This window comes from Mesoplodon bidens (genome assembly GCF_964165515.1).
Source record: "Mesoplodon bidens genome assembly, chromosome: 18".
Lineage (NCBI taxonomy): Eukaryota > Metazoa > Chordata > Mammalia > Artiodactyla > Ziphiidae > Mesoplodon > Mesoplodon bidens.
The window spans coordinates 861,938-999,602 of record NC_138175.1 but is presented as its reverse complement, the minus strand read 5'-3'; the positions used below and the strand labels follow the sequence as shown (position 1 = coordinate 999,602).

The window sequence follows — 137,665 nt, the reverse complement described above, 5'->3', positions numbered from 1 at the left end:
GTGTCCCCCAGGGTCACAGGTGTGAAACAGGAAGGGTGCAGTGTAGCAGATGCGGTTCCCGTGTCCACACACTTGCTGGCAATCCCTGAGCCTCCTCCCTTGGGGACTCCTGACCAGTCAGCTGCACGGTGGTGGCGGCGGGGGGAGAGGGGAGCCTGAGCCAGCATGTAGGGTCTCACCTGACACCCCCGTGAACGGAGGGCTCCGGGCTGGGTCGGGGCCCTAAGGTGCCCAGACCCCCATCTCTGTGCAGAGCCCGCTTGAACCCCCTCTTTCTGGTTTAATTAATTTGACTTTTCCGTGTTAACGCACATGCTGAAATTTTCAAACAGCACAAAGCGTAACAACATCAAAAGCAGAAACTCCCTCCCGCACCCGTCCTCCGTGCCTCTGCCCCCCCGCCGTCCGGCTATGCCAGGGCCCGGGCACACCCAGTGGGAAGTTCTGCCCTCCAGCCCTCGTGCCCCCCAGAGCGGTGCCGCCCCACATGTGGAACTGGGGCGGCGTCCTCCAGGGAGGGGCTGCACCTGGCCGCCTCCCCCGCCTGGTCCACAGTGCACCTGGGCGGGGGAGGGTCAAGGGAGTGGATTTCCTCCGGAGCCGCAGCAGGGCGCCTCCTAGCCCTGCAGCCTCTGCTTAGATCCCCACCCCTCCTCACTCTGGATCCCCTTGGCCTCTGAGGTGGGGCGAGCCCCCGACCAGGCCCCACGGCCTCGTCCCCTTCCTCGCAGCTCTCGTATCTGAGCTCTATCACAGCAGTGCTCCGACTAGGGGGCTGTCCCCACTCAGAGTCAGCGTCTGTGGCCCAGGAGGGGGCCAGGGCAGCGGGCAGGCGGGCGTGCGGCTGTGCACGCCCCACTGTGCCCCCGCCCAGGCTTCGGGGAGCCAGCGTGGGCCCGCCTGTGTGTGCCCTCCCCGGATGGTGATGGGACTGCCAGGTGCCCGCTGGAGCCCACCGGGCTGTTCCCCACCTCCCATGCTAACCTCAGAACCCTGAAGCCAGTTAGCGCAGCCAGCCCCCAGCTGGGCCGGGTCACCACCCAGACCTTCCCCTGGGTTTGGAAGTCCCGTGTCTCTGCCAGAGGACATTCCGATCCCTGACGGCTTTTGATCCTCCTGTAGCTGGGAATGTTACATATATAGAAACCAGGGCCCCCAGCCTCTGGGCCCGGCTGCAGCCGAGGATGACTTGCAGCCCTGAGACACAGCAGTGTTCCACCCCAGCAGTGAGGGTGGTGCGCAGGGGTGGAATCCCAGGCCCGCAGGTGCCAGGCTGCTCGCTGCCTGGTGATGCTGTGCGCCAGGCGGGAGAGACCCGGGCCCAGGTGTCCCCCGCGAGCCTCCTCCCCGCAGCTCCTAACTCAGCCCTCCCACCGATGCCAGCAGCCTGCCCGAGGCGGCCCCCACCCCCGACCGCAGGAGCCCAGCCCCGGCCCAGGCCCGAGGCCCAGCCCGAGGGTCAGAGTGCGCTGAGACCCGGTGGGCCGCCCGGGCACGCCTGGCTCACGTGTCTGCGGAAACGAGGACCAGCTGACACGTATGCGGCATTCAGCCCTGTGTCCCGCGCTCTGAGGTGTGTCGAGAAAGCCCCCGGGGGAGTTGCTGTTCTGTGTGAGGGAGGTGAGGCCGCCTGCGGAACTCAGGGGTAGAAGGAACTTGAGAAAAACAGAAACAAACCCCCAGGCCTCGCGGGGAGCCCGGCGCTGTGCTGTCTGCGCTGCAGGACGGCCGTCTCCTCCTGCCACTGTGGGCCGCCTGGGTCAGGGAGCTGTGGAGAAGCTGGTGGAGAAGCCACCAGCCTGAAGGCCACTCCCGGGGGCTGGGTGGACGGGGTGTCGTCCATGAGGAAATCGGGCAGTGAGGACCTGGGGGCAGAGGTCCAGGTGGTGGCTTCATGGCTGGGCGTGGATGGTTGAGGGGCCTGAGGACAGCCCAACCCAGACATAGCCGGGTCTGAAGCTGTCTGTGCCCCAGGGCCTCCTAGGACACACCGCACAACCCACCAGGGGCGGTCGTGTGCCAGGCTCTGTGGGTGGTCATGGGCTGAGGGCATGGCTGCCAGCCCTGAGGTGGGCATGGGGGCCGGGTGGGCACAATGACACAGAGACAAGGGCCTCTGCAAGGCTAAGCATGTGTGTGTTGTGTGCTGCGTATGTGACAGGACAGGCCTGGTAAGAGTGTGTGTGTGTGTGAGTGTGTGATCATATCTTTGTACTTATGTCTGAGTGTGTGTGTGAGTGTGTGTCACATCTTTGTACTTATGTCTGAGTGTGTGTGCTTATATTTACATGCTAAGTATGTGTGTCTCTGTATGTGCACGTCTGCATCTCTGCATATGTGCTGATCACGTGTACAAGTCTGCATGTGTGTACTTGTGAGCATGTGCTGTGTCTGCACACGCAGGTATGGGACGTGTCTGAGCATTCTCGCCTGCGATGTTCAGGTGCGTACGTGTGCAGGTATGGGGGTCACGGGTAGGTGTGTCTGCACGTTCTCTGTGTTGGTGTCTCTGGGGGCACAGGCGTCTGCACGCAGGTGGTTGTGCGTGTACACCTGTGTAACTGTGCATTGGATGTGGGTGTGCTCTGTAGCCTGGGTGGGTGTGTGGCTGGCTGTGTCTGCACGTCTCTCTGTGTGTTTGCTCACGCACATAGCGTGTGTATTCCTGAGGGATGTGGGCTGTGGACTCAGGCCCTCTGTGCTGCTCTGGGCTGTGTCGGGGCCTGGGCTCTGGTCCCTCCTGGCTGGTTGACAGCCCGGCCCACGTGGGTGGGGGCAGTTTCGGTGGACCCGGTCTCGGTCCTGGGACCTCGGGTGAGCGCCTGGCCTGCCGTGCAGGGGCCTCGGGCGTGTGAGGACCCGGAAGCGGGGTCTGCTGTCTCTCCATGGGCCGCCTCTCTGCGGCTCTGGCTCTGTGCAGTGTTTGTGTGTTTATTTACTGTGTTCCTTCTGTTTATGGCAAGCGACGTTGATGTTTCCAGTTAATAAGATTATTCTCCTTATTTAAATAAAAAGTGATAATGCTTTAAAGCAAACTATTAAGCGGCTCCCCTGAGAGCTGAGCTGGCTACAAGTCTCGGGCGTCCCCCCAGGGACCCGCTGGGGAGAGCACGTGTCCTCGGCCGCCACTGATGTGGGGCTTCTCGTTACTAAGGCGACTGTGGGGTGCAGCCACCTCCAGCAGGCCGAGGCGGTTCGGCTTACTCACCCCATTTTACAGACCAGGACACTGGTCACCGGCAGCGGGAGAAGGGCCAGCGGGTCAGCTCCCTGCCGCCGCACAACACGTCCTCGACGGTCTCCCATCGCTCACGTTTCCAGTCCTGGCGGGGCCAGCTGGTCTCTGGCCCGCAGAGTGGCAGGGGGGCCGGCGGTCAGCCAGCCGGCCGGCAGCTGGGCTGGTGGCTGCCTTCCCGACAGAGTGTCTGGCACAGGAGCCAGGCGGCAGCACAGAGGTCACGCCCGCCGCCTTCTCTCTGCGGGTCAAGCCAGGTGCCCCTCCTCTCGGCGGACAATAAGGAGGGCGTGTGGATGGAGACGCGGGTGCTGCCGGCTCCGGAAAACGCAGTTGGCCACGCGGGAGTTTGAACCCAGGGTGGCCTGGTTTCCAAGCTCGTGCTCTTAACAAGGCCTGTTCGTGCCTCCTGAGAGCCAGTCTCTGAAATCAAAGGACCTGGGCCAGGCCGTCAGGCCGCGGCTCCGTCCCTGAGGCTCACGTCCCTGGGTGCCAGCTACCAGCACAAGAGGAAGAAACAGGAATTAGAAGCAGAAACCCTGTGAGAATCCTCCGTAGCGACACCCACTGCATCCTCTAAGTCAGAAGGTCGGCCTGGGATGGACATTTCCTCGCCATGTCTGTCAAGGTGGGAGGACTTGACTCAAGCAGAACCTGCCGTGTCAGAGAAAGGAAGGATCCTCCGCAGGTAGGCTCAGCCTGTCTCTGGGGATGAGAAGCTGGACGGAGGTGGCCCCTTCGGGAACATGTACAGAGCGGGGAGCAGGGGGGCAGGGGGCAGCCACCCAGCAGAAATCGGAGAGGAACTCGGTTCAGATGTCACGGGAGGGGGTGGGAGTGAGAGACGCGGCTGAAATTGGGCTTGTGGACGGCTGGATCGTGGACCAGCTGACCCCCAGCGCCCAAGTACACAGACGCACAACCCTGGTTGGCCCACAGCCAGGCTGACTCTGGGGGAAAAGACACCAGTGGGTCCTTCCCTAAAAAACCATTTGTTTTGAGAATCAGGGTTGCTATTGACATGCTCATGTTAGATGCTGACATTGAGGGCCCCCACTGTAACGGCGGCCCCACTCTTGAAGCTGGGAGGCTGCCCGTGTATCCACAGCACACCTGGCTACTGCTACATCCTTAAATATTACGTATGAAGTGACAAAGACCTCCAGCTGGTTGAGGACAGCCTGCACATGCAACAAAATGTCCAGATAAACAATGGAAAAAAAAAAAAGGTCCAGAGGAAACGTTATCATCCAGTAAACAGGAGAAAACAAAACTTCTCACTGATATCGGACAATATGGCTTCCATAACAAGAACAAGGTGCAAAGGAAGAAAAAAAAACCCACCACCAACAGAAACACAAGAAAGCACTCTTGGGAGATTAAGTATATAATTCCTGAAAGAAAACTTTGGATGAAAGTGCTCGAATTCAGAACTGAGGAAATTCATAGAATAAATTCAAAGAACAGAATTTCTATTCTATTCATAAATTCACAGAACAGAAATGCATAGAATAAAAGCACGAGGAAACCTAAAACAGGAGAGAAAAACACAAGAGACAAAAAGGATCAACACAGGATGTCCAGCATCTGACTGAGTGCCATGCCCAGGAGAGTGGGCAGAGAGGACGCAGGAGAGAAGGGATTCCAGGGCGTGTCCTGGGACCAGAGGTAGAGCTGGTGAACGTGGGTGCAGGGCGGTCGGATGAAACAGCCTCCAACGAGGCACGACACTGAGAAAGTACAGAGCCCACGGAGGAAGAGAGGATTCAAGGAGATTGTGCAGGAAAGCAACAGGCCGCCTACAAAGAACTGGGTTCCTGGCAGTAGTGCGGTGCGGATGGGCCCAGAACCTTCACTTTCTGAGAGGAAGCGGTTTATGACTCAGAACTGCATGGCCAGTAAAACTGCTGCTCAGTTATGAGGGCATAATAATGTCATGTGCAAACACTCCAGGACTTGGAAATCCACTTCCCGCACACCCACTGCTAGGGGTGGTTTGGGGACCAGCTCTACCGAAAAGGACATAAACTAAAAGGCAGAGGGCTCAGGGCAGAAATTAAGTGGGAACCATAGATCCGAAGCCAGGGGCGGTGAGGTAGGAGGTCCAGAGCTTGGAAGTTCGTGAGGACATGGTAACAGCACCCAGTGGGAGGGAAAAAAGGCAACCAGAGACCCCAGGATGGACAATCAGACTCCAGAGCACACAGGTTCAAGGGTGAGCTCGGGGGCCGGACCCGCGGGTCCATAGGGTGGCGATCCTAGCAGGAGGTACCACGGTGACTTGTGTTCCAGACAGATGCTGCAGCTGAGAAGTGTGAGCACTCACACAAGCAGCCCGACCCTGAGCACCCCGGCCAGCCGCAGGCTATGAGTCACCAGAGAGAGGGTGTGAACAGACGCTGCACAGCACGAGCCCTGCTGGACATGGACTTGGGCCCTTTGGGTGTCATATTCCAGGGCCGTCGTCCTGGACATCCTCTCCTGTTTGAACAAGGGTGTACCCAGCCTTGAGTCTTCTCGTGCTCGGGTCACCCTGGGAAGTGTGGTCACGCCCTCAGCTTAGCTCCTAGAAACACCAGCCTCTGTCACCAACTTGAAACAGCGTCCTGCAGCTGATGTAACGAAACCTAATGTGAATGACCCGGTGAGACCAGTTGTGCGGAACCGCGGGGAGAGCTGGGACCAGAGGAAAGGTCAGATGTGGCCTTGACTCTATCTAAAAGTTTCACATTTTGTTCATCATGGATTTTTGGGGGGGGCAGGAATTTTTGATTTTTAAAAATATCGCGTTAAAATACTAGTTACCTCCATGACTGAGGTTCCTAGTGTCCCCACTTTCAAATTTGCCCCCGAGACGGTGCCTTGCTCTCCCTGCCCTCGCCCGGCCCGGGCACCTGAGCTGCAGAGGTGGGAGGCTGGGGCCAAATCTTACCCCAGGGAGCAGAGAGTCCGTAGGTGACGTGCAGAGTGGATGGTGGGGGGCCCGTCCCTCAGTGCCACGGCGACAACGAGAAAATAACACTGAAAGTTCCCTTCCCGCAGTGCAACTGGGCCGTGGGCCCCTCTGCTTCCTTCCTTTCCACTGGGCTGTTAAACTAATGAAGTATTACGGAGGAATGAGCAGAGAATTTAAAATCCTTTAAGCAATTAAATAAATTCTGGATTTAAAATGAAAAGAAGGTCAAAGCCAAATGTCTGGCAGATTTAAAGAGACAAACCCATGGAGCCACCTGGTGAGGGTGGAAGGGGTAAAGGAGAACTGGCAGACCAGGAGGGCCCGCGTGCTCACAGAGGAACAGTCAGTCTGCCGCGGGGATCGTGACTGCAATGCTGAGAGATGACCCCTCAGCCACGGAAGCAGAGACACGTGGATCACGTTTCCTCCCAGGGAAATGGCCGAGGAAGCGCCGCAGACAAATGAGAAAGAAATCAGAATGAATATCTCAAGAGAGGAGGAGACAAAGTATACAAGACACAGCAAACCTAGGAAAATGTGTGGTTACATTTAAATGAATGTCATGCCCCGTGGGCTGTAACTCCGGCGTTAAGGAGTTTATATGTTGAAAGAGACACACAGACTTAAATACGACTGTCACAAGGTATGAGGGAAGACACTAGCAAAATAGTGACACGCAGAGGAACTTTCTAACCATGGTAGGAAGGGAATCAAAGTAACACGAAGAACAGGGCAGAAGCGAGAAACGAGAAACGGGCGGAGCCCGGCCGGCCGTAGCTTGGGAAGCAGCAAGGCTAAGGGAAGATGCAGTGCTGTGACCGTCATACTGGCTTAAACGGTCACATTTACAGACAGAGACGCTCAGATGAGGTGAAGACATAAAATACAGGTTTATGCTCTTGCAACTTCCCTGGCGGTCCAGTGGTTAAGACATTGCCTTCCAGCGCAGGGGGTGCTGGTTCCATCCCTGGTCCGGAAGCTAAGAGCCCACGAGCTGCTTCTCAGCCGGAAAAGCAAAACGGAAAACAGAAGCAACATTGTAACAAGTTCAATAAAGACTTTAAAAACGGTCCACGTGAAAAAAAAAAATTTAAAAAAATACAATTACATGCTCTTAAAAAAAGCCAACTCTGAAACAAAAACGATAAGGGGAAAATGTTGAAAATACGTAGAGACAAATGGAGCAGGCCGGTGTGAACAAGGGGGGACGTGTGCTCACAGCCGTGTCAGAGAGGAGGGTTCCGGGGAGAAGCCCCCCAGCTGCAGACAGGCATCGCCCACCACAAAGCAGCAGCGTCGGGTCACAGAGACAGGCCGGGGAGGTGGAGGGGGCTGGACACAGAGCACGGAGGACCGTCGAGGTGCTGGGGCCGTGGGGACAGTGAGAAGGGCAGACGGGGTCCTGGCTCGGGGCAGCAGAGGGACACACTCGGCTTTAATGCCCGCGTCCTGGCCCAGCACCTGCTGGGCAGCGTGGTCGGAGTCCTGGATTCCTCACCCTTCAAGGGGGTCTTTTCTGCACAGAGTGGTGAAGAGGGTGGAATCCCAGGGCCTGGCACTGAGGGTGCCCCGGTGGGGCGCGGGGGCAAGTCCTCGATGGGGTCTGGGGCCGGTGGCCTCGTCCCCGGGCATCTGGGTGGAGGACGCCCCGGAGCCCCTCCTCCCAGGGTGAGTGATGGGTGGGGGGAGGGAAGGTAGACGGCTCCCACCTCTGCTCAGTCTCCCCTGCGGGCTGCCGTTTCAACAGGAGGGAAACGGGGCTGGAGGCCCAGGCCCCGGGATGCAGAGCTAATGATGGCAGAGCCAGGGTTCGGACGTGACCCCCCTTCCCAGGCGGGAGAAAGGGCCTGGAGCTGGGCCCATCCTGTCCTTGGGGCCGGGTCGGGGCTCGGGGAGGCCACCGGCCTGGGACCTGGGCTCCACAGGGCAGGTCTGCGTGCGGGTCCAAAGCCATCCAGGGACAGAGGTGCCGGGGAGCCCAGCGAGGGGGTAGGGTCTCCACAGCTCAGCAGCCCTGAGGATCCAGAGCGGGCTGGGGTCACCCAGCTGCCCAGCAGAACCCTGGATGCTGGCCCGGCCCTGGGATCGGGATTCATGATTCACTGGGCCCGGCGCTGCCTGGGCACCCGGTTCTCAGAACCGTGCCCCCCACCCTCCAACCCCTGCCTCCCCCGGGAGACCTGAGTGTGCACCCCCAGCTCTCAGGAAATGCAAACGCTCCAGGCTTCCGACCCCAAGCCCCGGCATCCAACGTGCTCGGTCAGAAGCCTGCAGCGGGAGCGTGGGTCACTGTGCAGACGCCCCCAGCACTGCGGTGGGGTATGGTGGGAGTGCCCCTGCCGGGCTGTGCTCCACCTTCCAAGAAAAGTAACAAAAAACGACTTTACAGGCAAACAAAGGGGTACATTCAAGGACACAAAATTGAATCTTGTTTGTAGACCTCAGACCCCGGGTCCTGGGGGCAGGACACGACAAACACTTGCGGCCCTTTCCCTGCGCTAGCCCATTCTCCGCCCCACTTCTGGGCACCAGCCCCGCCCCTGGGGTTTTACTACATTTGGCCTGGCCCAGACGGCCACGCCCAGCCTCAAGGGCTAGGAACTCCCATCTATCCACCCTTGCGGGGAATGTGCTGATTACTGATAAACAGGGGAGGTCCTGGCAATAATCACCTGGACCAAAGCCCTGTCTTCTGTCGCCCAGGACAGCCGCAGGGGAGCAGCAGGGGAGCGCATCCCTGGGGACGTGCCATGTGGACCAGCTGGTGGTTCTGGCCCCTGGTGGCCGTCTGCACTGCGGACCAGTTTCGGGACGCAGCGGTGAGGATCATGCAGTGCACGCCTGTCATTGACGGGTAAGCAGCCACCCATGTGACGGGTCCGGGGGAGCTAGGGTCGAGGCTCATGTGCCCTTGACCTGAGACAGGAGCTGCCCTGTCTCCAATGGGACTCAGTTTCTCCAACTGCACTATGGCCTTTGCCCTTTGCTGGACTTGGGTTTTTGTGGGCTCTCTCAGGGCCCCAGAGACTTCAATAGATGAGGGCCTGTGGGCAACACGGCAGGAAGGAAGGGAATAGTGAGGTCCCCAAGGCCTCAGCAGCTCCCGGGGCACCCCACAACCTGGACCCCTGGGGGCTGGATCCCAGCTCAGAGTGGGGCTGGGGCTGGGGGCCGTTGGGGCCTGGCCCAGGGTCCTGTGTCACAGGAAGTGCAGGTGAGGGTGGTGTCTGCTGTGACCCTTGGGGGACCCTGTCGGCCCTCTTGACCCTCCTTCCTGAGACCCTCTCATCAAGCCCACCCCTCGCTCCATCCACCTGGGGTGACCCCATCAGGCCGTGTGCTCCCGGCTTGACCTCACCGAGGCATCTCACGCTTCAGTGCCCCAGGCCAAGCTCCTGGGTGTCCACTCCCCCTGCCCCCCTTCCAGCCAAGACCCTGGTGACACCTTGTCACTCTTTCCCTGATGTCACAGCCAACCTGGCCGCGCCTGTCCCCTTCACTTACCCTCCACCCCCACCCCTGTGCCTCTGACTGCCCCCTCCTGCCACTGGCCTGAGGTCAGGTCTCCGCACTGCAGCCAGAGGAAGTCTTGGAGACACAAGCACCAGCCCCTGCCCTTCCAGCTCCAACTCCCACAGAGCTCAGAGCAGTAGCCGGAGTCCTCCCAGCGGCCCCCAGGGCCCCTTGACGCTGTACGCAGGCCTGGCCCTGCTCCCGCCCCCAACTCCTCGGGGCTCTCCCAGCCCTGGGAAGGACGCCACCTGTACACACACACTCCCGCCCCGCCTGCTCTTTCTCACCGGGTGCTGGGAAAGTGGGGTACCCACCTGCCCAGGCTTTATGGGACAAAAGCTCTGCAAGAAAAGTAGAGAAAACGGGTGTCTCATCACATAAGACTGGCCGGGAAATGAGGGGCAGCCCTAGATAAGGGAGTGGCCATCAGGGATCAGAGTGCACCCTTCCCTCCCTCCCTCCGTCCTCCCCTGGTCCCTCCCCTCCCCCTCCTTCCTGGACCTCCCATCCCCCTGCCTGCACCTGAGGGTCCTCACATGGCTGGGTCTCCTCACAGGCATCGGAAGTTTGCTGCAGAGGCCACTGTCCTTTGCTCCCATCCTGGAGGCCCTGCTATCTGGCAGGTCTGGGCTCAGGGACCAGGCATCCCAGGCCAGCAAGGGCAAGTAGAATATGCCAACAAAATGAATGTTCCTTCCTTCGGGGGGACTCAGGGCAGCTGGGCGCAGGGAGAGGGGGTCCGAGTTTAGGTGCTGGGAGCTGTCCAGAGGTCCATGTGGGGGTAAGGTGGCTCAAAGAGCCCAGACAGCCAGGAGTACGCAGGAAGCTGGGATCTGGGGAGCTGGGATTATCCAAAGTCTTAGAAAGCCAAGACTAGGCTGACAGAATCAAAACCAGTTAGTATTAGCTACTCCTGTGGGTAAGAGAGACCCAAATAAGTAGCTTCAACAACAGAGAAGTCCAGACAGAGTCCTGGCATGGCATTCCGTAATGGTGTGGCCACCATTCCCAGTTACCTCATGATTTAACGTGGCTGCACCAGCTCCAGCCATCACATCTGTAAGCCATAGCTGGCCTAAGTGTGTGTTTGGCTGTCGTTTCCAGCATTTCCCAGCACTCGGAATCCTCCCCTCCCCTCTTTGGGTGGGATGGCAGGGTCCTCTGTCACAGCTGAGGATGCTACCCAGGCCACACAGATAAGGAGGGTAGATCCATCAGGCTCCAGAACAGACTCCAGGATGTGGTGTTGACCTTAGCGCGGATACCTACAAAGGGAGGACAGGCTGAGGCGAGGAGGGAAGAGCAAAGTGGAGGCAGCTGAAGCGTGGGGCTGGATTTCCTAGAGGGGCAAAGGAGTAAAGTCCTGCTCAGCGCTGCCTCGGGGACAGTGACCAGGGCCAGCCCCCACCCCAACTCTGCCGTGAGGCAGTGACCTCGCCTCCCTGGAGTTCATCCACCCCTCAGTCAGCAAAGGCGTCCTGACCACCAGCCCATGCCCAGCAGTCAAACCTCACAGCTGGGGCAGGAGCTCCCCAGGAGACCAGGGGCAACTTCCAGGATCTGGAGCCCTGCGTGGGGCCCAGGGAGCCCTCACTTCCCACCGGGAGCCATGGCCACCTTGCTGTGGAAGAGCCCACCTCAGGGGGCCGGACGACCTGGGCCATTACCGTGTTAACATTGTCAATGACCCTCACAAGGCAGCCCCGTGTGTGTTACAGATGAAGAAACAGACACCGGGGAGGGAGCCAGGGCTGGGGGTGGGAACTAGGTGTGGGTGAGGGTCCTGGGAAGAGTGGGCGTGGCTGCTGGGCTGGGGAGGAGGGGTGGATGGGAGGGCCTGCAGTGGGAGCAAAGCCCCCTCCGGGCTGTCCTCACAGCCCCCTTGTCACCAGACTAGGGATCCGCTGGTCGGCTCCCTGGATGTCCCGTGCGTGTGTGCCCGTTGGCTGGTAAAAGCCAGATGCCGACTGGTGGGCCAGGGCTGGGCCTGAGACTCTGAAATTCTAATCAGCTCCCAGGGGCCGAGGCCCCTTCCAGCGCCTGGAGCTTATGGTTCCCAGCGGTCTCTCCCCTTGGGGCTGCTCCTGGTACCCCTCGGACAGTTCCTGGATGCAGGGAGGAATGTGCCCCATGGGTCCTGCCCTGGAAGACCCCCACCAGCTGCTGACAGCCCTCCCTGTCCCCTGCCCCTCGTCCTCCCTGTCCCCTGCCCCTCGTCCTCCCTGTCTAGTCCCCTCCTCTCCTCTCCTCACACCTCACCTCCTCCTGCAATGCACTCACCGCCTACCGGCTCCTGGGAGAACTTCAGAGGGCCTGTCCTTTGGAAGCACAGAGGGATCTTGGAAATGGTGCAGGACTGTCCCCAGGGACAGAGGCAGCAGAGGGCCTCTGGGGCCCCCAAATCCCGCACTGGTGCCCTGCTCCCATGGCTGCCCCCCAGGGTAGGCCACGCCCCACACTTCCCCACCCTCTCCCTGCAGCAGAAGGATTTCATCTTTAATCTGTGAATCTCCCCCAGGCCTACACTCAGCAACGCCATGTCAACCAGCCTTGTTCATAGAGATTGTTTCAACTCCAAGCTCCCCCAACCTCCACGATTTTGAAGACAAGCTGGCATCTGCCCTCCCTCTCCCCCAGTGAAAGGCTCCAGGGGGGAAGACCTGTCCACTTAGGGCTCAGCTCAGTGACCTGGCCTGGGGGTGCGGCCAGCTGAGAAGCTCACCTGTGCTGGTGTGTTCAGATAACAGCAATCACCCTGTGACCTTCCTAGTCCTCGGCCCACGAGAAGAGGAGCTGGAGAGGGGACAGCCTGCCCGGGAGGGAGCTCGGGGGGCCCGGGTCCAAGTGGCCATCCTGACCTGCCCCTGACCCCTCCGCCTGGTCCCTCCAGGCACAATGACCTGCCCTGGCAGCTGCTGAAACTGTTCAACAATCAGCTTCAGGACCCGAGGGCCAACCTGACCAGCCTGGCCCACACGCACACCAACATCCCCAAGCTGAAGGCTGGCTTTGTGGGTGCCCAGGTATGGTCCGGCCCGGAGCCTGAGGCGCTGGAGCCCATCGCCTCCTCCCTTGCTGCCCCTCCCTGGTGGCGGCGTACAGCCCCGGGCCCTTAGAGGCGGCTCCGATAGCCACTCAGGTTGCGGGGAGGGCCTCCGAGGCCGGAGGGAAGCCAGAGCCCATGTGCCTGGGGCCCAGCTCCTGAGCTCCCAGCGCCTCCCCCCATGATCCCCCCAGTTCTGGTCTGCATACACGCCCTGCGACACCCAGAACAAGGATGCTGTGAAGAGGACGCTGGAGCAGATCGACGTCATCCACCGCATGTGCCAGCTGTACCCCGAGACCTTCCTGTGTGTCACCGACAGCGCAGGTGGGTGCCAGCGCCCACCAGCCCCGGTCCTGAGCAGGGGCTGCTGCACCGCTCTGCACTTTGTTTCACGTGGAAGCCAGTCCCCACACCCGACACCCAGGCACACGTGTCGCCCGGTGCCCACTGCCCCTGGCCGGGCTCTCCTTGCAGGCATCCGGCAGGCCTTCCGGGAGGGAAAGGTGGCCAGTCTGGTCGGCGTGGAGGGCGGCCACTCCATCGACAGCAGCCTGGGTGTCCTGCGGGCGCTCTACCGCCTGGGCATGCGGTACCTGACTCTCACCCACACCTGCAACACGCCCTGGTGAGCAGCCCTGGGGGGGCCGGCGAGCGGGAGGGTCTCAGGGCAGGGGCCGCCCCGGCACCCGTCTCTGCTCCTGAGGTGGGTGGGCCCGGGCAACCACTCTGCCCCTTGGGCGCCTGCTCTCTGCTCTCCCAGGGCCGACAACTGGCTGGTGGACACGGGAGAAGACAAGGCCCGCAGCCAAGGCCTGTCACTCTTTGGGCAGGTGAGTGGTGGGGGCGGGGCCTTGGTCACCCTCAGAGGACCCGGCGCGTCACCTGTTTCCTCATCTGTGAGATGGGCCAGCAGGACGGGCCTTCCACTGGAACCCACTGGTCATTAGAGTGGCCTCCAGTCTCCCAGCCACTGAAGGGCTTGTCAACACCTGGCCAGTGCCCTTCCCCACACCTGGACTTCCCAGGCGGCCGCCAGAAACCCCAGAAGGTCATGTGAACCCAAGCGTGCACGGCACAGCCTGCCTGGTCCCAGGATGCTGCTGAGACCCTCCAGGCTGTGCGGGTCCCTGAGCCCCCTCCCCCCTCAGAGCGTCGTGAAGGAGATGAACCGACTGGGCGTCATCGTCGACTTGGCCCACACGTCCACGGCCACCATGAAGGCCGTGCTGCAGCTGTCCAAGGCCCCCGTGGTCTTCAGCCACTCCTCGGCCTACAGTGTGTGCCAGCACCGGCGCAACGTGCCCGACGACGTGCTCCAGCTGGTGGTGAGTGGCTGGGCCGGGGCCGTCTGCTCCTGGGCTGCCCCTCGCGGCCTGGCCACCTTGCTCACGGTGCTGCCCTCTCTCCCGAGCAGAAGCAGACGGGCAGCCTAGTGATGGTGAACTTCTACAGTGACTACGTTTCCTGCAAAGCGGAGGCCAACTTGTCCCAAGTGGCAGGTGGGCGGGGGTGAGCGGCCGGGGCGCCGGTCCGGGGCCTCTCGCAGGGCCCTCATGAGCTGCCTCTCCGCAGATCACCTGGACCACATCAAGAAGGTGGCGGGGGCCGGAGCCGTGGGCTTGGGTGGGGACTACGATGGTGTGTCCAGGTGAGGCGAGACCCCCTCCACGTGCTATGAGGGGCGGGGTGGGGGCGCCGAGGACTCCGGGGCTCGGGATGGGGGCCCCCAGGCCCTGCCCCCGGGATGCAGAGCCTGGCTCTCTCCACCCGCATCTCAGGCTGCCCTCGGGGCTTAAGGACGTGTCCAAGTATCCAGACCTGGCCGCTGAGCTGCTGAGGAGAAAGTGGACCGAGGCAGAGGTCAAGGGCGCCCTGGCAGACAACCTGCTGAGGGTCTTCGAGGCGGTGGAGCAGGTGAGGGGCCCCGCACTCCCCGCGCCGCCGACCACCTCCTGCCCTCAGGCAGGCAGCCGACCCGTGTCTTTCCCCAGGCGAGCAGTCACACGCAGGCTCCGGGCGAGGAGGCCATCCCATGGGACCAACTGGAGGCCTCCTGCAGGACCAGCTACGGCTACTCAGGGGCCCCCAGCCTCCACCCACAGCCGGGGGCCCTGCTGGCCTCCCTCGCGCTCCTCGTCCTCTGCCTGTGTCCCCTCTGACGCCCTGGGTGCTAGAACGGCCACGACTCCCTGTGCGCTCAGACTGGCCTGTCCTGGGCAGGCACCTGCGCTCCCCTGGGCAGCGCAAAACACAGGCACAGAGGGACCCTCAATAAAGTTGCCGATTCTTTGAGTCTCGTGTCATCAGCACCCTGGCCCTGGAGGGGGCTCCTGGCTGGACACCAGACACAGGAGTGCCTGAGCCCTGAAGGTCAGGGCCAGAGGGGTCAGGGTCTGAGAGGCTTTGCGTGGACGTTGCTGGAGGGTCTTTAAAATAACACACGGTCCAGGCTCCAGCTGCCACCTCCCCACGCACATCTGTACACAGGTGCGTGCACACAGACACGCACACATGTGCACACCTGCACCCCACGTCCTCATACCGGTGCACACCCACGCACGCACATACACACACCCACACGCACTCACACACCCGTGTGCCCACGGCCCACCCCTTGGGCCAGCCTCTCTTGGCAAACAGGAAAGCAAGGTCCGGAGCAGGGAGGAACCCAGCCCTGCTGGGTGTCCTCACACACCACGAACAAGGACCCTGCAGGGCAGTGCTTCGCCCAAGGGGGGCTCAGTAGCGTTCCCCCTGCCACCGGTCATCCGGTGCATGTGTCTTGAGATGAATAACTTAGTGGGTGACAGACCCCGGACAAGACCCCCAACACATCCCTGCTGGCCCCTTTCCAGGCCAGAGCCCCTGAGGATGCCCCTCTGTGCCGTTACCCACCGGTGCCTGCCAGCCTGGGCCCTGGGAGCCAGCGACGGCCTCTGGGCTGGGGCCCTGCCTCTCTCTCCCAGCAGGCACTCTCTCCAGGGAGACCTAAAGCCACCAGCAGGGACATTGTGGGTATTTGCTGATCACTTAGGATCAGTTTAACGTTAAAGGAGAAAAAAGCAAGTTGAGGGTTTCTGTCCTGAGTTGGCCGAATCCTGCCCAGCACGCCAGCCTGCCATGGCTGGCTGATTTATCTGCCGGGGCTGTTGGTGGCTGGAGGGCCCCCTGGTGGGCGGCAGGCGGGCATGCCTAATTTTACTAACTGGGAGGGATTTTCCCATAAGAAACGCTTTAATATTCGTCTGAAATAATCTTAACCACGTTAGAATCACACCAGAGTCCACACCTCAAGTGCCTGCCATCCCCAGAATCTGGTTCTGGGGACACTTCTGCTCACCCCTCATTCACCCTGGGAGACACAGGCCTGCAGGCCTTTCCTGGGGGTCCTGGTAAGGGGCTCCAGGGAGGCGGGTGCCACACCCGGGCCCACCCAGCAGCGTGGAGTCTGCTCAGGAGCCCCTGGAGGGCTGTCTCCCCAGGCAGGGCCCACAGATACTCCAGCCAGGCAACAAGCAGCCCCAGGCCCTGTTCAAACCCAGACGTGCTCAGAGGGGACAAGGGGGTGCCCAGAGCCACAGGTGGTCACTCTGGCAGGCGGGCTAGGCACGAGGGGCAGGGACCCCACTGTGGTTCCGACTCTACAGCCCTGGCCACGGTTCACACGCCCAAAAAACCGATCAAGACCAGCCAGGCTGCGAAGCACCGGTGTGAAACACAAGCCAAATAATCTAACAGAGAGGCCAGCCACTTTGAAGATGGCGTGGCTGAGAGAGAGCCTTCTGACGACACATCGAGGGGCACCGGCAAGACCTGCGACAAACCCAGTCCTCTGGTGGGTAAGGGCGTCTCTCGGGGGTGGGGGCAGCCAGCAGTGCCAAAACTAGAACTTTGTGCAGGGAGCAGGGGCTGAGAACCTGAAAACGGGGTTTTCTCTGCCCAGGGAGTAACAAACCAGAGGGGGAGGCCTGACAAGTGCAAACTTGTGGTTCCCGTGCCCACGGGGTACGTGTGTGTGTGTGTGTGTATGTGTCGGTGTGTGTCCGGACGTAGTTCCCGTGAGCACAGAGGGGGGCCCACAGACGTGCTTCGTGTGAGCGGTGGGTTGTGGGGAAGGTGCCCGGACGTAGTTCCCGTGAGCACAGAGGGTGGCGCGCCAACATGGTTCCCGCGCGCACAGAGGGGGCGCACTGACGTGGCTCACGTGTCCAGAGAGGGGCGCACCGACGTGGTTTCTGGTGCACACAGCGGGGTGACCAGACGTCGTTCCCGTGAGTACAGAGGGTACCCGGTGGTAGTTTCTGGGGGCACATAGGGGTGCGCACGGATGTAGTTTCTGGTGCACACAGTGGGGCACAGGGACTTAGTTTCTGGTGCACACATAGGTTGCCTGGACGCGGTTTCTGGGGCACACGGGGTGGGGGGCGCCCGGATGCGGTTCCCGCGAGCACACCGGTGCAGACCCACTGGCCTCGAGACCGTCCCGGTCACGTAGAGAAACAGGAGGGCCTGTGCCACATTCGGGGCTGGAGGGACCACAGGGTAATAACGTGAGGGCGGTTTCCTGATTTGGTCGCTTCTACGGTAACTAGAAGGATGACGTGAGGAAAGCTCCTACACAGAAGTATACAGAAGTTGTGTACTTGGTTTGCAGCTGTTACATAAGTTTAAAAGTATTTCAAGGTAAAATCGTAGAGGAACTGTGGATCTGATTCGGCCTCACCGAGCAAGGCCTGGGAATCCCAGTCCTCACACCACCCCACCTGCCCTCCTTCAGGAACCTGTCAGCCTCCTACTGGAGGGCTGGACCGCAAGCCGACCGTCCCCTTAAGGCCCCCGTCCCACCCCAGGCCACTAAAGCAAAGATGGAGACAGTTCTCAGGCATCAATCTCTTTATTCACAACAGCATTTCAGGAAAAGGCAAACTTCGCCTGCTGCCCTTTGATGCAGTGTGGCCTCTGCCCCCAGTGGGCGTCTCTGTGGAGCTCTGCACCCCCTGGGGACCTTCTCTGAACCCCCAGCACGTGGGAGCCCCAAGGGATGATGGCCAGGGAGTAAGGCGAGGTCGGCATCACAGAAGAAAAACCAGGTGGCTCTTCAACCCCATTCTCTCCGGCCTCACATCACAGTGCAGAGCGCCAGGCAGCCCACGGCACAACTTACTGTACGGAGCACCCAGGGGGTCCAAGTCCAGGAAGAATCAAACGCAGAGAGCCAGGGCAAGCTCTCCCACGTTTCTGTCCATGAGAGCCAGTGCTGTGAGGACAGACGGCCAGCCAGAGGCCTCTGGTCAGCACCGACCAGTGCTCTCCAGCTGATGCTGGGGAGGGGCTCATACCAAATGTTCCCCATCTACTTGCTCCTTCTCTTTTGGCAAAAAAAAAAAAAAAAAAAAAAAAAAATCCCTGGAAGCTTCAGGAAAATGAAGTAAACTTCAGGAATTGGAGAAAACAGAAAAGTGCAGGCTGTCTGAAGCTCCCCTCAGGCCAGCCCAGCACGTCGTCAGAAGCACTGCCACTGCCGGCCCCACTGAGGGCGGCTCTCCCATCAGCCACTCCAGCTTCAAGGTCAACAGCGTGAGCCCGCAAGGCAGCAAGAGCCAGATGGGGGGGGCACCCCATCATTTGTAGTGACAGGAGAACAGCATCCCACCCAGGAGGCGGAGGTGCCTGCTCCTTGGATGGGAGGGGCCTCAGCGTAGACTCTAGCTTCCTAGAGGAGACGCTGCAGGGCCCGAGCCCTCCAGAGGCGCAAAAGAGTGAGGATGCAGACCCCCAGGGGGCCGCTGGACGGGGAGCTAGGCGCCTTACACTGGGGAGCCCGAGCGGGGCCCATCCAGCTGGCAGGACCAGGTTCTAAATGGAGTGGGGGGGCCCCCAGGGGTCCCTAGCAACACCCTGCAGCCCTGACCCCCACTGGCTGACCACTCCCAGCACATCGGCCATCACATGGAGTCTGAAAGCACCCATATCCACGTGGCAGCCACCAGCCAGTCCCTGGGGGTTTCTCAGTGGTGGTGGATGGAGGGGAGCCTGCATATCGCCCAGCTGGTGGCCCGAGTCACAGAAATTACCCACAGAAGTCAGAAGTTTGTGCACACTTGCCCAGCCGGACACAGACCCACACCCGTGCTCAGAGGAGAGGCGGAGTCCCAGGCCTGGCGGGTGAGAGGGTGAGAGCAGTGGGGAGGGGGCAGAGGCGGCCTTCCCAGCCCTCCCCCATGAGGCCGGGATGGAGCGTGCTGCCGCTGGGCTACGCTAGTTCCTCAGGGCGGCCAACCTGCAAAGGACAACAGGATTCCCTGAGGCCCCGGCAATGGCTCCACCCCAGCTTTTCCAGGCCCTTTTCCAGGCCATCCTAGTCCTGTTCCTCCGCTTCTAGGGAGAGCTATAGACGGTGAGCAGGGTCTGAACAAGGGGCGGGGACTGAGCTGCTCCTGGGCCTGCAGGCACCGAGGCCGGGGTTTCTGCGACCCGCCCAAGCTCCCGCCCAGCACGCTGCCCGCCCAGCACAGGTGCCCCTGGCCCACCTCCGAGACAGCTGGTCCTCCTGGCTGCGCACGGAGCTCTCGCCCACGGCAGAGGCACCCTCAGGCAGCTGGCTGAGCTGGTCCAGGACCTCTAGGCCATTCTCCTCGGCGATCTGCATGATGAGGCTGTCCACCTGCTCCTGTGGTGTGGTCAGCGTGGTGGCCGAGCTCATGGAGTCCTCCATCACCTGGGGGTCGTGTGCCGGGCGGTCAGGGCTTCCTGTGGCTCCCTCCCCCGCCAGCCCCCTTGTGGCGCTCTCTCCAGCGCACTCCCTCTGGCGTGCTGGTCCTGGGGCACAGCTGCCTGCATGGGCACCCACCCCCGGCCCCAGGCCCCCCTCTCCCCTGCTGGACCTCTGCGGGCTGGTCTGGAGTCCCCACGAGGAGCCAGGCTCCCGGGAGGGGGAGGGGGCACACGCCTGGCCATCATCCGCACACCCGGGCCCCAGGCTGACGTACCGACGTGTGCACGTCCAGGTTCTGCACCTGCTGCTCAAATCTGTCCATCACCGCAGAGACCTTCTGCAGATCCATGGTGCTGAGGGCCCGGTCCAGGGCTTTGGTCACCTGCGCCATGTTCTTGGTCACCTGGCAGAGGCGGGAGTAAGGAGGCAGGCAGGGCCCTCAGGATCCCTGCCCCCCCGCCCCCAGCATGGCACGTCCCCAGATGGCGCCGTCAACGGAAGGACGGACACTGGAGAGAGCCTTCGGGGTGCGTCTTCCGCTCTAGCACCACCCTTACTGTAGGGAGGGAATCCCGGCCTGACCCCCTGCGCCGGGCCACCCCCTCGACTCTGCCAGCAGAAGCCGGCCCCGGGCACGTGGCGCCCGGCCTAGCACTCACCCCCTTCATGGTCACGGCCGTCTGCACCTTGGAGGCCACAGCATCCACGCGGGACGCCATGCGGAGCCAGTTCACACCTTCATTCTTCTTGCGAATGGCGTTCTCGGCGTACACCCGCGCACACTCCACATTCTTCTGCTGAAGGGCCTGAAATGCAGGGGGAAATGCCAGCTGGGGCCCGGCCCCGGCCAGTCCTGGGGCACCGTCTGCTGCTGTGGGGCAGCCCCTTCTCAGCCTCTCCACAGGGTTTCTCATCAGAAATGTCTCAGGAGTGAGGGTGTCCAGGGGCAGGGCCCCCGACCAGCCCTCAGAGAAAATCAGACAAGAAAGCCGGGCTCAGGAAAACACGGCCACCTTCCCAGGCCTCTCCACTCCCACCGACACACTCAGCTGCCCTCACACAACATAGCTCCGCCTGGAAGAAGCAGAGCTTGAAAAGCCAGCGCAGGCCATGCTGATTCCAAAGGAATCACGACTGTGGCGGTGACATGGCTTCAGACTGGCGAGTTGACTGCGTTTCCTTTCTGCCTTGGGAGCCTCAGTCTGGCTGAGGAGTCATCCAAACCCAGCACCCCGGGAGCTACTCTAGCCGCTAACCAGCTGTAAGAAAGCCCTCCCCACGGAGAGCACGGCCACCCCAGGAGCCTCCAGCCCTGCCCCGCCCCACAGAGGGGTTCGGCCTCTGCCCAGGCCCGAGGAGCACCGGACCCACAGGAGGAAAGGCCCACCCGGCGGCAGCGCCCGCACTCACCTTCTTCACCTTGGCCTGCTCCGCCTTGGAGTCCTTCTCCGCCTTCTTGGCCAGCTTCTCCAGCTGCTTTGCCGTGAACTGACGGACAGGAGGCCGGGTCACCACCCGGCCTAACCCCCATCCCGCTCCCCGCCCTCCTGGGCTGTAAGTTCGTTCCGAGGGTGGACATCACTGATCCCTCATGGCTGCTGCCTCTGCTGGACAATCCGCTGCCCACTAGGACGCCGGTGCCCGTCCGTGCGCTTGTGCCCCCTCCACACAGCCCAGCTCCCGGCGGCCCAGCCCCTCCTTCCACCAGCCTGAAGCGCGCGCACCGGCTCCCTGTTCCACGGGTCAGCAGCTGGGGGCACCCTGAGAAAGTGCCCACAGGCCCTGGCCAGCGTCACACCAATGCTGCCACCGTAAACCCCTCCCTCTTTGACCGCCTTGGTGTCCAGGCCTCAGGCTAACGTCTCCCCTGCTCCCGTGGTCCAGCCGCTGTGCAGATCAACGCTTCCCTAACCTCAGGCTCACGGGCACAGGGCGCTCTCTCCAAAGTCATCCCCGATTCCCGGTCATCAGACTCAATTCTGAGGGGCCTTTAAATCAATGTCTGCAGCACCTGACTCTCTGACCATTTTTTCTTCCTGCACCGTCCAGTGCAGTAGCTACTAGACACATGTAGCTACTTAAACTTAAATTACCTAAAATTAAGTGAAAGTAAAAAATCAGTCCCGCAAGCCACATTCCAGGTGTCTGATGGGGCCGGCGTCAGGCATTGCCATGTCGGGCTACCCTAGCCGGGCTCTGTGCCCAGAGCCCCACTCCTGCCCCACCCACACGGGGCCCCTCACGTCGGAGGCTCCGTGGCCTGCTCTGTCCTCTGCCTTCTGCGTCCAGGCTTGCCCAGCCCGCGGCCCACTGCCCTCCACACACAGCCTGAAGTACACACCGGGCCACCATCCGCCACCTCTAAACAAAGTCCACCACTCTGGCCAGGTGCCCTGGGACCCGCCGGTCAGCTGCAGCACGGACCGCCTGGCATGACCTCGCACACCCCAGCCCTGGTCAGTGGCCCTCCACAGGCCTCAGCTGACCAGAAGCTGGCAGGGAGAAGGCTCAGATGACCCAAGGGAACAGCAGCCTTCCAGAGGCCAGTTTCCTAACTCTGGTCCTGTCAGCACTGTTCTCTCAGCCAACGTCACTCACCCACCAGGGAGGGTCCCCAGCCCTGGGTGCCCCCATGCACTTGGGACGCTTCGTTGTGGAGAAAAGGTTTCTTGTCTGTCCACCCCCACCAGCTACGTTCCTCAGGGGAAAGTCCAGATTCTCCTGACCTGGGAATCTGGCCTGGAGGCCCCACAGCGGAGCCAGTGCAGCTGCTGCAGTCGGGGGCCGATGCCCCGCACTCCTCCCGTCCCTCAGAACCCACCGTGGATGGGTACCTAGGAGGCCCCTCCAGGAACTGGGGCAGGACCTTGCCGACAGCACCCCAGGCAGGAGGACCACCCAGCTGCCCAGGATGCTCTCCTGCACGTGTTTCTGAAGGGCTCGACGCAACCGTTTTAAACGCCTCGTGGAACATTAAGGGACGCACACACTCGCGCTCTCATGAATGAGGCCAAGTGATCTGCTTCCGCGCAGCCCGAGACAAGCTAGTACGCCACCTCTCTGGCCCCTCGGTCATCAGTCTGGCTGAGCACTACCCTGAGTGTGACTCACACCATCTGTCCCCACTGACAACCACCAGGACAGGGTGGGGTGAAGGGCCATTCAGTACATACCTTCAGCTGGAACAGGGTATCTGCAAAGAGAGATGATTTGAGGATTGTAAGAAATGTGAGAAGCAACGCTCCTAACCAGCTGGTGGGGGCACTAAGACCCTCCTGGACGTGAAGAGCTGGAATGGAACTGGGGCCTTCAGGGAGGCCTACTCACACCAGCTCTGCCCCTCCTTAGCCTCCCTGACTGTCCAATTCAGGAAAACACCAGGATGGCACCAGCTGACCTTAAGGGTTAGCATGCAGGGGAATGTCATGGGTGCAGCGTGTGGCCCATGGTGAAAACTTGAGATGGTTTGTAATCAGTGCAGCTTTACAAAGGACCCTTGGGAGTCCTCCCCAATTTAATAAGGTTTACTATTTGACAGTCTATTCTTTATGGATAAAAACAGCAGGGCGATGACTTACGCCATAAAACAGCTGGCCCACAGAGGCCACTCTCCATGGGAGCTGCCATTTCTGAGCCATCAAATCAGGCTCAGGTGCCCCCCTACCCTCAGTGAGGAACTGGAGACCTGTGTGTGTTACTGGCTAAGTCCCTTGGTATCTGAACTTGCTACTCACTTACCCAAACTCAAGAGCTCGGTAGATTCAGCTTCATCTTAAAACTGTCTGAGTGTATATCCCATTCCTAAATTTGGGGAATGATTTCTGAAAGGGTGTACCACACTAGCCCGGAATGAAGAAACGAAATCCTGCAGCCGGAATCCAGAACCACAAAGGCATGTGAAGGCTCCCAGCTGAGAGCCCAGCGGAGCTCCGTGCAGCTTTCACCTGTCACTGCGGGGCCCTAGTCAAGGCCAGAGCTGTCTGCGTCTCTGGAGAAACAGGTGGCAGGCAGTGTGCTCACTGCAAGGAAAGCAAGGCTGGGCTGGGTGTGGCCCAGACTTGAGTGGGAAGGACGGACTCTGAAGGGCAAAACCTAACCCTGGAGAAAAGGGATGCGGGCAAAACAGGATTCCCTGGAGAGCTGAAGCTGAGTGAGCTGTGAGGCAAAACCCAACGTGTGTGTGTGCGCGCGCGCACGCGCGCGCGCGGGCTGGGGGTGTGCTCTTCATCTTCTCTCTGAGGCAATCTGCATAGGATTTCCTTCATGACAATACCATTGCACAGCCTCTCTATCACACGAGCACTTAAACATCCTGGCAGATGTAGGTATCTTCATTTTATCACTGATGCTTCCTGTTCTGGAGCAGGGCAGGGCAGAGGGCCCTGAGGGGGTGCTGCAGGCCATGGAGGACCAGGCCGCCTGGGGCCTGTGCCTGCACGGACTCCTCAACCTGTTTTCCCATCTGCAGAATGGGCGCATACGGTTCCTATCTCAAGAGCTGTTGTGCCTGTACATAGTGAGGGCTTTCTGCCAGAGCTCTTCATGTTTCTCTTAGCGGTGTTCTGGGGGCAGTGGTGCAGTTGTCTCCTTTTCGGGTGCCCTCTGACCTGGCATCCCAGGGCCCCAAAGGCCGATGTCCCTCCCCAGTACCGCAGCTTGGCGGGGCAGGGGCAGACGGTCGCTGAGGAGGGCCGGGGAAGGGGGTCGGGAATCAGGGAAGGGGATCGGAGTCCTGGGTCGAGGCCCCGGGGTCGAGGTCGGGGTCCTGGGTCCCGGGGTATGGTGTCGGGGATCGGGGTCCCGGGTGGAGGCCCCGGGATCCGGTACAGGGGATGGGGGCCCAGGGTCCCGGATCGAGGCCAGGGGCACCCGCCTGAGCCCCGCCCACGGGAGAGGCGGCCCCGCCCCGCGCGGCCCCGGAGAGCGGCGGCCTCTCACCGTCCATGGCCGGTCCGGCAGCGGCAGCCCTGGCAGAAACGGACGGATTGGATCTCCCGGCGGCGTCAATCGAACCGACCGGCGCGGGCTGGCGGGCTGGCGGGCGGGTACTGCCGGATCGCCGCCGCTTCCGGCGGCCGGGAGCTCTCGCGAGAGGACGGGCTGGTCTCGCGGGCGGTGGCGTTGCCGTGGCGACCGCGCGGGCCACGGAGGCGGTGGCCGGGCCTTTTGTGAGTCAGTGGGCTGGGCTCCCACTGAGGTGCAGGGGCCGGGGCTGCGTCGCGGTGCAGTCACCTATGGGACTTTCCAAAAGCAAACACAAACTCCGGAAAGGTAAAGGGCCGCCTCCCCGCAGTCTCCCCGGCGCGGCCCCGCCCCCACAAATCCTCCTGCGCCGGGTCCTCTCTGAGGATCGTGCCTCGGGGACCTTTTCATCCCGGGAATATCCACGTGCAGGGAAATGGAGTGACCCAAGTCTTTCAAGCTATCTTATTTCATTCGGACCAAAGCAGGCAACTGAAGAAGGATGGAATCCTTTGCCCTAGTCTCAGTAAAATATAGATCTAATTAATTACCCATATATTTCAGGTGAGGACCCAAAGTCGGGGCGCACCTGTTCAGTCCCAGAGGCTACGGAAAGGCCGGTGGACAGGCCTTCACAAGAGTCTGAGGAGCCTCTAGACACCGAGCCTGCAGAGAGCTTCCATGAGAAGAAAGGGGCAGCTAAGTGGCAGTGGCCTTCATCTGAAGTGGAAGGTAGGACACACCCAGGCGGGTACAGAACCTGAGGGGCGTTTGGGGATGGGGCGCACAGGAGCCTGTGGTGGGATGCCAGTAGCAGGGGGCGTGCCCTAACGGTGGAGGGGGTTTTAGGACCTTTAGTATCAGAGTTCTAGTTGGAAGATGTAATAAGTTTAGTAAAGGTTTAGGTGAGCTCCAGTCAAGAGGGCTAAGCAGCGCGCAGGTCCACGGCAGGCCTGCTGTCCTCCGAGGGCTGGACGCCTTTGGCCCCAGTGTCGTTCCTTCGGCATTCCACAGACTGGGACGGAGCCTGGGAAGCTGCTCCCCTGCGGAGCACGGGCCCGTGGGAGCCCTCTGCCTGGCCACAGAGATCACGGAGGGGATAGGATGTTGGTGAAACAGCTGGGCAAAGTTACTCACCGTAACAGCCTTTGGGTGGGGGTCGGGGTTGAAGCCACAGAAGCAGCAGAATGTGAAGTCTTTCATCAGTTTTATTATGTGGGTCACGGAAACGGAATTGTTAGGTAATTAAACCAAGGGAGGAATGATAGGGTTTGTGTCTCCAGAACAGAGGTCTCTCACAGGCCCCTTGCTGTAACTGGGTAGGAAGCAGTGAGGCTGTGGCAGCGGGAATTGCCGAGTGATAGGGTGTGAGGGCAAAGCAGGGAGCCATGCCCGTGGGCTTCGGTGACTGTGAGGACGCATGGCCGGCGGGTCAGACAAGGAAGGGCAGGATGGATGCCCGCCTGGCAGGGGAGAGGAGCTGGGCACAGAAAGCTTCAGATCGAGGCCCCTGGGGGTCATCAAGGGCAGGAAACGTTTGAGATGAGGGCGCTTGCCTTGGGAGCCAGGCCTGGACTTCAAATCCCAACTTAAGAGCCCTTACTTGAGGGCTGAAGAGTGCAGGAAGGGCCAGAGTCCTAGGGGGGAAGTTCGGAAAACTGCTACTAGTGTGTCAGGAGGCTTTTGGCTGCGAGTCACAGAAAAGCCATCCAGACACGGCTTTAGTGCTGAGGGGCTCGGTATCCCCCAAATAAAGGAGAGGTCAGAGGTAGGGCCCTCAGCGTGGCAACATCAAGGGATGTGTGTTTACACTTTGCCATCCTCAGTGTCCACGGTCCGCAGAGGGCTGGACGGCTCTTGGTGTCACACACATGGGACTGCGTCTAGTTTGTGAGAGGCGTTACTTCTTGCTTTGTATCAGCAAGGAGAATCTTCCCCCAGAAGCCTTGTGTGCCCGGTGTCTCCAGGATGGGCGGGACCCCTGCCAGCAAGGAAAGGTGTGGGCAGGGGACTCCACCAACAGTGTCTGTCACACTCTCACTTCGTGGGTGGAGTGAGGATGGAGTTTCAAGAACGCGAGTGAAGACTGCAGTCACGAGGAATGTGCTGCCCTGTGTACGACGCCCGAAAGCGTGATGCGGGTGAAGGAAGCCAGACATCGATTCCTATTCCATTTATATGAAGAGTCCAGCAAAGGCAAATCCATATGGAGGGAAGCCTGGGCTAAGGTTGGGCACGGGGATCGGTCACAAGAGGGCACAAGGGCCCCTTTGAGGGTGACGGAAGTAGTCTTAAAACTTAATCAATGGTTGCCCAACTTTGAAAGTTTAATTCCATTTAATTGTATGCTTTAAACAGGTAAATTTTGTGGTGTTTAAATTGTACTGAAGAAAGCTGTTAAGAAAGGAGAACTAGCTGGCAGTGCTGAATGCTGCAGCAGGTGGAGTAAACCCAGAGGAGACTGTCGGACGAGACCAGCAGCTGGTCTTGCTGGCCTTGCAGAGAGGCACTGCGAGTCGGGAGTGAGGACAGGACCTGGTCTGCCAGGAGCAACACCTCAAGTAGGGCGAGAGCATCTTCTCTTCCACGTTCTGGTTTTAAAGCTGAGGAATCCCCCTGTTAGATTTGGGAAAGTGAGAACTTTTGGAAGTCACGTTTCTTTAAGTCATCCTAATACCATAAAAGCCTCAGAGAAATAGAAATTTCAACAAGTCAAAAATTCTGTGTATTATACAGTTAAAAAAGTAGGTTTTACTACTGTTGGGTAGAAATCAGAAAATGATTGCTGGGCTGGGGCCGGGGCAGGCTAGCTGACTGGAACAGGGCCCATGGGAGCTTTGTGGGGTGGAGGAAAGTTCTGCATCTCGTCTGCGGGGTGACACGGGCACGTGCGGTTGTGGAAAACTCTCCCGCTGAACAGTAAGGACCCTGCGTTTCGTCTAGTGTGAGTTATGCCGTGGAAAACATGGAATTTGCATGCGTCCTTGTCTCTTAGAGCCGCACCCGAAGTATTTTAAGGGCAAATGGACGCACTGGGTGGGGATTTGCTGCCACGGGAAGGGGTGCACCTGTCTCTGCAGGTGCTACAGCCCCTGCCAGCCCACGGGTCCTATGGTGTGACCTGGGGGTCTACGTCCCATCTCCAAATCTCTGCAGGCCTGACACTCTCCTGTAACCAGTGGAGTGGTGGAAGTGACTTGTGGGCTGGGCGGCCTGGCCGGGCTCACGGGGACGCTGGCTGTGCTGGGAGCCACCGTGCTGGGAAGTGCTCAGCTGCTGGGCAGGCTACAGGGGAGCCGCAGCCCGCGGTCCTGATCTCGCAGCCCGTCCAGCCCAGGTGCCGGCCTGTGACAAGCTTGTCGTGACTCCAGCCCCAGGCTTGGAGTCTCCCTAGCCGAGCCACTGCACAGCACGTAGCAGCCCTGCGAGTGGACATCCATGTGTCCAGCCCAGCTGTGCCTTCAGACAGCATTTAACTGCAGCCCCTGGGAAACCTTAACTGCCGGTAGAACCTTTCCTGAATTCCTGAGCCATAAAACGGTAAGAAAATGGTTGTTTCAAGCTGCTAAGGTCTGGGGTGAGTCACTACTCAGCTGTAGTAGTAACCAGAGCACAGGGTGAGAGCTGGAGTGGAGATCAGGTTTGGCTGGGGTTTATGAGGATTTGGGCAGTTGGGCGATGGGTTGTGTTGTACTGTTCCCGCTGCTTCTGTCTGTGCTTCAAATTTCGCATTACAGGATCCACACACATACATTATACAGACCGGACACCACAAGTTGGCAGTCAGCCAATTCCAAAATGCTGTAGATTCTTCTGAAAAAATAACTCTGATTTTTCTACAAATAAATGACTTGAAAAAAAGGTGGTGTCTTATAAGTCTGCTCAGGTGGCCATCACAAGTACCATGGGCTGGGGACTTCCCTGGCGGTCTCGTGGTTAAGACTCCACGCTTCCACTGCAGGGGGCGCGGGTTCCATCCCCGGTCGGGGAGCTAGATCCCACGTGCTGCGTGGTTCTGGAGGCTGGGGAGGCCCTCAGTCTGGCTGTGCTCCTGTGAGGACCCCTCCCTGGCCCGCAGACAGCTGCCTGATTGCTGTGTCCTCACGTGGCCAGAGAAGGAGGGCTCTGGCCTCTCCCTCCTCCTGGTCCCTTCCCGGGGGCTCCACCTTCATGGCCGCATCTAAACCTGATTAATTCCCAAAGGCCCCACTTTTGAATACCAGCACACTGGGGACTAGGCTTTCAACATATGAATTCGGGGGATACAGACTTTCAGTCACAGCAGAGAGGACTGTTAGAAGGAGCCTTGAGAGACCTATGAACAAAAAGCAGTGTGTGGATCTGGGCTGAGTCATTCTTGAGATGATCCAGTTGGGTATTAGGTGATAACAAAGGACTGATGATAATATCCTTAGATGTGGCAGTGCTGTTGTGGTTGTGCTAAAACGTGTCCTCATCTGATAGAGGTGCTGCATTGTTGGTTGGTTTGTTTGTTTGTTTATACAGCAGGTTCTTATTAGTCATCAGTTTTACACACATCAGTGTATACATGTCAGTCCCAATCGCCCAATTCAGCACACCACCATCCCCACCCCGCCGCGGCTTTCCCCCCTTGGTGTCCATACGTTTGTTCTCTACCTCTGTGTCTCTATTTCTGCCCTGCAAACCGGTTCATCTGTACCATTTTTCTAGGTTCCACATACATGTGTTAATACGATATTTGTTTTTCTCTTTCTGAAGAAGTACTGCATTTTTTTTTTTTTTTTTTTTTTTGCGGTACGCGGGCCTCTCACTGTTGTGGCCTCTCCCGTTGCGGAGCACAGGCTCTGGACGCGCAGGCTCAGCGGCCATGGCTCACGAGCCCAGCCGCTCCGCGGCATGTGGGACCTTCCCGGACCGGGGCACGAACCCGCGTCCCCTGCATCGGCAGGCAGACTCTCAACCACTGCGCCACCAGGGAAACCCAGAAATTATAATAATTAAAATAACATGATTCCCATTTAAGAATAGCAGGTCAATGAAATAGAAAACATGGACAAGAGTGTGTGTGTATGAACATTATGTATATTTATATATAATTAGAGTACAATAAAACTGACACCAAAAGCAAGTGGGAAAAGGAAGGATTATATAATAAATTGTGCTAGAAAAGCGGCTTAACGTTTTAAGAGAAAACGTAAGCTGGATTGTAACCTCCTGCTATATGCTCTGATAAATTCCAGATGGTTTAAGAGTGGATATAAAAAAGTGATTACATGTACATCAACTACACTTAAATTTTGTAAAAAGGTAGACTTACTATCAGCTGATACAGGTGACTCAAAGGGTAGAGGGAAAGAACGGCTAGAACCATCTTCCAGATGACAGTGTGTGGGCATCTAAACAAAATGTCCTTGCTGGAAAAAAAAGGTGGCTGCAAAAAATAAGACGTAAAAGATGTTAAAAAAAAAAAAGACGTAAATTTTATTCGGATTCCTCAAAGCAGAGATATTACAGAGCAATGTTGAAGGATCTGACTACATTGAAATGTAAAACATCTCCCTAAGCCCTCTATAAACAAATGTAAACCAAATGGTAAGCTCAGAAAGTATTTGCAACAAAAACGAGAGGCGAGAGAATAACACATGATAGACGAAGAGCCTGGACACACTGTTGGTGGAAGTCAGACTCCTTCCTGAAGGCAGTGTGGTAGCGTGGAAGGCAGCATTCCAGAGCCCCATCACTGCCCTCTGAACAAGGCTGTAGGAGCCCCTCCCTTACATGTGGGCAGAGCCTGTGAGTAAGATGGGCTGGGCTCCTGGGATCAGGGTAGTAACCAGTTGGTTTTGACTTAATCAAAATGGAGCTTCTCCTGAGCACGCCTGACCTCCTCAGAGAGGCCTTTGAAAAAGGTGAAAGTGTCAGAGACGTGGCTGTGAAGAAGTCAGCTCCCATAGTGTGAGAGCCGCCAGCCAGCAAGGAAAGGGGCTTCGTCCTTGGCACACAAAGAAAGGAACTCTGCCTACAACCTGACTGGCCGTGGAAGGTCCCCAGGTCCAGATGAGGGCACGGCCGGGCTGACAGCTGGATTGTAGCTTGGACTCCAGACACGTGGAGCCCGAGGTGATGTGTGTGCTGTTTTAAGTTGGCCACTAAAATGAGGTAACTTATTAGGCAGTAATTGAAAAATAGTACAGGTCCTGTGTATTAAGAACCCTAAAAGGATTCATGTTTCTTATTTTATTTTTACTTTTTATATTTATTTATTTATTTTTTGTTTTTATTTTTGGCTGTGTCAGGTCTTAGTTGCGACACGTGGGATCTTTGTTGTGGCATGTGGGCTCTCTTGTTGCGGCATGCGGGCTTCTCTCTAGTTGTGGTGCACGGGCTCCAGGGCGCATGGGCTCTGTAGTTTGCGGCACGTGGGCTTAGTTGCCCCACGGCATGTGGGATCTTAGTTCCCCGACCAGGGATTGAACCCGCATCCCCTGCGTTGGAAGGCGGATTCTTTTTTAATTTTTAAAAAATTTATTTATTTATTTAATTTTAGCCACGTTGGGTCTTGGTTGCTGTGCACGGGCCATCTTCAGTTGCGGCGAGTGGGGGCTACTCTTCGCCGAGGTGCGCAGGCCTCTCACTGCGGTGGCTTCTCATGTTGTGGAGCATGGGCTCTAGTGGCGCTGGCTTCAGTAGTTGTGGCTCGTGGGCTCAGTAGTTGTGGTGCACGGGCTCAGCTGCTCTGCAGCATGTGGGATCTTCCCGGACCAGGACTCGAACCCATGTCCCCTGCATTGGCAGGCGGATTCTTAACCACTGCACCACCAGGGAAGTCCTGCATGGGGTCTTAGTTGAGGCACGTGGGATCTTTGTTGTAGCATGCAAACTCTTAGTTGCAGCATGTGGGATCTAGTTCCCTGACCAGGGATCGAGCCCGGGCCCCCTGCATCGGGAGCATGGAGTCTTAGCCACTGGACCACCAGGCAAGTCCCAAAATTGATATAATCGTTATGGAAAACAGTTTGACAATATTTGCCAAAATTTTCCTAGTAACTTACCTGACAGATAAACCTCCACAAGTGTATAAATACATAAATGCAGGAATGTTCATTGCAGCATTGTTCAAAAAAAAATTGGAAATAACCTAAATTATGTTCATCAAAGGGAGCTGGTTACGCACATGATGGGCCCGACAGTGAACTGCAGGCTGCCGTGCAGGAGGGGCCGCACGTGTGTGGATGTGGGGCTCAGCCGACTGTGTGGTCACTGCAACACTCAGCCTTGCACAGCGTGATCCCAGCTGCACGTGTGCGTGTATGAAGTGTCCGCAAGGAGAAGCATCATTCCATGTGCAGTCTCTAACCAACATGTTTTATTTTTATTTTATTTTTAAATTATTTTTTTAATTTTATTTTTTTATACAGCAGGTTCTTATTAGTTATGTATTTTATACATATTAGTGTATATATGTCAGTCCCAGTCTCCCAATCCATCCCACCCCCCATCACTTTCCCCCCTTTAACCAACATGTATTATTATTATTTTTTTTTGCAGTACGTGGGCCTCTCACTGTTGTGGCCTCTCCCATTGTGGAGCACAGGCTCCGGATGCGCAGGCTCAGCGGCCATGGCTCACGGGCCCAGTCGCTCCGCGGCATGTGGGATCTTCCCAGACCGGGGCACGAACCCGTGTCCCCTGCATCGGCAGGCGGACTCTCAACCACTGCGCCACCAGGGAAGCCCACATGTATTATTTTTAAATTAAGTATTCATAACCTTTTAAGTAGTCTTAACATATAAAAATGCTGGTGTAAATCAACATGAAAAAATGATCTCAATTTAAGTTAAATTCAAAAGGGACTTCCCTGGTGGCACAGTGGTTAAGAATCCGCCTGCCAATGCAGGGGACACGGGTTCGAGTCCTGGTCCAGGAAGATCCCATGTGCTGTGGAGCAACTAAGCCCATGAGCCACAACTACTGAGCCTGTGCTCTAAAACCCGCGTGCCACTACTGAGCCCCTGTGCCACAACTACTGAAGCCTGCGCGCCTAGAGCCCGTGCTCCGCAACAAGAGAAGCCACCACAATGAGAAACCCATGCACCGCAACAAAGAGTAGCCCCTGCTCACAACTAGAGAAAGCCCGCGCTTGCAACAAAGACCCAACACAGCAAAAAATAAATAAATTAATTAAATAAATAAAAATAAATAAATCCAAAATACGATGAAATGCACATTTGGCTTAATGATAAAAATGAAAAGAAAGGATACTGTCAGTGCTCAGTGCAGGCCGTGGGCCATCGGCAGCGGGTTAGAACGTCTGAAGCCATGCTTGCAACGCTGAAGGTCGAGGTGGCTCTGAACCCGAACGCCTGGGACCCGGCGTCTCCCTCTGCCACCAGCCCTGGGCATGTGACTGAACCAACCCTCTGTGCCTCAATTCCTTCGTTTGTAAAACGTAGGTCTTAAGAGGACCTACCTCAGAAACATGTGGTTGTTATTCTAGGGCTCAGAGCAACGTCTAGCACAGGACGGGCACCTGTTCATCCCCCGTATAGCTGAGTTCCTGGGGTATTCAGTGTTCTAATTCTGTGCAGTACACATGTGTGCACACGGGGACACACAGGCCTGAACTGAGGGAGCAGGCCGGGAAGGGAGGCGGTGGAGGCAGCGAAGAGGCTTCTGCTTTGGTACTTTGTAACGTTTCACATGTCCTGTGTGTTCCTGGTAATCCTGACAAGTTTGAGAAAACGCTGTGGCGTCCATTTCTAGAATGCCCTGACTGATGAAGCTCTGTGCAGAGAGCTTCCACCAGGTTTAGAATCCTTTGCACGCTGTGTGTCTGAACCTTTACCTCTGGGGCAGACCCTGCCTTTCCCAGCTCTCGCTCCTGGGTCTGTCACCCGGGCTGCCCGGCAGCTCAGGCTTTCCACGGGGATGGTGCGGGTGCCTGTCCCGTTCCCCTCCTGGAAGGAGGCCTCCAGGGTCACCACCGAGTGGCTGCGTTGCCGGTTGGTGTAAGCTTTGGAATGTTCACTTATGGTTTTGATTGCTTTCAACCTCACCCATTTCTTTTCCTGAGCCACAAACCTAGTTCCTTTGCTCTGGCCCTAACACAGACATTGTCTGTTTTACAGAAGAGTTTTTCCACAGACTTATGAAATACCCGGATGTTTTCTTCCTTCTAGAGAAACCTGATGTAAATTCAGAAAAGAAGTTGGCCATCCCCCAGATCATCATCACCACAGCCTCAAAAGAGACTCTGATCAGCTATGGCTCCAGAGGAATGGAGGAGCGGAGGACCATTCGGGAAAGGGCTGAACCGGGCCCGTTCTACCGACACAGGAACCCCAGTACAGTAGACGCCTATAATTCACAGACCACAGAATAAACAGGCACCCCAGTAGCTGCAGTCACTCCCTATGCTCTGAGTCTCAGGGGTGATGGCAAAGGGCTGCCCTATCCTGTGGAAAGCTGCAGATGTCCCTTCAGTAAACAAGGCCCTCCCCAGCTTCTCCAAAGCTGCAGGCAGCTTGGCAGAGGGCAAGAGTGCCTCCGGGGTAATCGCTGAAGAGATGACCCTGTCGGAGCTGTCTGGCTGTGCAGAGTGATGAACCGGTAGCAGGCAGCATCTCTTGCTGACTCTGGATGGGCATCAGAACCCTTCCCGTTTGCTTCTGAAGGAGCGTGGTGTAAGCACTCAGCAGTTACAGTGGAGGAGGCGTCCCCCACCCTTGAACAAAAGGTCGGACTCTGAAGACGAAACCTTAAGGTGTTAGGTCCCAGAACAGGGAAGTGCACAGTCACCTTGGAGGGTCCAAGGGCTCCTAGCTTGAGTGTTAAGGATGCAAGGTATTATAGGATCCAGAAGAAGAATGTGGATGCACGAGTGGGGGCAGCCATGGCACTTAGAATTGTGGAAGGGGCTTTGCCAGAGCTGCCCTGGGAGAAGGTGAGTTGAACGGACGACTTCCCCTCTTTCTGGCTGTGTTTGAGGGCTCCTGGTGGGGAGGGGCCGTTCAGGGTCAGCCTCAGCTGACCATCCTCACCAGCAGCCCTTGTGTCAGAGTCCACTCTCCTCCGGGGTGGCTGCAGAGAGTGCCCTGCCCGTCCGAGCTCATACGTTTAGTCTGATGACAGTATATGTCAGCTTCCTTCCTTCCTGGAACGATCAGCGGGCCGTACATGTGGTCTGTCTCTGTCTACTGATGAGGGTCATATTCTTTAGTAGTAAATAGTACAAGTGACTTCCAATCCATGAGTTTTGGTATAACCCAAGAAAAAAGAAATCTCATATTGACATTGTTTACTAACATACTATCAACATCCTTATTTGTATTTATTTAGTCTGTTTATTTATGTATCCTGACTGCCACGATTAAATATTTATACAGAAAAATCAAGCCCATACAAAGGTGAATTTGAACCCATTGGGTCAGCAAGCCTCTCCTTCTCTATAAAGTTTCTAGTAGCTGTTGCATTTCTATTATTTGACCTAGAAATTGCCCTCCTCCTACCCCTGCCCTGAGCATCTCAAATAATCCCAAAACTATACTTACCATGGCATTAATTCTAATCTCATTATTAGCCATGAGCTTAGCTTATCAGAATCCAAACACCACCAGAATGCACTGAATGTGGTAATTAGTTTAAAGACTTGTGACTCACGATTATTTAATTTGATAATTATCAAACGCCCTGAACTTACATTCGCGTCATTTTAGCATTTACAGTACAGTCCCCGTGACGGAGAAGCTGCACCCCCCCTCCTACCCGGGCCACTCACCGCCCTGCCTCGTTCTTCTCCTTAGCACACCGTCTGCTTTACTTACCTTGGTTACCGCCTCCGGCTAGAATGTAAGGTCCGCCAGGGCAGAGCCCGACAGGGCCGAGCACGTAGTGGGTGCTCAACACGGATGTGTTAGGTGACCCTTTGGTCCCACAGTCCCCCCGTCGCCGCGTCTTGTCAGTTCCTTCCACAGCTCTCGGACGCGCCCTCTGCTCTCGGTCCCCACTGGCCCTGCCCGAGCCTCCTCCCTCCCTGGCTCCAGGTCAGCCCTCCAAGTGCTCCAAGGGAGAGTTCTACAGCACAGCTCCCGCGGCCCCGCGGCCGCCACGGCCCCTGCAGCCACCCTCCAGCCCACTGCAGCCCCCCGGACTTCGGCGGCCGTTACTCAGCGCCCCAGCGCGGTCACGTGCCCGCACTTAAAACTAAAACTTAAAACTAAAGGGCTTCCTGGTGGCGCAGTGGTTGAGAGTCCGTCTGCCGATTCAGGGGACACGGGTTCGTGCCCCGGCCCGGGAGGATCCCACATGACGCGGAGAGGCTGGGCCCATGAGCCATGGCCGCTGAGCTTGTGCGTCCGGAGCCTGTGCTCCGCAACGGGAGAGGCCACAACAGTGAGAGGCTCGCGTACCGCAAAAAAAAAAAAGCAAAAACAAAAAACAAACCTAAACTAAAGCTAGAATCTTGGTAGTCCGAGTGCATCTTAGGAGTTGAGGTCCTCGTGGGTGGGGTGGGGTCTTCGGGAGGTTTCCTTGGTAACCGTTGCAGAGGAGGGGACGCCCCGGAAGTAGACCATGCGCTTGCTCCGAGGAACACCCGTCTGCGCCTGCGCACACGGGAAGTGGGAGGTGGGGCTGAGCTCGGCATGGGGGACCCGGAGCCGGAGCCGGAACAGATCCGTCTGAAGTGTATCCGTAAGGAAGGCTTCTTCACGGTGCCTCCAGAGCACAGGGTGCGACGACGGTCTGCTCGGGGTAGTTGTGTCCTCGCTGGCGGCAGGGCGGAGCCGAAACGCACTGGGGCCCTCAGTGTCGCGCTAAAGCGCCAGGTTTCCGGCAAGAGCGGGAACGACAGTCCCAGAGCTCCTCGCGACAGGCGCGGAAGCCGGCGGCGGCCGCCCGGGACTCCGGTCCCGACCGGTTCGCAGACCCCGGGGCGTGTCACGCCCACGCGAGGGAAGGGTCGGCTCCCTGGCCGCCGGCCGCCTCGGCCAGAGCGCGCTCCAGCGCGGGCGTTTCTTAGTTTTGTGCCGGGGACGGGCGCCGCGTGTCGGGAGACAGTAGCCATGGGAAGAGTTGGAGGCGTGTCTGCCACCGGGCTGTGGGTGCACCGGGCGCGGGGCCCCACCTGTGACCCGGCAGCTTCGTTTGTGCCTTGCTCCGTGTGGGGCCTCTGCGTGTGTAACTGTCACGTAGTCCTCTCGGGGACCCTTTGTAGAGGTGAGGAGGGTGAAGCTTAGGGGGTTGGGTGATTTCTCCAAGGTAGACGGCTCGTGCAGGGGCAGGTGTGAACCCTGGCGGCGGATTGTTTTAACCACTTGCTGGTGCTCTGAGAGGCCGCCTCAGTGCCCAGTAAGGGTCCTAACAGACTGGCTGAGTGAGCGCAGGACCCTCCCCCGCCCCTTGAGCCGTCCGCCGCCGTCGTTCGTCACCAAGACACGCAGTAGCTGCGCTTAGTGGGGAGTTAAGACATACCCGGACGAGGACAGTGCACAATAGTAGGTGCTGCGAGACGGAAGTGTCGGGATTTTTCAGAGAAACAATGTTTTCAGCTGGGGGCCAGGAAGCAATTTTGAAAAGCGGTAGCATACTTTGCTGGGCGGTAAGGGTGAGTGCGTGTTGGACACGCGGAGACGAGGAGGGTTCTTGCCAGACCTGGGCAGCAGCAGGAGCAAAGTCCCGCGAAGCACAGAGCGCACAGGAAGCACCAGGGGGTCACGGGAGAGAGAGGACAACTAGGCTGAGCTGAAACCGTGGAAGGGCTTCAGTACAGGCCAGGTGACTCTGACTCCGTTCCCCAGGATGGAGGGCGAGGTACGCAGAGGCAGGGAGTCCAGAGAAGGGCTGTTAGAACTTGAACCTTGCCGCACGTGCTTCTCCGACCCAAGGGGAGGTGCTCATTCAGTCTGCTACAACTGAAGGTGTATCAGGGTACAGGCTCTCTGCTAGCATATGGAGACCCCAAAATACAGTGGCTTAAGTATAGGTCTTTATTTCTGGCTCCCCTAACGTCTCACAGGTGGGCCAGGCACTCAGGTTGTCTCTTTGCTCCACCTGTGCTCCACCTTTGCCCCACCCAAATCCCAGCCTGCCTCGAGGGGCTGGAAGGAGTGAGCGGCAAGCAGCCTCCTTTGATCAGAAAGTTGCACTTGTCCCTTCTGCTCGCATCCCATTGGCCAGGATTTAGTCACATGGTCACACCCAGCTGCAAGGGAGCTGGGAACTATTGGCCACCAGCTGGGTGGCTCTGTGCCCCTGGGCAGTTTCATAAGCCAAAGGAAGAAGTAACGTGGGTGATTGAGACAGTTTTTTTCCGCAGAAGTGTTTCCGCTGTGCTTGGTAGACGCTTCGTGAAGTTCTTCAAGCTTTTTCCACGTCCAGAGCTTGCTTGCTTCTTTATTTATTTATATATGGCCTCGCCCTGCAGCTTGTGGGATTTCAGTTCCCTCAGTCAGGGAGGGATTGAATCCAGGCCCTCGGCACTGAGAGTGCGGAGTTCTAACCACTGGACTGCCGGAGAAAGCCCCAAAGCATAATTTAGAGCGGTGCTGCTCAGTGGACTTTCTGTGATGGTGGAAGTGTTCTGTTTTCTGAATCGTCCAGGATGGTCACCACAAGCTGCGTGGGGCCATCGAGCACTTCACATGGCTTGTGCGGCTGAAGAAATGCACTTTTAGTTTCATTTTAGTTAATTTTAACCAAATGTGGCTGGTGGTTCCTCTTTTGGGGCAGCACACATCTGGACCATGGAATTGAAAGGGAGTGGTTAGACCGTCTTTGATATCACATTCAAAGAGGCCAGTATCATCACCCCATTTTCTCACCTACAAACCCAGGTGTATGGTCACCTTTCTGTTTGGTGAGCAGGACATGAGCTGGCTTTTTGGTACCAATTGCGTGTCCATATCCATCTCTGGTTCCATTAGCTGCCAGATGCCCTCACCGCCAGCACCTCTCTCTTTCAGCTGGGACGGTGCCGGAGCGTGAAGGAGTTTGAGAAGCTGAACCGCATTGGGGAAGGCACCTACGGCATTGTGTGTGAGTGGCCATGGTGGGAGGCCTGGGGACCCAGGGACTGTCCCAGCAGCAGCTGTGACAGGGCTGGAAGGAGGGGACAGGTGACCTCTAATCCCTGGTGTAATTGCCGTAGATTTCACACCACTCCTGAATAAACGCAAGCATCAGATTGCAAATGTGTAGCCGTGAGTAGAGATAGCTATTATAGCCATAAAGTATACACCGCGGAAAGCAGCCAGAGCTGCATCCACAGCAGCTGGGATTGGTGTGCGTCAAACTGCTACGGGTTTGGAAGATGCACAATTTAGCACAGTGCTTTGGGGAGCCAACTTTGACAAAATAAGAGTTCCTTTTTCAAGATAAGCTAGCTTATTTGCTGTTAGAACATAGTAACTGCAAAGCACAAAGCAGTGATCTGCATACCAGCTCTAAGAAGGAAAACTTACAGGGAGCTTCTCACAACCAGGGGCCCTGTACCAGCTCAAGCCAGAGGACTCCCCAGGGAGCACATCTCGCAGGGTCGGATGCTGCTTGCAAGGAGTGTGGAGGGGCTGTCACAGGGTACCCAGCAGTCAAGGGGGAAGAGAAAGGGAGCCCCCGTGGGGCAGGAGGCCACACGGTGGGGTCGGGCTTGGATCCTCTCCTGGAGGCGTTTCCATTGCAGATAGGGCCCGGGATACCCAAACAGATGAGATTGTGGCCCTGAAGAAAGTGCGGATGGACAAGGAGAAGGATGGTGAGTGCGGAGGGGCCGCCGGACCACTCTGAGCTCACGTGGGAGGGGGAGGAAGATGCGAGTTGCCTGAGGCACCCCCCCCAGTCGCGCCTGCTTTCCCAAGGGTGTCTGCATGACGGTCAAAGGAGGCTGGTCTCTGGGGGCTGCCGCCAGGCCCCACCAAGGCCTGTGCAGTGGATCCCCTTCACCCTCCCATTGGGTGACTCTGCCGCATCTTCTGTCTCAGCTCAGCGTCACCCCTCCACGGGGCTTTCCCACCCAAGACTGAGCCGTCAGCACCCATGTGCTCCACGCCCCACTGCTGACAGCCCCGTGGCTGCCTGTGCAGGCAGGGCTGTGCTGGGCTCACTGGGGGCCACCTGCCATGCATAGGGGTCAGTACCGAGTGCTGCTTGCATTTGAGGAAGGAGGGAAGGGTTAAAGGTGCTGGTTAGGTTGGCCTTGCTTCTCCCTGAGGTGGCAGGCAGAGCCCTGACAGCGGCGGGCACGGGGGCCCCTGAGAGGTGATGTGGACTGGGGTTGGGGGCGCACTGAGGTAGCTGGCTGTCGGGGGTCCCTGTCTGCAGGGCTGGGCGTCACAGAGGCTGTTAGAGGTCCCGGTCTGCAGGGGTGGGTCACAGAGGCTGCCAGGGGTCCCTGACTGCAGGGGGGAGGGTCACAGAGGCTGTCAGGGGTCCCTATCTGCAGGGCTGGGGTTGGGGGCTCACTGAGGTAGCTGGCTGCCAGGGGTCCCTGTCTGCAGGGCTGGGCGTCACAGAGGCTGTTAGAGGTCCCGGTCTGCAGGGCTGGGTCACAGAGGCTGCCAGGGGTCCCTGTCTGCAGGGGGGTGGGTCACAGGCTGTCAGGGGTCCCTGTCTGCAGGGGTGGTCACAGAGGCTGTCAGGGGTCCCTGACTGCAGGGGGCGGTCACTGAGGCTGCCAGGGGTCCCTGTCTGAAGGGGGGGGTCACAGGCTGTCAGGGGTCCCTGTCTGCAGGGGTGGTCACAGAGGCTGTCAGGGGTCCCTGTCTGCAGGGGGGCGGGTCACAGAGGCTGTCAGGGGCCCCTGTCTGCAGGGGGGCGGGTCACAGAGGCTGTCAGGGGTCCCTGTCTGCAGGGGGTGGTCACAGAGGCTGTCATGGGTCTCTGACTGCAGGGGGCAGTCACTGAGGCTGTCAGGGGTCCCTGACTGCAGGGGGCGGTCACTGAGGCTGTCAGGGGTCCCTGTCTGCAGGGGGTGGTCACTGAGGCTGTCATGGGTCCCTGTCTGCACGGGGGAGGGTCACAGAGGCTGTCAGGGGTCCCTGTCTGCAGGGGGGCGGGTCACAGAGGCTGTCAGGGGTCCCTGTCTGCAGGGGGTGGTCACAGAGGCTGTCATGGGTCCCTGACTGCAGGGGGGGTCACAGAGGCTGTCAGGGGTCCCTGTCTGCAGGGGGTGGTCACAGAGGCTGTCAGGGGTCCCTGTCTGCAGGGGGTGGTCACTGAGGCTGTCAGGGGGTCCTGACTGCAGGGGGGGGTCACTGAGGCTGTCAGGGGTCCCTGTCTGCAGGGGGTGGTCACTGAGGCTGTCAGGGGGTCCTGACCGCATGGGGGGTGCTCGCTGAGGCTGGGCTGGGTTGCAGGGGTCCCTGACTGCAGGGGTGGGTCACTGAGGCTGTCAGGGGGTCCTGACCACGGGGGGTGCTCGCTGAGGCTGGGCTGGGTTGCAGGGGTCCCTGTCTGCAGGGGGTGGGTCACTGAGGCCGGGCTGGTTTGCAGGGGTCCCTGTCTGCAGGGGATGGGTCACTGAGGCCTGGCTGGTTTGCAGGGGTCCCTGTCTGCAGGGGTGGGTCACAGAGGCTGTCAGGGGGTCCTGACCGTGGGGGTGCTCGCTGAGGCCTGGCTGGGTTGCAGGGGTCCCTGTCTGCAGGGGGCGGTCACTGAGGCTGTCAGGGGGTCATGACCGCGGAGGGTGCTCGCTGAGGCCGGGCTGGGTTGTAGGGGTCCCTGTCTGCAGGGGGCCGTCACTGAGGCTGTCAGGGGGTCCTGACCGCGGGGGGTGCTCGCTGAGGCCGGGCTGGGTTGCAGGGGTCCCTGTCTGCAGGGGTGGGTCACAGAGGCTGTCAGGGGGTCCTGACCGCGGGGGGTGCTCGCTGAGGCCAGGCTGGGTTGCAGGGGTCCCCATCAGCAGCCTTCGAGAGATCACGCTGCTCCTTCGCCTCCGCCATCCAAACATCGTGGAGCTGAAGGAGGTGGTTGTGGGGAACCACCTGGAGAGGTGAGTGGTCTGCTTGCTGCCCCTGCATTGGGTCCTGCCCGGCCCCCTCCCTCTTGCCCTTCCTGCTGCCCCAGGAGGGTCCCTTGGCCCACTTGGGAGGAGGTGGGAGGTGGCCTGCGTTTCCCCCTCTCCTTTTCAGCATCTTCCTGGTGATGGGTTACTGTGAGCAGGACCTGGCCAGCCTTCTGGAGAACATGCCCACACCCTTCTCTGAGGCCCAGGTTTGAGGCTGGGGGTGGGCTTTCCAAATCCTTGTTCGGCACACCGTGGCAAACGCAGGCTGCCCTGACCCTGCATCCTGGCACTCTGCAGGTCAAGTGCATCGTGCTGCAGGTGCTCCGGGGCCTCCAGTACTTGCACCGGAACTTCATCATCCACAGGTGGGCTGGGTCCACGGGCCTGGAAGGGGGCGGGGCCTCAGGAGACATTTTTCCAGAGGAGTGCTGGTTTGTGACATGGGGGAAGTGTGACTGCCAGTACTGACCCAGTGCCAGTTGACGTTGCCCAGTATCCAGGAGCGGAGCAGGCGCAGCCTCGATGCAGTAGAGGTTCTGTAACTGCTCCCGGGGGGCGGTCCAGGACCAGATAATACCTGTTTTCTCCTTTGTGGGGCTGATGGTGTGAGCGAGTTAGGCTCTGAGAAGTGCTGCCTTGGAGAGAGCCTTACTGGAAGGCAGGCCAGGAAGGGCAGAGACTGGAGGGGCAGAGGGGAGGGTCTTGCAGGCAGCAGCTCCGTGTGCCCTCGGTGGCTCGCGTGGCCTGGGTGGGGATCAGACACAGCACTGGAAGTCAGACCTGGGCTCAAGGCCTCCTCTGCCAGTTTCTCAGAAAGTTACTGGGAGCTCTCTCTGGTGTTCCCAGCTGCCACATCGCCTTGCACTGCCTGCTGTCCTTACTTTTAAGAAGTGCGGAGACTTCCGTGGCAGTCCAGTGGTTTAGACTTCGCCTTCCAACGCAGGGGGTGCAGGTTCGATTGCTGGTCGGGGAGCTAAGATCCCACATGCCTCGTGGCCAGAAAATCCAAAGCATAAAACAGAAGCAATATTGTAACAAATTCAGTAAAGACTTTAAAAATGGTCCACATAAAAAAAATAAAAAGGGCTTCCCTGGTGGTGCAGTGGTTGAGAGTCCGCCTGCCAATGCAGGGGACACAGGTTCGTGCCCTGGTCCGGGAAGATCCCACATGCCGCGGAGCAGCTAGGCCCGTGAGCCATGGCTGCTGAGCCTGCGTGTCTGGAGCCTGTGCTCCACAACAGGAGAGGCCACAACAGTGAGAGGCCTGCGTACCACACACAAAAAAAAATGGTCCACATAAAAAAAATAAAAAGGGATTCCCTGGTGGCGCAGTGGTTGAGAGTCCGCCTGCCAATGCAGCGGACACGGGTTCGTGCCCCGGTCCGGGAAGATCCCACATGCCGTGGAGCGGCTGGGCCCGTGAGCCATGGCTGCTGAGCCTGCGCGTCCGGAGCCTGTGCTCCGCAACGGGAGAGGCCCGCATACCGCAAAAAAAAATAATAAATTTAAAAAAATAAATAAATACAGGGCTTCCCTGGTGGCGCAGTGGTTGAGAGTCCGCCTGCCGATGCAGGGGACGTGGGTTCGTGCCCCGGTCTGGGAGGATCCCACATGCCGCGGAGCAGCTGGGCCCGTGAGCCATGGCCGCTGAGCCTGTGGGTCCGGAGCCTGTGCTCTGCAACAGGAGAGGCCACAACAGTGAGAGGCCCGCGCACCGCAAAAAAAAATAATAATAAAATAAACTAAAAATAAATAAATAAATACAATAAAAAAATTTAAAAGTGCAAACAGGAGGAGACGTATGGGGAAATGTTCTAAGTATCACTGCGATGGTGACAACCTCTTTACCCCATGCAGCTGCCTGGGAAGCACTGGTGTTCTCTTTCTGTCACAGGGATCTGAAGGTCTCCAACTTGCTCATGACGGATAAGGGCTGCGTGAAGACAGGTGGGTGCAGGTGCTGGCTCTGTGGTGGGGGCCTCCAGGAGCGCCACCTCGATGGGGCGGCAGGCCGGTCCCGATAAGCACCCTGCACACTACAAGCTGGTTGCAAACGTCAGGGGGCAGCCTTCACTGGGTGACACTCTCCCTTCCGTCTGTCCAGCGGATTTCGGCCTGGCCCGGGCCTATGGCATCCCGGTGAAGCCAATGACCCCCAAGGTGGTCACCCTCTGGTGAGTCCCTGGGGACCATGGGAAGTGGAGGGCGGTCATGCTGAAGCTGCACAGGGACCTTGGAGGTTTTTACGCTGTGGGGCTGCACGCAGAGGCTGGGTGTGGATGGCTCCTGAGGCGGAGCAGGGCTGTCACCGGGAAGGACCCGCCCCGTCCAGGTGGGGCGCTGCTGTGCCCTGCGGCAGCCAGACCCCCAGCCTGGCTCTGAGCTGCTCGGAAGGGGCGGTGGCTTCACCGACGGGAGGACGGGAACAGTGATGCCCTCTGTAAGTATTTCTCACTCGACATTTTGAAGAAGAACGGGGTTGTGGTTTAGGGCAGGATGCTCTCTGCCGTGTGTCACTCAGCCGCAACCTGTATAGAACGGGCCAGCGCAGGACACTGCTGCACGCGGGGGCCGTCCAGTGACAGCAGCTGCTGCCTCGTGTGCCGTCGTGTTTGTCGGGTTTAGTGGAAGGGACGGCCGAGCTGGGCTTCATGCGCCATCCTCCAGGCTGACTCTGGCTCTCAGGGACGGTGGTGGCCGGTGGGTGGGCTGATGCAGAGCCACAGTGCCTCGCGGAGGCCGGGCCGGAGGAGAGGAACTGCCATACCCAAGGTGGGGGCTTCTGTTCGCAGGTACCGAGCCCCTGAACTGCTGCTGGGGACCACCACGCAGACCACCAGCATCGACATGTGGTGAGGGGTGGATGTGCCCAGGGCCTTGGGAAGGGCGGGGTGGTCTTGTGGGAGCTGGCAGGGCAGGAGTGGGGCTGGGGTCTCGCCAGCCTCCCAACTCCCAGGAAGGTGGGCCTACGCCTGGGGTCCTGAGAGGCAGTGTAAGACGGCTTCGGCGTTTACGGCCCGTCACTGAGGACCCGCCTCGTGGCCACTCAGAGAGGCTGGTGCCAGGTCACATGGCCCGGGGGGAGAACCCAGTGGTCACCTGCCCGTCCCGTCGTGGCCTTTTCCAAGCTCTGCCCCCATCCTCTGAGCCCAGCACACGGGGGCTGGGGCCTGGCGGAGTGGTGCTCTGCTGGGCCGGAGGAGCTGAGGCGAGGCCCCGTGCTCCCTGCAGGGCCGTGGGCTGCATCCTGGCCGAGCTGCTGGCCCATAAGCCCCTTCTGCCCGGCACTTCCGAGATCCACCAGGTGGACCTGATCGTACAGCTGCTGGGGACACCCAGCGAGAACATCTGGCCGGTAAGTGCCAGCCCTGCCCTCCCCTCTCCTGCCCCTGCCGGCCACCAGCCTGCAGCTGCTGCTCCCCCGCACAGGGCTTCTCCCAGCTGCCACTGGTGAGCCAGTACAGCCTGAGGAAGCAGCCCTACAACAACCTGAAGCACAAGTTCCCGTGGCTCTCGGAGGCCGGGCTGCGCCTGCTCAACCTCCTCTTCATGTACGACCCCAAGAAAAGGTGCTGAGCCGGCCTGTGGCGGGCAGGGGTGCTGCGACCGAGAGGGCCCCTCCCAGACACGCCTGTGAGGGCCGGGCCTCTGTCCACCCGGGTCACGAAGCCCTTTCCGAGGCTCCTGTCAGTTTCTGGGCGCCCAGTCCCTATCTGCCACCCAGCTGTCTGCTGTGCGGGGCGGGTGTGAGGGAGATGGGCCTCGGCCAGGCCTGGGCCCCACGAACGGCAAGGCCTTCTCTCCAGGGCGACGGCCGGCGACTGCCTGGAGAGCTCCTACTTCAAGGAGAAGCCCCTGCGTGAGTCTCCCCTGCCCCCTGGCCGGCGCTTGGCTGGGGGCTCCTGTCCGGGGCCGGGGCCGGTGTTAGGCAGGTGGGCGGTGGGGCCCGAGCAGGCATGGGCTGCTCGTGCCGCAGAAACCGCGTGCAGGACCAGGAGGGGAGCAGAGGGAGGCGTGGGGGGCCCTCCCCACCCGGTGCTGAGCAGCCCCCTCCCTGCAGCCTGCGAGCCGGAGCTCATGCCCACTTTCCCCCACCACCGCAACAAGCGTGCTGCCCCGGCCACGTCCTCAGGCGCTGAGAGCCAGAGCCGGCGCTGCAAGCCCTGAGGGCCGGGGCCCCTGGGGCCCGGCCTGTCCCTTGGCCAGGACCGACCAGCTGCTCCAGCTGACTGCACCGCTTCCTGCCCCTCTGCCCACCGCTGCCCCAGAACAGCAGGGTGTGGACACGGGGGATGCCCGTGGGTGCACTCTGCAGGCCCAGACACCTTGAGGCTGGCCTGCCGGGCGCCACCTGGTGGCTCTGCCATCTGGTGGCTGGGCTGGGTCCACCTGTTGCCAAGCCCTTAGACCCTCACTTCCCAGGAGGAAATATGGCTGGGCCCATCTCAGGAGGTGTCTCTGGCTTGGGACGAGCAGACCCCATGTGGTCACTTTTGTCCCCACTTCATCCCCAGGGTCTGCCTGGGAAGGGAGAGGCTATAGTGACCGCCCGCTGGGGTGCAGGACTCAGAGTGGGAAGGAGGGGTGGGGTGTGGGGTGCTGCCAGCTTGGTGGACTGGAGTCTGGGTAGCTCTGAGCCCACCAGAGGGACAGCCTTGGGTTGGGGGCTGTGCCCTGTCCCCACTCCCCACTGAGGTCCCTGGGGAGGGGCATGGTTGGGCCTCGGCGAGATAAACGCTTTCCTCACAGACGCAGCTGGATCCAGCGTCCTTTAATGTACTTTGAGGTTGTGATTCGCGTGACGGATAGGTATGGGGAGGAGGGGCCACACACAAGACTGGCCCCGCCCCAGGCCCAGGTGGGCAGACCTACCCCCTCTAGCCCTGTAAGCAGGCTGGCGGCTGGTGCATCTTTACCACTGGACCCAGGTGGGCTCTGGGGTGGGAGCCTTGGAGATCTCTCATCCTGCCTTCCGAAACCGGACAGTAGGAAGATGTAGCAGGGAGGCTGCTGGGGTAGTGATTGCTCAGAAGCCCCCATGCTCCACCCGGAAGTTGGGTGACAGCCTCTCAGGCTCCGTGGCTCCCCGTCTCCTGCCTGCTGTTTTCTGGAACTCTTGGGCACTCACTCTGGTTGGAGACTAGATCATTTCTCTTCTGTCCTTGGGTCCAGCTTCCCCGCCCAGCTCTGACTGGAGCCGATGGTGCTGGTCTCAGGCCAGCACTTACCTCATTCAGTGCTGGTCTGTGACACCCATGGGGGGGCCAGGTCCCCTCAGCCGGGTCAGCCATGCACCTGGCAGAGCCCCTAGGATGGTCTTAGCAAAGCTCCAGGGCTCATGAGGTCACCTGAGCCCCCAAGGACACTCCTCTGTGGAGCACCCCTTTGGGCACTTGCAGGGAGCAGGTCAGGAGCTGCGGTGGTGGGGCCGGGGAGGGGTGGGAGAGGAGGGAGAGGGTGCTCCCTGGGGGTGGGTCGGCAGTTTTCCGAGGAAGACGGCCCCCACCTCTCACGTAGCAGGGCTGAGACTCCATTCCCCCCGACCTGCCACTGTGCTCAGCACCCCTGGGGGGCAGGAGGGGCAGGGTGGCCAGTGGTCCGGGCCTGAGGAGGGATGAGGCCCAGAAAAGCACCGCAGAACATGTCTCCAGAAAGCCCCGGGCCTAGGGCCAGGCGGGCCTAGGGGCATCGTAGAGCAAGGCGTCCACCTGGGCTCGCTGCAGCCACAGGCGCCGCTGGTGGTTTCCGTGCAGGGCACGCAGCGGGTGGCCCGGGCGGCAGGTGGCCAGGGCGGCACAGTGGGCAGTGTGCAGCTGGCGACACGTGTCACAGCAGAGGGCGGGGAGGGCGCCAGGGCCCAGGCAGCTGTGTGTCTGGTAGCCAGGGGGTTCGGGGACTCGTGGGGGGCTGGCCTGCTCAGGGGTTCCAGGGGCTTGGGGGGCGGCCAGGTCTCCGGGCCGACTGAGCAGCTCTTGGCGCAGTGAGAGGAGGGAGAAGGCCTCGGCCTCGGGCTCTTCCTCCGAGGCCGGGCTGCTGGCCTCAGCCTCCCAGGCCCCGCCCCCCGCGCCCCACAGTCTGGCACTCTGCTCCCAGAACAGAGGCTGGCAGGCGAGCTCCGAGGGGGGTGAGTCGGGGCCTGGCGAGGGTCCCCCGTATAGGCTGGTCTCATCTGAGCCCTCATCCTCCTGCAGGTCCCGGTACAGGTCCAGCCGGGCCTGGCACCGGGCCGGGGAGCCACGGGGGGGCACAGGTGGCGGCTCCTCTTCGCGGGCTAGTCGCTGCTGCAGCCAGGCCACGCAGGAGGCCACGTCCGCGCTGGCCCGCCGCGCCTGCAGCAGCTCCTCGGCTGGCAGCACGCTGGTGCCCAGCTGCGCCAGCACCTCGCCCAGGATCTCACACTCCAGCCGCAGGGCAAAGCAGCCCAGGGCCACCTGCACAAGCTGGCGGGCGGGGGGCAGGGCGGCCACCATGAGGCGGTGGTCGTCCCTGCGCACATAGCCCATCTTCTGGAAGCTCTGGATGAGGAGGTCCTCCGAGAGTGCGCCCTTCAACACGTGCACGTAGCCCCCTGAGAAAGTCTGCAAGGGAGGGGGCCGGTCGGCGGCAGGCCACCCTCCTGCAGACCTGCCCCGGCCTCGGCTGCACTCCGGCAGCGGCTGGCTTTGGGGGCCGCCATCCTCACCCCAGGGGGTGGCAGGGCCCCAGGCACCTGGGATGTGCTGACACCCCCTCCAGAGGGGCTGTTTATGCTGGGAGCTCCCTGGTGGCCTAGTGGTTAGGATTTGGCGCTTTCACTGCTGGGGCCTGGGTTCAGTCCCCGGTCGGGGAACTGAGATCCCGCAAGCTGCGCGGCCAAAAACAAACCGTAGGTGCTCAGGGCCACCCCCAGAGACTCTGTTCTCACTGGCTGAGGTAGGCCCAGGCATCACAATTTTTAAATCTAACACATTTCACCTGGGTCATAGAACAAACTAAAGAGCCCCTACGTTGAGAAATCTCGCTGCCCTCTGGGTCCCCTCCACCTCCTCTTACCTGTGGGGGTTGCTACTCTAGTTAGTTTCCTGTGTACCTGCAGAGCGGTCATACAAACAAACAATACAGGTGCTTATTTGCTCTGAGCAGGTAGCCTCCTAAACGCCTCATTCTAAATTCTGCTTTTCCAGTTTCTGAGAGCTTTCCCTATCACGACAGAGGCCTAGGTATTCACTTCTCCAGCTGTGCAGCTTTCCACCACACGGATGGAACATCTTGTTTTTGGAGGCTCCAGGCTGCAAAGGAACTAGAAGGGTTCCTAGGATGGTGATCACTTGTCTCTCACGTGTCTACAGTTCCTTGATTCTGGGACCCTGTGAGTGTACCTCTGTTTACAGCTGATGAGAGTACCTCCACAGATGGGGCACTGCTGTGTGTAAGATTGTTCTCAGGGCTGTGCCTTCACCCCTCACAATGGACCTTGCACTGGACTGTTCTCGTGTTTGCTTCATGGAGGAGGGGATGGATCGCAAAAGATTAGGTAACTTGCCCCAAGCCACAGAGCCGGCAGAAGCAGACCCCATCCAGGTCTGCCCAGTGCTGAAGCCCATGAGCATCTCAAGATGAGGCCTGTCTGTTCTGCTCTTGGCCCCCCATGGGGCTGCATCCTGCCCTCTGGTCTGAATGGATGAATGAAAGTCCTAGAACCTCAGAACAGCAGGTGTCCCAGTGGAGCAGTGGGCTCCAAGGCTCACCTCACTGAGAGAGGCTGCTGCTGCCATGGCAACCAGTGGAGGCGGACGCCCACGTGCCCAGTGACATCATTACCTTCCCACTCTTCTGAATTAGCTCAGAGCACAAGGCAGCCTGCCCACTCCTGCCAGCCTGCAGCTCACCTGGAGGGGCCTGGCCCTGGGCTCAGCTCTACCCAGGCTGGGGGGTGAGCTAGGTTCTTGTTTAGCCCGGCTCCACTAGGACATGCAGGGGAACCCCCAGCCCCTGCCTACTTCATAGGGCATAACCCATCCCATGTTCTCTTCCACAAATGGAGCCACAAGTCTCTCCTAGAGAGATTAGGGTGACCCTGGTATGCCCAGTCCTTCCCGTGTGCCTGTCCTAGGATTTCTATGGTAACTGGGGCCACAAGGCCACTTGGGGGAGGGCAGCAATGCAAGCTTTAAGGACCAGGATCCCCCTTGGAAGGCAGGTATCCAAACAGGTGACCTCCACCCACCCCATGTTCTCAGCCCCAGGAGTACAAAGGGGAACCTCGGCCAAGAGATGCTCCAACACGCCCAGGACCCCTCAGCACACCGAGCTCTCTGAAACCTATCAGCCTCTGAGGACACCTGAAGTCCCTTATGCCCACGGTAGCCACCGTCCCGATGGTAGCCAGCCCCCAGGAGCCTGGGCAGGGGCCCCCGCTCGGCTCGGCGCCCTACCTTGATGGTGGTGAACTCCTTCCTCCAAGGCAGCAGATACAGGTGCACGGCGGCCAACTCCAGCAGCTCGAAGGCGCGGGCCAGGCCGCGCAGCGCAGGGGCCAGGTCGGCGCGGCCCCACAGGCCATCGGTGAGTAGTGCCAGCGCGTCATCCTGCAGCGCCCCATGCAGGTCGAAGTCTTCCACCAGGATGTGCCAGAGCACGGCGCGCAGCGATGGGTCCCCGCACACGCCCGCGCGGCCGTGCCTAAGTTCGCGCTCCAGGCACAGACGGTAGTCCTCGGACAGCGAGCTGCTGCCCATGCTGGCGGGCGGGAATAGGGTATCAGGACCCAGAGACCCCTCCCTGCCCGCTGCGCGCCTCCAGAGCCCCGCCTGCATCCACAGGTCCTCCACCAGCTGTGCGCCCCTGGTATCTACAGCACCCCCTTCCCTGGAGACGTGCGCCACCTGAGTCTCCCTTCCCGAGCAGAGACCCCCTTGCCCAGATCGTGCTGTGGGCCCGGAGGACGACAGCCCTACCTGTCTGTCACCAGCAGTCCCCGAGCGCCCGCTGCTCTGTTCGGGCCTCTCCAGCAGCAACTCGCTTCCGCCGGAGCCGGCCCCGCCCCTCGGCCGTGACGTTAGGGGCGGGGTCTCTTCGGGCACCGCCCCCTCCGCCAACGCGGACAGGGCGGGGCCTGGTGAGGGCCCGGGAGCACAAACTACGGCCTGCGGAGCCGAGGACAGGGGGCACACCGCGGACGCTCCCACCGAGGTGGGCGCCGACCTCCCGAACTGGACCCTCGGGAGCGCCAGGGTGCCGAGGAAGCAGGTACCGTGGCTCTTCGTGCGCCTGCCGGGAGCGGGGGCCGGACGCAGGGCGGGGCCATCTCCTGGGGGCGGGGCTACCCCAACAGAGGCGGGACCCTTGTCGTTGCCTAACGGGATTGACCAGATTGGGAGGAAGGGAGAGGGGTCTAGCCGCCCTCTGGCGGGGCCCGCGCTCCAGGTGGAAGCCGGCCGGGTGTTTCAGCGTGATTTAAAACTGCAAGCCCTGGTGGCGCAGTGATTGGGAGTCCGTCTGCCAATGCAGGGGACGAGGGCTCGTGCCCCGGACCGGGAGGATCCCACGTGCCGCGGAGTGGCTGGGCCCGTGGGCTGTGGCCGCTGGGCCTGCGCGTCCGGAGCCTGTGCTCCACGCAGCGAGAGAGGCCACGGCGGTGAGAGGCCCGCGTACCGCAAAAAAAAAAAAAAACACAACCTCAGGGGACTTTCCTGTCGGTCCAGTCGTTACGACTCCGCGCTCCCACTGCTGGGGGCGCCGCACCCTCCCCCCCCAAAAAAAAAACAAATCAGCACGCCGGGCCTCTTTGAGGTGGCGTGAAGGCGCCTTTCTGCCTAGGTCAGAGTCGCTTCCAGGCACCGGGTCCGATGTTCCGCTCTGTATCCAGCCCTGCTTCTCCGCTCCTGCTCTGAGCGCTGTTTGCGTGGCCCCAGGTGTTTGCTGTTAACTGTTGTGTGCTACTCCAGGGAGCATGTCTCTGTCTCAGCGCCACTCGAACCTGGGCAGGTCTTCGCACCGTCCTCCCGTAGAGGAGAAGTCCCATAGAGGACCCGTTGAATGGAAGTGACGTTGCCTGGTTTTCCAGGTTAAGTCGTAAAACTGCCTTGTTGTCTTGAGATGCTCAATTTTGGGACCTAGCCACGTACTGGGAGGAAAGCAGCTGCATGAAGGGGCCGAATAATGAAGGCTGAATAATGTCCAAAATCCATGGAACCCGGGAATGTGAGCATATTTGCAAATAGGATCTTTGGAGATATAATCAAGTTAAGATGAAGTCAGACTGGATTAGGGTGGACCCTAAGCCCTGTCAGAATGATGTCTTTGTAAGGAGGAAGGTTACATACTTTGGGAGGAGGCATACGATGGATGCAGAGACTTGCAGCTACAGGCAGAGACTGCAGGAGCCCCCGGAGCTGGACGAGGCAAGAAAGGGTTCTGGTCTAGCACTCTGCTGGGCCACGGCCCTGTGGACGCCTTGACTTCAGACTTCAGGATTTTGAGAGTAAATCTTTGTTGTTTTAAGCTCCCCGGTAGCTAGTTACAGGAAACGAATGCAGGCCTCCCACGGCTGTTCCCACAGCCCTGAGGCCCTCGCTGATGGCAGACGTGTAGACAGATCTCCAGCTGACCCCAACCCCTTGATCTTGGGTCACCCCAACTTGGAAGCTGACCTAGCTGATGCTGCAGGTGGGGCAGAGACAAGATGTCCCCACTGAACCCTGCCGAGGTGGGAGTTTCACAAGCAAAGCAAATGGCTGTCGCATGTTTAAGCCAGTGAGTGGGCTGGTTTGTTACACAGCAGGCGGGTGGATGCCACACTGCCTCAGCGCCAGCTGTGTAGGGGTCCTCCTGTGACCCTGGGCTATAACCGGGCGGAGCAGATGGGTGGGAGGGTCAGTTAATACCTACCTCGGCCAGGACTGCAGCTCCCTGGACCACCGCCCAGTACGCTGCACACCGTGCGGCTGCGTCCAGTCTCCCAGGCAGCACCACTCTCCTCATCCAGCTTTCTCATCCTCACCAGTTCAGTGCAAGGGAAGGTCTGTCTTGTGTTTTAATTTGCATTTCTTGATTTTTAAAATGACTTTAAACACCTCTTCTTATGCTGATGAGCTTTTTAAAGTTCTTCTGAAGACAGCCTGTGCACAGCCTTTGCTATTTTTCTGACTGGGGCTCCTGCCTTTTTCTTGTTGATCTGCAGGATTTTCTGTGTGAAGAACCCATCACTCACCGTCTTACGGAAGGCTGTAGGCTGGGAGAGGCTGAAGGACTGGCCCAGAGTCAGCAGCAGGAAGGCCGTCTGACCAGCGCCTCCAGAGAGCTCCCCAAAGCCAGCAGGAGCGCCCACGGTCAGGCTTCACTCCATCGTCCACCTGCTCTATGAAAGGGGGCTTAAAATCCCATCCTTGAGACCGCCAGGGCCTGGAGCAGGGGGGTCATCCTCCCCAGGCTTCATGGCTGGCTGGGCCTCGTGTCCAGGACTGGGGGGCTTCCTCTGGAGAGGGCAGGCACTCAGGGACTGAGGGCTTTCAGGGCAGGGCAGGGTGAGCAGGCGGGTGCCCGCCTGTCGTTCCTGGGGTGCTGGTGGGCAGGGGATCCCTGCCCACAAAGGCTCCCAAGAGGCAGCTGCCCCCGGAACTCGGGTTGGCCTGCCCTTGGGGTCACGTCCCTGGCCCCCTCTGGCCTCCGGAGTCAACCTGCTGGGCTCGAAGAGAGCTCTGCCACCGGGAGGTGTGGCCTGGAGAAAGCGTTTCCCCTTCTGTGCCTCACTTTCCTCACGAGGTTCCCGCACAGCCTTGGGACACTGCGTGCACAGAACACACAGTCAGGTCCAGCTGGGCCCTCCCCGGGGACCCACACGCTGCTCCCACACCACCTTCTGCCGTGGTGACAGATGCTGCCTGGGGCTGGGGCCGGGCCACCTGCATGTGTTCCCCACCTGGAGTGCAACATGACTCCTGGGAACCCTTCGGGAGAAGTGGTCCGGGCTCAGATCCTGCCCAGTGATGACCTCTGATCCTGCCAACCTGCTAGGCCCCCCAGAGTGTGTCCAGTGCTAGAACGAGCAGCCCCACGGATCCCACTCCTGGGCAGAGGTCTGGGAGGCGGGCTGGGCTTGGCGATGGTCCCAGGGGCCTCTGGGGCCGTCTGGCTCTGGCTGGTTGGCTGGGAGTGGCTGTGCTGCCCAGGCCTCCGCCCAGCCAGTGGGATGGGGAGCAGGTGAACCGCGCTGACCGAGACACCAGTGACCTCTTTATTTCCAGCTGGGTGAGTGGTTGCCCAGGGGCCTGTAACAGTCAGGGTGGGCAGGTGGTGGGGCTACCGGCAGGCTCCGACCCTTGGCTTCACACCGACCCTGAAGGGGCTGAGCGGGGGAGGGGATTCTCCAGGGGTCTCAGCATGTCCATGCCCATTGCCAAGGGTGGGAGTGTGGCTCAGAGCTCCCACACATGGGCAGGTGCCCTGGGGACGCCTGGGTTTCCGGGACAGAGTGGCCAGTGACCAATAAATAAACAGCACAGTCTAAACCCACCTGGGCCCCAGGCCTCTTGTGGGGTGACAGGCTCTCTTCTCGACTCAGGCAAGAACCTGGCTCAGGGAGCTCCGTGTGTCACGGGGGACGGGAAGGGAGAGAAGCAGACCTGCCCTCGGTCAGGCCCACGGCCCCTCTGTCCTTGGGCTTGCAGGGCCTGCAGGGCATCAGCGGACTGAGCCGTTGGAGTGCGCAGGCCCCAGGGGAGCCCAGTTTCCCTGCACGGGGCCTCTCACAGGTGGGGACAGGAAAGAGAAGGGCCTGGTTCCTGGGAGCTGACTCGGGTCAGCCCCATCCTATCAGGAGCACAGGGGCCTCCTTGAGCCCTAGGGGCTGATGTCAGGCGGGGGCGAGAGCCCCACCTCGGCCAGCCCACTGCCCCATGCAGGTGCCTCCGGGCCAGTCCTCGGCCAGCCCGTCCTCTGCTACTTGCCCAGGGCCCGCCGGGGCAGCAGCTCCACGTAGCTCAGGGCGCTCTGCAGTGACGTCAGGCAGTAGCCCTCCTCTCCGATCAGGTACCTGCACGGAGGCGGCACAAGCACCTGTCACTGGAGGGGTGCAAGGAGACCCCGACGTTCTGGAAGGGGCACCTGCCCTTGCGGGGCAGAACCTGGATGCTGAGGTCCCACGGGCTGTCAGGGTGCTGGGCTGGGGGACGGCCCACTCCCCAGGCAGACGCTGCTCAGGGGATGGCCCCCTGGCTCCTCTGGGCGGCGTGCTGGGTGAGGGGCAGGGAGAGGGGCCGTGGGCCCCGTGCATGGGTGGGAGCCCGAGCTCAGCCCCCACGCTGGCCCGAGGCTCCCACCTCTCGTGGATGAACTCCTCCAGGGCTGCACACTCCGACACCAGCTGGGGGAGGCCACTCCTCAGCGCCACGAAGGACAGGATGGGCAGCAGGTCGTCGGCGCCACTGTTGGGGAGACGCAGAGCCGGCCAGGAGGCTCCAGGGGCCGGGGGTGCTGCTCAATCCCCACAGCCCTGGAGCCTCCCAGCTAGGTTCCTGGAGCCTCCCAGCTAGGTCCCTGGAGCAGCCTTGGGCTTGCTGGATGCTATCCCTGTGCCTCTCCTGCCCGCCGTCCTCAGGGGCCTGGGGGGTCGCTGAGGCCATCCTGAACGGGGACCCTGTGCCGCAGAGCCCAGGGCTGGACCAGGGAGGCCCCACAGTGAAGCTCTCCCGTGAGCTTGCCCGAGCCCGGGGACGGGATGACGGAGAGGGTAGCCCATGTCCCAGGCAGCCTGCTCACTCCTGGGGTCAGGGTCACTCACGTGCCACTCCAGGTACCCCAGACCCTCCGCAAGAGGCACCTAAGTGAGCGAGGGAGGCCCTGGGGGATGCTCAAAACCCTGGCGAAGGGCCCACGGGCCAGCACTCTCGGCAAGGAGCACGGAGGCAGGCTGGTTTGAACCTGATGACCAACCAGGGACTCCTGCCCCCACCTCCTTGGGTGCCACACGCCTGCAGGGACACATAGTGCCCCCCCGCTCCTTGGATGTCCTGAGGAGAGAGCTAGCATGGGGTTGCAGCTGGGACTTGGAAACACTTTCAGTCCTGGGGCCCTTTCACCTGCTGCAACTTTTTCGGAGACCAGATGGTACAACAGTGATGGTGGCCAGTGAGAGCCAGGTGGGTCCCCCGACCTGACCCCGCAGCCCACCCAGCCGGCTGCAAGGACAGGTGCTTTCAGGGCGACCCCAGTCTCTGGCACAGGGTGAGGGTTTGCCAGCCCCAGGTGGGCGCCAGGGCCAGGGAAGGACGCTGCTGGCTACAGGCCCGTCCAGGTGAGATAAGGCAGGACCCAGGTGGGAAAGACCCCCGCCCACCTCAGGAGGCTGGGGCAGGGGCAGTGCAGGAACCCCAGGCTGGGGCTCAGCACAGGGGACGGGCTCTTCCCCAGGACAGGACCGGGGCGGCTTCCCCAAGTGTGCACCTGAGGGGGTGTGCACGCTACCGGGTTAGCAAGGGGCTGGACCGTCTCGTCAGCAGGGCTGGAGCCCGGGATCTTTGGTGGAAATGGGCCACACTCTCCTCAAGGAGAAGCAGGGCCAGGCGCCGGGCGGGAACCCGAGGTCCCTGTGCCAGGGCCTGGGTGGAAGGGTTCCCGCTCCCCTGGCCTCTGAAGGCAGCCCCTCCCGCGCCCAGTCCCCACCACAGGCCGCGGCCTCCTGGGACTCACATGGCGGCGATGCCCGGCTGGGGCGCAGCCTCGCGAGCCCGGTAGTAGTCCTCCGCGCAGGCACAGATGACCCGCAGGGCCCGCACTGCGTCGCAAAAGCCAGGCTTTGGGTGAGGGGGTGGGGATCTCGTCCCGGTACGGCCCCGGGCACTGCCCCACCCCCATCGCGTGCAGGGCTGCGCAGAGCCTGGACGATCACCACTCACGGCCCACGGGACACACCCCCAGCGGACAGGAGAAGGGCCTGCCGCTGAGGGGTGAAGGCGCAGGCTCCAGTCGCCCTCCGGGACGGGACTCTGTCTGATCTGACCCCCTTCTCCCTTCCCTCCAACCAAACCGTCCCCCCTCACCAATGCACTCCAGCTTCTTCTGGGGGCAGCTCTCCAGGACCAGCAGCCCTAGCTCCTGGGCGGCGGCACAGTAGGGGTAGGCGCCGGCTGCCGTGGCCTCGGGGTCCCGGGGGAGGAGCTTGGTGGGGACGCCGACGGCCGCCGGGGGCGCGTTCCCGTACAGCTCCATGCTCCTGCTCAGGGCGGCCTCCCGCAGGCGGTGAACGCTCCTGGGGCAGAGAGAGGCCAGGCTCAGCGGCCCAGGGCCCCGTCCGGGAGGGGACAGGGGCGGGGCTGGGGAAAGCTGGCCACGCCCCGAACCGTGGGAGGGTGCGCGTGGCACCGCCTGCAAACGCGCAACACCTGAGGAGGCCTGGGAGGAAGGTAGCTCAGGGATGCACACGCGGCAGGGCTGTACCTGTACACGGCCAGCAGCAGGGGCCACAGCGGGGAGAAGAAGGGCTCCTCGATGCAGGCCAGGCAGCGGTCTTTGGAGGCGGCCGTGTTCAGGCCTTCAAATGCCAGGAGGGTCAGCGAGAGCAGCCTGTCTGCCGGGAGCACAGCCGGTACAGCGGCACTGTGGGGACCGCTGGGACCTCCAGCCCCGCTGGCAGCCCCTGGAGGCCTCTCCCACCCGCAGCCAACCTGGGGTGCCCAGGCAGGGTCCCCACCTGCCTGCCCCTCCCTGCCACCCCAGAGCCAGCCTTGGGATGGGCTGAGCCACAGGTAGCTCCCGGCTCAGCTGGAGGGGCTCTGCCTGGCCCTGTCCCCCCCCACTTCAAACGCTGCAGCGCAGGGTGGTGCAGGGAGTCGGGGCCCTCATCCCTAGGGGGTCACAGGGTCATATGCAGCTCCCCCAGGGGGCCAAGGAGACAAGCCTGGAAGGGAGGGCATAAGACAGCTTCTTTCTGAAAAGGGTCTATACCCCAAACTGTGGCACCCAGAGGAACGTCAGAAGCATATCTGAAGACAAGAAATCTGAGGCCCAGAGAGATGAGGGAACTCGCCCCGCACGGGGAGGAGGGGGTGCTCACCCAGAGTCTCTCAGACAACACGGGGCCCTGACTGCTGGGCCTCTCTCGCTGGTTCTTAGGAAACCCTGACAGCCTTCCTCCTTGGAAGGGACGTGAACCCCCTGCCACCCTGGGCTCCTTACGGAACCCACACTCTTCTCAAATGGAAAAACCTAAGATGAGCCACCACCAGGCCGCACACACCTAGAGCCCTGGGTTTGGAAGGGTGGGGGTCGGACCTAATGGGGCAGCTAGGACCACCTGGCAGCCAGAGGCTCTGACGGCAGACCCTCCCCCAAACACAAGACTGAAACGGACCCGGCTGTCCTCCCCGTGTGGCCCCGTGAGGAGACAGCCAGGGATGGAGGGAGACCCTGGCCACTGCCGGCCCCAGCTGCTCTCTGGGGCAGGGTGTGTGCCTCTCTGCTAAACTGGACACGTGGCCCCAGGGGAGGGCTCTGCAGAGCAGGGCCGGCCTGGATGCCACCCAGAGGAAGGCTCTGCCGGACCGGGCCCATCCGAGGCCTCTGACAAGCTTTGCGAGGACGTGGGCTTCAGACGGCGCAGTTCCCCCACCGCCCACCTGGCCCGCGGCATGGGCCTCACCGATGGCGTCGTGTATGTCCTGCACGGTGCCCTTCAGCTGCTCCAGCAACGGCTCCTTCCTCACCCCTGGGGGCTGGGGCTCAGGCCGCCCCCCAGGGCCCCGGCCTCTCCTCTCAGGAGTAGCCAAGAACTGTTCCAGGTCCCCGAAGGAGCTGTCCTTGCCCGGCAGGTCGGATGAAGTGTCCGCCAGGGGTGAGGGAGGCCCCGCGGGGCTGCCGTCCGCCCCTCTGTCTGGGTTGCCGGGGTGGGGTGGGGGGATGGGGGCGATGGCGGAGGCGCCGTCTGTGGGCCTTGGGGCTGGGCTGGGCTCCGGGGGGGAGGGCATGCAGTAGAGGCTCTGAGAGGGCCGGAGCCGCCGGCTTCCAGGAGCCAGCAGCCCGTCGGCGTCGGGGGGCAGGGAACGGCAGCCCAGGGCCGAGGCGGCGCCCCTGCTCACGATGGGGTACAGCGCCCGGTACACCGCGCACTGGAGCTGCTTCAGGAGCTGCGAGATGGGGTGGTCGGGGACGCTGTGAGTGGGGGGAGAGGCAGCGTGTGAAGGCAGCGCCGTCGGGCTGGGGCTGCAGTCCCCTCGCTGGGTGACCCGGGGGCTGAGAAGGCCCGCCGGCCTGCGAGGCCCTTATCTGACCCCCACCCAACGGCCACGTGGCCCCACCGTGAGGGACTTCAGAGAAGGGACGCATGGACTATTCCTCGCGGCTGAATGTTGCAGGTAAGGCCTGTCCCAGCCCTCTGAGAAGCCAGAAGCCCCGTGAAAGGCCATCCGCGGACAGGCGGCCCCGGGGTCACAGGCGGGGGCCTCCGAGAGAGCCAGCGTGGCCTGCTGCCCGTGCGGTCACCCCAGACCGCCTCGCTCCTCTCTCCTTCTTAATTCTTTCCTCCGCCATCAGCCTGCAGCCGGGGGAGGGGCTGACGGCCGGTACCTGAGCAGGTGGGAGACCAGGCTGGTCACCAGGGACAGGTCCCCTGGGCTCCTCTTGAGCTTAGCCTTCCAGCGTTTTGGCCAGTCCTGCAGGACAGGAGACCATGGGGGAGAGCCCGCGGGAAGCCCCTCCTCCCAAGCCAAGGCCACGCCCAGGGGCCCAGGCCTCCCTGCGGACGCCCCGCCCCGCCCACTCACGTGGTCTTGCTCGTACTCGAGGATGGCGGCGTAGAGGGCCCGCTGCTCCCGGTCCTCCGGGGTCAGGGCAGCCTGGCTGCAGAACCTCCTGGGAGAAAGGACAGGTCTGGGGGCCTCAGGGCTGGACAGGCGGGCGCGGGAGTCCCCACCTGGCCCCCCCAGTAGTCCCGGGGCCGAAGGCGGAGACGCACCTGTTGGCGGCCTCCTGGAGCCGCAGCCGGCGCTCCTCCATCTTCCTCTGCAGCTGGGGCGGCAGAGTCAAGGCCCTTCTGACGCGGCGTGCACGAACCCCCCGGCGTCCCAACGCCCTGCCGGACACGGGGCCCGTTGGGATGGGTGGGAGGAGGGCCTGGGCCAGAGGACAGGCCCTCTCAGGGAGGGAAGGCAAGTCCTAGTCGACCTGAGGGGTGGAGAGGAGTCTGTGGGTGCTGGGAGGGGCAGGGTGGCCTGTGCAAAGGCCGGGAGGCGAGAGGAAGCGGGGCTGGGCAGGAACCACCCGCTGAGGACAAGCGTCTCCGAAACTGGAAGACCTCTGTCTCCACACCTGAACCCTGGCATCTTTACTTCCCTGCCCCCTTCCTCAGCTGAAGCCTCTGCACACTAAGGATGGACGGAAAGGATACTGTCTTCTCCCGGGCTTCAGCGATCACCAGGTTCTCCATCATCTGCCGCTGCAGGGACAGGGTCTAGGACGGGAAGGGTGGAATAAGGCCTACTCTCCCCGCCGCCCTCACTCCAGACCCTCCTGGGCTCCGCTCACCAGGGATGTCTTCTGCATGGCCTGGCTGGGGTCCAGACGGGCCATCCGGGCCTCATAGGCAGCCTTCAGCTTCTGATTCTGCAGGGAGGCTTCCTCCAGGGGTGTCAGCTCCCTGGAATGGTGACAAGCTGCTGTCCAGGCTCCAGGAAGCCCAGGAACGCTCTGGTCACCTGAGGTCCCTTCCTGGCCCTGCCCTGAGACCGGAAGGTGAGGAGGTGGTGATGGGGGCAGGCGGGAATGTAAAGGAGGGAGGAGGTCTGGGGTGGGCGGGAGGCACCTGCCTCCCTGAAACATGGCCCTACTGCCTGGATTCCAGACCTTTATGCACACCAGTCACACGTGTTTATTAACAGCATGAAACTCTGTGAAGGCACCATGTTAGCCAAACAGCTAGATTAGTTTGCAACCCATTAAAGTGGGGTGGGGGTGGGGGGTGTTTCACAGCTACTTGGTAACAGCCACCAACAGCCCCCTCACCATCAAAACTTCTGGTCCCACGTCTTCCTGCTTTCATGGGTGGGAGGAGGTAAGTCGTGGGGAAACAAGACTATCCTGGAATGGAAGTCTGGTGCCTGGCCCTGCCCCAGAACTGCACATGCAGAGACAGGGTGCAGCTGTGGCTCAAGGCCTGGCAGCATTAGCAGGAAGAGCCCATCCTCTTGCTCATCCTGCTGGGATTCTGGCATCTGTGTCTCAGTGTCTTTCACCAGTTCTAGAAAATTGCTTTTATCTCCTCAAATAATGCTCCTCTCGCATTTTCTTTCTCATCTTCCTTTGGAATTCCAATAACCCGTTAGACCTTCCATGTCTTTTTGTGTGTGTGTGAGCCATTCAGGGTATCTTTTAACCTTTTATCCAATTCTCTGTCTTCAGCTGTGTCTACTCTGCTGTTTGAAACTTGTCCCCTTCTTTTTGTGTGCATGTGTGTATGTTTACAGGAGAATATAATTGTTGTTGTTTCTGATTAGTGTTTAAAAATAATTTCAGTGTTTTTAATTTTGTTTCTACTTGGTTCTTATTTGACCCCTATTATAAACTCTATTTGACCCCTATTGTAAGTCAGATTTTATAGTTTCTTGTTCCCTGCAGGTATTTTCAAACTTGCTTTTTATTTCTCTAAATACAGAAAGCGTGATTGTATTATAATCTGTGTCCTATAACTCTATCTGAAGACTTTGCAGGTCTGTTTCTGCTACCGCTCATTTACAGTTTCTTGGTTCTTTCTGTACTTGGTTATCTTTGACTGTGTACCACTCATTTTATGAAAGTTGAAGGTGCTTTGCTCCAGAGACAATTTGCATTTGTTTCTGCCAGGCACCAGGTATTTCCATTCTGGGATCCCTTTTGACTAAATCCACCGTGGTTAGCTCACTTTGCCTCCAAACCCAGGCTTAGCCCACCTTCTGTTCTGACCCATCTTACTTCTTAGAGCTTTGTGACTCTACAACCTGAAGCTTCTGGAAGATCTCAGGCGGCAGAAAGGGAGAGAGCTTCCCTCCCTCATCTGAGTACACCCGGCGGTGTCGGCTGGTAGGAGAGGGGACGGGGGCAGCCACAGGCATGGCTGGCCTCAGGCATGTTTTCCCTGTAAGACATACGTAGCCAAGGGTCTGCACAGGGGTCTGACATTCCACAAAGGAGATGCAGACTTGGGACTTCCCTGGTGGCTCAGTGATTAAAAATCCGCCTGCCAATGCAGGGGACACAGGTTTGAGCCCTGGTCCGGGAAGATCCCACGTGCTGTGGAGCAACTAAACCCGTGTGCCACAACTACTGAGCCTGCGCTCTAGAGCCCGCGAGCCACAACTACTGAGCCTGCGTGCCTAGAGTCTGTGCTCCGCAACAAAGAGTAGCCCCCACTCACTGCAACTAGGGAAAGCCTGAGCACAGCAATGAAGACCCAACGTGGCTAAAAAATAAATTAATTAATTAATTTAAAAAAGAAAAAAAAAAGGAGAAGCAGACTTGGGGGAGGGATGTCCTAAGAAAGCTTTCTGCTGGACACCCACCAAGTTTGGCAGCTGTCGACTGGGCCCTCTCCAGACACTGCTCAGCCAGCTTCAGCATCTTCGAGGTGTCAGGGGTCACAGTTTCCCCAGCTTCTGGGGAGCAAGTGACAAGAAGGGTGGTCACCATCACCTCTATCGCTAATCAGATTCTTGCTGGGATGGAAACAAAGGTGAGCTCACTCCCTCCTCATCTCTGACCACCTGCCCTGGGTTTACCTGCTGGCCCTGTGTGTGGCTGTCCTGTCCTCTCGCCTGGACCATCAGAGCCTTCTCTATAACTAACTGGGCCTTTTCTCCTCACTGACGGCTTCACCTTACTTACAGCCCCTCCTCCAGGTGGGCCCTGCAGTCAGCACGGCTGTTTCACAGAGACAGTTTCAAAACCCACCTCCCGCCCTCTGGCTGTGTCCAAGCTCACCCCTGGTGCAGCTGGAGGACTTCTGTTCTGCACTCCCTCTGCAAATCGCTCCTATCAGCACACTCGTGGTGTAGGAGCTGCCACCTGACACTCTCTCCTGGACCCCACCAGCCCCAGCTCCTGATCCAGCCCTGCTCCCTTCACGGCCAGACCCTCACCACACCCTTGTTCAGCCACATCACTCCCATTGCGGTGGCCCTCACCCACTCAGTCCTGCCCTTCTCTGAGGGCTCCCTGACCTCGCAGGTCTCTCCTCTAGGACGACCCCTCGCAGCTGCTCCCGCCGTGCCCTCCTCCCAGTGCCCAGAGCTCTGCTGAGCTCCCTAGCTCCCCAGGGTGGAGACTCCCACCCCTCCCTGACTGCTGTCGGGCTGCTGGACACCTCGAACAGCAGGTGCTCCTGACGGAGGCCTCAATTCTTCCCCCACGTCTGCTCCCGCCACCTCGGGCACTGCCTCCTGTGCTCCCTGGCCCTCCACCCCCGACTCTGGGCAGCTCACTGTCCCCTTAGAGTGTCTGGTGAGGCCCGTCTTTAGAGAACATGCCCCAAGCCCTCACTCCTTCTACCTCCAGGCAGTCCCACCGCTGCTGTCCTCACCGTGGGAGCCTCCTGAAGGATCTGCTCCCATGCCGGCCTCTCCCCACAAAGCCTCCACGAGCTTCGCCTCGTGCCAGAACCACCCCAGGCCCATCCCAAGGACCTGCCGCCCCCAACTGCACCTTCCCCTCTCCAGCCAGCCTACCCTTGTGTCGGGCACCCACTCTCACCTCAGGGCCTTTGCAGTGCCCTCTGCTGGGATGCTGCCCCCAGCCCTCAACCATCGTGCAGCTCACTCCTCCCTGGACTGGGGTTCAGTGTCCAGTCTTTGGTCACGTCCCAGCCCATCTCCATCCCCTCAGTCACAGCAGCCGGCTCTTCCTGCTCCCTGTCGCGCTCATGCTTACCGAGCGCTCAGCCGTCCACCTTCTACTAATGGCCCGGCAGGTAAGACACAGGACACCCCCAGGCCTGGGGCCCTGGGACCCATCAAAGGCTAAGCTGTCCACAGTCCGCCCGGCCTGGGAGGAGCTGTACCTTTGGAGGCCTCCACTTCTTCTAGCAGCACCTGGGAGATGTAGTGGACGCTCCTCAGGTATTCTGTATATGCCTCCTATGCCCAGGGAAGAGAAATGGCAGGGGTCAGGCCAGTAGAGGCGCATAATTCCATCATGCCTGCTCGGTGCCCTTGTGGAAACACAGGAACAGTGGTGCCTGCTTATCTGTGAGATACACCTGCAGTGGCCGAGCTGGTTCACTGGTAACTGCTCTGCTGGGGCATGGAAAGTACCCCTCTTCTCTAGACTTGAAGCTGGCATCACTGCCTTTCTCTCCAGTACAGGAAGGAACGGAGGTTCTCTGTCAGTGGGCCAGGGTAAGGAGCCTTGGCAGGTGCTGCCATTTTCCACTCTATGCAACAAGTTATCTTCCTGTGTAACTCAGGGGCCATTCACTCAGTGGGTTTGAAAAAAATATTTCCTGGGAGGTGAATCAGGGAGTGTGTTGTAAATCTCAGAATCACTTTCTGACTCGGATTCTGGGAAATCCTTTCCCGAACCCCAAAATAAGTATTCCCTGGGCACGCAGCAGTCTGACACTAGAATGTCAGTATTTTCAAGAGGGTGACCCTACCGTCCTGTTCAGGGCTCCCTAACAGAGCTCAGGGCGTTTGGAAGCATAGCATGGTGCTTTGCTTTTTGTTTGTTTTGCTGCATCCCAGTTCTCAAATTACCCATCTTTAAGTCTACACCTCAGATAAGGATAAAATGGGTTCCGGGAAGGATTTCTGACTTGGGGGCATTTGCTGCCCTAGGATCCCGACTTGGGGAAGGCAGCGGATGGAAGACAGGAATGCCTTTCGGAGGCACCCGCGGCCTCCTCCCCTCCTTGGGCGGCCCGGTGTGACTCAGCCGGCTTTTCCACGCGGTCGCCACCCTTAGGATTAACACTCGTTCTTGGAGACAAGCCACACCCCTCCCCCGCCGGCATTTCCTTCCAAACAAGCTCTGAAGGCGACTGGAAAGCCGCAGCTAACCTCTTATGGGTACCGTCCCCTTCGGGAATCTGACTAAAGCTACAGGGCCCGCCCCCAAACTATACAAACACACGGGATTGTCTGCCAGATACACTTTGGAGGGCTGCTTCACGGACCCTCCTGAGTCCCCTTTACAAATGAAAACACCTCTTCTCATATTCCCGACTTGATGAACAGACGGGAAAACTGAGGGCAGGAGCCAGCGGGAGCTGTCCAAGGTCACGGCCGAAGCCCGAGCCCGCGCCCCGGAGCCTTCGGAGAGGCCTGGAGGCGCCCACCCCGCAGCCCCGCCCTCGCCCACGCCCACCGGGCTGGCCGCGGGTCGGCGACCGCCCCCGCCTCGCCCCGCCCGCCTCACCCGGGGCCGGTTGCCGGTGTCCAGCTCGATGGCCCCGTTGGCCAGCTTCATGGCGCATTGAAGCGGTTTCACCGCGCCGTCCCCGACCGCAGCGGCCATGGCGCCGGCGGGGGAGGCGGTAGCGGCCGAGGGGCGGGGCGGGCGGCCCAGATACCGGAACGCGGCGTGCGCGGGCGCGGGTGCTGCCCGAGCCCCGGACCGCCGGAAAAGGCGGTACCGGCGTGGGGCCACTTCCGGAAGCCCCGCCCCCCGACGCGCGGCGCCGTCCGTTCCTGGAGCCGAAGGGGCGGAGGTGGGGGTGACGGAGCTCTCAAATAACCTCCTCCCGCAGTTGCCACGACAGTGTAAGTGCAACTACCGATGCCATCACTCCTTGTCGGTGACAGGGCAACCGCGAACGCCTCGCCCCTTGCTCTCGTCATGCCGTGCTGCCCCGCCCTCCTCACTCCGCCCCTCCCCTCCTCAGTCCGCTCCTCCCCTCATCGCCCCGCCCCTCCTCGCTACGCTTCTCCCCTCCCCTCCCCCCTTTCCTCGCCACTCCCCTCCCGCAGTCAATCCGTCCAATCCCTGTTTCCTCACCCTCCTCGCCCCCATCACTCGCCCCGCCCCGCTTCCAGTGAGTCCAGCGGAGCCGAACGGCGGAGTCGAAGTGAACGAGCGCGAGCACAGTCCAACCTAGCGGACGAGAGGCTCCGGGCGGAGCAACACCTAGCCCTGCCTCTTGGCCCGGCTAGCCGAGCGGGGCCGAGCGGGGCCGAGCGGGGCCGAGCGAGGAGGAACGGGGCGGAGCGCCGGGCCGAGCGGAGCCGAGCTGGGCCGAACGGAATCGGACGGGGCGGAGCGCCGGGGCCGAGCTCAAGCCGCCGCCACAGCGATGAAGCGGGACCGGCTCGGGCGCTTCCTGTCGCCCGGGGTGTCCGGACAGCGCGGGAGCTCCGGTGGCGGCAGCTGTGGCGGTGGCCGGGCCCGGGGCCGCCCCTCCCGCAGCGGTCCCGACGTGGCCGAGGCGGCGGCTTTGGTGGCTGCGCGGCTGGGCTGGGGCCCGACGCGGGCCTGCGCGGACGCGGGCGAGGACGGCGCCGACGAGGCAGGTGGGTCCTGCCGTGCGGGCTCGAGGGGCGGTGGGCCGGGGCCCCCGGTGACCGCCGAGTGCCCCCGCGATCCCCCCGGCTCCCGGTGACTACCCAGCCCCCCATGACCACCCGTTTCTCCGCGACCACCCGGCCCCCGGGGAGCACCGGCCCCCCGTGACTCCCCGGCCCCCCGCGACCACCCGCTCGCCCCCGCCCCCCGCGACAACCCGGCCCAGGGTGCCTTGGCTCCTCAGAAAGCGGACTAGGCCTCCCCGCCTGGAGGGGGTGAGGCGGTCTCCGCGGCGGACGCCGCAGCTGCGCTGGGTGATGTTTCGCAAGACAGCTGTCCTTTCGGCGCCCACTCTGAGCTCACTGAGTGATTAGTGCTCAAGTCCTGCCGTCTGTCGGGCAGGCCTGGGTTTCAGTCGTGGTTTTGCCCTGTGCTCTTCGGATAATGGCTTAATCTGGTCTGGGCCTCAGCTTCCTCTTCGTTAAGACAGAACTAAGAGGGTTGAGTGTAGGAGTGCCGGGGCCCCCTCCTGGCAGGCGGTATGGGCGTTAATATGCACTTTGCCTTCGTGTAATGTTTTTGCCCCCTCGAGAAGGACTTCACGCTTCTCTCATGTAGTCCTCCCCCGGGGCAGAGAGAGAGGTGGCATCATCTACACTTGCAGACAGGAGGCCCCCGGAGAAGCAGAGCATGGGCGTGGCTCTGTCAGTTCTGGTCGCAGGAGGGTGATGTGAAGAGGAGTGAAGTTTCCAGCTTCGTTTAGGAAGTTCCATAGCTGTGGAGGCATTTATTTATTTACTCAAACTTTCTTTTTTATTATTATTTTTTTGGGGGGGGGATTTTTTGAGGTATAATTGGCACATAACATGATATTGGTTTCAGGTGTACTAGGTAACATCCATCACCACTTGTAGTTAGAAGTTGTTTTCCCTTCTAAGTTCTCTAAGATGAGAACTTTTAGGATCTACTTTTAAGATCTCAGCAATTTTCAAATATACAACGCAGTATTATACTGAAGTATCTGTAGTTACCATACTGTATAGCACATTGCCAGGACTTATAACTGGAAGTTGGTACCTTCTGACCACTTCAGGTATTTCACTCACCACCCCACTCCCCTTCTCTGGCAACCACTAATATATTTTCTGTAACTATTAGTTCAGGATTTTTTCTTTTTTAGATTCCACGTATTAGATCATATGGTATTCATCTTCCTCCATCTGAGTTACTTCACTTATTGTAATGCCATTAAGGTCCATCCGTGTTGTTGGAAATGGCAGAATTTTCTCACTTTTTCATGGCTGAGTAAATATTCCACACAGTTTCTTTAAACATTCACCCATTGGTGGACACTTCGGTTGTTCCCATACCTTGGCTGTTATAAATAATGCTGCAGTGAATATAGGGGTGCATATATGTTTTCATTTCCATAGGATAAACACCCAGCAGTGGAATTGCTGGACCGTGTAGTAGTTCTGTTTTTAATTTTTTGAGGAACCTCTATACTGTTTCCATAGTGGCTGCACCAATTTACATTCCCATCAACAGTGCGCAAGGGTTCCCTTTTCTCCACACCCTTGCCAACACTTGTTATTACTTGACCTTTTGGTGATGGCCATTCTGACAGGTGGGAGTGATATCTCATTGTGGTTTTAATTTGCATTTACCTGATGATTAGTGATGTTGAGCACCTTTCCACACACCTGTTGGTTATCTGTATGCCTTTGGAAAGAGGCCTCTTCAGATCCTATGCTCGTTTTTAAAATCAGATTATTTGTGCTCTTATTATGGTGTTGTATGAGTTCTTTACATATGTTGATTATTAACCCCTTATCAGATACATGGTTGGCAAACTTTTTTTCCTATTTCATTTTGTTGATGGTTTCCTTTGCTGTGCAGAAGCTTTTTAGTTTGACGTAGTCCCATTTGTTTATTTTTGCTTCTGTTGCCTTTGCTTCTGGTGTCAATCCAGAAAACCATCTCCAAGACCCGTGTCAAGGAGCTCACCTTTGTTTTCTTCTCTGAAGGACTCTTATGCTTTCAGGTCTTGCAAATCTGTAATACGTTGGCGTTTAGTTTGAGTATGGTATGAGGTGGTGGTCTAGTTCCATTCTTTTGCATGTGGCTGTCCAGTTTTCCCAACACCAGTTTCGTTTGAATTTTATTTTTTTATACAGCAGGTTCTTATCAGTTATCCACTTTATACATATTAGTGTAAATATGTCAATCCCAGTCTCCCAGTCCCAGCACCATTTATTGAAGAGTGTCCTTTCTCCATTGTATGTTCTTGGCTCATTTGTTGTAAACTAATTGGTTCTATACGCATGGATTTATTTCTGGGCTCTCTGTTCTGTTTTATTAGCTTACATGTCTATTTTTATGTTCACACTGTACTGTTTTGACAGTACTCGGCAGTACTATTAATACTGTACTGTAGCTTTGTAGTATAGTTTGAAATCATGCCTCTGTGATCAGGCCTCCATATAGTTTGAAATGATGCCTCCAGCTTTGTTTTTGTTTCTCAGGATTGCTTTGGCTATTCATGGTTTTTTTTTTTTTTGGTTCCATATAAATTTTAAGATTGTTGTATTTTTGTGAAAAATACCAGTGGGGTTTTGATAGGGGTTGCTTTAAATTTGTAGATGGCTTTGGGGAGTGTAAACATTTTAGCAATATTAATTCTTCCAACCCACGAGCATGGACTGTTTTTCTATTTATTTGCGTTTTCAGTTTCTTTCTTCAGTGTCTTATAGTTGTCAGTGTACAGGTCTTTCACCTCCTTGGTTAAATTTATTCCTAAGGATTTTATTCTTTTTGACACAATTATAAATCTGGTTGTTTTCTTAATTTTTAATAGTTTGTTAGTATTTAGAAGTCAGCCGATTTTTCTATCTTGATTTTATATTCTACAACTTTACTGACTTTGTTTATTCTAACAGTTTTTTTGGTGGAGTCTTACAAAGTTTTCTATATATAATATCATGTGCAAATAGAGGTTGTTTTACTTCTTTCTTTATGATTTGGGTGGTTTTTATTTTTCTGGCCTAATTGCGCTGGCCAAGACTTCCAGTACTATGTTGAATAAAAATGATGAGAATGGGCATCCTTGCTTTGTTCCTGGTCTTAGAGGAAAGCTTTTAGCTCTTCACCATTGAGTATGATGTTAGCTCTGGGGTTGTCATATATGGCTTGTATTACGTTGTGGTACTTTCTGTCTGTACACAATTTATTGAGGTTTTTATTGTGAATAGATGTTGAATTTTGTGAAACATTTTTTCTGCACTTATTGAGATGATTGTATGATTTTTATTTTTTGTTTTGTTAATGTGTGTCACATGGATTGATTTGGGGAGGTTGAGCCAGCCTTGCATCCCTGGAATAAACCCCAACTGATCATTGTGCCTGATCTTTTACATATATATATATATATATATATATATTTATTTATTTATTTACTTACTTATTTACTTACTTAATATGTTTTTTGGTTCCATCGGGTCTTGGTTGTGGCACACGGGATCTTTCGTTGTGGCGTGTGGGCTTCTCTCTAGTTGTGGCACGCAGGCTCCAGAGTGCATGGACTCTGTAGTTGTGGCACGTGGGCTTCAGAGCGTGTGGGCTCTGTAGTTGTGGCGCCGGGCTCAGTAGTTGTGGTGCGCGGGCTTAGTTGTCCCGTGGCATGTGGGATCTTAGTTCCCCAACTAGGGATCGAACCCGTGTGCCTTGCATTGGAAGGCGGATTGTTAACCACTGGACCAGCAGGGAAGTCTCCGTGATCTTTTAAATTAATTGTTGAATTCAGTTTGCTGTTATTTTGTTGAAGATTTTTACATCTATATTCATTAGGTATATTGGCCTGTAATTTTCTTTTCTTGTTGTGTCCTTGTCTGGTTTTAGTATCAGAGTAATACTGGCCTTGTTGGGCTTCCCTGGTGGCACAGTGGTTAAGAATCCGCCTGCCAAAGCAGGGGACATGGGTTTGAGCCCCGGTCTGGGAAGATCCCACAAGCTGCGGAGCAACTCAGCCCGTGTGCCACAACTACTGAGCCTGTGCTCTAGAGTCTGCAAGCCACGACTACTAAGGCCACGTGCCACAATTTCCGAAGCTCGTGTGCCTAGAGCCCGTGCACCACAACGAAGAGCAGCCCCGGCTCGCTGCAACTAGAGAAAGCCCGCGCACAGCAGCAAAGACCCAACAGAACCAAAAAAAAAAAAAAAAACAACAAAAAACCTGGCCTTGTTTTGGAGGCATTCAGAATTTTTTGAAAGGTTTTCTAGCCCAGAAGGCCCTCCACTGGCCATTTTCCCCAGAGGCTGTGTATTCGCCTGGCAGGCCAGAGCCAGAGGCCTGCCTTTGGCCCAGACCTGCGCCTGTGTTTCAGGGGCGTGTCTGGGTAGGCCCCGCTCCGGGGGCTGGGAGGCTGGCGGAGTGTGGGCCTCACCCGCCCTGGGAGCTGTCCTGCGTGCCTGACTCCATGTTCCCGTGCTTTTGCCCAGGAACCGCCCGGGCCCTGGCCATGGGGCACTGTCGCCTCTGTCACGGGAAGTTCTCCTCGCGGAGTCTCCGCAGCATCTCTGGCAGGGCGCCTGGCGAGAGCTCAGAAAGGCCGCCCCCTGGGGACCGAGTTTTGGTCCGGGACTTCCAGCGCCTCCTGGGGGTGGCCGTCCGCCAGGACCCGGCTCTGTCCCAGTTTGTCTGCAAGAACTGCCACACCCAGTTCTACCAGTGCCACGGCCTCCTCGCGTCTTTCCTGCAGAGAGTCAACGTCCCCCCCACAGGCCGCCGGAAGCCTTGTGCAAAGTAGGCGCCCGCCCTCGTTCGCTGGGGGCGAGCAGGAGACCCCGCGAGCGGGCCGAGCGGGCACAGGGCGGCCCGGGTGGGAGCCTCCGCATGGGGAGCCCATCATGCCGGGTGAGGCAGACGCTCGTGAGCACCAGTGCGACGGGTGTGTGGGCGGGGGGCCCGGTGGGCGGCCTCGGAGGAGAGGGCTCAGCCTGCACGCGGAGCAGCCGCTGGGCCCACTCCTGCTCTCAGTGGGCGGCGCTGCTCCTTTGCAGGGTCGGTGTGCAGCCTCGGACAGGGGCGGAGGAGGGAGCGTGCGTCGGTGAGTGAGTGCACCCCCGGGGTGGGGTGGGGTGGGGCGGGCGGGGTGGGAGGTGCAGGTGCTCACGGCCGCGGGCTGGCCTCTCTGCCTCTCCTCAGTGGACCTGATCGCCTCGAGCCCCCAGGGCCTGCGCAGCTTGGTGGGGTGGGTGCACGGACACGCGGCCAGCTGCGGGGCCCTGCCCAGCCTCCAGAGGACCCTGTCCTCCGAATACTGTGGCATCGTCCGGGCCGTGTGGGGCTGCGACCGAGGGCACGACTACACCATGGACGCCGACTCCAGCTGCGGGGCCCTCTTGCTGGACGGCGCCTTGGGTGTCAGGCGGACGTGGGACAAGGATTCGGCCCCGGGGCTCCCCCGGCATCGGGGGTCCAGCCCCAGCGGGGCTGCCCCTCAGAGCTCCCAGGGCAGAGCGACCGCGGCCGGGGCCGAGACCGAGACGCTGCCCAGCATGGACACAGCCCGGCCTCCTTCAGATGGCGACCCGGTGGGGCCTGGGCCGGGCCCCCCGCCTCAGCCAAGCCTCCCCCAAAGCGGGGCACCAGGTAGGAGGCGCCTCTGGGCTGTCTGACCAGGATTCCTAGTCCTGGGCCAGGCTCAGCCCTCGACAGGAAGCGTGTGTTGGGGCGGTGGCTGCGGTGTCGTGTGTGGAGGGGCCGGGGTAATGCCGGGGGCCGCCTCACGGCCGTCTGACAGCAAAGAGAGGCCGAGGACCCTGTTCCGGCGCTTTCTGTGACGGCACACTCGTCTGCCCTCCAGGCTTCTTCTAAGCCTGCGTGGGCCCAGGGCACAGAGGGTGGAAGAGGATGGGGGCCTCGTGGGGCATGACGGCGGTTGGTGTCTGAGGCTGTCCTGAGCCAGCTGCAGGTCACTCCCTGGTCCTCAGCCAGCGCCCAGTGGGACCAGTGTGGACAGGCTGCTCTGGGCGGCCCCTTCTTTGGGGCCTGATCCCATGGCACTGTGGGTTGGGCGCAGCTGTTCGCAGACGTCGTGTTAGGAGGGCCAGGCTGGCTTCCGGCTGCGTCTCTCGGCCTCCATGTGGGCGCCTGTTGCCGTGTGGGCACCAGGCTGCCCCGTGTGCTGACCCTCCGCCACCGGACGGTTCAGACTGAGGGCGACGCTGGTGCTGGAGGGGAGAGACTTGTGCTGCACGGTTCTTAGAATTGTTGGGTTTCTAAACTGTGTGCCTGCACTACTTGGATAACAGTGATTTTTTAAAATGTCCCAAAACATCCACAAAGTACAAGTCATCCCATCCCAAAGCGGCTGGATCCGAACCCCTGGGGAGGGGCTGGGCTTGCTGGTGTTGCTACTGTTGGCTGGACATGGGGGTGGCCTGGCGCTGGGGCCACCCCCATGTGGGGGATGGGTCGGGAGGTGAGTGACTTGGAGGCAGGGGGACCCCAGGCTCCCCGTCGTCCTCGCGGGGAGCACCACCTAGCTGTCTGGGGGTGACGGGTGACTGGAGTCTTGTTCTTTGTTTCTCAGGGCAGTTGGGTGAGAAGCAGGTTCCATCTCCAACCTCGGATGATCGGGTAAAAGACGAGTTCAGTGACCTTTCTGAGGGGTGAGAGAAGAGTGGGTTTACATAGCCTAAAATTCCTCCTTGGAAACAAACGCCGCCATCCCAGGGGCCGGCAGCCTGGGTCTCAGCCGGCCTCCCCACTTTCTCTGTTGGGAGGAGGGGAGCAGCGGGGGGTGCTTCTAGGCTTCCGTTCCTGAGTGGGGTCTCCTGGGTCCCCGCGGCACCTCAGACCTGATGGAGCTGCAGGGGGCCTGGCCAGGGTGGTATGGAAGTTACTCTGCTCAGATGGTCCTCTGGCTGGTCCTATGCTCCTGCCGCTTGTCTCGCCCTCCAAGGCCTGAGTTTTGAACCAACCCCAGACATTACTAGAACAGAAGCCAGCCTCTGGCCCTCTATCATGATGTGTTGGTGACATGGGGGTGGAGGCTCCCTACAGGAGGACAGACCTTCCTGGAAGGGGCACCTGTTTGCTCCTGGGGCCACCCCCCGGGCTCCAAGACCAAACCTCTCGGGATGGAGGCCGCACGCCAGCCAGCCTTCCCACCCTGCCCTGCGAGCTCTGGCTGGACTGCAGATGCACTTTTGTCCAAACAAGTAGAAGGACAGTGTGATTTTGGTGCCAGTGACGGATGACCCAGTTGCTGGAAGAACCCCAACGTGTGCGCCACAAACTCCCCCGGGGTCAGGAGGCCGTGGCTGTTCCGTAGCCACCAGCCAGCCTTGGGCCTTTCTCCGTGGGGAGTGTGGCAGCTGGGCTCTGTCTGCTGCCTAGCAGAGCCTGTGTAGTGACTCACACTTCAGGGTAAAGGTTATAGACGTACAGATGTTTTTTTGGCCTTTGTGACCTTTGAGATGACTGACAGCTGACCTCTCATCTGGGCAGGTGCTCACGGTTACCGGGGTGAGGTGACATTGTAAAAGCCCACTTCCTGAGAAGCCCACCTCTTGTGAGGGTCTTCACCCCCTGCCTCGGGCCCCGGTAGAGAGGCTCTTTGGGAGTTCGGGGTCCTGGTGTCATGATGAGAAGTGTGGCTTACAGGGGATCGTCAGCTTGTGACCCTGGCTCGCGTGCCCTTTCTGTTAGGAGATGGGATTGGAGACTTAGGAATTTTAGGCCTTTTGAGGAGAACTGAGATGTGCAGGGTGGGGATCCACATGGTGTCTTTAGACAGGAAGTTTCACTGGCTCCGTCGCCGGCCCCGGAGCTTTGCTAAAGGTTCTCTCTTCTTTCCTAGAGACTTCCTGAGTGAAGACGAAAATGACAAGCAGCAGAATGCCCAGTCCTCAGACGAGTCCTTTGAGCCCTACCCAGAAAAGAAGTAAGGGGGACGGGGGTGCTGTAAGCTCGCGGGGCGTGGGAGGTGTCCAGTGGGTGACCTGGAGACGTGCGTCTGCCTTGCGGGGCAGCGGGGACTGGACGGAAGCTCGCTGCCCCCGTCTGCCTTGCTCAGCACATGCTTTCTGCTTCTCTGTTGGCCTGACCTCCCAAGCTCAGCACAGTGTGGCTTCTGGGTGAGCTGGGAGGACCTGCCCAGTTCAGCGCAGGGACCTGGCCTGGCATCACCCTGGGGGGCAGCAGCCAGCTGTGCGAGGAGCCCTGTGGATGTGACCCCGCCACCCACCCGCGTCTGCTGTTGGCCCCACTTTCCCGGCTGGCTCATCATCAGCTCTCAGGTCCGCCTCTGGCACTGATTCCCACGCCACTTCCTCGTTGAGGCAGCCTGCCCCCTGCAGGCTTTGTGTTCTCTCTCCATTAGAACTCGGGGGCGTGGCAGAGAAGGCCGATTGTCACTTGTGTCACCCTGTGCCCAGGAACACCCCAAACACCTCCACTTAGTAGATGCCCAGCCTGGGCCTCTGACGTGGAACAAAACCACAGGAGCACCACAGCATCAGCCAGGGAAGCACAAAACAAAACAGAAGCAAGCATGACTTCCTTTTCTCCTTTAAGTTCCCGTGTGGGCTGTGTGGGTAGAGAGACAGGAGAGGCGGCGGCTCAGGAGATCCCAGTCGGGGTGTGGGGCTGGCTGAGTCACGAGCCCTCGAGCAGGCCTGAGTAGACAGACACTGCCTGGGGCCAAGAGGGGGCATCAGGCGGGCTAGGCTGGGGAGACCACATCTGCTTGCATGGTGCCGCCCGGGGCTGCGGCAGGAGTTCCCGCTCCCCACCCTGAACTCCATGAACCCACCTCTTACGTCCTGCTGCCCAGCAGGCCTGGGGCCACTGGTGTGGGGACGGGGACACCTGCCGTGTCCCTGGGTTTCCAGGAGGCCCCTGGGAGGGCACACGGACACATGCTGTAGGACAAGACACACAAGGTATGTGTTCAGAGGCCTGTGGGAGGTGGGGCTGGGTGGCAGTGGGCTGCCGGAAGCTCTGGGCTCAGCCCTGACAGCCACTTGGTGCCTCAGGTGCCATGATGGGAGTGCCAGCTGACGTCCTAGGATGGGGCCTCTGATCAGCCGTGGTCCATGTGACCTTGCAGCAGACGTGCCTGTCGGGGTCCGCAGCCAGGCGGCAGGGGCCGGGGCTCCAGCGGGAAGCGGGAGGGAAGGAGCCTGAGCGGTGACGGGAAGGAAGGGTGCTGGCAGCCCCGAGTTGGGCGCTGTGAGCCCGGTCCTCTTGCGTCTGCAGGGACCTCAACCCCTCGTCCTTCAAGGACTCACCGGAGACACCCGTGGGCTCTCTGAAGCCTCCTGCTCTCAAGAAACGTGTAATCCTGTGCAAGCACTGGTTACGGTTCAGCTCTGACTGGGTGTCCAAGCCACAAGCAGAGGAGGAGGGTGGAGGCCAGGACCGTGGCCAGGCTGGAAGAGCAGTTATTAGCCAAAAGGAGAAGCAGCCTGTACAGCTGTGGAGAAGGTTCTTGTTAATACACTGTTTAAAGAGGAGGACAGCAGCTGTTTGTTTTTAATTGTGGTAAAACATACGTAAGAAAATGTACCGTTTCACCGTTTTTTAAAGTGTACGACTCAGTGGCATTTAAGTGCTTTCACAGTGTTGTGCAACTGTCGCCACTATTTCCACACTTTTACTATCCCAAACAGAAACTCTGTCCCCATGAAGCAGCGACCTCCCCTCTCCTCCCCACGGGCCCTGGCAACTCCTAATCTAGGTATCCATTCTGGGGACTTCATACAAGTGCAATAACATGTTATGTGTCCTTTTGCTACGGGCTTCTTCCACTTAGAATAATGTTTTTGAAATTCATCCATGTTGTGATGTGTCAGCTTGATTCCTTTCTATGACTTGAGTAATATTCTATTGTAAAGGGACTTCCCTGGCAGTCTCGTTGTTAAGACTCCACTCTTCCACTGCAGTGGGCATGGGTTTGATCCCTGGTCGGGGAACTAAGATCCTGCATGTGGCATGGTGTGGCCAGAAAAAAAAATTCCATCGTATGGATGGACCACGTTTTGTTGATCCATTCATCTGTCAATTTTGGTTGTTTATACTTTTTTGGCTATTGTGAATCATGGTATAAAGGCTGTTGTAACAAGTATCTGTTTGAGACCCCGTTTTCAATTCTTTGGGTCATATGGTACTTCTTTAACTTTTTGGGGAACTGCCGTACAGTCTTCTACAGCAGCTGCACATTCTACATTTCCTACTAACAGTGTACAGGGGTTCTGATTTCTACACATCCTCACCAATATCTGTTATTTTCTGGGTGTGTGTGTGTGTTTAAATAGTCATCCTAATGGGTGTGAAGTGGTATCTCATTGTCATTTTGATTGGCATTTCCCTAGTGATGAGTGATGTAGAGCATCTTTTCACATGCTTGTATCTTCTTTGGAGAAATGTCTGTTCCAGTCCTTTGCCCACTTTTTAATTGAGTTGTCTGTTTTTTTGCCATTGAGTTGTACATATTCTCCCTTTTTTCACTCTCTTCATAGCGCCCTTTGGTGCACAAAAAATTATTTTGAAGTCCAGTTTACCTGTTTTTACTTTTGTTCGCTGTGCTTTTGGTGTCATATTTAAGAGAAACCACTCCCAAATCTAAGGTCATAGAAGATTTACCCCTAAGAATTTTAGTTTTAGATCTTTGATCCATTTGAGTTAATTTCTACGTAGGGTGTGAGGTAGGGATCCAGCTCCATTCTTTTGTATGTGGATATTCGGTCGTCCCAGCACCTTTTGTTGAAAAGACTGTCCTTTTCCCCAGTGAGTGGTCTTGGCACCTTTGTCAAATCAGTTGATTATACTTGCAAGGGTTTATTTCTGGTCGCTCAATTATTCAGTTGGTCTGTATGTCTGTCTTTTTGCCAGTACCACACAGTTTTGACTATTGTAGCTTTGTAGTAAATTTTGGAATCAGGAAGTTTGAACTCCCCAGCTTTGTTGTCTTTCAAAATTGTGTGGTTATTCAGTGTACCTTGAAATTCTATGTGAAAATTTGTTTTGTTGTTGTTGTTTCTGTAAAAAAACACCATTGGGATTTTGATAGGGATTGAACGTGTAGATTGCTTTGGGGGATTACTGCCATCTTTACAATCCATGGGTATGAGATATCTACTTATTTAGGTCTTTAACTTCTTTCAGCAGCATTTTGCAGTTTTCAGTGTACAAGTTTTTCACCTTGGTTTATTCCTAAGTGTCTTATTCCTTCTGATGCTATTAAAAATTGTTTTCTTAATTTCCTTTTTGGACTGTTCATTGTTAGTGTATAGAGATAGAACTGGTTTTTGTGTGTTGATTTTCTACCCTGCAATGTTGCTGAATTTATTTTTCTGTGTGGGTTCTTTAGGGTTTTCTACATATAAGATCATGACATCGTGAAGAGGTAATTTTCTTTCCTTTCTAATTTAGATGCTTTTTTTTTTTTTTTGCCTAATTGCTGTGGCTAGGACTTCCAGTGTTCTGTTGAGAAGTGGTGAAAATGAGCATCTTTGTCTTGTTCCTGATCTCAGAGGAAAAGCTTTCAGTCTTTGACCACTGAGCATGGTGTCAGCTGTGGGCTTGTTGCTATGGCCCTAGAAGTTTCCTTCTATTCCGGACAGATTTCCTTATACTCCTGGATCTAGAAAGAAAAGTGTGCATGTATCTTTAAGTCTTTGAAGGACACCACAGTGGGGGGTGCTGTGTCTGGCCTGGTCCTCTGGGGCCTGCAAGACTGGCTGAAATGCACGACCCCACGACCCCACACGTGTGGAGGACAAGGTCCCCGCTGCCCAGGGGCTGCGGAGTGGGGGACGGCAGTGGGTGCAGAGCTCTCTCCTGGTTGCCGTGAGTCTCCCAGCAGGTTCCAGAAGAGTGGATCCTGATCTTTTTTCTAGCTTAACGATAGTTTTGTTGAGGGACTGACCCCGAGTCTCCCCTGCCCCACCATTTTCCATGCTGTCTCCAAAATTATGGTGTTGATGTTTCAGACAGGGAGTGAAAGTTGTCATGAAGGCCCACTCCTATGTCCCGAGGGGGCAGTGCAGGGCCTCCACCTCCCCGAAGAACTGTTCTAGCTTTGGTGGCCAAGGGTCAATTTGAGGGCCAGCCAGTCAGCAGGGGACTGAAGCAGGTTAGCCCTGGAGGCCCGAGGAGACCCACCTCCCGTTTGAAGAAAAACGAGCAGCGCATAGCAAACAATCAGAAACATCACTGACTGTTGTCCTCTTTCTCCCCCAGGATCTCTGGTAAGAAGAGTGAAAGCAAAGAAGCCAAGAAGTCAGAAGAACCAAAAATTCGAAAGAAACCTGGGCCCAAGCCGGGCTGGAAGGGCAAGCCGCGCTGTGAGAGGTGAGGGGCCGGGGCCGCGCAGCCCGTCGGGGCCGCACAGCCCATTGGGGCCGCAGCTCCACGTGTGCTCTGCCTTGCAGGGAGGAGCTGCCCACCATCTACAAGTGTCCTCACCAGGGCTGCACGGCCGTGTACCGTGGGGCTGACGGCATGAAGGTGAGGGCCCCGGCCCGTGGGGGAGACAGGCCCGCAGTGCTGGGATCTGTTCCTCTGGGGAGAGGAGGGTGTTGAGCAGGGCCTGTGGGAGGGAGGCACGTGCTGTGACCAGGGGTGTCGGCCAGGACGAGGCCCTCAGGCCCCCGGTCCCTCCTGCAGAAGCACATCAAGGAGCACCACGAGGAAGTCCGGGAGAGGCCCTGCCCGCACCCCGGCTGCAACAAGGTGTTCATGATCGACCGCTACCTGCAGCGCCACGTCAAGCTCATCCACACAGGTGCGTCCACCCACCCGCCCCCGGGGACAGGGCTGCCTCCTGGGAAACCGGCACCAAAGAATCCTGGTACCTCTCGGTGGGTTTGCTGTCGTGTTTAAATCATTACTTTAAGAGACGTGTGCTTTTTGGATTACAAGTGACCCGCATTCATTGTAGAAACTGGGGGAGGAAGCACAGTGAAGACAGTGCCCTGGTCATCACCGCCAACAGCACGTGAGGCCCACAGCCCCCTTCTCTCTCTGAACACACGTTCATACCTTGGACTCGTATGTGCCTGGTGCACATTGTCACTGCTTCTGCACAGAAGGCAGCTCTCCCAAACCACACCCCCTTCTAGATAGATGTTACATCTGTGTCTATTGCTAAGAGAGTTTTTCTTGTTTTGAACTTTGTAAAAATGACTTACTTCACTCAGATTTGACAGTTTAATTGTTGGCGCACATTTACTTGTTGGTTCCACAGCGAAACAGTTTTCCTGTGTTTTTTGCTCCAAGTGTTCTTGTCTGTGTCTCCTAACACGCACACTGATTCTCTTGGGTTGGGTCAAGCTGTTCTCAGTCTGGATGCCAGTGGTTGTGACCACAAGCAGTTTTTGTTTTTAACACAAAAGAGGCTAGATCGAGTGCTATCGGGACGGTTGCCCCTAGTGAGGGAGGAGCCTGCCTGGGAGGCTAGTTCAGGTACTGATAGATGAGCAGTGGGACGTGCAGTGACGTGGGGCGGGAGGCGTGTGGCAGCTGCCCCACTGGCACGGCCTGCAGTGGAACCACTGGTGTGGGGCATGACGGTTCAAGTTCTGTTCAACAGCGTTAAGACTGCCTTCGCAGTGGGTACCCTGCAGTGGGCCCAGCGTGGCGGTGGGTCTTAAGAGTAGCAGCAACTGTGATCAGTCATCTATGAAACCTTACTGATTTGGCTTCCTCTAAAAACTTGTGCTCAAGGAAATCGGCCTAAAGGGCAAGAAAACAGGCTCCAGATGAAATGTACACAGTAGTTGGAGAGGAAGCCGCAGCCAGGTGACAATTTCAGGCGACACGGAGGGCTATGTATCAGAGCTGTGTCACCTGTAAGGCACTCGGGCACCGAGGGGAGGGTGTCAGGGCCTGTGGTCACTGCCTCTCTGGTCCCCAGAGGTGCGGAACTATATCTGTGACGAGTGTGGGCAGACCTTCAAGCAGCGGAAGCACCTCCTGGTCCACCAGATGCGCCACTCAGGAGCCAAGCCGCTGCAGTAAGTTGGGGGGGGGAGCGGGGGTGTCTCTCCCACCAGCGGGGCCCTGGCTCACCTGCCCCCGGCCCCCAGGTGCGAAGTCTGCGGGTTCCAGTGCCGGCAGCGGGCATCCCTGAAGTACCACATGACTAAGCACAAGGCCGAGACGGAGCTGGACTTTGCCTGTGACCAGTGTGGCCGGCGGTTCGAGAAGGCTCACAACCTCAACGTGCACATGTCCATGGTGCACCCCCTGACACAGACCCCGGACAAGGCCGCGGAGCCCCCGCCTGGGCCTGCGGCGGGGCAGGCCGTGAAGGCTGAGCCCACCTGAGGGCACGCCCACCCCCGAGCTCAGTGGGCAGTGACGGGGGTTCAGGCCTGATGGCACAGCTCTGCACCCCGACGAGCCCCCACCCCGCGTGCTGGGCGGCAGGGGCTCAGCACACAGCTCACAGGGCCTTGTGGCTTCTGCTCCGGGACCGGCAGTTTCTTCTCCTATAAACAAACAGAGTGACTTGGGGCCAGAGGTGGACTTCAAAGAATTGATTCCTCTTCCCTGCTGATGCAGTCGAGGTTTGTAACCCACTTTTCAGGGCAACGAGAGCTCCACGTTATGCTTGTAATAAATTATTTACCGAGGAGCTGGGCTATGCCCTGTGCAGATCCTGTCAGAAGAGACGGGGTTCCTGGTAGAGGTCAGGGTCCAGCACGGCCTGCCGCCTGCTGAGGAGGGCGGCACGCACTTCCGGGTCACAGTCCGCACTCACACCCAGCAGCTGCAAGAAAGCCAGTGTGCTGGGCCTGTGCTGCCCCATGGCCCCCAAACACCCAGGGCCCGGGGAGACGCCAAGTGCTGGACGCCACATGCTCATTTTCCCGAAGGCGTTCAGCACCCTCACAGTGAATAGTAATGGGGACGTGAAGACAGACAGCAAGGCGAGCACCTGGGCGTTACCTCTGCCATGTTTGAGAAGCTCCTTTTCGGGCACCGAGGTATCAACTGCAGCAGAAAAAGACGAGCGTTTGTTATCAGGCTTACGGGGTCGCCCTGGAGAGAAGACAGGCAGAGCCGCGGTCAGGGTGCTCACAGCTGCGCACTGCGCCAGGAGGGGCTGCCCGTCCCCAAGAGCTGGCCGCCCGGGTCCGTCTGGAGACAGGCCTGGCCCTGCACCTGCCTGGGCCTGGAGGTCCCCACTGTGGGCCAGAGTCCAGACCGCACCAGTTTCCCCAGCCACGAAGAGGCCCACGAGCTTCAGGTACATGTTAACAGCAACGTGCAGGAAGGCGTCTTCCTGGAGGAGGGCATCCTCGTCAAAGTAGGACAGGAGGCTGAAAACAGAGACGGACGTCAGGTGACCCGGACCTCACTGACCTCACTGAGGCCAGTGCAGGCAGCAGAGGAGCAGCCTTTCCCATCTCGAGGGAGCCCCGCCGCCCCTCCCCTGACCAGCAGGCTCCGGGGGTTACCTGTAGAAGGCGACCGGCAGCAGCCTGATGTGGTGGTCGGGGGCCAGGCGGAGGAGGGTGCGCCCCAGGCCGGCGTCTGCAACACAGAGGGGCTCTGTCAGCAGTGCGGGTGCCCCCCTGCAGGGTCAGGGTCTTCACGGGCGTCGCGTGCCTGGTGATGCAGGGGTGATGTCCTCGTGCTGCAGAGTAGAGCTTGGGGGCTGGCGTCCCTGGGATCCTCAATACTCCACTAAATTATTTTGCTTAAATGAGTCTATATACTTACCAAGAACAGAAACTTGCAAAAATGAGTTTTCAAAGTGAGCCCCAAGGAGAGGCTCATGTTTAACCATCTGAAAGTTGCTTCTGAAGAGAAGGACTAAAGAATGGGGCCACAGTCTGATCCTGCCGCCCCCTGTGCTCCCGGCAGAGGGCTGGGAACCAGGACAGACACAGGCTGGCCGGTCGGTCTCCGGATTTCTCACCCGTCTCCGTCAACTGAAAGAGCAGCAGCCAGGAAATCCTCTTCCTCTGCAGACACCCCAGGACCTCGGCACAGACGTTCAGAGCCTTCAGGGAGCCAATGGCCTGTTACCCAGAGAAGAAGAGAGAGAAGGACCCTAAGGTGACAAGTGTGCAAGGAAGAGGTGTCCACCTGGGGCCTCTGGACAGAAGACACCAAGAGGCGGGCCAGCGGCCTGGGGTTTTCTCTCCTGAGAAAGCCTTCGACACAAAGGTCCCAGGTGCCCCCCCCCACCAAGAGACCCTAACTCAGGAGGTCCCGGGGGAGACCCATGGTTTCAAGTGCCCTGGGGGGTCGTGCCAGCTGCTCGCTGCCCTGCCCACGGCAGCAGAGGGGTGACCTACCTGCGGGGTCAGATGTGAAGAGAGCAGGCCCATCAAGGAAAAAAAAAACAGGAAAACCAACAGCTGCAAATAACAACAGGTCCACTCACAACCTAAAGCTACCGGTGCTGTGTTCCCTTAAAGTAATTCTAAATGAAGCAAGAATACATTCCTTGTTAACAATTTACGGCCTGGGTTATAAATCTCTTAAGTGGGTCTCCAGAGAAAGAGAATTTTCCAGTCACTCTTAAAGAGAGAACTTAATGGGTTATAAACGGTTCCTGCTTGGGGACCAGGCCGGAGTGTGTGGAGGTGACAGTGGCCTGGAGGCTCTGGAGCCACTACAGTCCTTCCAGCAAAAACAACCTGAAAACTCTTAAAAATAGACTCTGCCTGGTAGTTTCTTGCTTTAAATTACAATCGCCCAAAACTCCCAGCTCAGCAACTGTTCTCAGGCAGGTGTGTACGGCCTGAGCTACTGGGGGACCCTGGCTTTCACAGAACCAGGGATTCAGCTGGGGGAGACACGGGAGCACGCCACAGCTCTGGGTAGGGGGCCCTGGGGGGGTCCCACAGCTCCCAGTGGGGCCACCAGCCTGCCATCCGAGCAGCCCTCTGTCCACCCTTGGTCTCTGCCAGCAGCTAACTGGGGTGCCTTGAGGCTATGAAACGGAAGGTCCCGCTGGACAGCTGGCAGCCAGCCCTAACCCCCCCCACCCCGGGGTTGCGTTGATAAACAGGCCAAATAAACGCACTTGAGACTGAAATGTGAAGTACCCTTTTTATCAGCAAACCTGAGAATCTAAGTCTTACTAAACCTACAAACCCAGTAAGTTTTTGCTTCCAAATAAAGTTACAGGCACCCCAAAGTCTTGTCTGTCCTTGAAAAGCACAGTGTGGTCAGAACCCTGAGAAGCAGTGAGACTGCTGGAAAAGGACACGCAGGGCAAGGACCTCATTCTCACCTCCTCTCCTTGGCCGTCCAGCCGCCCCAGCTCCCGCCGGACGCTCTCCTTCCCGGCCCGTCGAATCACAAAGTACAGGGCAGCCGCGCAGAGCCAGGCCGGGCCAGGGGCGGGGGGTGCCGCAAGTGGGGAGAGGACGCTGCCGTAGACGGAGGTGTGTGTCACCGCAAGAGCCCCCCAGCCCGTCACAGCCAGAACCCAAAGCGCACCCACCCCGGCCCTCCAACCGGTCTCCACAGGCTGGCCCTTGGCTGTCAACATGCCCCTCTGCCCCGGACGCAGGAAGCGGTATGCCTGGAGGGGGCGCCTGGTCCCGGCAGCCTCAGCTTTGCAAGGAGTCCTCCCCCCAGAGTCTGCACCTGCCTTCCACTCGGCCCCCACTCCGACTGCAGTGTGATGTTCATGGTTCTCCAGCAGGTTAAAACTGGGCCAAAAGTTAAAAATGGAATATAATGCAGTGATTTAAGAAAGTTCTCTGCTCTTTGCAGAATTAGACTCAGTGGGCAGACTTGCTTTCCTCGTTTTGAGATTTCAAGCATCGCTGACCCCTGGGGGGGACACAGGTGCCTCGGATAAAAACGGGTCACAAAGGAAGATGTAGGGAGGCTGGATGGGGCCAGCAATCCCTGTCGTGACCTCCAAGGACAGCACCTACTCGGATGTGAGAGGAGACGGGCAGGCGGACCCCGGACGCCAGTCTGACGGGAACGTGTCCGCTCGGCTCTTCTTCCCCCTTCCACACGTGGGCCTCACAGAGCCTCCCCAGGGCCCCCTCCAACTCCCGAGACACCATGCATGTAACCGAGTGGGTCCCGCTGCCCGCACTCACCTCCCGGCAAAGTGCTGGGCCTCCTGCAGCCTCTGCAGCTCTGCAGGCAGCGGGCTCTGGGAGCATCTCCTCCACCGGCGGTGAAGCTCGGGCTCCAGGTGCGGCCACCACAGCTCACGGGAGAGAACGGGCACCGACAGGTCAGTTCCCCCCCTCACCAAGAAGATCGGGAAGCCTCGGGTGACGCTGGCGATCTGCGCGGGCAATGTCTGCCCACAGGCCGACACCCCCAGAGCCTGTCTCCTGCTCATCAAGTGCTTCATAACCGCAAGGACAGCGTCTCATTTAAGGCCCAAAGCAGCTCCGTGAGGCATGCTCATCCTCATCCGCGGAGGACACGGGATATGGACAGAGGAGGGCCCGGTCCTTGGACGGCCCTGCTGAGCTACAGAGCCATGAGCCAGAGGCCACAGCCGCCCAGGAAGCTCAGCAAGGGACGCGCTGCGTCCTCCCTCCTGACAAAGCCGAGAAGGGGTGAGAAAGCCTGCGTGGGAGCCCCACCCGTGGAACGTCACGAGAAGGCCGGGCCAGCAGGGGCTGGGGCGGCAGCCGGGCCAGCAGGGCAGCAGTCCCCACTCGGCTCCAGTCAGCACAGAGCAAGTAGGAGTGTGAACGGCTCCAGGCACAGACTCCTGAGGAGCCCCACCCCGACTCCTGTGGTCTGTCCCCACTGCTCCTGGCGCAGCTTCTCCTGAATCACGCTGCCAGGAAGCCCTAGGCGGACCCTGGCTGCGCCAGGTCAAGGAACACCCCTGAGAAGATGGGGAGCCTACCAGAGCAGAGGTCAGAAGCAAGGGGCACTGGGTCTGGCAGGCAGTCAGGGCCAGGTCAGCTGCCAAGGACGGGTCTCTGCTTCGTGAACAGGCGTTGAGGAGCCCCTGTGGGGAGACACGCCCGCACGCAGGGTTTGCACGTGGACCCAGGCCCCAGGAGCTGCCACGCACGCAAGGGCCCAGCCCTGGGGTCTGAGTGAGCAGCGACGCTGGAGGGGCAGAGGGAAAGGAAATTACCCTGAAGAAGTGGGCCGTGATGTCGTGGGTCAGGGCGCCGTCGTGGGAGAAGTTTCTCTGCAAAACGGTAGAGGCCAGTGAGGAAGGCACGCGCAGGACAGGGCGGGCAGCTGTTGGAGGCTCCACCACGTAAGGACACGCGGGAGGATGGCACTGCCATGGCCCACGGAGGGCTGGCTCCATGCGGCTTCGCGTCCACCCCCATGCCCGCCAGGCGTGGCGCAAACCCCGTGGGCCCAAGCGGGCAGGCCAGGTGCTGTCCCCGCTGTGTCCTCACCTGGCTGCTTTCACAGGCCGTTCTCAAGGCTCGAAGGGAAACAGCCTTTAGAACGAACTTAAAGAAAGTCTCATCTCATTTCTGCTGCTTCCCCAGTTACCTTTTAAAGTTCCACACAAATGAACAGAACCTCAGGTCAAGCTCTAGTCACGTGTGCATTTTTAAAAAGCGGGAACCCATGTTTGGTGTAGAAGCCCTTCCCCTGCAGTGGGCAGGGGAGCATTTATGCACGGCACCTCCCTGACCCTGACCACATGCAGGTCACATGGATGTCACCCTTTGGAGCCCCTGACAAGAGCCAGGGCACCATCTGGCTTCCGTGCCCCCAAAAGAAACCGACGGAGGGGAGGCGAGGCGGGCAGGATGGTCTGCACATGCGGGGCCCAAGCTGGTCACCCTGGGGAAGGTTCCGTGAAGGAGTCGTGCTCCGGAGGGCGGGGCTGCCCGGTCTCTAGCCTCGCAGGCTGGTGCCGAGCCAGGTGAAGGGCTCACCCGCGGCTCCGAGCGCCATGTCCTACCCTCAGAGACCTGGCGTGGGCAGGCAGGACACGCACTGAGGCCGTCGGCTCCACGTGGCCACGGATGCACTGGTGAGTTTTCCAGAGCCAGCCTGAGGTGCCCACATGGTCCCTCAACCCCACACCCCAGCTCACTTGCCCTGCGCCTACCAGCTCCGAGTTGACCAAGTGGAAGAAGTCACTGCAGTCGGGGGCGGCCAGCTGCTCCAAGCGGGGGCTGCCGACAAGCACAGAGGGGGGCAGGCCGAGGAGGATGCTGGGAGGAGGGAGGCATGGACGGTGACCCTGAGAGCTACGCTCGGAGCGCAGCCAACCCTCCCAGCCCGCTCGAAACTGGCCCCGGTCTGCGGCCTGTTGCCCTGCTGGGCTGACGGACACTCAATGTGTGTCCCCAAACCAGCTGTGAAGCTACACGATGACCAAGGGCAGGGAGCAGCACGTTAACCAACCAGTTCACAAGACCAGGAAGGACATCACGGCTCAGCCGTGATGCAGTGAGGACCCCGAGCGCACATTCCACACGAGGTCTTTGAACTGAGGGGTTTCTGAAGCCCAGGAGGAGAACTTTCACCCCCCAGTTGCTTTCACACCTCTAGACCCTGCTCTCCAGGGGACCCGGGGAAGATGCCGTCCCAGGCGGGGGCGGGGGCCAGAGACAAACGACTAGTGGGAAGAGAACCCAAAGTGAAGACAGACCCTGGGGCACGAGCCGTGTTACCGTTTGCACATGAGCAGCTCCTGCTGTCGCTGCAGGCGGCTGGCCACGTCCCACCCTCGAGCCAGGGCCTGAAGGCGTCTGCAGAAAACTCCAAAGAGGAAGTGGCCCCGGGGAGCAGCATGGCCGAGGGGCGCTGGGCCCTGCTCCAGATCAGCAGCCATCTCCTGGAGGAGAGCACGGCCAGAGGCAGAAATCCTGGGGCCTCTCACTCCCAGCAGGGCCCTGAGGTGGGGCCAGCAGACTGAGTGCAACTAGCCTTTTCACTTGGAAATGACTGAACAACTGCAGGATTTTGCAAAAATGAAGAAAGAACAGTGCAAAGAACACCCCTCCCCAGACTCTCCATGGCTAACGCTTGACCCGTTTATCGTCTGCTCCCCTCTGCAGGTGGGGGTGTGTGCACAGCCTGAGGGTGAATCACACAAGTGAGGCGCACACACAGCCTGCAGGCACACGTGTGTTCTCACCCCCCAGATGCAGAGCCCCCGTCTCATCGTCGCCCCGTCACGTGTGACCCCAACCCCACGTCTCCCGCTGTGTCTGCCCTCACAGGTCACTTTCTTCCACGTTCAGTTATGACGGACGTGGAGGACAAAGGTCAAGATGAGGGCTTGGGGGACTCGGGTCCTTTTCTTGTCGATGTTTTACTCATTCGTAAATGATTCTGGAGCATCTTCCCAGTGCTCCAGACCACATCTTCCATGATTTCTCTTTCATTCCCCACATGTTCTAAAGTTAGGCACTTTTTTAAGAGTGACAGCGGGAACACCGAATCCTATTATACAGAACTGCACGTACTCTTCCAAAGTTACAGACCCCCAGTGCACACAGTGGACGAGGATGCAGGGTGGGGCCTTGCTCTGCATTCTGACCCCAGAGTTCACTCTCAAGAGATCTGGGGAGAGCAGGATGCTGACAGAAATGCACCTTTCATTTCAGCATGAGAAACAGTTTCTGCACTCTCCTAAAAGTGCTCCTGCCTTGGTGCCAAGTGACCCGGGAAATGGGAGAGTCTCCCAGCCTCCATTATCTGCAAACTCTTGATCCTCGGCCAAGTGGAGGGTTATTTATATCAATTCTCAGGGCCTGACCTCCCAATGCAGCACCAAGAGTTAAAAAGCAGAAAACAGGAGTAGCAACCATGTTGCTACCAAAGTCAGTATTTTTACTTCCTGTTTTCCAATTGTAAACGTCCTAAAGCCTGGAGATGCTTCCCGTATTACAATTTTCGTGTCCATGTTCCTGTGATGCTCACAGTGAGGTGGGCTCACCGAGCACGTGGCCTCTCTGGTCTAAGCCATTGTGTACGTGACTCAAGCTTTCATTCTGGTCAGGTTCCTTAGGACTCACTGTGGATGTTCATAATAAATATCTTAATAGCACGTGGCTTAAACGCAGTGGACACACTTGAGTTTTACATCTTCTAACTCACCTGCAATCTGGAAAAAATATCCCGATTTCCTGTGCAGCCCCCAAGAACCAAATCAGAATTCTCTGAGTGATCATAACTTCTTGAACTGAAATGAAAACACAGTGAAAGCCTCCTAAGTGTCTCCTAACTGTGCTGGGCTGCCTGCTTCTCCTCCTGCCTCCAGAGTGGCCTGTGGTCACAGGGCCAGGAGGTACCCGGAGACTGCAGGACACTCACGGTGTCCCAACAACAGCAAAAAGCCAGCAACCAACTCAGGCAACACATCAAAACAATTACGTGCCACGACCAAGTGGGATTTATCCCAAGAATGCAAGCTTGGCTCAACATGCAAGAAACAATTAATGCAATAAGCATATGAGTAGAATAAAAACCCCAAAACCACACAGATAAAGCATTAAATTAAATGCTATACCTTTTCATGACTAAAAAACAAAAAAACAACAAACTAGGAGTAAAAGGGACCTTCCTCAACCTGGCAAAGGGCATCTATGAAAAACCCACAGTTCACACCGTACTTAATGATGAAAGACTGAAAACTGTCCTCCTAAGATCAGGACCAGGACAAACTGTCCACTCATACTACTTCAGTCAACATTGCCCTGTAAAGTTCTGGCCAGGACAATTCAGCAAATAAATAAATCAGTACATATAAGGCATCCAGATTGGAAAAGAAAAAGTTAAGCCATCTCTACTGGCAGATTTCAAGACCGTATATATAGAAAATCCTAAAGAATTCACAATAAAAAACATCAGAGCAGGGGCTTCCCTGGTGGCACAGTGGTTGAGAGTCCGCCTGCCAATGCAGGGGACACGGGTTCGTGCCCCTGTCCAGGAGGATCCCACATGCCGCGGAGCAGCTGGGCCCGTGAGCCATGGCCGCTGAGCCTGTGCGTCCAGAGCCTGTGCTCCGCAACGGGAGAGGCCACAACAGTGAGAGGCCCGTGTACCGCAAAAAAACAAACAAAAAACAAACAAAAAAAACCCATCAGAGTAAATAAGTGAAATTAAAGCAATGAGCCTATGGTGCTAAAAAGAATTAAATACTTAAAAATAAATTTAATCAGGGTGATTCAAGAGTTGTGTGCTAAAAACTATAAAACATTGTTGAAAATATTAAAGATGACCTAAATAAATGGAAAGCCACCCCATGTTCATGGATAGGAAGATGGCAATGCTGCCCAAACTGATCTACAGATACAACGCAGTCATTATCAGAATCTCATCTCATTTTGCAGAAAGTGGTAAGTTGATCCTAAAATTCAGGTGGAACTGCAAGGGACCCAAAATAGCCAAAAACAATCCTGAAAAAGGACAAAGTTGGAGGATTCACATTTTCCAATTTTCAAAATTTATTTATTTTTGGCCACGCCACGTGGCTCGTTGGAACTTGTTACCCGACCAGGGATTGAACCCAGGCCCTTAGCAGTGAAAGCGCAGAGTCCTAACCACTGGACCGCCAAGAAATCCCCACATGTTCCAGTCTTAAAACTTACTACAAAGCTATAGTAATCAAAATGGTGTGGTCCTGGCACAAGGATAGACGTATAGATAAGTAGAATAGAATCAGGAGTACAGAAGTGAACTCTCTCATGTATGGCTAATGGACTTTCCACAGGAGTACCAAGGCCATTCAACAGGGAAAGGACAGTCTCTTCAACAAAAGGGGACAACCGGATATCCACATACAGAAGAATGGGGCCAGATCCCTACCTCACACCATATAAAAAATTAATGCAGAATGGATCAAAGGCCTAAAAATAAGAGCTAAATCTAATAATAGATGAATAAGGCTTCTTCAAAATTTAAAACTTTTGTGCATCAAAGTACCCCTTCTAGGGAGTGAACCGACGACTCACGGAATGGAAGAAAATATCTGCAACTCATATATCTGGTAAGGACCAAGTATCTAGAATATATAAAGAACTCTTATGACTCAATCAACAAATAACCCAATTTTAAGTAGGCAAAGGATCTGATTAGACATTTGTCCAAAAACGATAACATAAATGGTCAACCAGCACATGAAAAGATGCTCAACATCATAAGCCATCGGGGAAAAGCAAATCAAAACCATAATGAGATAACACGACGTACCACCTCGACACAGCAACCACGAGGACGATGAGAAAAACAGGCCACGTCAGAAGGCCACACCTGGCAAGCCCACATGGTACCAGGAATGCCTGCCTTTCATGGTCCACGCCAGTGCTTCCTGCACTGTGGGTGACAACACTGGCGCCTACCACTTGCGTGACCTTTTATTCTCGTCACGTTTGCTAATAACCCTGATACCAGGAGACAAAGTAGAAAGACCAAGTCACTGCCACTGGCAAATCTATGCACAGAGAGAAAGCTGATTCCAGAAGCTTGCCTTTATCTCGAAAACCCAAACTTGCGATCAGGATATGTTCAGCTGTGCTCTGTATAACACAAACTGGACTGAGAGAAATAAAAACGTTCTTAGAGCTACCAAAATCAAAAGACAGACTCTTCTGGGCGCTAACGTTCCTAACCTTTGGCAGAAGTCCATGAGCACATCGACAAGCGTGGCACAGGCGACTTCCAGGTCTCCGTCGCAGCCCCCGGTGGCAGAGGGCGCCGGGAGGAAGTGCTGGTGGATGGCCCACTGGTGGAAGTCCTGCCTGCGATGCAAACGCCAGGGTCTGTGCTGAGGGAGGCACAGGCCAGGGTCCGCTTCAGCCAGGGGTGAGGGAGACTGCAGGTCCACAGCTGCTGAGCTGGGGGTGGAGGGGGTGCCTGCACTGTCCCAGGTCCACCAGCAAAGCATCCAGATATGGACCAGGCTCCGTGGTGCTGAAACCGCAGCACAGACAGCCACCAACACTGCAGTCTGTTCCTGCAGGAATAAGAGGACCCAAGCAGGACCTCCCCGTGTGACCACGAGGGGCAGGGAGCGAGCCGCCGAAGCCTGTTTGGAACTGCAATCAGGAGAGAAGGAAGGAGGCCCTGAACAGGACCGCACACCATCAACACACAGCAACCTAAGGGTGAGTTAAGAAGGGGTCCTATGGATCTGCAGGCCAGAAAACTGGTTCCTTCTTTCCCTCCTGGCAAGGAAGGAAGCCCGGGCTTGTGAGCGCATGAAGGAAGCGCACAGGAGGCAGGCCGTGCACAAACCTGAAAGGTGGAAGCGCCCACTGAGCTGGGAAAGGAAGCGGGTCGTCCCTCCCCTCGCCCATCGCTGTCCCTCCTTATTCTACTTGTTCCGTCAGAATCTGACACCACGACACGGCACCCCCGTGTTCAGGGACGTCTCTGACCACTCCAAGTACGGTGGCTTGAGGACAGCCCCCTCTGGCTCCTGTGCCCCGACCCACCCCCAAACCCACGGCCCCTCAGCACCTGCTCGAGGCCAGGATAGCACACCTGACGTCTTGGCAGTCTCTGTCACCAGCCCCGGGACTCACATGGGGCTCAGTCTCTGATTTGCTCACCCCTGGTGCCGTGCCTCAAAGCCAGCACTCGGCAAGGCGCTGCCCACCCTCCCCTCTGCTTCCCTGGTTGGCCGACACCAGCTGAGACCCTCCAGGGCTTCCCCACTGTGGCCCTCCCCAGGCGCAGCTCCTTGCCCGCCGGCACCAGCTCCCAAAGCCCTGTCTGGTGTCTTCAGTGCCCTCTAATCCGCCTTATTTATCAACCTGCCCGCCCCCAGGCTCACACAGGGTCCGGTTCTGCACAGTTCCTCAGCAGAACGGCTTAGGGGCATTGCGGCAGAAGTGCAAGTGGGAAGCCCTGTATGTGCCTCGTGTGCCCCATCTGTCTTGTTCACACTGCATCCCCAGCTTCTAGAACATTCTAGAAGTGTCTGGCAAACTGTAGGTCAATAAGTGTTTCTCGAATAAAAGAATGAATAAAACTGTACTCATACACTTATGTTAAACTGAACATTAAACTGAGGATATAATGACAAAACTTAGACTTAAGACAGTGTAGAAAACTGTATTAACATTTTAAAGGGTAGATCCTTTAAACACTTACCTTTCTGTATCTGAAAGAGAATCAACTTCAGGCTGAATTTCTAGTTCCAGCTGTAACCAGTCTCTGTAAGTCAACTGAGAGAAAAGGACCAAGTGACCACCACAGCAAGGACAGCACAGAAGCCACCGGTTGGGGCTGTGACTCTGCCCTCTCATAATAGCTGGAGGTCTCCTGTGTGTCTGTCAGAAATATCGTCCTACGGCATCTCCCAGGGTTAGACTGGGAGGCTGGCACCAAGCCCAGATGAAGAATCAGTCATTTAACTCTGAACGTGAAGCTAACCAAAACCGTTCAAACTGTTCTTTAAACTCAAGTCTTCCACACTGCTGCCTGGTCCTGGACAGCCCGCGGCATCTGCACAACAATCACCTCCTAGCTCACCGAGTTGTGCAAATAACCAAAAGATAAACTTGACGTGAGAACATGCTTCCAACAGTCACAGCTGCACATGTCAACACAGACTAACCTCAAAACCTCACAACGTTGACACAGAGAGGGAAGGTGTAGTACATGCCGGGAATTAGGAGCAAAAGAAACATTAACCTAAACGCACCAAACATGAAGTGCAGCCGTGTCGAGACACCATGCTGTGTCTGAATAATTTTTGTGCCAATAAATGACATCAGAACTAAAAAAAAAAAACCAAAAACCTCACACTGTGTGTAACAACGTGTCCCAGAGACATGCATGCAGCACACGCAGTGCGTGTAAACGCCGGAGCTGTGCGGCACCAGCAGGGACGTGTGTGTGGACGGTGATCGAGGCCCGGCTGCTCCTGCCTCACTGCTCCTGGTGTCAGACAGATGGTCAGACCAACTCTTGTATGACTGATTATTAACAATAAAAGAGTTGAAAAAAAATACAATAAAACGACATAACTTTTTCTCTAAAGACCAAAACAAGCAGGCAAACATCCAAGAAATAAATGGAAAGTTATGAAGAGGTGGCAGAAACAGTCACATGGGCACGTTGTCTGAGCGGCCAAGCTTCCCGTGACTGTGCTTGGAGACGCCCGGCCCCAGCCTGCAGCCTGGCAGGCATGTTTAAAATATGACGATCCCAGGAGTGATTTCTGTTGGGTCAGGCCCGCCGCCCATGTCCTGTGCCCACAGAGCCCAGAGCTTGGAGGAGCAAAGCAGGGGAAGGGACAGTGGGACCTACATGGAGTCCCTCCTGCTTCAGCAGTTCCCGCAAGGTCCTCTGCTTCCACAGGCAGAGGGCGGCTCGCTGCCAGTCCACGGAGGGCAGGCACAGGGGCCTCCAGGGAGAGCTGGCCGGGTCTTCCCAAGAGGGAGGGTCTCGGGTCTCTGAGAACCATCTGAACACGAGGAACTGGAACTGAAAAAAGACAGTGGCGTGTGTGCTGTGAGACTGAGGAAACACACAGGGGCCTGGCTGCGCTCGGCTGGCAGCGAGGAGCCCCTGGTCTCAGTGGGAATCCAGCCCTGACCACACATCTCTGAACTGCCACGTCCTGCAGCCACGCACGGCCGTCCCCCGCGACCCGCCGGCCCCGGCATTCTCACTAAGTGTGCTCAGTGGCTACAGGAGATATCTCGCTCCCTCGGTGACGCACTGAGCCGCACATCTTTGCCTTAGGAGGTCGGACCCCCGCCCTCATGCTGACAGAGCCACAGGCTGCTCGAGGGGACCTCGGGGAGCTTGGGACACAGGGCGAGGACTTCCTCTTCCGGGCCACTCCTCCAGACCTCCATCCCACACTTTAAAATGTCAGCACCTGGGACCGGGAGCACAGGGGCACCTGGACCCCAGGCTGCTCCTGACGCGGTGCAGCTCCCGACGCGGAGGAGCTCCCAGCAGCGCCCAGGAGTCTGACGCGGAGCCTGGAACTATGAACCAGGCTCAAACCTCAAGGGAGATGTTCCCTAAAGCTCTGCAGGTGCAGCAGCACTGGTTCCCACTGTGACGGCACCGCCGCCTTTGACACTGAGGATTCTAACACGCAGTTTCTCAGGCTGTCTTCAGAGGAGGGGCAGGTGCTTCCTTAAATGCTGACACACGTTCTATAACATCAATCTTTTAATCTGCCTACTTCACAAATAAGGAGGGACATCTGTAGTTGTCACCTTCCAGCCCCTCCTCTTAACTCAGATGGACGGAAAAGGCAGTGTTGGACCCAAGCAGACGGCGGGGTGGCACCAGGAGACAGTCTGCTACAAACGAGGCCGGTGCTGAGACGGAGGCCATACAGGCTTCAGGCCAGAAACCTGTACAAAACTGGAACTTAGAGGAGAGCAGAAAAAGGAACCCAGAAGACTCACCTTTTTTATAAGGCCTGGAGACAAACAGCTGTACAAGATGTCACGTGACTGGGAAGAAAACTTACACAAAGAATAAGAAATTGCCGCCGTACAAAATCTGAAAATAGAAAACAGAAATTATAACACAGAAATGGGATCCATGCAAAATAACAGGTGGAAGAAGAGCATGAACTGCACAAAGTGAACTGAGAGCCTCCCAGCCCGATGGCCGCTCGGTGCTCAGCTTCAGGCCCAGCCTGGCTGGCTCCTCCGAGCCCTCGGGAAAGAGCCCCCCAGTCAGGCCGTCTGGCCTGAGCCCTTTCCACATTGACGAGAGACTCAGAAAACACATGAACACACAGGCTCTGCACGTAAGGGCTTGCTTTCCCAGCGTGTCAAGAGCCACGGTCAGAACAAAGGGAATGAAGTGAGGAGGTGCAAGGTGGGTGTTTCTTGTGTGATTGCATAAGGCTCTCATTCACCTGCGTGATGGCAAATTATTCACTGTTCCGGCCTAAAAGAACCTCAGAGCCAGAGTGAAGCACGTCCAGTTTCCAACTCAGCCTCTGCCCGCCCATGGTGTGGGACGTGTGGGAGGGAGAGGCTGCCGAGAACAGAGGTGACCATGAGGCCCAGAGTCAGGACTGTGGCGAGGAAGGGGCCCGACTCCCCGGGTGGATTTGTCAGTGGTGCTGCTGTGGATGGCGCGGACAGCTGGCGGGCACTGGTCCCAGGCCGCACTCCTGTGCTCAGCTCTCCCTGTCTCTCCTAATGCCAGCTCAGTCCGTGAGCCACGACCCTGGTCCCAGCCAACATCTCCCACTGGAGCCTCCGGCTTCCATCCTGACCTCAGCAGCCACAGTAAGCCCTTCTGGCCTGAGTCACACGTGGACTCCCCAGGGCTCTGCCCATGGGATGGCCACTCTCACCCAACCCCCGCCCATCTCTCACACCCGCCGACCCCAGGCTACGGGCTCCCTGCGACTCACTGGGTCCCGGGACGGGGCCTAGCACGCAGTGTGCAGTGAGTGGATGAGCACGTAACTGGACGACGGGTCTCAAAACCCTCTGGATGGGATAGCTCTGTGTGTAGAAACGTCCCCCAGAGAAAGCTGCTCACCACAGGGAGACCCCAGAACCTAACCTGAGGGGCAGGTCCAACCAGCCGCTGGCACCTGACCTGGAGAACGGCACCTGCAGCCCATTGTGAGCATCTTGAAAAGCAGGTAGCAAAGTAGGGTGATCTCACTTTTATAACCGAAGATACCAACACACACATAAATACACCCAAGATAAGGTTCTGGAACGGTACAGACCAACACGGTAAAGAGTGGTCATCTGTAGAGCATGTGTGTCTGTGCTAATTTTGTCTGATAAACGTGGGTTACTTTTGACAAGAGGGACACTCACTTCAGACACAGGGCTGAGGACTCCTGGGTCCTACAGGGCAGGAGGATATCGAAGAGCTCGGGGACGGGCAGGCCCCTGGCAGGGGTGGGAGGGCCCACATGCACCTCCGGGAGGGCAGACCTGGACTCGCCGAGGTGGACGGCCAGGGCAGCCAACCCCACCACATGTGAGGCACTCAGGCTCGGGCCCTAAAATAGGAAAGAAGAGTGGTTCAGGGACTTCCCTGGTGGTCTAGTGGCTAAAGACTCCGTGCTCCCAATGCAGGGGGCCAGGGTTCGATCCCTGGTCAGGGAATGAGATCCCACATGCCACAAGTAAGAGCCCACATGCTGCAACTAAGAGCCCGCATGCCGCAACGAAGACCGGGCGCAGCCACATGCATACATACGTACATACGTAGATAAATACAGAAATATTTAAAAAGAAAAGAGGTTCAGCATTGGGGGGGCAGGAGGAAGCCCACCTCCTGGCTGGAGGAGGTGGCAGCCCTACCTGGTGACGGAGCAGTTGGCAGAGTCTGCTGAGCAGAGCCGGCAGGAGCCTGCGTCTGCACAGGGTCCTCACGAAGTGGGCGGCCCAGGGGCCCTGCCTGTGGGGACAGCCACAGAGAACAGTGGCAGCGGCCAGGCCTGGCCCTGCACTGCCGGCCTGGAGCCTGGTGGACGAGCAGTCAGGCACCAGAGACTGAAGAAAGAACCAGGCTGTTCCCCAAACAGGAGGGTCTCCTGTTGCAACGCTGACCATCGCCACATCCCTGCTGGATAAGTCCGCCCCCACCCCACCCAGGCCCTTCCCCAGTGCAGCGCAAAGTCAGGGAGCAGGACCAGGGCCCAAGGCTCAGAGCTGGACCAGGATCGACAGCCACTCTCATCACGAGCACCCAGGCCGCCCCAGGGCAGCTCCAAACCACCCGGTGAGACCGCCTAGCCTCTACCTGTCTGGTGGGGCGACGCTGGAGGCCGCCATGAGGTTCTGACAGAAAGACGTCAGCAGGAGGTCCACGACCTGAGAGAGGAGAGGTCTCAGGGCCGCAAACCCACATCACAGTGTTTCCACCCTGGACACACAGGGCCACAGTGGAGCTGACGAGACTGGAAACGGGCCCCCATCCGGAGAAGAGGCTGCAACGCCTCGGCACAGGAATCCCCAAACCCTGGGAGGGGCCCCCAGGGGTCATCACGGAGCTTCTCAGCAGAGAGCAGGGTCAGCAAACCTGCCCACAAAGGGCCACGAGCAGCCTCTGCCACAACTTCCTCCCAAACACAGAGTCTGTAAGCAAACGGCAGCGCCGGCCCGAAACCCTCGACTCACATGTGGCCTTCCTGGCGCCCCACACTCACCCTCTGCTCCCACGGCTGCAGCTTGGGGGCCCGGACGCTGAGCTGAACCGGGGCCCCCTCGATGTCGCTGTCATCCTCACCCAGGCCCAGGGCGGAGTGGAGCTGTTCAGAAATCACTGCCATCTGAGCCAACAACGCTGCAAGGCAGGGACCGGCGCCATGAGCAGGGGCGCCACCCACCACCACAGGGGCCACACTCTCAACTGACCCTGGGGCCGCTCTCGTCCCCGTCCGGCCAGCCGTGGAATCACTTTTCTGCGGTGCAGGTGGCCAGGCTTCTCCGAGGGGCTGGCATAGCTCTTCACATCACCACGGCCCGTGTCTATACCCTGCACCCCTCGCCCGCCAGCCACCTCTGCACACCCTGACGCCCACTGCGGCCGCCCGGCCCGGCCTCGGCGGCTCTGCCAGCACAGGGACTCGCAGGCCTGGCTGGTTGACCATCTTGCGGCAGCGCTGGGGCCCCACACGGGCCTTGACCTCCCCAAGAACCACGTGCTGCAGGAGCAGAGTTTGGAAGGGCCACGCTGGCCACCAGGGGATATCCTGGGCCCTCAGGACGACCACGGTGGAGGCAGAGCTAACAGTGCAGAGCTGGGGCTGCCGACCCTCCACCACAGGTGAAAACCTGTGCGTGACTTCTGACCCCAAGCTTAACTCCTCACAGCCTTCCATGTAGTTTGCATGTCACGTGAATCTACGTATATTTTATGCATTCACGACATACCTAGTTTTCTCAATATTTCTAGGCAATGTGGTTTATCTGAAATTTTTGCAATTGTCATTTATTTCCAAAACTTTTTCAGTATATTTACTGAAAATAATCTGCATATACTGAGTCGACACAACCCACACTGTTAAAAACTGTGTTGCGGACTTCCATGGTGGCGCAGTGGTTAAGAATCTGCCTGCCAATGCAGGGGACACGGGTTCGAGCCCTGGTCTGGGAAGATCCCACATGCCGCGGAGCAACTAAGCCCCCGTGCGCCACAACTACTGAGCCTGAACACTAGAGCCCGCGAGCCACAACTACTGAAGCCCGCGTGCCTAGAGCCCGTGCTCCGCAACAAGCGAAGTTACCGCAATGAGAAGCCCACTCACCACAACTAGAGAAAGCCCACACGCAGCAACGAAGACCCAACACAGCCAAAAATAAATAAATTAAAAACAACAACTGTGTTGTTCAAGGATCAACTGTATTTCCTCCGTGAGACTCATAGGAATTAAATGAATTCATAATAAATAAAAATCTACTGAAGTTACTAGGTAAAAACATGCCTTATGTATTTTAGTTTCTGCATTTAGCACAGCAAAAATCTAAAAACATTGGAACCTAGCATTTTCTTCTGTGGACCACTGTGGCCACTGAGCGCTCTGAACTGCTCATGCTTGTCCTCCAGACCCCCTCATGGGATACAGTCCTAGAAGCAGAGGCCCAGTGCTGAAGAGCACAGCCACCCAGGCAGTAAAGGAAGGAGAGAAGCCCCACAGCCAGCAACGCAGCTTTCCTCCTCTAGGTCTCCTGTCCCACAGGGATGCCAAGTAGCAGAATATCCATATTCTACCCAGACTTTGGGACAGCCTGAGTGTCAGAAAGGAGGCATGCTCCACACCCACCAGGCTGTGGTCGCGTTCACTACCAGATGCTGAACTGCAGGGAAGATGCACCGACCGCTGCCACTATGGGCAACAGAGCAGCCACAAGCTCTGAGCACGTCAGGGCTGGCCTGGGCACCCACGGACACCCACTGTGGAGGGCCCGCCCCACAGCCCCGTCCTCACCGTCATGCTGGGTGGGATCTGTCACTGAGGCCCTGAGCTCTTGCAGGGCAGTTGTGAGCAGGCCCAGCGGCTCCTCCGTACAGCTGGGCTCCAGCTCCCTTCGCGAGGCTACATCTGAGAGACAGGAGGTAGTTTTAACAATTAAACAGGTTAGATCAGATAGGAAGCACAGGGAACTGACGCTGTCCCTGGCTTCTCCGTGCAGAGGGCACACGGAGGACGGGGCCCTATAAGGAGGGACGTGCAACGCTCTCCCCTGACGGCGGATGTTAATGTCCTATCGAAGTTAAAACATTCATAAGGAAGTTCCAGAAAAACCATGGTTCTGTACACACTATTGCCACAAGTGTAAACAGCAGGTACGTAATGAATAAAGACCACATGCATGTGGAGGGAAGCTGGGCGGGGAGAGCAGAACTGTGGACAGATGATGGTTCAGTCCCTGTTTCTCAAACTTTTAAGTAACACTGTGATATTGTTTTTTACAACAGGATGTAAAAATCAGTGTATTAGAGGGCGTTGCCAGTCCTCAACACACATTTAACAGGTTTACTAAAAATACCAGCCCCATGAGATACAGCATTAGAAAACATTCTAGAAGCCCCCAGAAGCAGGACCATGGGTTAGGAGAGGAGGGCAAGGCCTCACTCAACAGTGGACACAGCCCTACGGCCCCCTTGGCATCCTGTCTGCAAGATGTTTCGATACTGGTCCAAACAGGTGTGGGTCTCCCTGGCCGTCAGAAACCGAGAAAGATCGTGCAAGGAGGGTCTGGCAGACAGAATTAGAAAACAGAGCTGCAGTTGCTCATGCAGCCTAACTGGCCCTGCAGGCGTCAGAGGGATTGACCAGCAAACAGCTGCACCATTTCAACACCGAGAGACCAGGCCCTGTCCCGATGGCGCCTCGTTTCTGGGGCGATGGGGTGCGGACAGCCCGCCCAGCTGCTCCAAGCAATGATGCACGCTTTCACACACTGGCCCAGGTCTACATCACTGTCCCCTAGAAGCAGAAAGATCCCCAACCGTCCAAACGGCCAAAGAGCCACGGCAGACCCCCTACTAGGACACGGTGCAGAACAAGCACCACGGGCCTCGGGCCTGGCTGGTCACCTGACTTTAAAGCTCGAATTCAGATGGGCAAACAGAAACCACATCACAACCTCAGCGGGGCACACAAAGATGAGAAATGGTCAAGTGGATTTTGTACTGCATGCGTGTTCAGGGAATGACATCATAGGCAGCCCTCCTGGTGTCACAGCTGTCCCAGGGCTGGTGCTGGGCAGTCTCTGAAGCCACAGCTGTGACCAGACCCAGCATGACAGAACCAGACCAGATGGACCAAGGTGCCACCGACACGTCTCGTGATCAGGGAAGTGGAGATGAGATGGGCACATCTGGGGACCAAGCAACCCACTGACCTTACCTTCTGGCTTCTTCTCTCCGACAGTGGAGCAGGCTTGGCGGTAGGTGGAGTATAAGGAGGGGGGAATTTTATCTGCTCTGGATCAGAAGAAAACATTAAATAGTCAACTAGGACTCAAATTAATTCTCAAGCTTACAATCCCAAAGACTATCATAAAACAGAAATATGCAACAGAGTAAATCTAAATAAATTATACAACACCCCACAGCATGACCCTATGTTTAGGAAAAACATTGTCCATATGGACTTAAACGGTCCTGACTACTTCATACGTCCTATATAAACATCTACCAACAGTGGGTTTTGTTCTGTAGTGAGATTATAAATGATTTTCACTTCTCTCATTCAAGTTTTGGTAATTCACAAATTTTAAAGGTGAACTTATATTACTTTTAATGAAAAATGCCAACTAAGGAAAACATCCAATTAATGTCATTAAAAATACAAGTCTTGTGATGAGGACACGGGGCATCTGCAGGGCACGGACACGGCTGGCACGTTCTCATGGCACAGCAGCAAGTACAAGGACAAGAGCCACAGAGCATCACCCCCCCAACAGTGCTGCAAACCGTGACAACGAGATTCAAGTAGAAGAACAGAGACATGGCTGTGGTCCAGAGTGAGAATCCACACCAAGACTGGAGGGAGGCAGGGAACTTGGCTGGAGACTAGGAACTGAGGGCACCACCCACTGCCCTAGGGACTGGAAAGCCTTGTTTAAAAAACAGAAACCAATGCAAATAAAACGAAAGGACAGGGACTTCCCTGGTGGCGCACTGGTTGAGTCCGCCTGCCGATGCAGGGGACACGGGTTTGTGCCCTGGTCTGGGAGGATCCCGCGTGCCGCGGAGCAACTAAGCCCGTACACCACAACTACTGAGCCTGCGCTCTAGAGCCTACGAGTCACAACTACTGAGCCCAACTGCCATAACTACTGCAGCCCGCACGCCTAGAGCCCATGCTCTGCAACAAGAGAAGCCACCAGTGAGAAGCCCGCACACCACAACGAAGAGTAGCCCCCGCTCACCACTAGAGAAAGCCCATGTGCAACAACAAAGACCCAACACAGCCTAAATAAATAAATTAAATTAAATTAAAATTAAAAAATAGACTGCTGTACAAAGGAATATCTGATGGCAGAAATGAAACACTCAGTAAAAGAACTTGCAGATAAACTTGAAGAAATCTCTCAGAAAGGAGAGGAAAAAACAAAACAAAACATATGCAAAATAGGACAGAAGAGAAAAAAAATTAGAAGACAATACAGGAGATCTAATATCTAAAAAATAGCAGTTCTAAGAAGAAAAAGGACACAAAGAGTAAATCTGCAATGAAATAAACCAAGTTGAAATAATCAGTGTCTGGGATTTGCTTCAAAATAATCCAGAATGGTGGGTGGGTAAGTGAGTTTGAAGGCTACAGATGAAACAAGATTGCCCATTTATTGATAACAAATCTGGGTGATAGATTCTATTCTGCTTTTCTGTCTTCAATTTTTCATGAAAAAAAGGTTTTCAGTATCCAAGAAAATTCCTTAGTACTGAAGGGTATGAATTTCCAGAGTAAAAGGCCCACCATGTGCCCAGCCCAGAAATAAAATTAGACCCACAATGAAGTACACTGCTATAAAATTTCAGAACACAGGGAACAAAGAAAAGGCACTACAGGCCTCCAGAAAGAAAAACACAGATTCCCACACAAAGAGTCAGAAACTGTAAGTTTCTAACATCTCAGTAGCAACACTGGAAGCTAGAAGTCAATGGAATGACTCTTAAAAATTTGAGGGTGGGCTTCCCTGGTGGCGCAGTGGTTGAGAGTCCGCCTGCCGATGCAGGGGACCTGGGTTCGTGCCCCGGTCCGGGAGGACCCCACATGCCGCGGAGCGGGTGGGCCCGTGAGCCATGGCTGCTGGGCCTGCGTGTCCAGAGCCTGTGCTCCGCAGCGGGAGAGGCCGCGACAGTGAGAGGCCCGCGTACCGCAAAAAAAAAAAAAAAAAAAAAAAATTGAGGGAAAATAATTTCCGACTTAGATTTCTATACCCAAACTACCTATCAAATGTGAGGGCTAAATAAGGTGTCAAACTATCTACCTCACACCCATCCTTTTGTAAGAAGTTTCAATAGGATGTTTTCCACCAAGACGAAGGAGTAAACCAAGAATGAGGATGATCTCGAGCACAGAAAGGAGAAGCCAGCACGAGCCAGAGCAAAGGCCGTCCGTCCCCAGGTGACGCTGGAGGAAGGTACAAGGGTGATGGCAGTGTTAGAGGCATGAAAAGCTAGTGGGTCCGAGCGACGCAGGTCAGACAGCTCCAGAAGAGACGTCCCCGAGAGAGAACCGTTGGGGCACGTGGCGACTCTGAACAAGAGAACATGGAGACGACTGGCAGAGCGTCCAGCGAGTCATGACATGTACAAGGAAAACGAAGACAAAACAAAGAGAACTATGAACTCCAGAGAAAACAGAAAGTAATGATTCCTAACGACCAACTCTCAATAGTGTTCAGACAGCCTTAAAAAACCGTTTTTTAAAACTAACACAGGAAGGGCAGCTATGTGTATCGGTAAAGGAAAGAAAACTAAAACAGAAAAAGTCAATACCAAAATGATAATGTTGTTTGGAGATTTGGGGCGAAATATCAAAAACTCAGTTGAGTTGAAAATGCTTGCTTCCAGAAAGAAAGTGAAGTAGCAGGGATGGGTGGGGGAGTGGCTATTTCTCTCTCTTTTTTAAAAAAATAAATTTATTTATTTTATTTTATCTTATTTTTGGCTGCGTTGGGTCTTCGTTGCTGCGCACGGGCTTTCTCTAGTTGTGGCGAGCGGAGGCTACTCTTTGTTGTGGTGCGCAGGCTTCTCATTGCAGTGGCTTCTCTTGTTGGGAGCACGGGCTGTAAGTGCGCAGGCTCAGTAGTTGTGGCTCACGGGCTCTAGAGCGCAGGTTCAGTGGCTGTGGCGCACGGGATTAGTTGCTCCGCGGCATGTGGGATCGTCCTGGACCAGGGCTCGAACCCGTGTCTCCTGCACTGGCAGGCAGATTCTTAACCACTGCGCCACCAGGGAAGCCCCTGGCTATTTCTCTTAATAAACTTAATAGAAGTATCTGACTCTTTAATCTAACTTAAAAAAAAATTTTTTATGGGCTTCCCTAGTGGCACAGTGGTTGGGAGTCCGCCTGCCGATGCAGGGTACACCGGTTTGTGCCCCGATCCGGGAGGATCCCACATGCCGCGGAGCGGCTGGGCCTGTGAGCCATGGCCGCTGGGCCTGTGCGTCCGGAGCCTGTGCTCTGCAGCGGGAGAGGCCGCAACAGTGAGGGGCCCGGGTACCACACAAAAAATAAATAAATAAAAATTTAAATAAATAAATAAATATTTAAAAAAATTTTTTCAAGTATAGTTGAATTACAATGTGTGTTAATTTCTGCTGTACAGCAAAGTGACCCAGTAATACATATATATATATATATATTCTTTTTCATATTCTTTTCCAATATGGTTTATCACAGGATATTGAATATAGTTCCCTGTGCTATAAGTGGGACCTTGTTGTTTATCTGTTCTATATATAATAGTTTGCATCTGCTAATCCCAAACTCCCACTCCATCCCTCCCCCTCCACACCCCCGCACTCCCCAGCAACAAGTCTGTTCTCTATGTCTGTGAGCCTGTCTCTGTTTCATTTGTGTCATATTTTAGATTCCACACATAAGTGATATCATATGGTATTTGTCTTTCTCTGTCTGTCTTACTTCGCTTAGTATGATTATCTCCAGGTCCATCCATGTTGCTGCCAGGACTCTTTAATCTATATCCATATTTAATTCTGACAAAACTCTTTTTTAAAGACTAGAAATAAATATGTCAAAAAATTAGGGACTTCCCCGGTGGTGCAGTGGTTGGGAATCCACCTACCAATGCACAGGACATGTGATCCCACATGCCGTGGATCAACTAAGCCCGTGAGCCACAACTACTGAGCCCATGTACCAAAACTACTGAAGCCCATGTGCCTAGAGCCCATGCTCCCCAACAAGAGAAGCCACTGCAGTAAGAAGCCCACGCACTGCAACAAAGAGTAGCCCCCGCTCTCCACAACTACAGATAGCCTGCGTGCAGCAACAAAGATCCAACGCAGCCAATAAAAAAGAAGCTATACCATGCAAATACCAAAAAAAAAAAAAAAAGCTGGTTTTAACAGCAGACAAAATAGAAATTAAGGTAAAAAGCCTAACAGAGACATTACATAATAACAAAGGGAAAAACATCCAGCAAGAGAAGCCTGTATTTTAACAATTACGAACTTTCTTGCAACAAGACAAATCTGACAGAATTATAAGGAGAAACTGACAAAATCACAACCACCTCCACAATAAACTGATAAACCAAAGACACGGAAAACTATTCAGGATACAGAAAACTTGAGAATAAGCACAATTTAACAGACAGACCCTACAGTCCAAAACTGAAGGTCATGTGTTGTCTTCAAGGATGCGCGGAATGTCTGCAAATTCCAAGCAAATTCTGAAAGAAAGTCTTGACAAGTAGAAAAAACTCCATACAAAGTGAATCATATTCTTTGTGAAACATGCAATTAACATTGGAATTCAACAATAAAAACTCATGGGCAAATACCTAAATGTTTAAAATTTTAAAAAATTTACTTAAAACTAACTTACAAATTATGAGAAAATCATAGCACAATGGTTGAGTATTTAGAACTGACCGACAGTGTAAGAACTACACATTGAAACTTTTGGAAGGCAGCTGAAGTGATATCTGGAGGTAAAATTTATTAAAATATGCCTGTTTTAAAACACAAGAAAAGTTATAAGACAATAAATTAAACCACCACTTTAAGAAGTTATAAAAAGAACAACATAGTAAACCCAAAGAAAACAAAAAGTAAATAATAAAGTTAAAATCTAAAAACAAATAGAAGATGTTTTTAAGAACAGCAGGGAGGGGCTTCCCTGGTGGCACAGTGGTTGAGAATCCGCCTGCCAATGCAGGGGACACAGGTTCGAGCCCCAGTCTGGGAGGATCCCACATGCCGCGGAGCAACTAAGCCCGTGCGCCACAACTACTGAGCCTGTGCTCTAGAGCCCGCGAGCCACAACTACTGAGCCCGCATGCCACAACTACTGAAGCCCGTGTGCCTAGAGCCCGTGCTCCACAACGAGAAGCCACCGCAATGAGAAGCCTGCGCACCGCAACGAAGAGTAGCCCTGGCTCACCACAACCAGAGAAAAACCCACATGCAGCAACGAAGACCCAACGCAGCCAAAAATAAATAAATTTATTAAAAAAAAAAAAAACAGCAAGGAGGGGGCTTCTCTGGTGGCACAGTGGTTAAGAATCCGCCTGCCAATGCAGGGGACATGGGTTCGAGCCCTGGTCCGGGAGGATCCCACATGCCTCAGAGCAGCTAAACCCATGCACCACAACTACTGAGCCTGAACTCTAGAGCCCGCGAGCCACAACTACTGTGCCCACGTGCCACAACTACTGCAGCCCGTGTGCCTAGAGCCTGTGCTCCGCAGCAGGAGAGGCCACCTCAATGAGAAGCCCCAACTCACCACAACTAGAGAAAAGCCCATGCACAGCAGCAAAGACCCAATGCAGCCAAAAATAAAAATCAATAAATTTATTTAAAAAACCCCAAACAGCAGGAAGGACACAATATTAAAAGCTGGTTATGTGATACAATTAATAAAACAGACAAGTCTTTAAGTAATGAATGAGTCATAAAAAAGGGCAAAATTAACACTAGCATGAAAAAAATTTTAAGAAGGGATGAAAAGTACAGATGAGGTAGACAAATTTTTTAAATCACAATAGAATATCATGAAAAATGATACATCAACAGATCTGCAAACTTAGATGAAATGGACAATTTTCTAGAAATATATATAAAAGCTAACTCGAGAATAAAAAACCTGACTAAACCGATAACCATTCAAGAAACTGAGTCAGCAGCCAAAAGTCTTGCCTCCACAAAAGACACCAGGAACAGATGATTTTGCAGCCAGATTTTACCAAACCTTCAGGGACACACGATCCCTGTGTGACACAAACTATCTCAGGGGACAGGAAAGAGGGAAGGCTGCCCGGTTCGTTCCGTGAGGAACCAAATACCTTAATGGCAAAGCAGCCAAGGTGAGTCTAACAGAATGAGACACAGATGCGAGAATCCTAAATAAAGTATCAGTAAACCAAATTCAGCAGTTTATAAAACAAAAAACTGTTACCAATTAGGGGGTATTCCAGGAACGCAAAGACAGTGGAAAAACCTATCAATGTAATTATCGCATAGCTGATGACAGGAGAACAGCACAATCATCTTAAGGGATGCCAAAAAAAAGCATGAATTCCTGCTAAAAGTCCTTAGCGAATTCACAGAGGGAACTCTTTTAACATGGTAAGGAGCATATATATATATAAAACTACAGCAAACAGCATTAACGGTAGAACTCTAGCAGCAGTCCTCTCTCAGCCAGGAACAAGACGCGAGGCCAGCTTTCACTCCTGCAATGCTCATTATACTAAAATGCTACCCAATACAGTGACAGACACTGAGAGGCACAATAATCAGACAGGAGGAGGCAAACTTGATCTTGTGGACAGCGTGACTGCACAGAAAATCTCACCACGCACCGGGAGTAAGTTCAACAGTTAATGGAAACAAGGGCACCTACACCTCAGCAGCAGCCGATGAAGAAGACAGAAAAGAACACGCAGTTCACAACAAAAGCTAGGTACCGAGTAGCAAGGCTGACAAAAATTTACAGGAGTTGTATAAAGAAAAACCACAAAACACTCGTAAAAGACTTGAATAAACAAAGACGTACCATGTTCCTGGAAGGAAAAACTCAGTACCATAGTAAAGCCAAATATCCTCAAATTAATCTATAAAATCAATGAAATTGCACTCAAAATTTTAAAGTTTTCATGGAGATATAGCCAAGGATGTTCACTGAAGCACTGCTAACAAAGCATAAAAGTGGAAATAACCTCAGGGTCCAAGTCCAAGGTGGTACGTTAATCTATTTATTCCGTAGGCATGTGGCCTGCACCCTGGGGTGTGCGACGTGGCAGTTTGCAGACACAACAGAATTCCACACAGCATTAAACAAACCAGAGCACGCGACCAACGGGGGTAGTGAGAATGCAGGTCACAGAACACCACACACTGCTATCAAATCCACTTTGAAAACACGCAAGACCACACTGTGTGGTGTGTTTGTGTGTGGACATAATTTACAGTTATAAACATATAAAACAGAAGGATAAAAAACAGAGGAAACATTTATGCACCAACTTCAGGATAATGATTTTCTGGGAGGAAAAGGTGAGGGGATCAGAGACCTGGGGTAAGATGTATCTGGACTATTTCAAGAAAAAAAAGGAAAGATAGCAAAAATATTAATGCGAATGGGGCATAGGGGCGTTTTTTTTTACTGGTCTCTTTACTTTTGGAATATCTTATGCCAAAAATAAATAAAAGTAAGGATCCCAGAGAATGGCCTAATCATAAGATGAAAAAGCTTATTTTTACTTTCTAGGCCCTTTATCTTTTCAATCTTCTCACAGGACCCATCACTTCCCATAAGACACTGGAAAACGGTTTATACTTTCCTGTTTCTGCCACCCCTCTGCTCCTGGAGGTCCTCAGTGTGAGCCGGGGGATGGGACGCCCCTCCTACATGTGGTCTCCACTCTCCCCAGACCGTCACAGTGGAAGGCGTTCACCTCCCCCTTTTCCTTCTTTCCTTAAATTCCCTCCTTTCCCAATGATTATGTAGCAAAAACACTACTTTCTTTAATTCTCAGACTAATCATCCTAGGAGTTCATTGAAAAATGCTAAGTTGTGATATTCAGAATCAAAGAAATTTTCTTTTTAACATTTTAACTAATTTTGAGCCAACTTTTTATAAGTAAAGCATACATGTGACAAAACACATTTCTCTACAGAAGAGCCACAGCTCCTTGCGCCGTTATTCCCCAGACGAGCCGCGCTGCCATGCGTACCTCCTCAGGGACTCTATGAGAGCGGCCCGGGAATCAGGGACCCTCGGGAGCTGAGAGGGAAGACAGGACTTGGGTGAGACGCCAACAGGGACCCCGCTCTCTGCCGACCCGGCCTCACGTTCACGGCGACGTGTACTGACCTCTCGCGGTGTGAGCAGGGCGGGGAGAAAGTGGGACAGGTAGTAGGACCTCCGGAATATGCTGCAACAGAAAAGGCCAGGCTCAGGGGTGCCCCACCTCGAACAGAGGAGCCTCAGAGAGGGCAGTGACTGTCTACACAGGGCCGTCCCTGCAGGCCAGGTCGTGGGCCATGTGCTGTCACGTTTCAAGGCTATGACATTGTATCACGTTTTCAAGTGTTCTTTCCCACTGTTTTGGGACACTTCACACAAAGGGAACTCTGTGCTGGTGACCACCTGCACCCAGAGTCTGGAGGATTCCAGATGCATGGCCCTGGAACCTGGCTTCATCCGCGGCCACGAGGTCGACCACGGGAGCTGGAAGCGGTGCGTGTTTCTCAGAGGCAAAGCCTTAAGAAAGCTACGCCACAGCTACCCCGGACTGGTAGCAACCAGAATTCAACGTGTTTTGGCGTCACACCAAATTCAACACAATTTTGCTATTCAACTCCCTGTGCTGGCTTCACACGGTCACCGTTGAAGCATGAACAAGAAAAGCCATCGTGGCCAAAGGGAGGGCCTGTCTGGTCCCTCTGAACAGTCTGTGCTGCGGGGCACCTGGGCTTTCCACAAGGGAGCTCATGTCACAGCAGGGGCTCGGCAGCACCTGCCCACCAGCCCTTCCGGCAGCGTAACCCCACCTGGCCTCCAGGACGGCGGCGGGAATCTTCCCCGTGTGTTCAAACACCGTGATGGCCTTCTCAACATCCTGGGACGTTTGGCAGTGGGGCTCCAAGTGGGGAGGACGGAGAAAAAACAGAAGATTTAAAAGAAAAGGCAGGAGCAGAGCCGGGCCGCGGCTCTGTGGTCGGGCGAGAGGCATGAGAGAGCAAGCGGCATGCAGACAGACTCCCTGATACCAGCAAAACCACAAGGAGGGACCAGCTGCTGCCCCGGCCCCAGGGAGCTCAGCACCTCTGGGGAGCCACAGCCGCCCCCAGGTCCCACGTGTCTATGCCCTCCACCCCGCTCCCTGATGCCCTTCTGGGAGAGACAAGAATCCCAATGCAAGACTTTCAGGTGGGAAGGTGCCAAGACCTAATTTTTGAGATTTAAAAAAATTATGAAATGGCAACTTGTGAACAGCAGTAAATCTTAAATAGAAAACTTAAAGTATTCGCCTAACAGTCCAACAGCAAGGGCTCTCCAGAGACTCGCAACTTTGAAGTACAAGCGTCTTAGGAAAGCACACACACACCCCATACGGCCATCCAACATTTGGTCTACATAAATATAGTTCACACTTTTTTCTGTAATTCCTAGAAAAACATGACACGGCCTTTCCCCAACTGTTTTACAGACCACTTTGTCCGTGAAACCACGGGAAGGGGGACCTCCTGGAAGAAGCATCCCTGTAAAAGGTGACCCTTGCTGCTGCTCTGAACAGTGTGGATATGACAGGACAAGCACTGGAGCATAGCTCACCCCGGCTGCCGCACACGCACTGGGGCCCAGACAGAAAAGGTTCAGACACGCAGAGACGCTCAGCGACGAGCCCGGGACGTTACCTCAGTGACATCCCCAGTTGAAGACAAATCCTCATAGAGCCCCATGTTTTCTATAGAAACCTGCAAAGACACAGGCGCATGTGAGGACCCAGACAGGCGCTGGCCTCCGCGGAGAGAGAGGAGGAGCAGGCAGCAGGGGAGGCTGGGACTCGCCTTGAGGTCGGCCAGGCGCGTCCTGGCCAGCGCCACGTAGTCGGTGAGGAGGGCGCGGTACTTGCTGGGAACCAGTGGCGGGTGGAGGACGTGCACCTGCAGGCAGAGGGCGGAGCAGGTCCATCAGCCCATCAGCTGTCCTGACTTTCTGGGGGAGATACTCATACTGACGGCAACACAGTTGAAGAATTAGCCAAAGACCCCAGGGCCACAGCTGGAGGTGGGGCAGACCGAGTCCTGGGTGAGGATCTCTGCACGGGGCCGGGAGGGGTGGCAGGGGCCCTGCCCCAGAGCCGGCCCCGCCCCCCCACACACAGCCCTCCTCCCCTCGGAGGGAGGCGTCGGGGCCCCAGGGGGAGCAGGGACTGAGATGCACGGGGAGACCGGACTCCAGGCTGCGTGAGTTACGTCACGTGTATTCTTTGAAATGAAATATGCATTTCTTAATTTAAAAAAGAAGGTGAGATTCATTTTCCAAGTGCCCTACCCCTCAAAGCGAATGCTGGTTATAGTCATCTGATTACAAAACAAAGCTCATTGCAAGGCACTTGCTAATCATGAGACTAATGTACATGGTGAGAAAGAACGTAAACTGGAGCGTGAAGTCTTCCACTCCCAGAAGGAACGTCCACAGCCACTGGGGGCATATTCTTCCAGATCCTTCTCCTTCAATATAAAAATATATCATTTTTAAAAACCAAACATGGGACCCAGGACACTTGCTGGCCTCGGTGTCCGTGGTATGGGGACCCCTTTCTATGCGGGCACCAGGCCCCCTTTGCTCACTCACCAGCTCCTAGGACCACATGCGGCTGGTTTCTGGGCATTTACTATAAGAAACATGCCTCCCCAGGAGTGCACCGACACCCCAGGGTGGCGTTTGCATTCTGTGACTGTCACTTGCGGGGGTGCCCTGAGCCGAACGTGCTGCCGCCGGCCTCTCACCTGCAGGTACCGGGGGCCCTCGAAGGGCACGAGGTCAGACAGGAACTTGAAGAGGAAGACCAGTGCCTTCTTGCTGCAGCTGTGGAAGCCCCTTGTGCTCCCGAAGGTGGCCTGTGGGGAGGATGGGCATGAGGTGGGGGCGACGGGAGGACCTGCCGTGTGGTGGCCATGGCTACATCCCGGCCTCAAAAACAGCAGAAAAAGGGAAGCAAAGCCATTTCAGTTCATTTGTCTTTAGGACGGCATGGCTGTGGCCTAGCTAAACAGATGGACTGAAAATTTATTTTGAAAATTAAAAATATATTACTGTAGAAAATGGTAAATTTGGTGCCTTTCTATTAACGTTAGTGACAGGATTTGTTAACCACCCTGCAAGAGTCCCTTCCTCACAGGTGGATTCATTCCACTCCAGCCCCAAGCCCGTCTGAGTGGATGAGATCCCTGCAGGGGTGGGCCCTCGGGCAAAGTGCCCATGCCACAGCAGGAGAGTGGACTCTTATAGAAACCAGGGCACCCAGGGGTGCCTGGGGGTGCCCAGGGCAGGGAGGTTCTGAAGAGGTGTCGGCCCTGAACATGTCCCGATGAGCCTGCAGAGACCAGCACTCGCCTCACGCCAGCCACAAGAGGCCCGCCTGCCACACCATGAGGCCCACGGAAGCTCCTCCTCCAAAGCACACCCTGTGGTTCTTCTGAACAATTGTGCTGTCAGACAGACGACAGGCACAAAGTCATCAGAACGAGCACACAAGGCCGACACCACTGGACCTACTGTGGGAGCACTGAGTGCACTGTGGTAAGAGTCCCTCAGTGGCAGGAGTGTGGACGCAGTCAGTGAGTCCACGTGCGTCCAGCAGGAGCCCCTGGCCCGTCGTGTGGAGCTGGGGGAAGCACGGGGCCAGGAGGGAGCTCATTCCGCGAAAGAAGGAACCACGCCTACCATGTCTACGGCACACCAGGCACAGAGCCCGGTGGGTGCAGAGAGGCAGGCTCTCCAAAGAGGCCATAGCTACACCACCCAAAGCTTCTGCAAAGAACAGGGCTCGTAAACCCAAATCCACACATGCCCAACCTTCAAAGCTGATGTCCCAAAGATGCCCCCCAGGCCCGGCCAGGTTCAGCAGCCTGGGAAGAGGGGCAAACACGCGCAGGCGGAGGGAAACAGGGAAGAGAGGAGGGTGCTCCCTGACAGACGTGAAACCAATCACAGAGCAGCACACTGTGCAAAAAAAAGGCAGCTGTGTTCGCTTTCACCCTTTCCTGCTGGATTTCACTCATTTTCTTGTGAGAGACGGCAGGAGGCCCAATGAGGCAGATGGGAAGCTGAGCAGTCTCGGCAGAGTCGACCCCAGCGGGAGCACAGGCGGCTCACCTGGAACCAGGCAGCATAGGACGGGAAGGCAGCTGGGCCCTCTAGTGCAGCCTGCCGTGCAACCAGGAACGCCAAGACCATGCTGTCCAGGTCACCACTCTCGAACGCATGAGCCAGCAAACGCGACACCCAACCTAGGTGAGAACAGTGGCACTGCTGTGGACGGGAACTGGGGCGGGGGTGGGGGGGCAGGCAGGACAGTCCGCTCACCCAACACCGACCCCCAGGCCCTGGGTGGCGGCCCGCACACAGCCTAGCAGCGGGTACACGGGCAGGCCGACAGCAGAGGGCGGTCCCGAGGGCAACGGCTGGGTAGGCAGGAGGGCTTCCATCCTCACTGAGCCAGACACGGCGATTCCGCCCGCAGGCTCGCCCCAATGCCGGTCCACGGATCACACGCACGGAACGCAACGGGGCTCCCGTCCCCACGCACCATTAACCAGCTGCTGTGAGTCTGGCAAGCAGATCACGAGCGCGGACACGCAGGACAGCACGTGCGGCCAGTTCACCTCCTGTGTCTCCAGAACCTCTTGCAAGTGGCCCACCAGCTCCTCTGGGCTCAGGACCACGAAGAGCTGAAACCGAAGTGTCAAAGCTGGACCCCCACTCCCTCCCACTCTGCATCGGACCCAACCTACACTCGAGACACCTGCCGCCCTGACCCCCACGGCCAGCAGTGGCTGCAGGGAGTTCTCAATCTGAGGACAAGGTGCTTTGCCCAAGTGACAAGTTCAGTCTCTGGACCCGGACGGCAGTCCAGCCATGGACGGCCGTGGCTGTGGCATCTCCTGGGACCCACAGAGCCCGTGCAGCAGGCCTTGGACCCCCCCTGTGCACTTACCCTACGGTACAGGCCACTGAGCAGAGGCGGGGTCCTTGCAAAGCTCCACTCTCTCTGCATCTGAACAGCGTCGGAAACTTCATTCAGGAGGAAATACACATAACGTCACATCAGTAATCATCAAAAAGTTCAGTATCAATAAAGTACCTTGTTTTAATTTGCACTTTCCCAAATGTATGTGAACTTCACCATTTCCCCATTTTCCAGCCATTTTTTTTTTTCTTTTTTTTTTCGGTACGCGGGCCTCTCACTGCTGTGGCCCCTCCCGTGGCGGAGCACAGGCTCCGGATGCGCAGGCTCAGCGGCCACGGCTCACGGGCCCAGCTGCTCCGCGGCATGTGGGATCTTCCCGAACCGGGGCACGAACCCGTGTCCTCTGAATCGGCAGGTGGACGCTCAACCATTGCGCCACCAGGGAAGCCCCCAGCCATTTTTTAATGTCATGAAATGTCTGTGTCTTCGGTAACCCTTGATCATATCTGCTACAAATATCCTCCAACCCATCGATTACACTTTAATTTTGCTGCTTTTAAACTTTCACTGTGAATAAGCAGTCAGTGAGGACGTGTTGAAAGGACACAGCTGGAAAGCATGCATCAGCCAGGCCAGGCCCTCCAGAAGGGCAGGAGCCTCTGTCGGGGGCTTCCGTGCGCCCCTGGATGCAGCACCACAGAGAAGGCACCATCAGGAGCCTCGCAGACCGCCCAGCCCTCACGGGACAGTGCGTCAGGCAGAAGATGACTCGGGTGTTGGACACCCTTCAGAAAGCCACGCACCCACACAGAAAATGCTGACGTGAGCCGCAGAAACAGAACCCTGAAATTCACAGTACGAGCACTGTTTTAAAAACCTATCTAGAAAAGACAGGAAGGGCTTCATATTAAAGATATTCTACTTTGGCAATAATGGGTGACGCTTCTTTAATTCTAAATTTTCTTTACGGGAAAGTGTTGCTTCCCAATGAGATGTTTAATGACAAACAGACTGTCCTCCCAGCGTTAACATCCGCGGCCCGAGCTTCTGTCAAGGGAGGCACCCAGGGCACCAGGACCCACCTTTCAGCACAGGCTTGTGGGTGAGGATCTGGGTCAGAGTGTGACAGAAGAACCTCTTTGGAGACTCGGTTGAAATTATACTTCGATACACGTGTCCACTGAACACACCGAACCTGCAGGGGCAGCAGAGGATCTCAGGGGAGGAGACCCCTGCAGGTTCCCGCCACTCAGCAGTGTCAGCACCTGGCGGCAGCAGCTCACACACGAGGAGCGGCTCGCTGGCGAAGCCGATGGGGACCCGCTGGCCCCCGACTGCAGACCCCAGCGCAGGCTCACAGGCTGGCCCTACCCACGCTTCCCCAGCCAGGCCTGCAGCCAGGCTGCCGTGCCGCAGACGGAAAGGGAATCCAGGGGAGTGTCGCTTCAACAGGACACAATCAAAGGCAATGGAGTGGCTGTCACATGGAGAAGCTAGAAGGTCAGAGTGAGGTCACAAAAGGCTGGGCCTCGCAGGAGGTGACGGAGGCCATGGTGACGACAGCCAGTGGCTGGACCCAGGCCCAGCACAGTCGCAAAGCCTCGGTCTCCCCATCTGTGAAATGGGAACCAGAGGTGGCAGGGCCATGGTTCCCACTGAGCACCTGATCCTGCCCCAACACGTGGAGGCTCTCAACCACACCTGGAGCCAAGGATGTCCTTCTCCCGACAGGAGAAGCGAGAAAAGGAGAGGGAGCAGGATGTCACTGACAGGTCAGGGGGGACAAAGGGAGACCGGGGCCGACAGCGGGGTGTCATGATCAGCCCCACCCGACCCCTCAGGGGAGAGAATCCGGGGCCCTAGCAGCCATGCAAACTACCCATGTCACACGTGCAGTGAGGAGGCTCCAGGCAGGATAGCCACCCAGACTGGGAGGGGACGTCTGACTTTACTCTAAGTGTTGGCAACTAATTCAAAATCGTGAAAAGTTGTGATCTGACTCCCGGAACAAGTCTGAGCACGGACTCAGCACATCGTGAAACTGCATAAAACACAGAACAGAGCAGTGTTCTATATGCTCATCAGTAAAGTACTCACACAGCAGGTTTGAGGACTATTAAAGTAATCGTGGAGAAGAGGTAATCAGGAGCAAAATAATTGAAAAATGGGAAGAGTAACAAAGCCTGGAAATGCTGGGAAATCTCCCGGGTTCCCAGGAGAGAGCCAAGGTCCAGGTGGCCTCACCCCATGTTACTCCGAAGCAAACCTGACACCCCAACGTTCGGTCCCCAAGTACCTGGACGCGCCTCCACAGAACCAAGGAGAGCAAGTGGAGGGTCCTGTGGGGGCAGGCATGACGGGCAAGGTCTCCCTGGCTGGGACCCCGAGGACCCCCTCCCCTTAGACCCGGAGGTGGCATGGTTCCCACAGGAAGGGCCTCATCTTCAGAGGACTTCTAGTGCTTTCCAGCTCCTGATGTCACCACAATGGCAAAGGATCACTGGGCCTTCGGGGGCGACCAGCATACCTGGGACCACTCAGCCGGCAGGCCCACCCCCAGAACTTACCAGCAGCTCACTGCCTTGTGTGCTATGGACCCCTCCTGTATCCCGGCCGCCAAAGCTTCGAGCGCGGCTGAGGCAGAAGAGAGACATCAACACATCATCATCGTCCATCATAAACAGCCCCGACCAACTGCTTCTGGGCAAGTCAGCTAACGGACACCTTGCCATCACAGGCCTCCTAGGCCCCCGAACCCCCCGACGCACAAGCCCTGCAAGATCCCAAGTGTCTCAGCGGTACCAGACTTAAGCCTTGAAAATCAAGCACAACATGTAGGCAAGAAAATGCTTCCCTAATGAACCATTCAACTGGTCACCTCTGCTGCTCTGGAGATCAAATGTGAAGCCACCAAAACTGACAGCAGGAGAAAAACAAGTAAGTTGGTGAGTTTAGACCCAATCACAACCGTGAAAGAGGCCTCCCAGGAGCAGCACTGAGCTGGAAAGGCAGTGAACCACAGGAATCCCTAACCAGCAAGGGAGGCCATTTACAACCTGGGCCACAGAGCCACTCACAAGCCAGCATCCTGTCGAGAACAGCAACGGCCACCTGTGGGGACAGAACACTGCAGTTACACAGGGTACAAGCGAGCCAGCCGTCACCCCCAGTAAACCAAGACTCGACTTTACGAAGAGCTTGTCTCCAGACTCTCCCTCAGGCACAGCCCAGGATCTGGGCCATGGGGAGGGCTTTACCCTCAAGAGCCGTGGGGGAGAGACCACCGCCCAGGCCCATGCCCGTGCCCTCACACCTGCACTCAGGGAGCGCCCTGTGGTGACAGCAAAGCGGACTTCCCCGCACAGAGCTGACAACTACAGCGTAGGCCCCTCGTGCTGCAGCCGCTGCCCCACGAGGCCTGGTGTCCTCCCCACCTGGGACATCCACTCCGGCTCCACAGTTCCTCTCACATCCATGTTCTTCTGGAATCCCCTCAAAACAAGCATTTGTACAAAATCTGAAAGCCACAAAACCAAAGCATTTACATACACTGTGGTCTCTGAACAGCCGTGAATCACACAGACCACCAGCTTCAGAGGAGCCGGCAGAGTGAGGACCTGCATGGAGCTGGGGGGACACCGGCTCCCGGCCCCAGGGAGCCCACCGACCACACCAGCGAACCCAGCCAAGCAGAGCCTCTTCCCCGAGCCACACTCTATGCGAAAAGGAAACACAATCCATCAAGTTTATAGGAAGGATTTTCTCACTGAAAACAAAAAAGTATCTTCTAAGGGTTTTACTGGCCTGCTTCTCAGCCAACCTCCTACACCAACCATACACGGACACTTCTAGGGCTTGGAAGCACTACATTGTGGGGGACGAGGCAGGAAATGGACTCATACCTTCTGAAAAGGTTACAACCAATGGGACTAGAATTAAAAAGATTTTGTCAAATTTTAATTTAAAGTTAATCTGGGACCAGATTACAGGATTCAAGAATTGGAAATAATTCACATCACCAAGAAAGTTTTAGGAAAAAGGAATGCACCTTTTGCAAAGGAAAACAGTCCACAAGCCAACTAACTGCAGGGAACCCCTCTCATCGAGGTTTCCGTTTACTTGTGGACTGCATTCCTTTGGTATGACTGGTGACGGCGGGCCTGCTGACTCGGAGAGAAAGGGAAGGTGCCAGAAGAACAGGGTGTGGCGCTGCCCAGCCGTCCACAGCAGGGCAGCCCTGCTCACCCAGAGTCCCCACATTCAAATAAGGATTCCTGCCCAAGCTCCCACTTTGCTTCTCCTGGGCATCCTGTAAAACCACCACCTAGGACTGAGCCGTGGAAAGCCAGTGGCCACCATACAAGCACTGGTGCTTCTGCTGTGCTCTCTCCTGCTCGCTTGTGACCTGGACGGAGGACGGCCCATCCCCAGCCCCCTGGGATCTGCAAACAACCAATCTGTGACCCTGCGTCCTTTGCACACCGTCTAGGAACTGCGTCTTCAGTCAACTCAGCCCTGGACTCTCGCTTCCCCACGGTGGGAGCTGGGGTGCCGGGGGCGCCGCCTGCCTCTGCTCGCAGGTCACGAGGTGCACATCCTGAACACACCAGCTCCGGCCCAACCCATCGGGTCAACAGGCTGACATTTCCACAACTCAAGCTCAATGCAAACCCACAACGACAGGTACGGACTGCAATGACTTCCTGTTGGAGTGTGTGGGCCGCTCTGCTTCCCACAGATCATCACAGCAGAAAGCATTCCCACTGGTCTAAGGCAATTGTACCCAAGAACCCACCTCTGCCGTGAACTTACCAGCAAGCATAGCCCTGGCGACATCGGCGTGCTGACAGGGTGCCTCTGTCTGTTCACACAGCAGGCGCAGGTCCCTGGAGAGCCAGGCCACCATGGCCTGAGAGTCGGCATGGCTGGGGGAACAAGCACACAGCTCACCTGACCCCATTATTCCACTTTCACACTCACTCCACTGACAGCGAGCTAGAGACTACCTCAGTCTTCCCGTCCCAAGTCACAACGGGGCCAGCAGACGTACAAGGGGCATCAGGAATGGCTGCCACTGATGTTAAAAACCATCAGTTTTTTCAAAGTTTATTTATTTGGAGTAGCTTACTATTCTTGGGGGAAAAAAGAAATTTCAGTAATAATAAATAGTGAGAGTAGCGATAATGGGCTCTAGACGTCAGCAATGCAGCAGCCCTGCAGGACAGTCCTTGTCTGGGCACAGAGCAGGGTGGGGGAACCCTCACCTGCCTCACTTGTCAGATTTGTACTTCCCTGGAGAATAAGGATGATGAGCATCTTTTCACGTGCTTGGCTATTTGTAAATCTTCTTTAGAGAAATGTCTACTGAAATCCTTCGTCCATTTTTTTTTTTTTTTTTTTTTTTTTTTTTTTTCTTTTTGCGGTATGCGGGCCTCTCACTGTTGTGGCCTCTCCCGTTGCGGAGCACAGGCTCCGGACGCGCAGGCTCAGCGGCCATGGCTCACGGGCCCAGCCGCTCCGCGGCATATGGGATCCTCCCAGACCGGGGCACGAACCCGTATCCCCTGCATCGGCAGGCGGACTCTCAACCACTGCGCCACCAGGGAGGCCCTCTTCGTCCATTTTTTAATTGGATTATTTTTCTTCTTGTTGAAGTTTAAGAATCCTTTTATTCTAGATAGTAGGTTCTTATCAGATATATGATTTGCAAACAATTTCTATGCACTGTCTTTTCATTGTTTTGATAGGGCCAACACACTGAAGTTTTAAAACTTGCTGAAGCCTAAAGGACCTATTTTTTCTTTTGTTGCATGAGTTTTCGGTGTCATATCCAAGAACCCCCTGCAGGATCCAAGGTCATGTAGATTTACCCTCAGATCTTCTTCTAGGAGGTTTATGGTTTTAGCCCTTGGGTTTAGGTCTCTGATGCACTGAGTTAGTCGCCATCTGCAGTGTGAGGTAGAGTCCAACACCATTCTTTTGCGTGTAGATGTCCAGTGGTTCCAGCACCATTGTTGAAAAGACCGTTTCTCCCCATTAAATGGTCTTAGCACCGTTGTCAAAAATCAACTGACCAGGGCTTCCCTGGTGGCGCAGTGGTTGACAGTCCACCTGCCGATGCAGGGGACACGGGTTCGTGCCCCAGTCTGGGAAGATCCCACATGCCGCGGAGTGGCTGGGCCCGTGAGCCATGGCCGCAGAGCCTGCGTGTCCGGAGCCTGTGCTCCGCAATGGGAGAGGCCGCAGCAGTGAGAGGCCCGCATACCGCAAAAAACCCCCCAAAAAACAGGATGTGTGAATCTTCCAATTTTTTTCCTTCTTTCTGAATAATTTTTGGCTATTCAGGGTCCCTTGCATTTCCATATCAATATTAGGACAAGCTTGTCAATGTCTATAAAAAAAGCCGGCTGAGATTGTGAAGGACCCTGAGTTCACAGATCACATTGGGGAGCAGGGTCATCCTGACAATATTAAGTCTCTAATCCACGGACATGGAACGTCTGTTTATTTAGGTCTTAATTTCTTTCAATGATGCTTTATATGGGCTTCCCCGGTGGCGCAGTGGTTAAGAATCCACCTGCCAATGCAGGGGACACGGGTTTGGGCCCTGGTCTGGCAAGATCCCACATGCCGTGGAGCAACTAAGCCCGTGCACCACAACTACTGAGCCTGCACTCTAGAGCCTGCAAGCAACAACTACTGAGCCTGTGCACCTCAACTACTGAAGCCCGTGTGCCTAGAGACCGTGCTCCACAACAAGAGAAGACACTGCAATGAGAAGCCCACGCACCACAACGAAGAGTAGACCCCACTCACCACAACTAGAGAAAGTCTGTGTGCAGCAACGAAGACCCAACGCAGCCAAAAAATAAATAAATAAATTTATTTATTTTTTAAAAATGATGCTTTATAGTTTTCAGTGCCCAAGTCTTGTTCTTCTTTAACCTTATTCCTAATTTACTCTTTTTGATGTGCTATTAGATGAAATTATTTCTTAATTTCACCTTCAGGTTGTGCATTGTTATCATGTAAAAATACAAGTGATTTCTGCATATTGGACTTGCATCCTGCAACCACACGGAACTCATTTATGGCTCCAGAACTTTTTTATGCTGTGGATTTCTCAGGATCTTCTGTATGGAAGATCACGTCATCCGCAGAGAGTTTTACTTCTTCCACTCCAATCTGGATGCCTTTTTTCTTCCCCCTTGCCTAATTCCCTGGCTAGAAACCCCAGTGATGTTGAACAGAAGTGTTAAGAACATTCCTGATTGTACAAGAGCCTTCAGTCTCATGACATTGATCTGAGCTGTGGGTTTTTCACAGATGACCTTTATCAGGTTGAAAAGTTCCCTCTACTCCCAGCTTGCTGAGTTTTTATCATGAAATAGTATAAGATTTTGTCAACTGCTTTCTGCTTCTATTAAGATTGTCCTTTTATTAAATATGTTGATTAATTTTCAGATGTTACACCAACCTTGCATTTTGGGGATACATCTCCCTTATTATGGTGTTTAGACCTTTTTGTATGTTGCCGGATCCAGTTTGCAAATATTTTGCTGAGAATTTTTGCATCTATATTCATTAGAGACATTGGTCTGTAGTTTTCTTGTTTTGTGACGTCTTTGTCCGGCTTTGATATCAGGGTATTACTGGCCTTGTGGAGTAAGGTGGGAAGTATCCCAGCCTTCTTCATTTTCTGGAAGAATTTATGAAGGGATAACACATTTCCTCTTTAAGTGCTTGGCAGAGTTCACAAGAGAAGCCAGGCCCTGAGATTTTCCTTGTGGGAAGCCTTTATATTATTAGTAACTCAGTTTCCTTTCTTGTTACAGATCTATTCAGTTCTTTTCTTTTTAAGCCAGTGCAGTCTTTTGCATTTTTCTGGAAATTCATCGATTTTATCTGTTTTCTAATTTATTGGCAAAAAACTGTTCACAGGGACTTCCCTGGTGGTGCATTGGTTAAGAAGCCGCCTGCCAATGCAGGGGACACGGGTTCAAGCTCTGGTCCGGGAAGATCCCACATGCCACAGAGAAACTAGGCCCATGCACCACAACTACTGAAGCCCGCGCACGTAGAGCCTGTGCTCTGCAACAAGAGTTGCCACCGCAACGAGAAGCCTGCGCACTGCAATGAAGAGTAGCCCCCGCTCGCAGCAACTAGAGAAAGCCTGCGCACAGCAACCAAGACCCAATGCAGCCAATAATTAATTAATTAATTAATTAAAAAAAAATTATTCACAGTATTACCTTAACATGCTTTTAATTTCTGTACGGTCAGCAGTGATAACCTTTCTTTCATCTTGATTTTAACCATTTATGTCTTTTTTCTTGGTAAGTCTATCTAAAGGTTTATCAATTTTGCTAACCTTTTCAAAGCACTTTTCTTTTTTTCATTGATTTTCTCTATTATCTTTCCTATCTCATTGATTTCTGCTCTAATTGTTATTATTTCCTTCCTTCTGCTTGTTCTGGGTTTGGTTTGCTTTTCTCTCTCTAGTTTCTTATGGTCAAAGTTTAAGTCACTGATTTGAGGTCATTCTTTTTTCTCATGTAGGTTTTTGCAGCTGTAAATTTCCCTCTAAGCACTACTTTAGCAGCATCTCATAAATTTTCGTGTGTTGTTCTCCTTTTCATTTGTCTTGAGGTATTTTCTAATTTCCCTTGTGATTTTTTTCCCTGACCCGTTGATTATTTAAAAGTGTATTGCTGGGTTTCCCTGGTGACGCAGTGATTAAGAAGCCGCCTGCCAATGCAGGGAACACGGGTTCGAGCCCTGGTCCAGGAATATCCCACATGCCGCGGAGCAACTAAGCCTGTGCGCCACAACTACTGAGCCTGCGCTCTACAGCCCGCAAGCCACAACTACTGAGCCCAAGTGCTATAACTACTGCAGCCCGCACGCCTAGAGCCCATGCTCTGCAACGAGAAGCCACCACAATGAGAAGCACGCACTCCGCAATGAAGAGTAGCCCCTGCTCACTGCAACTAAAGAAAGGCCTCACGCAGCAACAAAGACCCAACGCAGACAAAGATAAAAATAAATAAAGAAATTTATTTAAAAAAAAAGTCTATTGCTTAATTCCCAATATTATGGATTTCCCAAATTTTCTTCTGTTGATTCTATGCAGTTCCTTTGTGGCTTGAGAACATGCTTTGTATGGTTTCAACCCTTTTAAACTTATTCCAACTTGGTTTACGGCCTGAACCGAGTGACCTATCCTGGAGCTGGGCACCACTGGGGGGGACGTTCTGTGGGCATCAGGTACGTCCAGCTGCGAGTGCTGCTCTCTCTCGTCTCCGGGTCGTTGCTGGTCTGAACAGGTGATCCACCCGTTACTGAAAGTGGGGGACTGAAGGCTCCAATGATCATAGTTGAAAGTCCATCTCTCCCTTCAGTTGTCAGGTTTTGCTTCATGTATCTGGTACCTTGACATCAGGCGTGTATGCTAGGAGATACGGTTTTCACGCAGTCAAACTGATCAATCTTTCACGACTTCTGGATGTGACCCATGAGTCAGGCCACCACTGGTTTCAATACAGCATTTTCAACTGTGCTTGACAGTTCCCCAAACCAGACATTCTCTGTTTTCCCTGACCAGAGAATAAACACGTAAACCTCCAGCCTTCTGTCAACCAGGGAAGGACTGATTGCCTGGCTGCCTAGAGCAGAGAAGACAATCCACCTACAGCTCCAAATGCTTCTCATGTGTGTTCTCAGTCAGCTCATTCTGAGCCCCCCTCCCCTTCACCCCCTCACCCAGAGGCAGCCGGCGCCATCGCACCGCCAGCTCACTTGCTAAGTCATTCACCACCCGTCCCTCCACCTCCTGCTTCTCCTCCCCTAGACTCTCCCAACCTTATAGGGTTATTCCTTTTATAAAACCCCCTTTCTGACTCTTGGTGGGATTTCAGGAGGTAAGAGTTGCACACATTCTATCAGCCACATTTACCTGAATGTCTCTTTTTTAGTTTTTAAAAATACTTTATCGCACTGTACATCTTTTATTTATTTATTTTTTTTGCGGTACTCAGGCCTCTCGCTGTTGTGGCCTCTCCCGTTGCGGAGCACAGGCTCCGGACGCGCAGGCTCAGCGGCCATGGCTCACAGGCCTAAACGCTCCAGGGCATGTGGGATCCTCCCAGACCAGGACACGAACCCGTGTCCCCTGCATCGGCAGGCGGACTCTCAACCACTGCGCCACCAGGGAAGCCCCCGCACTGTACATCTCATACAAAGAAAACATTACCAAGTCTGTACATGATGAAGACTTCAATTATAACAAATGTTCTCTTTAAATAATAAAGCAACTGCTTCTCTACGTGATTTTTGGCTTTACGTATAAATAAATCATACTAGATCAGAAAAAATAAATCATGTAATATTAATTAAATTTCATGTTACATAAAATTTTAATTTAAATGTTCAATTTACTTTAATGGTAAATAATCACTGGTATACCTTTCCAGCAGCTCTTGGAGGCTTACAATGTTTTGAACATGAAGGCGCCACACAGCTTCAAGCAGCAAAGAATTCTGCAGAAAATGACAGAAACTATGAGTCAGTCCTTCATGCACATTTTCCTACAAGACGTTCAGCCTGTGTGCTTAACCACGTACTCTCCTGAAAACCAAGCCTCCCAACACTCACATCACCACCTTCGCCCCCCCACCACTGCCACCATCGTTCCCAGGTTCAGGTTCAGGCTTGCTCTCTGCCCAGCCTCAAGCTTAGTCCACTTCCAGGCCTTTCTCCACTATGGCCAACACAAGATTCCAAAATGTAACTGGCCAGGCCAATCTCTCCTCTTCTTTAGAACCCTTCCGTGGCTCCTCCCAGCTTTCAGGACAAAGTTCAGACTCTGGTCTGTCCTCCCAGGGAGGCCCTCCAGGCTATAGCACTGATGCGCCCACCCCCTCGAACAAGGAGCCCCAGTGGGACTCGGCCCCAACGCCCACAGTGCCCTCCTCTTCACCCAGGAACTCATGCCTCACACCCCACGAAACTTCCTTCCAGGAAGCCCTTCCTAACCACCCAATCAGCCACGGCCGCCCACTCATCTCTGCTACCTGCAAACACCGGGACCATCCCAATCCACGTGCATTTAGCTAGTTACCAACGGCGCAGGGGCCATACCAACACCTGACAGTCAACTGAGCTCTACACTGTATGCTGGATAAAAGGGGGAAAAAAACCATGAATGCACCATCATCTTGGTTTTTTTCTTTCCTTCTTCTATATACTTAACTGATCTCATTTAGTAACTAAGCGATAACTTTGAACTGTTCAAAAATCAGTAAATCAACTACACTCCAACATAAAATTAAAATTAAAGAAAAAACCTATAGGCCTACTGAATTCAAAATAGAACAGATAAGGGAATTCCCTGGCAGTTCAGCAGTTAAGACTCCACTTGCTCCCAATGCAGGGGGCCCGGGTTCAATCCCTGATAGGGGAAATAAGATCCCAAAAGCCACGCAGCACAGCCAAAAAAAAAAAAGAAAGATTTTAAATCACTTTAAATCACGTTTTTCTAGTTTACTATGCTACCCTGGGAAATGCTTCATTATAATATACCTAAGAAAGCAAAGCATGATGTTTCTATGCATAGTCTATTCTAATAAATATTACTAATGATGGGTGAATATTGACAAACATGATGATTGATGGTCCTTCTTTCCCATCCACAGAGGCACCCCAGTCTCTGTAATTAATACGATGCTTGCTGGAATTCCTAACAAAACCTGGGGATTTTACTGGCTCCACCAAAATCAACAGAAAGCTTGAAAACCCTAGAGTCAGAGTTACAATCTCAACTTTACCTGTACTTTCCGTAATTCTTGACAGAAGGAAAGACGGGAGAACATGCTTTGTGCTAATAAATTCTGAGCGATCTCAAACAAGGAAGACAGTTTCTTCTGAAAAGAGAGATTAAGTCTTTTCTAAGAAACGGTATTAAATGTCCAATTTTCCCAAACAGCTGAACAGCAACTCGTGCTGTGTCTTACCCTCTGGTCCGGTGTCAGCAGCACCTTGGGAGGGGGCCCCGCATCTGCCTCACAGACCCGCACGAGGCCAGAGGCCACCACCTGGCTGGACAGGACGGCCGCTGGAACACCCAGCTGTGCGGCTTGGTCGCGCAAAGCAGAGCCTTAAAGATGAGACAAAACACAGACACACACAAAATGTACAACTGAAGTAGATTGGTTAAATGTCTTCTCCGAAGCTCTAGCACCACAGAAAATTGCCTTTTGAAGGGGAGAAGAGATCTGGGGGGAAACACGATATATGAAAGTAAGACAACTTCAGTCTGATTGAAGAAGCTCACGAGAATCAGGGTAGCACCTGAAGCCCATGGTTGCATATACACATCTGTGCGTTTTGTATGACAAAAACAAGGGAGCTTGGCAGATACATTCTGACCAAGAACTTTAGCAACTCTTTCCAAAGGAGCACAATAAATTGAGGACTTTTAACAAATTTCAGTTTTTTATAGTTACCACTCCCACAACCGTATGATGATGTTTGACTGGACACGCGGTCTGGCTTCCTGATGCCAGCCACACACATGGTGGGCACTGCATGCCACAGATGTGCCCGGTCCCTGGGCTGCCAGGTGGAAGCTGGGCCCACAGGCAGCCACCTGCCTCCTAAGGACCAGCCCCTGGTCTGCACTCAATAAAAGGAGAAATGCTGGGCAGTCTGGAAATAGATGATGCCAACAAGAAAACTGTTTTCTAGCTTATTTGACTTCCAAAACTAATTGAAAAAAACCAGGAAACTGTATCACATGACCATTACCTTCAAGGCTTTGAAACACAGACCACTACAGAAGTGAAAACATGTGCAACAGTTGTAAAAGTTCCAAGTGACAGTACTAGATACTATCCACCACTGTGGTCAAGAAATAACTCATGGCAGAACTGTAGAAAATGCTCATTTCTAGCCATTTATTTCCAATTTGTGTCCATGGGAAAGTTTATCCCTGTTTTTATTTACAAGGCTTCTATTTTTATACAAATATGAATACGTATGGTAGCCACCACCTTCAGCAGGAAAAACAACTGAAAAATTCATGAGTTGAGTCTACTTATATTTCTGTGGTCAAGGTGAAGAGCTTCTTATCTAAGTTCTTATGCTCTGATCCAGAAGTCCACACAAGGAAGTGTGTGGCTGAGCTGGTTCCCTGCACCCCGCAGTTTGTGAAATCCAAGTACAATTCCGGCCGAGAGAAGCAGCACTGTGACCTTTAGGGATCAGCTGCCAACGCAAGCCTGGGGTGTAAGATTATCAGAGTAGAAATTTAAAACAAATTAGTGAATTAGTTAATACAGTCGTCCCTCAGTATTCCAGGGGGATTGGTTCCAGGGCTGCCCGTGGATACCAAAATCCGCAGTTGCTCAAGTTCCTTACACAAGATGGCGTACTGTTTGTATATAACCTACACACATCCTCAAAGACACTTTAAATCGTCTCTAGATTACTTATAATACCTAAAGCAATGTAAATGCTGTGTAAGTAGTTGCTGGCACACAGCAAATTCAAGTTTTGCTTTTTGGAACTTTGTGGAATTCTTTTCCCCCCTGAATATTTCCATCCAAGGTTGGTTTAATCCACAGATGTGGGACCCACGGATACAGAGGGCCGACTGCATCTTTCTGAAATGACAGTCATTACATAATAAAAATGTGAAAGACCAGAAAATAACTTATTTTGTTATTCCCACAGAACTCTCCTTGTCTCATATTCTCAAAGTGGGGTGGGGGACCTAGAAACATACAAGCAGACCTTGATTTATCACACTTTGTAGAGATTGCCTTTTTTTTTTTTTTTTTAACAAAACGAAGGTCTGTGGTGACCCTGCACCCAGCAAGTCTATCAGCACCATTTTTCCAACAGCACTTGCTCACTTGGTGTCTCTGTGTCACATTTTGGTATTTCTCATAATATCTCAAGCTTTTTCATTATTATCACATTTGTTACGTTATCGGTGATGCATGATCTCTGATGTTACCACTGTAACTGTTTGGGGGCATCACAAACTACACCCATAGATGATGGTAAACTTAATCCACAAATATCCTGTGTGTGCTGACTGCTCCACCTCTCGGCCACTCCCCTGTCTCTCTCTGTCTCCTCGGGCCTCCCTCTTCCCTGAGACACAATACTGAAATTAGACCAATTAATAACCCTACAGTGGCCTCTAAGTGTTCCAGTGAAAAGAAGAGTTGCACATCTCTCACTTTACATCAGAAGCTAGAAATGACTTAGCGAGGAAGGCACGTCGAAAGCTGAGACAGACCTAAAGCCCCTTGCACCAAACACTTAGCCAAGCTGCGAAGCCGAAGGAAAAGTTCTTGAAGGAAATTAAAAGTGTTACTTCAGTGAACACATGAATGATAAGGAAGCCAAACAGGCTTATTGCTGATATGGAAAAAGTTTGAGTGGTCTGGACAGAAGATCACACCAGCCAAAACATTCCCTTCAGCCAAAGCCTGATCCAGGGCCAGGCCCTAACTCTCTTCAATTCTATGAGGGATGAGAGAGGGGAAGAAGCCACAGAAGCAAAGTCTGAAGCCAGGAGGAGTTGGTTCATGAGGTTGAAGGACAGAAGCCATCTCCACAGCACGAAAGTGCCAGGTGAAGCCACAGGTGCTGATGGAGAAGCTGCAGCAAGTCCTCCAGAAGCTCTAGCTCAGATCATCCATGAAGGTGACTACACTGAATCACAGATTTTCAATGTAGAGGAAACAGCCTTCTACTGGAAGAAGATGCCATCCAGGACTTTCATAGCCAGAGAGGAGAAGTCAATGCCCGGCTTCAAAGAAGAGGCTGACTCTCTTGTTAGGGCCTAATGCAGCTGGTGACTAAGTTGAAGCCAATTCTCACTTACCATCTGAAAACCCTTGGGCGCTTAAGAATTATGGTAAATTAACTCTGCCTGTGCTCTAAAAAAATGGAAAAACAAACCTGTATGACAGTACATCTGTTGACAACATGGTTTATTATTTTAAGCCCACCGTTGAGACCTACTTCTCAGAAAAAAGAGATTCCTTTCAACTGCTCGTTGACAACGCACCTGGTCACCCGAGAGCTCTGTTGGAGATGGACAATGAGATTCATGCTGTTTTCACGGCTGCTGACACAACACCCATCCTGCAGCCCACGGATCAAGGAAGAATTTCAACTTTCTACTCTTATCATCTAAATAATACACTTCGTAAGGCTATAGCTGCCGTAGATGGTGACTGCTCTGGTGAATCTGGGCAAAGTGAATTGATGGCTTTCTGGAAAGGATTCACCATTCTAGATGCCATTAAGAACATTTGTGATTCATGGGAAGGATGTATCAAAATCAAAATGTTGACATTAACAGGAATTTGGAAGAAGCTGATTCCAGCCATCATGGATGACTTTGAGGGGTTCAAAAATTCAGTGAAGGAAGTAACTACAGATGTGGAGGACATAGTAAGAGAACTAGAATTAAAAGTGGAGCCTGGGGCCTCCCTGGTGGCGCAGTGGTTGAGAGTCCGCCTGCCGATGCAGGGGATACGGGTTCGTGCCCCGGTCTGGGAGGATCCCATATGCCGCGGAGCGGCTGGGCCCGTGAGCCATGGCCGCTGGGCCTGCGCGTCCGGAGCCTGTGCTCCGCAACGGGAGAGGCCACAGCAGTGAGAGGCCCACATACCGCAAAAAGAAAAAAAAAAAAAAAAGTGGAGCCTGAACACCATTTACAATAACCTAAGCAACATAAGTGTCCATCGACAGGTGAATGGGTAAAGAAGATGTGGTACATATACTCAATGGAATATGACTCAGTCATAAAAAAGAAAGAAATAATGCCATTTGCAGCAACATGGATACACCTAAAGATTATCAAAGTAAGTGAAGTCAGACAAATGTGGTATGATATCACTTACATGTGGAATCTAAAAAAATGATACAAATGAACCACTTACAAAACAGAAACAGACTCAAAGACATAGAAAACTTACGGTTACCAAAGGGGAAAGGGGAGCAGGGTGGGATAAATTAGGAGTTTGGGATTAAAATACACACACTACTATATATAAAACAGATAAACAGGGCTTCCCTGGTGGCGCAGTGGTTGGGAGTCCGCCTGCCGATGCAGGGGACACGGGTTCGTTCCCCGGTCTGGGAGGATCCCACATGCCGCGGAGCGGCTGGGCCCGTGAGCCACGGCTGCTGAGCCTGCGCGTCCGGAGCCTGTGCTCTGCGGCGGGAGAGGCCACAACAGTGAGAGGCCCGCGTATCGAAAAAAAAAAAAAAACAGATAAACAGGGACTTCTCTGGCAGTCCGGTGGTTAAGATTTTGCCTTCCAAGGCAGGGAGTGCGGGTTCAATCACTGGTTGGGGAGCTAAGATCCCACATGCCTTGGGGCCAAAAAACCAAAACATAATACAGAAAAAATATTGTAACAAATTCAAGAAAGACTTTAAAAATGATCCACATCAGGGACTTCCCTGGTGGCACAATGGTTAAGAATCCACCTGCCAATGCAGGGGACATGGGTTCGAGCCCTGGTCCGGGAAGATCCCACATGCCACGGAGCAACTAAGCTTGTGCACCACAACTACTGAACCTGCGCTGTAGAGCCTGTGAGCCACAACTACTGAGCCCACGTGACACAACTACTGAAGCCCACGCGCCTAGAGCCCGTGTTCCACAACAGGAGAAGCCACCGCAATGAGAAGCCCGCGCACCGCAACAAAGAGTAGCCCCAGCTCACCGCAAATAGAGAAAGCCCACGCGCAGCAATGAAGACCCAACGCAGCCAAAAATAAACACATAAAAATAAATTTAATTGGGCTTCCCTGGTGGCGCAGTGGTTGAGAGTCCGCCTGCCGATGCAGGGGACACGGGTTCGTGCCCCGGTCTGGGAAGATCCCACATGCCGCGGAGCGGTTGGGCCCGTGAGCCATGGCCGTTGGGCCTGCGCGTCCGGAGCCTGTGCTCTGCAACAGGAGAGGCCACAACAGTGAGAGGCCCGCATACAGCAAAAAAATAAAAAAAAATAAAAAAAATAAATTTAATTAAAAAAATGGTCCACATCAAAAAATCTTAAACAAAAGTCAAAAAAACACAGATAAACAACAAGGACCTACTGTATAGCACCGGGAACTATATTGGATGTCTTGTAATACCCTATAATGGAAAAGAATCTGAAAAAGTGTATCGAGAGAGAGAGCGCGCATGCGCTCGCGCTATCTATGTATGTATAACTGAATCACTTTGTTATACACGTGAAACACTGTTAAGTCAACTATACTTCAATTTAAAAAATTACAGAAATTGAAAAAAAAAGTAGAGCCTGAAGATGTGACTGAATTGCTGAAACCTCATGATAAAATTTGAACGATGAGGAGTTGCGTCTTGTGTCTGAGCAAAGGATGTGGTTTCTTGAGACTGAACATGCTCCTTATGAAGATGCCAGGAAGACTGCTGAAATGACAACAAAGGATTCAGACTGTTACATGAACTTAACTGATAAAGCAGCAGCACGGTTTGAAAAGACTGAGTCCAGTTTTGAAAGTTCTACTGTGGGTAACAGGCTATCAGCTGGCATTGCAGGTGACAGAGAGAGAATTTGTGAAGGGAAGATACAGCAGACTTCACTGCTGTCTTGTTTTAAGAAATGGCCACAACCCCCCAGCCTTCAGCAACCTCCAGTCTGATCAGTCAGCAGCCATCAACACTGAGGGAAGACCCTCCACCAGCAAAAAGATCACAGCTCTCTGAAGGCGTAGATGATGGTTAGCATTTTTAGCCATAAAGTAGTTTTTTTTTGAAGGTTTCTTTGTTTTTTATTTTATTTATGTTATTTATTTATTTTTGGCTGCATTGGGTCTTCGCCGCTGTGCGCAGGCTTCCCCTAGTCGCAGAGAGCAGGGGGCTACTCCTCATTGCGGTGCGCGGGCCTCTCATTGCGGTGGCCTCTCTCGTTGCGGAGCATGGGCTCTAGAGCGCAGGCTCAGCAGTCATGGTGCACGGGCCTACATGCTCCACGGCATGTGGGATCTTCCCGGACCAGGGCTCGAACCCGTGTCCCCTACATTGGCAGGCGGATTCCCAACCACTGTGCCACCAGGGAAGCCCCAATAAAGTAGTATTTTGAATTTTAATAATAGAGCATTTTTAAATTAAGGTATGTACATTTTTTTTAGACATAATGCTGTTGTACACTTAGTAGACTACGGTATTTATTGTGTAAACATAAAGTTTATATGCATCAGGAAACCGAAACATTCGTGGGACTCGCTTTCCTGCAATATCCGCTTTCTAGCAGTGGTCTGAACCCAAACCACAGTCTCCCCAGGTCAGCCTGTATCTCTGGCTGCCTGCTGCACTTCCCTACCCAGCAGAGCCTGTTCTCACCACTTCCAGAAATGAGGGGCATGTTTCTGTCCCATTTTTCCAAGGGTAACAACTTTGGTTCCTACTGCTTCTGAGTCCGAGGCTGAGTCACTGTTTTTAAACAAGAGCCTCATAACAAGCCTCAAACAAGTCACAAAAACTTGTGGCTGGGGACCACACATATAAGCAGAAAACCATTACCTGGGGGAATTTACACATCTGCTTGTTATAAGCAAATCAAAGTCACTTTACGTACAGCAAAAACTAACACAACATTGAAAAGCAACTATACTGCAATAATTTTTTTTTAAAAAGTCACTTTACATAAAGCTCTTCCATAACTCAATCTGTTAAGAAAATGAAGCTCTAACTTACCTATCAATGAACTGGAAAGGTCAGTGTGGGCCACAGGACCATCATCATCAATCAACCGGCTGAGACACAGCTGTTTATGGGGAGGACCTTCTACCTAGAAACCAAACACCAAGCACTCCATTTTAAAATTCAAGCCATGTCCTGAAAACAACCAAAATGTACACAGTGCTTGCCTACCGCGCTATTCCCAAATATTCCGAGGTAAAAAAGCATTTTAAAAGGTGAAACTTACTGAAGCCTTTGAGAACTACCAGATTCCTCTCTGGACTGTTTTACCTCCAAATAGATACATGCTCCCGGTTACTTTTCTCACCTGGACAGCAAACTTAATGGCTGCTTCTCCCAGATACTCACGAGGCTTGCCAGGTGTCTTTCATGAAGATGATGCTTGGCTGGGCTCAAAAGCCCCAAACCCAAGTGTGCTCGCAAAGGCAAAAGCAACTTCCACTCACCTCAAGCACAAGGTCACCCAGGTTTAGGTGGCTCCTCAGGAGGCGCACAGCCGACTCCCTGACCTTCTGCTCACCTTCAGGACCCAATTTCTGCCTCTTGACTCTTCCCGCTAGGGGAGAAAATCAGTTTCAAAAAATTACAGCACTCTTTAAAAACTCAGGCAAGGAGACACCGTGACACCCTGTACCCCTGGAGGTGACGCACCCGGGAATGTCACTTCCATGGGATTCCTGTCAAAACCACACAAGCTTAATCTACTCCTGAGACACATCAGACACATCCAGCTGAGGGACTCCTCCAAACACCCAGGTCGGGAAGACCCAGGAACTGTCACCCTCTGGAGGAGACCTAGGAGACGGGAGTAACTACCACGCGGGAGACTGGTCAGAAAAAGGACATTATGGGGAAAACTGGTGAAATCTGAGTAAAGTGTAGTTTAGCTGGCAGGATGGTACCAACGCTAGTTTCTTGGGATTGATCCTTTCAAAGAGGTTACGTGACTCTGGGGCTAAGCTGAGCTGAAAAGTCACTGTCATCCAGGCTATTGGGGGCGGGGGGGCAGTGAATCTTAACTCCCTACCTTCTGGAACCACCCCTCTTGGCCACTCGTTGGACAGAGTGGACAGAGGGCTGCCAGGAGGGGAGAGCTCGGGGTGGGCGTGGGGGGTTGACGCGGGGCGGGCGGGGGTCGGGGTGAGGCGGGAACGGGTCGGCGTGAGGCGGGGACAGGCCGGGGTGAGGGGGGGACGGGAGGGGGTCGGCGTGAGGCGGGGACAGGCCGAGGTAAGGGGGAGACGGGCGGGGGCCGGGGTGAGGGGGGACGGGCGGGGGTCGGGGTGAGGCGGGAACGGGTCGGCGTGAGGCGAGGACAGCCCGGGCGTCGGGGGTGAGTGCGGGACAGGCCGCGGTCGGGGCTCAGTGAGGGGGAGACGGGGACTGGCCGAAGGAGGCTGAGGCGGGAAGGGGTCTTGGGGCCCCGCGCCCACCTACCCAGCAGCTCGGCCCAGGCCCGCCTGCGGCTCCCGTGCCCCGGGTCCGAGGCAGCGTCCCGCGCCCGGAAGGCCGACATGCCACGAACGAACCACGGGCGACGTCTCTCGGCTTCTGGCCCGCGTTGCCTTCCCATTGGCCGCGGAAGGCGCGCGCGCCCATTGGCTGCCAGCTGCCCGGCCACACCCTGCAGGGCGGAGCCTAGGTAGCCATCTTGGTGGCGCCGCACGGCGGCCATCTTGGTGGTGGCGGGAACGCGGGATGACTGACACCTGGGCCAGGTAGGTATCACTGACGTTGGAGGTTTGCGGTGCTGATTCAAACGGCGTCACGGGCGAGAAAACTGTGCCATCCCTTGTGCATTATCCCTGTCGAGATGACCCAGAGCTGGGCATGAAGAAACAATCCGACAAACCCAAATCCAGGGAGACGCTAAAACCGCGCTGACAGTTGGAAACCGTGTAGGACGAGTCTGCGCCCTCGTCTCCCGCGGAGCCCGGGGCGGCGGTGTTACTGCGGAGGTGAGGCTTGCTCTGCCTTGACTTCAATTAAGTGTAAACGAGAGGCCGCCTGGTGGACAGCGCAGCTCACCCCGGCCGAGCACACCCAGGGGTCGTACCCACAGGGGGCACAGCCAGGGGTCACACCCACAGGGGTCACACACGTGAAGTCCATTTCCAGCCCCTCTCCCCTCTCTGGAGGATGAGGGGGAAGGAGAGCTGAAAATCCCAGGCTTGTAACCATGGCTTGGCCTTTCTGGCCTTCAGCCCCTGTGTCGGAGCCAACCAGGAGCCCACCCAGTGTACACTTGTTAGAGAAAAAGATGCTCCTATTATTCTTCCCACTTAGGAATTTACAGGGGTTTCAGGAGGTCTGTGCCACGATAGGCACAGAGACCGACATACATTTCTGTTATCTCACAATCACTGTGCAGCCCCGTGTCTCAGTGTCCAGGTTTTCACACAACGTGGTCCCATCGGCCGTGAAGACCGTGCGGGTGCAGGATGCCCTCAGAGAGCACTCACTGCCACCTCCTGAACTGCTTCCAAGCGGCTGGAAACTCCAAGTTTGCATGCACGCCATGACCACCCTGCATAACTGCTGCTGCCCCACCCAGGTTGGGGGCTGCTAAACGTGGGTAAACAAGGGTCCACTGGAGGTGGGCCCTGCTAGACAGCACGTGGCCGTTGGGGATTGCAAAAAGCGGCCACGAGTCCTCCACGTCTCCGTCCCTTCCGTTTGGGCTGGTAATGACACAGGAGTGACGTGACACAAACAGGAGTTTGAAAAGAGCTGGTGCTGAGAGCCAGGTACCTCCAAGGAACACACCTGAGCCAGCGTGCTGAGGACCACCCACGTGGAGGAGAGGTGGCCGCCCAGCCAGCAGTCCCATGCCCTCCTGCCTGCTGCCAGAACCTGGAAATGAGGCCACCACAGGCCGTCCAGCTGCTGACTACCCACCAGTGAGGTAAACAAGGGGGAGAGGCTGGCTGAGACCAGAACTGCCAGAGACACACATGGCTGCTGCGCACTAAGCAAACAGCTTAGGAGGGGAGGGAGCACCCACGTGGCCTTGTAAGCGCTGTGAAGGCCTCGGCCTCCACGCCAAGTGCGCAGGGCCCTGGCGGGTGCACATCATGAGTTATGCAGCTGGTTGAAAAGAGACTGTAGGGAGGCAAAGGCAGGGCACAGAGGCCAGGGAGATGGGCTCAGGCCATTATTCGGCAATGGACAGGGAGCTTGACCAGCATGGTGGTCATGAGATGGAGAGAAGTGATGAGATCGGTTCCTACTTCGAAGGTTGATCTGCCAGGTGAGGAAGAAGTGCAGAGTTTTCTAACCCAAGCCATTGGGAGGGTGGAGATATACATTATACAAACATACATCATATACACATACACATGCATCACATACACACATACACATCATACATACATACACCATACACACATACATCATTCATACACCCACCATACACATGCATCATATACACATACGTCTCACACACACACATCACATACACACATACGTCATATACAGATACATATACATCATTCACACATACGTCATATACACACATTGTACACACATGCATCATACAAACATACACACATCATATGCATACATACACTGTACACACACATCATATACATACATCCATATATACCCATGCATACATCATATATACATGTGCATCATATACATACACACATGCCTCACCTGAGAGGTGGAGACACTGGGAGGATGGTTTGAGAGACAATAACAGGAGAGGCTGAGTTCAAATGTGAGTGTGTCAGATTCAAGATGCCAAGACCCCTGGATGGGGCTGCCAGGGGAAGTAGGTCGTAGAAGCTTCAACACACACGTACATACATACACCTACACACACATACACACACCCCAGGCACACCAGAGCTATCCCTCACTGCCCATCATCACAGTCCTCATCCTTCTGCTTCAAAGAACGATGAAAAGCAGTTATTTGAAGCACATCGAACATGCCATTGTCATGACCTGCGTGCCTCCTGTGCTGGGTGAGACCTTCTGTCAGACATGGGCCATAGCTCAGTGTTTCCAAAACATCACTCTTGCGTGTGCCTTCCCAACATCCACTGATAATCAGCATTATTTAGGGACAGTTTTGCGTTAAATGTAATCACTTCTTAAAAACCAAAATCTAATTTAAAAGAAAACTGTATGTGCCAATATAAATGGAAATCCATTATTCTCCTGTATCATGAACTAAATATGAAACAACTTAAAGAAATTTTTTTTAAATTTGCCTTTGTTTCACCTGAAATCACCTCGTGAATTTAACTTGCATCTAGGATGTGGAAAGCTGCAAAGACCATCACTGAGGCTGGATTGGGACAACAGAAAACACTGCTCCCATCACCACCAAGCTAACAAGTGCTGAGTGATAGCAACAGCAGCCACCACTCCGGGTGAGGCCAAAGTGTCCAGAGACAAGGAAGGCTGTAAGCGGAGAGTGGGCAGCTGCACTGAGAAAACCCCTCAGCAACCCATTCCCACCATAAGCACAGGGCAGTGCTGGAGGAATCTTGTGTGGAAGGTGGCCAAAGCACACTGAAACGCAAATCCAGCTCAACTCCAGACCAGACTGACTCACCCCCCCACCCCACTAATGACTGAGCAGAGAAGGAGGCATGAACACTACCTCAGACTCTCCTGGCCCACACACAATGTTGGGCATGCAATCAAAAATTACGAGACAGACAAAAGCGAGAGAAAAAAAATCAACCCATCACTAAAAGGCAAGGTAGGTAACAGAACCAAACCCAGATGTGGCCCAGATGTTGGAACAGTCACACGGAATTTTTTTTTTTTTTTTTTTTTTTTGCTGTACACGGGCTTCTCACTGTTGTGGCCTCTCCCGTTGCGGAGCACAGGCTCCAGACGCACAGGCTCAGCGGCCATGGCGCACGGGCCCAGCCGCTCCGTGGCATGTGGGGTCTTCCTGGACCGGGCACGAACCCGTGTCCCCTGCATCGGCAGGCGGACTCTCAACCACTGCGCCACCAGGGAAGCCCTACACAGGGAATTTTAAGTAACTATGATTCATATGCTAAAGTCTCTGGTGGAAAAGGTGGGAAACGTGCATGAAGGAATGAGGACATTCAGCAGACATGTGAAAAGTATGAAAGAGAAAAACATGGTCACAGAGATAAAGAGTGCCTTCAGTGGCTCATCAGTGGGCTCAACACAGGTGAGGAGAAATAAAAAGTACGCTAACTGGAAAACAAAGAGGAACTTAAGAAAAAAAAAAAAAAGCACCTAAGAGCTGTGGGATACTACCAAATGGTATAACATACATGTCATAGGACTCCCGAAAAAAGAAGAAAGAGAAAACAATGCAGAAAAAATATTTGAGAGGTAATGGCCAAGACTGTTCCCAAAATAATGAGACAGCAAACACCACATCTGGTAAGTTTAGAAGACACAAAATAGGATAAACATGGGATGAAACACAGACACACACACACACACACCATATTCAAACTGCGGAAACCAAAGAAATAGTGAGTCCTGAAGGCAGCTAGAAAACAAAGGCGCTTTAAATGCAGAATAACAAAGATAAGAATTACAGCAGATTCCTCTTTAGAAACTATGCAAACAGAAGACGACAAAGTGACATATTTAAAGGGTTGGGGGGAAAAAATCAACCCACATTTCTATACCTAGCAGAGACATCTTTTTAAAAATAAAAAGCAAAATAAAGACTTTTTCAGACGTGAAAAAGTTTATCACCAGACCTGCACTACAATAAATATTCAAGAAAGCTCTCCAGTCAGAAGGAATGTATCAGACAGACACTTGGATCTACACACAAAAAAATGAATA

At 55.7% G+C, this 137,665-nt stretch overlaps 7 protein-coding genes across 12 annotated transcripts; 3 read left to right on the top strand and 4 right to left on the bottom strand.

Moving 5' to 3' along the window:
* The first annotated feature begins 8,899 nt into the window (after positions 1-8,899).
* DPEP1 (dipeptidase 1) lies at positions 8,900-15,042 on the top strand. Its single transcript, XM_081216637.1, has 10 exons — positions 8,900-9,045; positions 12,595-12,727; positions 12,942-13,074; positions 13,225-13,375; positions 13,511-13,580; positions 13,899-14,075; positions 14,165-14,249; positions 14,323-14,398; positions 14,529-14,664; positions 14,742-15,042. The coding sequence occupies exons 1-10, from the start codon at positions 8,942-8,944 to the stop codon at positions 14,907-14,909; spliced, it is 1,233 nt and encodes a 410-aa protein (XP_081072763.1). The 5' UTR covers positions 8,900-8,941; the 3' UTR covers positions 14,910-15,042.
* Positions 15,043-17,625: 2,583 nt separating this feature from the next.
* CHMP1A (charged multivesicular body protein 1A) lies at positions 17,626-24,539 on the bottom strand. The gene is made up of 7 exons (XM_081216647.1): positions 24,404-24,539; positions 22,639-22,658; positions 20,876-20,953; positions 20,125-20,271; positions 19,740-19,868; positions 19,281-19,468; positions 17,626-19,030 (listed from the first exon to the last, which is right to left on the bottom strand). Exons 1-7 carry the CDS (start codon positions 24,408-24,410, stop codon positions 19,009-19,011), a joined length of 591 nt encoding a protein of 196 aa, XP_081072773.1. The 5' UTR covers positions 24,411-24,539; the 3' UTR covers positions 17,626-19,008.
* Positions 24,540-36,011: 11,472 nt separating this feature from the next.
* CDK10 (cyclin dependent kinase 10) lies at positions 36,012-46,159 on the top strand. 4 transcript variants are annotated; one of them, XM_081216641.1, is made up of 13 exons: positions 36,012-36,100; positions 38,371-38,443; positions 39,087-39,158; positions 41,291-41,393; positions 41,533-41,614; positions 41,706-41,773; positions 43,303-43,355; positions 43,513-43,582; positions 44,201-44,260; positions 44,640-44,763; positions 44,838-44,977; positions 45,215-45,267; positions 45,469-46,159. In XM_081216641.1, the coding sequence occupies exons 3-13, from the start codon at positions 39,140-39,142 to the stop codon at positions 45,573-45,575; spliced, it is 879 nt and encodes a 292-aa protein (XP_081072767.1). In that variant the 5' UTR covers positions 36,012-36,100; positions 38,371-38,443; positions 39,087-39,139; the 3' UTR covers positions 45,576-46,159. The 4 variants fall into 4 exon arrangements, with proteins under 4 accessions (XP_081072767.1, XP_081072765.1, XP_081072766.1 ...); XM_081216639.1 differs by having other exon boundaries at positions 36,021-36,138; XM_081216642.1 differs by lacking the exon at positions 36,012-36,100 and adding an exon at positions 36,176-36,625.
* A 71-nt stretch (positions 46,160-46,230) lies between these two features.
* On the bottom strand, positions 46,231-50,437 carry SPATA2L (spermatogenesis associated 2 like). Its single transcript, XM_081216638.1, has 3 exons — positions 50,345-50,437; positions 49,823-50,126; positions 46,231-47,986 (listed from the first exon to the last, which is right to left on the bottom strand). Exons 2-3 carry the CDS (start codon positions 50,123-50,125, stop codon positions 47,072-47,074), a joined length of 1,218 nt encoding a protein of 405 aa, XP_081072764.1. The 5' UTR covers position 50,126; positions 50,345-50,437; the 3' UTR covers positions 46,231-47,071.
* A 2,645-nt stretch (positions 50,438-53,082) lies between these two features.
* Positions 53,083-64,985, bottom strand: VPS9D1 (VPS9 domain containing 1). Of its 2 annotated transcripts, XM_081216621.1 has the most exons (16): positions 64,761-64,985; positions 63,406-63,481; positions 61,913-62,005; positions 61,326-61,488; positions 59,904-60,015; positions 59,767-59,829; positions 59,335-59,387; positions 59,144-59,231; positions 58,947-59,032; positions 58,024-58,532; positions 56,823-56,952; positions 56,426-56,634; positions 56,076-56,160; positions 54,707-54,811; positions 54,335-54,420; positions 53,083-53,172 (listed from the first exon to the last, which is right to left on the bottom strand). In XM_081216621.1, the coding sequence occupies exons 1-16, from the start codon at positions 64,857-64,859 to the stop codon at positions 53,144-53,146; spliced, it is 1,986 nt and encodes a 661-aa protein (XP_081072747.1). In that variant the 5' UTR covers positions 64,860-64,985; the 3' UTR covers positions 53,083-53,143. The 2 variants fall into 2 exon arrangements, with proteins under 2 accessions (XP_081072747.1, XP_081072748.1); XM_081216622.1 differs by lacking the exon at positions 54,707-54,811.
* A 20-nt stretch (positions 64,986-65,005) lies between these two features.
* On the top strand, positions 65,006-80,491 carry ZNF276 (zinc finger protein 276). 2 transcript variants are annotated; one of them, XM_081216623.1, is made up of 11 exons: positions 65,524-65,851; positions 70,341-70,644; positions 70,902-70,948; positions 71,047-71,493; positions 72,437-72,515; positions 73,709-73,792; positions 78,094-78,204; positions 78,285-78,360; positions 78,520-78,637; positions 79,769-79,868; positions 79,941-80,491. In XM_081216623.1, the coding sequence occupies exons 1-11, from the start codon at positions 65,635-65,637 to the stop codon at positions 80,179-80,181; spliced, it is 1,824 nt and encodes a 607-aa protein (XP_081072749.1). In that variant the 5' UTR covers positions 65,524-65,634; the 3' UTR covers positions 80,182-80,491. The 2 variants fall into 2 exon arrangements, with proteins under 2 accessions (XP_081072750.1, XP_081072749.1); XM_081216624.1 differs by lacking the exons at positions 78,094-78,204; positions 78,285-78,360; positions 78,520-78,637; positions 79,769-79,868; positions 79,941-80,491 and having other exon boundaries at positions 65,006-65,851; positions 72,437-72,483; positions 73,709-73,793.
* Positions 80,492-80,504: 13 nt separating this feature from the next.
* Positions 80,505-133,465, bottom strand: FANCA (FA complementation group A; the record flags this gene model as incomplete). The annotated part of the gene is given in 44 exon segments (XM_081216612.1): positions 80,505-80,626; positions 80,806-80,898; positions 81,026-81,179; positions 81,318-81,393; positions 81,782-81,884; positions 82,164-82,226; positions 83,108-83,246; positions 83,937-84,049; positions 84,710-84,814; positions 84,947-85,003; positions 85,892-85,997; positions 86,460-86,623; positions 87,892-87,976; positions 90,405-90,533; positions 91,891-91,964; positions 93,052-93,228; positions 94,173-94,269; positions 95,562-95,749; positions 96,054-96,150; positions 96,496-96,566; positions 96,902-97,038; positions 98,684-98,797; positions 100,109-100,185; positions 108,139-108,188; positions 108,279-108,339; positions 108,959-109,047; positions 109,826-109,885; positions 109,979-110,074; positions 110,924-111,034; positions 112,293-112,426; positions 112,726-112,867; positions 113,134-113,210; positions 114,189-114,301; positions 115,674-115,740; positions 116,184-116,217; positions 116,541-116,623; positions 117,919-118,031; positions 123,571-123,644; positions 124,932-125,027; positions 125,118-125,260; positions 131,861-131,954; positions 132,313-132,422; positions 133,304-133,450; positions 133,453-133,465. Coding segments are annotated over 44 exon segments (4,434 nt in total). The 3' UTR covers positions 80,505-80,518.
* Positions 133,466-137,665: the final 4,200 nt, after the last annotated feature.

Bases quoted from the DNA above. Each gene is read 5' to 3' on its own strand.
- ZNF276 (XM_081216623.1), top strand. From the start codon at position 65,635: ATGAAGCGGGACCGGCTCGGGCGCTTCCTGTCGCCCGGGGTGTCCGGA. The intron at 65,852-70,340 runs GTGGGTCCTGCC...GCTTTTGCCCAG, and splicing joins GGACGGCGCCGACGAGGCAG to GAACCGCCCGGGCCCTGGCC. The intron at 72,516-73,708 runs GTGAGAGAAGAG...CTTCTTTCCTAG, and splicing joins TTCAGTGACCTTTCTGAGGG to AGACTTCCTGAGTGAAGACG.
- DPEP1 (XM_081216637.1), top strand. From the start codon at position 8,942: ATGTGGACCAGCTGGTGGTTCTGGCCCCTGGTGGCCGTCTGCACTGCG. The intron at 9,046-12,594 runs GTAAGCAGCCAC...TGGTCCCTCCAG, and splicing joins TGCACGCCTGTCATTGACGG to GCACAATGACCTGCCCTGGC. The intron at 13,581-13,898 runs GTGAGTGGTGGG...CTCCCCCCTCAG, and splicing joins GCCTGTCACTCTTTGGGCAG to AGCGTCGTGAAGGAGATGAA.
- CHMP1A (XM_081216647.1), bottom strand. The intron at 20,954-22,638 runs GTATGTACTGAA...CCTGTCCGTCAG, and splicing joins ATACCCTGTTCCAGCTGAAG to TTCACGGCAAAGCAGCTGGA. The intron at 19,031-19,280 runs GTGGGCCAGGGG...TGTCCTTTGCAG, and splicing joins GAGGACCAGCTGTCTCGGAG to GTTGGCCGCCCTGAGGAACT.
- VPS9D1 (XM_081216621.1), bottom strand. From the start codon at position 64,859: ATGGCCGCTGCGGTCGGGGACGGCGCGGTGAAACCGCTTCAATGCGCC. The intron at 59,388-59,766 runs GTATCCTTTCCG...CTGCCGCCCCAG, and splicing joins CTGAAGCCCGGGAGAAGACA to CTGCAGAGGAAGATGGAGGA. The intron at 54,421-54,706 runs GTGGGAGCCTCG...GCCTCCGTGCAG, and splicing joins GAGGAGTTCATCCACGAGAG to GTACCTGATCGGAGAGGAGG.
- CDK10 (XM_081216639.1), top strand. From the start codon at position 36,052: ATGGGGGACCCGGAGCCGGAGCCGGAACAGATCCGTCTGAAGTGTATC. The intron at 41,394-41,532 runs GTGAGTGGTCTG...TCTCCTTTTCAG, and splicing joins GTGGGGAACCACCTGGAGAG to CATCTTCCTGGTGATGGGTT. The intron at 43,583-44,200 runs GTGAGTCCCTGG...TTCTGTTCGCAG, and splicing joins CCCAAGGTGGTCACCCTCTG to GTACCGAGCCCCTGAACTGC.
- SPATA2L (XM_081216638.1), bottom strand. From the start codon at position 50,125: ATGGGCAGCAGCTCGCTGTCCGAGGACTACCGTCTGTGCCTGGAGCGC. The intron at 47,987-49,822 runs GTAGGGCGCCGA...CCTCCCTTGCAG, and splicing joins AGGAGTTCACCACCATCAAG to ACTTTCTCAGGGGGCTACGT.